The sequence below is a fragment of the Salminus brasiliensis genome, chromosome 16 (assembly GCF_030463535.1).
Source record: "Salminus brasiliensis chromosome 16, fSalBra1.hap2, whole genome shotgun sequence".
NCBI lineage: Eukaryota > Metazoa > Chordata > Actinopteri > Characiformes > Bryconidae > Salminus > Salminus brasiliensis.
In genome coordinates this window covers 28,774,412-28,894,000 of record NC_132893.1, presented here as the reverse complement: position 1 = coordinate 28,894,000, position 119,589 = coordinate 28,774,412, and the positions used below count along the sequence as shown (strand labels likewise).

The 119,589-nt window shown below is 40.5% G+C and overlaps 4 protein-coding genes across 6 annotated transcripts; 2 read left to right on the top strand and 2 right to left on the bottom strand.

The window, feature by feature from the left end:
* Positions 1-4,303: 4,303 nt before the first annotated feature.
* Positions 4,304-6,482, top strand: LOC140536833 (cystatin). Its single transcript, XM_072658879.1, has 4 exons — positions 4,304-4,537; positions 5,648-5,799; positions 5,911-6,012; positions 6,103-6,482. The coding sequence occupies exons 1-4, from the start codon at positions 4,444-4,446 to the stop codon at positions 6,181-6,183; spliced, it is 429 nt and encodes a 142-aa protein (XP_072514980.1). The 5' UTR covers positions 4,304-4,443; the 3' UTR covers positions 6,184-6,482.
* Positions 6,483-7,790: 1,308 nt separating this feature from the next.
* rassf6 (Ras association domain family member 6) lies at positions 7,791-21,703 on the bottom strand. 2 transcript variants are annotated; one of them, XM_072658614.1, is made up of 11 exons: positions 21,508-21,703; positions 19,681-19,757; positions 19,467-19,545; positions 17,484-17,638; positions 16,852-16,952; positions 15,229-15,422; positions 14,237-14,338; positions 14,081-14,132; positions 10,246-10,364; positions 10,055-10,152; positions 7,791-8,037 (listed from the first exon to the last, which is right to left on the bottom strand). In XM_072658614.1, the coding sequence occupies exons 2-11, from the start codon at positions 19,749-19,751 to the stop codon at positions 7,962-7,964; spliced, it is 1,047 nt and encodes a 348-aa protein (XP_072514715.1). In that variant the 5' UTR covers positions 19,752-19,757; positions 21,508-21,703; the 3' UTR covers positions 7,791-7,961. The 2 variants fall into 2 exon arrangements, with proteins under 2 accessions (XP_072514715.1, XP_072514716.1); XM_072658615.1 differs by lacking the exon at positions 19,681-19,757.
* A 7,514-nt stretch (positions 21,704-29,217) lies between these two features.
* Positions 29,218-62,523, top strand: musk (muscle, skeletal, receptor tyrosine kinase). Of its 2 annotated transcripts, none has more exons than XM_072658799.1 (17): positions 29,218-29,296; positions 36,333-36,459; positions 36,583-36,734; positions 37,488-37,615; positions 37,731-37,872; positions 38,265-38,389; positions 44,396-44,555; positions 46,792-46,798; positions 48,460-48,723; positions 50,866-51,038; positions 51,461-51,484; positions 51,637-51,725; positions 53,247-53,406; positions 54,183-54,366; positions 55,937-56,131; positions 60,312-60,460; positions 61,792-62,523. In XM_072658799.1, the coding sequence occupies exons 1-17, from the start codon at positions 29,218-29,220 to the stop codon at positions 62,472-62,474; spliced, it is 2,841 nt and encodes a 946-aa protein (XP_072514900.1). In that variant the 3' UTR covers positions 62,475-62,523. The 2 variants fall into 2 exon arrangements, with proteins under 2 accessions (XP_072514900.1, XP_072514899.1); XM_072658798.1 differs by having other exon boundaries at positions 54,180-54,366.
* Positions 62,524-70,368: 7,845 nt separating this feature from the next.
* lpar1 (lysophosphatidic acid receptor 1) lies at positions 70,369-106,980 on the bottom strand. Its single transcript, XM_072659148.1, has 3 exons — positions 106,690-106,980; positions 85,680-86,429; positions 70,369-74,745 (listed from the first exon to the last, which is right to left on the bottom strand). The coding sequence occupies exons 2-3, from the start codon at positions 86,413-86,415 to the stop codon at positions 74,444-74,446; spliced, it is 1,038 nt and encodes a 345-aa protein (XP_072515249.1). The 5' UTR covers positions 86,416-86,429; positions 106,690-106,980; the 3' UTR covers positions 70,369-74,443.
* Between the last annotated feature and the right edge of the window lie 12,609 nt (positions 106,981-119,589).

Here is a 119,589-nt window from a genome sequence, read left to right as displayed (position 1 = left end):
TTACGCTCATTGCTCAATTTATCAAATGACAAATGAGGTGGAGTCTCAGTTTTCTGGTGTAACAGGCCTGACACATGAGCCGCTTTGTATATTAACCCAAGTAACCCAATGAAGACACACTGGTTAGGGGGGATTTAGGAGTTCACTTGGGTGCTCAGGCAGACCTGCCAGATTGGGCCGTTTCAGTGCTAGAGCCTCAGGGTTAAGCTTTACAGATCACCTCGTTTTCCCAGGTAAGGCCTTAAGATGTCAATGTATTCCTTAAACTCTGTTGACACTGGCCAGAAATAAGATAGAGGTGACTTCCTAAAGATCTTGGAGATGATTTTCTATGACCAAAAGATTTCAAGCTCTAAATAAATCAGTTTCTCAGGGAATCTGCTGTAGATGTTATTTTCCACATGCAGTAATTGCCTTTTACCTTAGTTCAGCTATATAGCTACACAAGCTTAAGCACTCTGGGCCAGTTTTCAGGACACAGATTAAACCCTGCTGGATTAAACCTCTCCATCCATGGCGCTTCTTCACTGAAAACTCTCTAAACTTTCAGTCAGGCTTAAATTGTCTCAGCCAGTGTCAGTTTAAAGTATTAAAGTGCACATTTTAGGCCTAACTGTGCACCTCAGACCATCACTGATTAAAGGAATGGGTTACTGAATAACCAAATTCTCACGATTTACCTCTTATTATTAAAGGAAATGAATGGCTGGGACACATTTGGTGTTTTAAGTTTGCTTATTTCATTTTGCAGTGGAGCTTTGAGGCTAATGTAGCTAACAAGTCATGAATCTTCTTGTATCTGTGACACCCAAAAGCTTGTGGGCAGATACAATAACCCTGAAATCCCTATACTGGCTCTAAACAGTAGGTGTAACAGCCTCTTAGCACCTGTAGTAAGACCAAAGGGTTACCTGTTGGAGCCCCACAGGAGGCTGTATTGCGCTGCTCATATGTTAATTATATGTTAATCTGAGGATCTGTTAAACTGTTAAACTCCACCAACGTGTGCAAGGTGTCTGTAGACTGTCTGTAATTAGCACCTCTTTTACTAGCAACTCGTTTACATCAACCTAACATTGCTAACAAACACTAGAAGTCAATAGTTACCCAAATGTGTTCTGTAAATACATGCACATACACACTTCTCCCATCGGGTAGAAGACTGCGGTCCATCAAAACCAGCACAACACGTCATGCTAACAGCTTCTTCCCCAGAGCTGTAGCGCTCCTCAATCACAGTGGTCACCTCCCACTGTAAACCTTTAAACTTACACTGAACTGTACCAAACCGGACTGAACAGTTATTTGCACTCTGCCTATTTTGCACTATGACTATTTGCACACCTGTACAGATGTCCTTTTCTTTTCTGTAAATATATTTTTCAGCTCTTTATTACCTTTATTACCTTTAGTACTTTCTACTTTTTTTTAATTTATCCCCTACCCTATTTATTGTTTAGTGTCATTTTCCTTTAGTTTAAGACCGTGTTCTGTGTTTCTTTGTTACTTGTCATGCGTGTTGCTCTCACCAAGACAAATTCCTTGTATGGGTAACATACTTGGTGAAATAAAGAGATTCTGATTCTGATTCTGATTCTGATCTTGGTATTCATTAAAGTCACACAGATTAGTTCATTACAGTAGGTACAGTTGTCGTCTCCAGCATCAGGATGTTCAGAGCTCAGAGTAGGTCATTAGATGTGTCCCAATTCAGGGTCTCCATCCTTCGAAGGACGCAAAGGATGCAGTACTGTACTGCTGTACTGCTGTTCCTGCCCTTATCGTTGCACCATGAAACAAAACTCCTAATTTTGTAGCTTCTATGCATTTTATATGCATTGATCTCCTCGCCGGCACGCGGTAAATCTCAGGATATCTTGGCTGGAGAAGGATCCACCCATCAGATCCTTCGCTACCATGGAAAAGAAGGACGGGTTTCTCAGCTGCATACAAATGAGCCTAGTCGCTGTGATGCAGTCAGCCTTTAAACACAGCCTCTGAAGGATGCAGACCCTGAATCCTAAACCACATCACTGACACTGACTGGTGACTTTTGGTGAATTTTGAGCAATGTTGATCTTGTATCTCCATTGAACTGAAGAAGCAAAATTTGGACACACCAAACATGTCGATACTGATTGATTACACCTGTACATTTGAAAGACCTGGATGCAGTTTGAGTGAGGTGGTCATCTGTTCTTGGAAAAGATTTGGATGACCATTAACTTTAGCAATTTTGACCTTGTATCTTCAGTGAACATCTGAAGTTAGCATCTCTTTTATCAAGCCTTACATCAACTAAGCATGCTTTATCTAAAAAGATGAAATGCAATTATTGTATGTTTATAATGGCAGTGAAAATCAAGATCAGAAAAAGGTAACAGGTGCATTTTACGCTCCAGTGGAAAAACATGCTTGTAAGTGTGAATGGCTGGGCGGGAGAGGCCGGAGCAGTGGAATTAGGTAACGCAGGATTGACGCAGAAGGCCGGCGGCTGATGTACTGGTGTGTCAGCATCGCTCAGCCTTTCTGTGGCTGGCGGCCTGCTTGTTTTGCCAGTGCTTTTGTGTTCTGGGAGGGGTGTCACCGTGTAGCACATTCCACATTGTGTCTGAATTTGTGCTATGTGAAAGGCAGGCAGTGTCACATGATGTATTAAAGCATTTTCAGAAACACATCCTCACAAACCGCAAACATGGAGTTTAGGGAAGTTGTTTAGAATAGGTGTCATTTCGTGGTGGTGGGTAATTACAACCTGTCTAATAATTAATTATGTAAACATTTTGGCTTTACTGATAATAAATGCCAATGAAACATAAACAGCAGTGGTTCTGAAAACCTCCCAGAGCACTGAACTGGGATGGATCCCATTGTCTTCACAAACTGGACAAAATCCCAGATAAGAAAATCTCAAGCCACGTCGATTCGCCATCGGCGGCCAGAGTCTGAAAGAGCACAACTGGCCGTCTCTCTCCGGGTGGGTAGCTGGCGCTCTCTCCCCTCCCTGATGTTGGCCAGCACAGGCGTCTGTTAGCTGGTGCGGTGGAACTGGGGACCTGGTGTCTGGCAGTGCTGCATTGGTTGGTGTCAGTTAGAAAAAGAGGTGGTGGCTGGCTTCACATGTATGTGTTAAGTCCTTACGCTCCTAGTATCGGGAGCATTGCTAGTGCTGGGGGGGGTATGAATTCAAAACCCTGACGCTGGCCTACAAAGGCCTGAATGAACCAGCCCCTCCATACTTGATGGCAATGGTCAAAAGCCGATCTGCACCTAGAGCCCTTCGAGCTTCAAGTACGGCTCGGCTCGACCCACCATCCCTCAAAATCCACGGAAGACAAGCATCCAGGCTTTTTTTCTGTCCTGGCACCAAAGTGGTGGAACGAACTTCCCCTGGGTGTCCGAACGGCCGAGTCGCTCACTGTCTTCAAATGCAGACTGAAGACCCACCTCTTCTGAGAATACTTGGACGAGTAGCAGAGTACTATGGTCACCTTATTAACTTGTGCTTAGTAATGTCTAAAGCTTAAAGGTATCTTTGAACTATTAGTCTATTCTAAGGTCTGAGGTCTTTCTTGGGTAAATAGCAAAGCACTTTTGTAAGTCGCTCTGGATAAGAGCGTCTGCTAAATGCCTTAAATGTAAATGTTAATGAATGGGTGGGTTATTTGGACGCTGTTGTTTTTATGACCTTCTTAATGTTCTTCATACGTTTTTTTTTTCATTAATGAATCCGTCCCTGTAGATTTTTTAAACAAAATTGTTAGTTTTTGCATTCTGCATGGACAATATAAATGCAAAATGACCCATATAAAGTGCCTTCATTACAGACAGCTTCATTTTGAATGATCAGAAGTATGGAAGCTGGGAACAGTCACAAGAGATGTGAAAATAATAATAAAAAATATCTGTTTTATTTTTAAAGTCCTTTTCCACGCCTATAAAGTTTAACCCAAAGTTGCAGCCTTGGCGTTAAGCCTTAGATTTAGCTGCCTTCACTCTTCACATAATTCTTCACCCGTGTTTAGCAGCGCTCACAGAAGACAGAAGCTGGTGCTGATAGGAAGCAGCCTACGGACAGCAGGCTACAGGCTTAAAGCAGTAATAAGATTAACTTTTCTCTCTCTCTCTCTCCCTCTCTCTCTCTCTCTCTCTCTCTCTCCCAGCAAACTCACATCCACACACACACACACACATGCATACATATACACACAGACAGAAGTCCACTGACTCATTGTATACACACATGTACATGCGCACACACACACACTCACTCAGAGTCTGGCATTCTATAAAGCTCACACACTCCACCCACCCTGCCAGGAAGGGTGTGAGCTATCAGCCTGGTCTGACATTCTGCAGCTAAAGGAACTCCTTCACTCTCTCCTTTTCATCTCTGTGGCACTCCCTCGTTCCTGCCTTCAAGAGAACACAACTAAAGGAAGAATGGATCTGTACCTCGTCCTGCTGTTGGGTTTGTTCTCAGCAGTCCAGCTGAGCCAAGCCCAGCCACCCATCGAGGAGGAAGAGATTACAACAAGTGAGTAGACTCTCTTACAGCTTTATTCATTGATTTACTGATTAAGAGGAAGTAATATAAAGTGTTTTTGAGTTGTTCTGTGCATTTTAATATGTATTTATTAGTATGCTTTCATTTTTATGGATGTTAAGTGGGATTTAGTGGTATTTATATGGGTTTGCAGGCTTGCTTGTGCATTCAGAACAGATTATATATGCTGTATATTGAGTGTGTAGGCCTACACGTTAACACGCAATGCTGTCAAAAGTGAGGCCACAAGAATTCAGCATGTTTCTGACACGCCTGTGTGTTAAAATCTGAACACGGTTCATTTTAAAGGGGAATTTCGCCGATTTTTCAGACCTTCTGTCACAGTTTCTTCAGTTGAGATGTAAACAAAGTCATCAGAGTTAGTTGGTGTGAAATGGGTCATTGTAGAGAAACCCACCAATTCTTTACAGTATCTTTACAGTGGTGGTGACCGAAACCAGGGGTTGCAATGTCACAACTTATACAACAATACATCCAATTTTATTTAGTATCCAACGCCCACCAGTGAGCCTATAAATGGTATCTGAGGTTTTATAAGTAATGTTGACAATAGTAAAATAGTGGTAAATCCACTTTCCAACGCTCTGCATGTTCACTTCCACTGTTAAAGGATTAGACCATCTTCTCAAAACGATTGTAAACCTGTTGTAAACCAAAGTTTCAGCCACCAGCCAACATAGTCACACCCGTTTTTTTGTCCTAACTTTCAGCTTTTCAGACGTCTGGTTATATTCTCCACCACTATGAACAACTCTGCCTTGCACATTTCACACCAAGCCACTCTGTATTACATTGTTTAGGATATACACATTTTTAAATTGTGTTAAAAGTAAGGCAAACATCTAGCTCTTAAAACACACAGTACATCTGTTGAGAGTGTAGTCACTCAAAATGTGGCCTCTGCCTATAACAGGACCTTGTATAGTGTCCATGACAGTGCAGCTTTAATGTCAGGAGGTGGACCACTAGTATCCACAGCATAAATGCATCAGATCTCTGTTTTAAATGACTGATACCTTTTATAGAAATCCATATTCTAACCTCTGACCTACCTGTCCTGTCTCTTTTCTCCACTTAAAGTAAATGTGCAGCCCTTGGGAGGCTGGTCAGAAGCCCACCCTGAAAGGCAGGATGTCCAAGAAGCAGCTAAGACAGCTGTGGATAAGTTCAATATGAGATCCAAGGCCAAGAAGTATTTCAAGCTTCTGGAGGTTACATCTGCACGCACACAGGTATGGCATTGTCTTCTTTTGACAGGTTCCAAATACAGAAGCTGCATGTATATGGTCTAGTTTAGTCTCAATGGGTAGTCCATCTACCATAAGGCACGTTTGTATTTGCAGGTCACCAACATGATCGACTTCAAGATCAACGCACTCATCGGAAAGACGAAGTGTCTGAAAACAGAGCCTGCAGATCTGGAAAGCTGTTCTTTGACTCGAAAGGTCATTTTTTTTTAGCATTTCTCCAGTTTTAGTTGTCATTCACAGTGCTTATATTGCCTTGGTTCAAACCTGTTCCTTTATTTCCTTTAGCGGCTGATGTGCAAGTTTGAGGTAGAGTTTAACCCGAGGACAGATCAGTACGTCGCAAAGAAGATCTCTTGTAAGAAGTGATGCTGTTTTTGACGGACCTGGGCGTGAACAGAACTAACTGTACCATCTGCAACCCACCTTACATAATTTTTACTGTTACCGTAGGAGGAGTGAAGGAGTGGAGGAGCTTGTACTCTCTTATAATAGGTATAACTGTTGTAGGACATGAGATTTATTGATGTACTAAAACAGAATGGCTCCCTCTGGAAGGGAAAATCATATTTTGATACTAAAACTTGTGAAAGTGTAACCTTTACATTTTGTAAGACTTGGAAATGGGATTTCATTTGTTATTTAATAAAGAAACAGATACGACTGCTTCTCATGACTGTGATGCACACAAGTATACACTCTTCAAATTAAACTTTCCCATAAAGAACCAGTGTAAAGAACCCTGGAAGAATTTTAGACCAGGGATTTTTTTAATCCTAATCCTGGAGATCTACCACCCTGAAGAGTTCAGATCCTGAAGGCTTTCATTATCTGGATCAGGTAGATCTCCAGGACCAGGATTGAGCCGCCTTGTTTTAGACCTTTAAATAGTTTTTGACACTCATTAGCGACCTCATCTCTATTACAAACATGGTTCTTAATGGAACCAAAAGTGGTTCTCCTATGGTATTGCTCAAAGAACCCATTGCAGCATTTTGTAGCTTTAGTTTAGCTGCATTGCAGGAGCATTATTAGACCCAGTAAAATATTGCTGTTCCCCACTAAAATCACTGCGGTAAAAGTCTATTTTATCCTGGATGCTGAGCAGAACTACACCCACTACATTTTTTCCATAATTCTCCAGCATCTTTCAAAAAGTATGAGCAGCTAAGCTCAAAGGAAGTCATCCACACAACAGACAAGCTAATGATCAAAGGACTAGTAATATAATTGCTAACATTATTATTTAAATAATAGTAATAAAATGTTATTATTATTATTCAGTAATATTATTAGGGAAGCTGGGGGTACAGCTGTGCCTCTCTAAGTTCTGTGTGTGCATCATCACAAGTAGTCTAGAAAAGCTCCTGTTCACTGGCAGTTTCTATGGATGACAACAATTTGTGGCAGTGGTGGCTCAGCGGTTAGAGCGCCGGGATATCGATAACAGGGTTGTGGGTTCGATTCCCGGGCTCGGCAAGCTGCCACTGTTGGGCCCTTGAGCAAGGCCCTTTACCCTCTCTGCTCCCCGGGCGCTGGAGTTGGCTGCCCACCGCTCTGGGTGTGTGTGTGTACTCACTGCCCCTAACACGTGTGTGAGTGTGTGTTCACTACCAGATGGGTTAAATGCGGAGGACACATTTCGCTGTACAGTCCACACTGTACAGTGACGAATACGTGCACCTTTATCCTTTATCCAATGATTGAATGTCCTTTAGAGAGATTTGGCGTCTGTGTGGTGGAGCAGACTGGGAGTGTGTCTGCCAAAGTGTTGTGGTGATACACCAGCTGGACCACCATTAGTCATTTTACAGCATGACGCCACCTTTTCCACTCGTCTTTCACTTTCTTCATTTCTTTTTTTCTCTCCAGTAGCTCTTTATTTAGAGCATTTAAAGTAAAAAAGAACATGTAGTTCTTATGGAAATGGCACAGGCTGGCCATTTCTGATCAACAAAACAAGAGAAACTAGTTGGTTTCTGATATTTTACAATGTTTAAATCACAGTATCTCAGGCACACCACTAAAAATGTCCAATTCCATCATTGTAGCCCATGCTACAGTATAAAACAGCAGTTTCTGGTCAGTTAATGTTGTGGGTGGAAGCGACAGGAAAAACGTACTTCAGCAGCCCACAGCTCTTTCTTTTACACAGTCGTCTCCGTCTTTGATGTCATCTTCGAGTTCAGGCAGTGTGAGAGTAGAATGTGCTGTTGCCTGTACCTGCATGAAGAAAAATCAATATCACAGCCAATAACCACCTGTCATCATTATCTGTACTTTATATAACATGTTACAACTACATATGTAACGCCTACAGCAAGCTGTCCTGATGTTTGTGGACACCTGCTCGTCTGACATTTCTTAAAATCAAGGGATATTAGCAGGCAGTCTGCTCTCTGTTCGCTGCAGTAAAAGCCTCTACTCTTTAAACTCGATGGACACAACCATTACTGTGAAGATTTGCTTACATTTAGCCACAGGTATTAGACCCCATTTAAACCTGATCACTTCATCAGTTTAAAGTATCAGGATTATATCTGGATGAGATCAAGCCTCATAAAAATGCAAGTGTAAAGTCACCCAAGACTCAAGATTTAAAGCAGATACACTACAGACCACTCAAACCACTTCAGCAGGTGGTCTGAGATGCATTTAAGCCCTGATGTAGCAGTGTAAACACCTTCTCTACCACACAACTGAAACACCAGTAATAAAAGCTGTGAAATAAGCATGTTATCATATTCTGTCTCACACAGCAATCAGATTTCAGTCTGAATAACCACTGTCACATTTCACTACCCAGTGTAAATGCTTATGGCCAAAATCTGATCAGAAAACAATCCACATACTCGTCACATGAAGTGACCAGGTGTGACGTGATCTTGGTGAGGTCACATACTAGTGTTGGATGACCGGTTCTGGATAGTAGCTGACACAAGGACTGAATGATTTCGGGAAAATATCTAAATGCTGATAATCTGATGAAGATATTTTATATATTGTGATTTAAGTGTTATTCACTTCTATAAGTTAATGCTGGTAGTGGGCTAGAGTACTAGTGCCCAAGCTCTGTGCTAGTAGGTTAAATTTCCCCAGATGAAAAGGGACAATCTGACCAAAGTGAAAATTTTAACCATAGCTACAACTACAGGAAATATACAGACTCGCCTCCTACAGCAGTGCAGCAGTGGTACCAAAGGTGAGATTTCAAAATCCCCTTCTGATGATGCATCTTGAAGGTGGGAGGAGTCGGGGCTGTTAAAAATGCTTTTTTTTCTAAAAGCTTATTTTCTTTGCTTTTAACCGATTAAAGTTCAGAAGGCCATGACATAACTGTACTATTTTTACTATTATCTCATGATCATTGCTTTTATTTATATTATTTAAATTTTAATTAATATACGTACACATAAAAAAAAACGTACACACAACTTACTTATTTATTATCTGAAAAACACTGTTTTTTTATCTTGAGAACATTATATTTGTATCTTGACAAATCAACTTGTTATATTGAGATCACAAGAAATATAAGTTGGGATTGTAAGGAATATGAAAAATGTAATTTGGTCTTTCTGGATACAGAAGGAATCCAGGTAGCTAACATTACTACCAGGAAGGCAAATACTGTGTGTGTATTTATTAGCCTGTACATCAGTGTTTTCTTACACACTGTGTTTGCACAATGTATTTGCTCAATACTGTGTAATGTAGCAAGAGAGCAGGGGTGGATGAAACTGCAAAAAAGGGTTATGAGGCTGGGGGATGAAATGCTGCCCTACAGTTCTGCAGAAGATGACATAACATATTAAGCACTAGTCGACTGGATGTGCCTCCAACACTGAATGATATAATATGCCATATATCATATATATATATATATATATATATATATATATATATATATATATATATATATAATTACAATGTCAGTTCTTTTTAGCCCTCTCAAATCACAATTTTCATAGAAAACAATGAATCAATGCATTTCCCAAAGTGTAAAGCCCCCATGCATTGGGCCGTGGTGCTGTTCACCCCTCTCAGCTGACCTCTCAGTCTTATCTGTGACTGCTCCACAGTATCCCCTAATATTGGCAAGGCTTTCTATGGAGATAATAAAACCGATGTGTGGCTGCACGTTATGGCTGCACGTTAACCCACAAATTAGAAGGGGTGCCTGGATACATCTAGTGTACATTCCTAACATCTGCAGGCGTAAGCATTCCTCAGGACTCACTTTGAGACGATGCGCTGTATCTCTTGGTTCTCGTCTTCTTGTAGCTTCAGCAGAACTCGCTGGAGAATGGGCAGCTCTAAATTGACATACTGTGCTACCTAATAACCCATTACAGAAGACATAGATTAGTGTGGGTTTAGTAACTAAGGCTGTATAGAATACTTAATAGGACAACGTAGAACTAGGCGTACATCCATGCTAACTTCTGCTTCATCTGTGTCCATGAGGAAGACTCTCATGATGCTTTCAGATGGTCCCTGAAGAAAACGCTCCAACAGTGGAAAATCTGAGCTGCCCAGCTTTCTTCTTTCTTTGAGGAATGAAACCAACAAATTCAGGTTTGATGATAGTAATAGAGATCTCCACATTTTACAGTATCTTGAAAGAATTGAATCTAATTTACATGCTTTTTTGCTAAACCCAGATCAGCCAATACATGTTTGATACCTGAGGTTCTTTAGATAACAACAGGAGAATCACAATTAACAATCTATGAAAATCACAATTTTCATAGAAAACAATGAATCAATGCATTTCCCAAAGTGTAAAGCCCCCACGCATTGTGCTGTGGTGCTGTACACCCCTCTCAACTGACCTTTTAGTCTTATCTGTGACTGCTCCACAGTATCCCCTAATATTGCCAATGGCTTTCTATGGAGATGATAAAAATCGATCAGCCAATACATATTTGATACCTGAGGTTCTTTAGGTAACAACAGGAGAAGCTGTGCTAACATTGCTAATAAACAGTGGATTGTTGCCAATTTTATCTATTGAAAAACTAAGTTAACGAGTTCCCACCTGAAGTAGCCCACCTGAGCCCTGTGGTACCACTGCGGTTTTGCGATGTAGTGCCAAACATGAAATTCATTATAATCTATTCTAATGAAAATAAATGAGACCCAATATTTAGAAACCACTACGCTAATATGTAAGTTAACATATTAGCTACATCAGACCAAGCTTGAACAGCAGCATGAACAGCAAGACCACGCTGATTGCGTCGTCATGCTAGTTGACCAGTGTGGTGGTTGACCAGCATGTTGCTCTTGACCTAAACAGGGTATGTTTTTGTTTGGGTTTGATGGTTTAACTTGTTTACAAGCATAATCAACCTGACCATGCTAGAGAACCAGTACGACCAAGCTTGACCATGTAGGTTTACCAGCATGACCATCACTAAGCTGGTCGACTAGCATAACCAGCCAGACAACGCTGATCAACCAGCATGACCCAGCATGTTTAACCTCAAATGTAACATACACTATGCGGGTCAAGGGCTGGTTAAACAGCTAGCTTACTGACATAGGGCATGTTTTCTCCTGGTTGACCAGTGTTTTGACCATCATAGACCAGCTTGGATCATCTAAAACCAGCTTCCAGCAAAAGCTGGTCCTGAGCTGTTTTTTTTTTTAGCCGTAGCTCCAGTGAAAACATGTATAATCAAGCTTCAGACACCAGATGTGTCCCAGCTGACTGGATCAGTGGGGCTACAACAGTAAATGCAATTCACTGAAAGTCTTCAGCATGCTCCCTACATTGCCAACACAACTATTGGTCTAAGAATAAGCATGAACAGTATCTTATCTTGTGCTGTGCCTTGTTTTTTTTTCTCCAGAAAACCATTCTCCTTATCAGCTCTATATTAAAGCACAATTTAGTAAGCATCAGGAAGTGTGAGCTCACACGATAAGAGATATGACCAACTAAAGGATACTGTGCTGGTTTCTTCCAGACCAGTAACTGGAAGTGCAAGCTCATGTGTTACTGATAAACCGAAACAGTCATGCAGTACAACCGTGCACCAGGGACAACGTGGAGACGTTAAAATAACATGGCCCAGTATGATGTCAGACAGTGGGTACAAACACTCCGAAGGAACTGTCTTTGGAGCCTCGGGGTATGGCAGCTGAAAAGCTCCTGTAATCCAGCGGGCGAGGTGATGATTACACACAACGCAGCATTGAGCTGGTCTGCATAAACAGATGGAAGCTTGTTCAATTTTACCACTCCTGTGCAAACATGCAGAGTGTGCACAGGATACAAACTGAGCAGTAGCCAGTCTTCCAAACAGAGGCCTTAAACAAACTAGCCTTTAAATGAGAAGTCGGGAGGGCTGGGAATAAGTGCAACAAGTGTCTTTAGGGGCCTTTAATGGAAAACCTCTACAAAATGTACGGCACAAATCAAAAACAGCCTGTTCTGTAGTCATATTTTACATTTATGGAATTTAGCTGACACTCTTATCCAGAGCAACTTACAAGGCTACTCATAGTACAAGTGGGCCAATGTAGTGTAAGAAGTCTTGCCCAAGGACTCTTATTGGTGTAGCGCAGCATACGGTCTCCCAGACTGGGAATTGAACCCCTGTCTCCCACATGCTGTGGTAGCTCACTGGCAGGTAGTGGTGTTACCTGTTGCGCCACACCAACATCACCATATTTTTGTGATAAATATAAACACATTTACATGTTAAACATTTATAGTAACATTTATAAATACAGTAAAAATGTTACATAGCTGTTTATTTTATGGTGAAAGTCAATGAGGAAAGTAAGAATAGGGACTAGACTTACATTCAAGTACAGGTTTAAAATAACAGCCAAACTAACGATTGCCTTTATAGCAGTACTATGAAAGATGCAGTATTGCTGTGCACACATGTATTTTCCTTTGAATTTTTGCAGAAGATTTACTTGGTTTTCAATCCAACCAAGCAGCAGCACACTTTTGCTTTTGAAGGTAAGCAATATTGTATACAGCAACATTTGCATGGGTTTACAGATTGCTACTGCTTGGTTGGATTAAAAGCCAAGTAAACCACAATACCAGAATTTGATTCATTCAAACATTCAGAGAAAAATACTGTGTGCAATCTATTCAAACTGTGTACAAATCTATTCATCTATCTACTACAGAGGTAGATTTGTAGCATTTGGCGGTTAACTTGCTTAATTGGGGGGAAAAAATCCTCCTTCCTTCACTAACTGGATTACAGACCACTGACTGGCCTTACTGAAGTTGGAATGGGTGAAACATGTAAGTTGTGACTCTTGGTGATATCCCAAGACATGGCAACCTTTTCTTTCTCATCTTAACTCAGTTCAGCTGGACCCTCTGGACTGAACTCTGACCCTCTATTGGACTGTGATCACGTATGGGTCAGATTCATGGGTACTGGTCCTATGTGAAGTTTTTGACATGTGATGTGCTGGATATTTTAATATATGTCAGTACTTGTATTGACTTTCTCTCCTCAATATGATTAGTGAGTTATAGTGACGATTTCTATGGCCACCGCCCCTTCTTTTTCTCTCCCTTTATTTTTTTGAAAAATAGAAATTATATTTTTCATTATTATCTAAGTTACTTTATTGATTTCTACTTTGTGTTGTTTTTCTTTCTTTGATTCTGAAACTGTAGATACTGTAGGTAACTCTTAATAAACACAACATTGAATAAAACAATTCTAAAGTATGAAGAAACCCTGGAAAAGGAGGAAAAATTAATCATGAAGAATAAAATAATGATAATCTGATCTAAATGAATTCTCACTCAGTCTGACCAGCACCATTACAGCCTGATATTTTTCTGTGGCTGTATGGCCTTACTTTGCTTTCCTGATTCAGTACCGGTGCAACAGGCCAAAGAAATCAGTAATCTGACCCGTCACTAAGTCTCGTCATCGCCTCGGTTACAGTTGCTACATCTGACAATCTTTTGAGTGCGCCATGGCAACTACAACATTCAGAACCTTATGACTGACCAAATCAGCTGAACCCATCATTTCAGAAAGGAACAGGCAAAGGGCCACCAGGCTGCCAAATTCTGCTTAGTATGACAAGGCACGGTAAAAAGGGTCTGTTTGATTTTGGTTGCCTGATGTGTGCTCATCTCTGTTTGCATATGTTTGCTGGTGTTTATTCAGTCAGTGTGCTGTGGCCTTATTCAAACAGTGGCATGGGCAGTGTTATGATATTATAAAAGTTATCAGAAGACATTACAAAATACATAAAGGACACATACCTCCACTTTGATGAATGCAATACAAGGCAAATTCACTCGGCTCATTTTCTATCTGCAACAGAGATGATTGCACGCCAGCTTACGGTTTAACATTCACTGAATGAAGAAGGTATAATGTAGGCTTGGTCATATATGGTACATTATGTATAGTCATACCTTAAATTTATGTAAAAGCTGGCTGATGACTTGATGTGTCCTCATTCTGCTGTTGATGCGGACGTTTGTTGTTGCCCCGTAGGATGGCGTAAAGATTGAAGTCTGAAAAGACAGAGATGGCAATAAAAAAATGTGATTACATGAAGATGTTATTTATGTGTAACTGCTTGTCATATTTAAAGCAGCATTATGGAGAACTGTTTTTTTTTTTTTTTGCTGTGGTGCTCCCCCTACAGTCAGGTAGTGGAAGTCACATTTTGAGCCACCACTCAAGAAGAACACACTTACATGCATTTCCTGACAAGCCAAGAGATACAGAACCGGCACTGAACGTAATAGAAGGGTGTGGACTGAGGCGGTAGGGTAATATTACAGGGCAAATTTCACTTATGCATTATGCAGTTATGCATGCCTTGGCTCTCTCTGTTGTCCTGCCAACTTCTCAGAAGTTACATAGGCAAGTTAGCAGCGTGTTGAGCCTGGAGTAGCATCCATAGGGACACTACTCTCCTTATTACAGGTCGGTGGACACCATAATGATCTTGAAGCTGATATTTTAAGGTAAAAAAATGCTACATAATGTTGCTTTAAATTGTATACATAAATGTATTAAAGTACAATTATTTTCTGAGTATGTTTATTTCAAAATTATTGTACTATAAACTACAAAGTAGTTTCAGATATTAACAAGTGTGCACTTACAGTTCATGCACTTTTCTGCTGGGAAAGTTAAATAGTCCAATCAGACTTTAGGGTCCTGTTATACTATTGCAGAAGCAAAAAATATACATTATTCACTATTGAGTATAAAACTAATATGTATATTATGTAGTTTGAAGAAAGACAAATGGACCCACATACGGGTTCCTGTAAGTTTTGAGTTAAATTACATTAAAATGAGCAAAAGGTGAGACTATGCTACTTTAAGTGCCGCTAGTGGACTGATGCATCAGGTTTGCTGTCTGAGACTGGATTCTCAGCAGTTCTCTGACCTTGTAATTGTAGAAATGGCCATTAATAGAGAAGCGATGCTGTCTGTCCCTCTGCTTTTCCTCCGTCGTCTTGTTGCTCACTCTCTTCTTCACCAGGGAGGCGTCGCTCCTGGTGCGAAACAGGCTGGAACTGTCTTCTATAATGGCTTTGGGCCGTGGGGCTCTGAGCGTCCTGCTGTCAAACTCATTGTAGGCTACGATGGAGCAGAGAGGTGTCAGTCCCAATTACAGTATATACTCACTGTACTGTACTGTACTGTATATCCCTATACATAGCTCTATATGCTTATACCCCAATATAAGTTCTACAGTGAGCCTAACACTCTGTACTCTCTACAAGCAACAACCATAGATCTATTACTCTTACTCTTCAAGACCTACATAGAGTTCAACCTCTTTACACTGTAAAATAAATGGTTGTCTATGAATGATTGAAAGTGGCAGACAACCCCCCCCCCCCCCCAAAAAAAAAAAAAAGAAAGACAGGGTCAATGGACCTTTACCAGCCCACAGCTTGAACCCCCCCCCCCCCCACCGGTGTGGTGTTAATTGAAGAATTGTTAGCTAGGTTATCAACACTGGCCAGCTGTGTCAGCTTACGAGATTATGACATGTATTTAATGCGGTTCAGTTAAGCAAGTAAATATTGAGCCCTTAGTCTGAAGTCTTAAAGGGCCCTATCATGAAAACTCAATTTATTTCAATAAAGAATTTTGAACTAGCTCATTTACATATATCCTCCTATTTAGCCTAACAATGTTTAGTCCTGACCAATCATGTTGCAGTTCTTAAGCATGTTTCAACTCTGAGTGATTGATTCACATCGGCAACCAATCAGAACAGGCCTTATTTATTCAAAACGGGTCTTAAAGGCACAGTAACAGAAATGACCTGCTTAATTTTAAAGAATAAAGAGAGGGTTGCAAAAAATCTAGGACTTATATGATAAGATCTGAGGATTTGAATCTTTAATTCTTTCATAAATTAAAAAAATATATTCATATTTTAGTATTGCACACTCTGGCCCCTTTCTTTACCTGCCATGTGTTGTAATCCACTATATGTCAAATATTTGTGGACACCCATTCTAATGAATGCATTCAGCTATTGTAAGTTGCACCCATTGCTGACAGAGATGTGCAATTGCACACCCCTGGTGGGGAGTCGGGGGTGTGCATGTTGGTGATCATCCAACATGACCTCACTAATACTCTTATTGTTGAATGCAATCAAATCCTCACAGCAGTGCTCCAAAATCTAGTAGAAAGCTTCCCCTGGACAGTAAAGACAGTTACTCCAACGCTTTTTTAAATACCTTTGCTTTCTGAAGAAATATTGAATGTGCATGTGTCCCAATACTTTTGTCTATATAGTGTGTGTACCTCATATCTGTTATAAATGCAGAATTGTTGCCAAATGTAACCAAAGGTTATATGAAGATGAGGATATATGTTGTGAATCAGTGTATGAACTTCCTGTTGGGTCTACAGAAATGTTCAAATTCAAAGCGTAAATGGCACAGTAATAGTGGCACAGTAAGATAGTAGCACAGTCATATATTTATTTGTATGCCATAATAATTATTAACGCCCAAAGTTAATACCACTGTGAAAGAAACTGAACCTGTAGCACAGCTGTCTAGAGTCTCTGCACCATCCTGAACGATCTCTTCCAGTTCATCAATGTGATGAAGATTGTCAAATTCTCCCCAGCGGGTCATACCCCTGCAGGAATTCATAAAAACAAAACATTACGCACCAAAAGTTTCAGTGCTTTACTGCCAAGATATGATAAATAGTGTCAATAAATAAGAAAGATGCACCAGTCAAAAGTTTGGACACACCTGGATGAAGTTTTAAGATTATCATCTTTAAACCGTACAAAAAAAAAATGCTAGAGTGACCATATTTTTGTTTTCAAAAAGAGGACACTGGGGACTCACAGGTGTCCACCATAGTTAGGATGTCGTGGCAGAGGGGTTTCAAGTAGGCCTAAGTTGTAAGCTGAACTGAAAGAAGATTATTTGGTCATATAGATTATTAATATTAAGGCAACTTAGCCCCCCCAACACCCCGCCCCCCAGTCTTGACAATCTAACTAAAGCAGATCCCTGTGTGTCTACAGTGCCCCCTTTAAAAAATACACATATATATATATATATATATTAAGATGAGGATAAGCGCACATATTCAACCAGGTGTGTCCAGATGTTTGACTGCTACTGTGTGTTGAAAGGAGCACTGTGGATCAGTGACCTCTTGTTTCCGAGTGGACTGATAGGATCTGGAGAAAAGCCTGGAGACTTGGAGCTGTCAGATGACTTCTCATCCTGGATTTTGAGCCGGATCGGTCTCTTCATTCCCCAGGAGACTGCCAGAAATCCCTCCAGTGTCACCTGCCTTGATGTGTTCTGGATGAAGATGACAAGCTATTCAGGATGGTACCAGAAGAGGGCAGCGCAGAGTGCACATGTAACTCCAGAAGCCAGACTGATAAAAAATCAGGAGGTCTTTCTAAATGCAGTTCTGGAATGACGGCCCGAGAAGGGACATTTGAAACACCGCAGCTAACCAGACACTTTTCCTGTCCTTAGGAAAACACATCCTCACAGTAGAGGATAAGTTTTAACAGCTTCAAAAAAGTTGGCTTATTCTGCCAGAGCTGTTTGTTAATTTCATTGCATTCATTTCCTCATTGTCCATATGTATGATAAGATAAGCAGCTGTGTTTGGCAATGCCGCTGAAACTGGCATTATTACGTCCTTCCTGCGACTGTTTGACCTTCTTGTAGTTCTGTCCACAGAGCTGCTTTCACTTTAAAGGAAAAGTTTAGGACCATGCCACAGTAAACATTAACAGTTGCCTATTCAAACCTTAGGAATCATGTCAATAATGGCATTTGTTTAATAGCAACATGCTGCCTGTCCCGAAAGTGAAACTGGCCTGTAGTGTTCTGTATTGAATGGAGGCCAAGAAGCTGGTCAAAATCACCTGTTCTGCAACATTCGGAAAGCACCAGGAGTTCAGCCGCATGGCATGCCATGACGTTAATAGACTTAGAGGCATAATCTCTCTTATTATAACAACAATGTGTTGAATCTGCTGTTCAAATAAGTGCTTGGAGCTACAAAGCCTACTTCAGATTCTCAGCAGGCTTCCAGACAGACCCAGTAGTCAATGACCTGCAGAAGTGTGATGATGTTCTCTAAGCCAGAATGTGTTTATAGAGCTTGTTTCCACTGTGCTCCTCATAACCTAAAAAGGTTCCAAATTTCAAACTTGATACTCTCTATAAGCCACTGTTTTCAGAATGACTGTAAATCCCTGCTTTAAAAGCTAGGACCCGCTGACCAGTCGAGGCATCCATTCATAAGGCCTATAACTTGGAAATGTGTCCATTTTGAATCATAATCCAGTGGAGGTCAAATAATCTTTCAGAACATCCTGTTTAACTTCTATGCTACATCATAGCGTCGCTGTCATGCAAAAAAACGCAAAAAAAGAGACAACTTTACAGGAGATGGAAAAGTCCAAGTTATTTTGGAGCATTTCTATTGGTTCATTCATCATGCAATTCTCACACAATACAAATAGCAACTGGCAGATTCACATTATGTCAGAAAATTGAAAATGACAAATGCGGATGCGTTTTTTTGCGTGACAGTGATGATATGCACGATCATATCAGATTATTAGGACCACCCCTGGTTTGGAATGAACTTGGCCAGGTCTAAATAAGCGAGCACACCAGTCAGTTGTAGAAGAGTGCAAAACTATCCCCATGGGCAAAGGGTGTGATTTGACAAGTCCAAAAGGGCATGATAGTAAGGGACTGGGCGATTGGTGCTAGCATCTCGGATTCCGCTAAATTTGTGGGATGTTGTAGAGACGCAGAGACGAAGGCGTATCAAGAATGAACTTCTCGCACATTGAGGGCCTTCCAAAGGTGGTGCCCCATGGGCCATTGATGCCAGAGGGGAAAGACAACTCCAGTGAGAGGTACAAAGCAATCGACGCACCACTGTGGTAGTGGTGGTAGCAATCAACGCACTACCTCTCGCTAGTGTCATCCAAGCCAAGGGGGGTTATTCCCACTATTAAATAGGTGGTCAGAATATTGCTGCCAATGAGAGTTACCTCATAATGGGGTTTACGTGACTTAGGTTATAAAGTGTCTCTGGCCTTTACGACATATAAGAAGGAATGGCTTCAAGAATAAATGTGAATATGCCTGTTACCTCATGCACATTTAGCTGCAGCTGGGTTTTGTCCTTCAAAAAGCAATTGTAGGTGTTAAGCAATGAGAAAAATCTTGTTCTGTGTGCGAGAGAGAGAGAGTGAGAGAGAGAGAGAGAGAGAGAGAGGGGAGGAAGGGGAATTCCATTGTATTAAACAGTAAGAGTACAATAAATAATAAAGACATAATCCAACTGATTGCGTTCCATCGCTAACCTTGACAACGTTCTCCCATCCCCAAAATGGACAAAAGAGTGAGGCTGACCCGCAGACATTTCCGACACCATCCAGATCTGCCAAGAAAGCAAGTTTTAAACCCACTAAGCATGAGAACATTGAGACGACACTCCTCTTTTTAAAGAACTCTCAGGGTTGTTCTGTTATTTTTACAGTCGATCACTCGGCAGAACTCTCATCAAGACGGTTGTTTCTGGCACAGTCAGTAGATTCGTCTAACTCCTCAGCTGTGTCCAAACCTGCTCTTTCAGAGTCGGAATCTCTGGTATTTGACATACTGCTCGTCAAATAGGCCATGCTGGAGTGTGAAGAACCAGCAGGCCTTTGTGGACACGTTTACACTTTAGTGTTCTTCAGTGTGCAGCTGTGTCAGTTTATGAGTTTTATGAGTGTTTACTGCTCTCGTACTTTCACTTCGCTATGGGTTGGTCGATACGCATGGATGGCAGTTTACATTCAAGTCTGTGCATGGATGTCTGAAACTCAGGGAGGTCCAACCAAAGTTCTGTCAAAAAAAAAGACTATGCTATATGCTATGCTCCCTAATGCTAAACACTTTTTAAAATCAAAGGTCCCTCACTGGTTCTTGGCTTGGATGTACGGACACAGGGCACAATCCTAAGTCGTATAGAATCTAGACTCATGTGGAAGGTTCTTTAAACCTCAAACAAGGTTCTTCACACTGCAAACTGTCCACTGAACGGTTCTACAGCAAACCAAAAAGGCTTCTTCTTTGCCCTCACTCCGAAGATCCAGCTTTAGTTTAAGAATGTTTATTGAAGCCTATAGGCCAGATAGGTAGCCATGGCTACACTACAAGGTCAGTACCAGTCAAAAGTTTGGACACACCTGGTTGAATGTGTGCAGATCTTTAAAACATTTGATCTGAATGCTGGGGTGACCATATTGTTGTTTTATTTTTTTAAAAAGAGGACACTGAGGACAAATGAGTGTCCACTGTAGGTTCTCACAACCTCCTAACTACAGTGGAGACTCGTGTGTCCTCAGAGTCAAAAACATGGTCACCCTAGCGAATGGATCAAACGTTTTTAAGATGATGATCAGCACACATTCAAACAGCTGTGTTCAACCATTTTTCTGGTACTCTATGTTACCTTGACTTACCACTTCACTGGTAGACAATTGACCATGACTGATTCATTTGAAAAGGTCCACACACAATAGTGGAGCACTGTGGTTGGTGGCCGTTCAGTGATCGAAATATACAGGTGAGCTCTTCCAGACAAAAGATTAACCTTAGGGAGTATTTTACCCACTGAACTACGTCCTATAGTGCATTTAACCCCTTAAACATTAAGGGGTTAAATCATCATGGAAATTGCCCAAATATTGTCACTGCAAAAACCATGTATCTCCCTTTTTGCTCTAATGTGAATCTGGTAGAGGTTCTTTACATTGTTTCCAAAATTTTTGATAAAAGGGCCAATAGAAATGCTCCAACATGACTTGGATTAAAAGGTCTGTACATTGACTTCCTTTAAAACTGCCATTATGGAAATTCAGGGTTTTTGAGTGACAGCTACGATATGTATACATATTCCTCCACCCCTAGAAGACCCTGAATACGTCTTGAGATTCATTACCAAATAACAAGCCTGCATGGTTTAATACTCACAGCTCAACTAACTAAATAACCACTGCATCATCAACTTCCAGGCTTAAGCGTCCACCCCTGAATCTTCCTGACTGCTTCAAACAGGCCGGATAAAGCCTTTAAACACAACACCCCGGGCCTCCAACTCACTGCAGATGATCATAAACACAAGGCCACAGGCGCGCTCTCACCTGTTTCCAGCTCAGATCTAGTGTCGGACGCTCACTCTGAAGCAGGTCCCATAATGTCTTTAGGAGATCCAGCAGCACCAGCAGGCCAGCGTCAGTCCAGCTGCCCAGCCAATATGGGAGAAGAGCCGGTTTCAAACAAGTGCCTGCAGGGTGGTAAAATCCAGCACATTCAGAGATTATTTAGCGTGTGTTGTGTTGTAACCAGATCTGAGTCACCTCTATGCATTCTGGGAGTGTTTGGCAAGTTGTGGACTTTAGAACACACCCATGGTAGGTGCGTGCCTCTCACCTTGCTCTGTGATAGCAGGTTAACCCTTTCTGCTCAGGCTAGGAGAATACACTCGAAACGGGCAGCACTGCACTGATTTAGATGTAGATCATATCATACATATACACATAAATACATACATATGTCTTTGTTGTCCTGCAAAAGCCTTTTTTACTTTTTATGACTTTTTTATTTACATGAATGGACCAACAGAAATGCTCCAAAAAGACTTGTTTCTCATAAAAAGAAATATTTTAACACTGGCTTCTATTGAAAGTTTGGAGATACAGGTTTCTTTGTGTAAGAGACAATATACACTATATATATATATATATATAAATTATATATACAACATTTTTTGCTTAGTGTTATTTAATGTTTATTTAAATGTTTGATGTTAATTATAATTATAATTATAATGTACCCTCTAGATGAGATTAAACATATTGGTACCAGATACCACAAGACACCTTCATCTTCCATGCCTTGATGGGTCAGAGCTAGTTTTGGGGACACATGGAGGACCTACACTGCCTCAAATAAAAGTCTGACTTTTTCATTTTTATATTAGTCTTATAGCAGTTACTGAACCATAACTACTAATTATTACCAGAATACCGGAACACTCCAATGTCCTTTAAACACGCCCCCAAAAGCGTCCAGTTTGATTCATATCTATGAAACTCTCATGCTCTGGGGTTTGTTTTATGTTATTTTTCCACTATCACATTCACACGACAGCCTGATATCAGCACAGTAACTCCATGTCCACTATTTTACTGCACCAATGCCCTTTAAATGTCCTGATCACTATCTCCCGCTGTATTTATGTGGTAGCATTCTCTCTCCTTATGTCGTGTTAAGCAGCTGGTCAGCATGCGCAGGTCCCAAGTGTCCTAAATCTAATAGTGACATCTGCTGGAGAGAGGCCAGAGCAAACACTAATGCACTTCTAACCTTCTGCTTTCTGTAGACAGGAGCATGTAATGAGGTCGGTCATCACACAGGTTCCTCAATGCTGCCTCCTACTCTCTCACCAGACACTCACACACACACACACACACATGAATACACAGAGTGCAAGAATTGTGTGGAATAGTTGATGTTTTAGTCACTAAGCTCTCGTATCTTCATAATATAACTTATTCTGTAATTCAGAATAATCAATTCTGTTCTGCATATTGTGCTTTTGCTTTTGAGCAAGATTAAAAAATACAGCAATCAGCCATAATGTTAATAGCACCTGCTAATACTGTGCCACCAATACAGCTCTGGACTCCACAAGACTTCTAATGGTGTCCTGTAGCATCTGGCACCAAGATGTTTGCAGCAGATCCTTTAAGTCCTGAAAGTTGTGAGGATTTCATCCATGGGGACCCTTGACTCTGTCACTGGTTCATAGGATGTCTTTTCATGGAGCAATTTTCGTAGGTACTGACCACTGCATACTGGGAACACCCCTCAATATCTACCTAAAGGTAAAGGTGCACGTATTTGTCACTGTACAGCAAAATGTGTCCTCTGCATTTAACCCATCTGTGGTTGTGAACACACACACACACACTAGTGAACTAGGTGTGTGAGTACACACACACACCCAGAGCAGTGGCCAGCCAACTCCAGCACCCGGGGAGCAGGCTGGTAATTTTGCTCAAGGGCCCAACAGTGGCAGCTTGCCAAGCCCGGGAATCAAACCCACAAATTTGTTATCGATAGCCCGGCGCTCTAACTGCTGAGCCACCACTGCCCCTGCTACCTGCTGTTTTGCTCTGCTGGTCCAGTCGTCTAGTCATCACAATTGTGCCCTTATAGGCCCATCTGCTCCATTGGTACTGGCTAATAACATACCATTAAAATTATTTTCTCAGCACAAGAATAATAATAAAAATGTATGCTTTTTTTATTTATATTGAGAGGTATAGAGTTGAGGGGCTTAGCTGTAACACTCTTAGATAGCCTACCTGTAGAGGCTGTATTAGCCTGGCTAGCTAGCAAGAGCTCTCTCTGTGAGGTGCTTCAAATTGTGCTGCATCCACCATGAGACATATTAAAATAATTTAGGGGAAACTTTTAGGGGGGATTTAATTTTCTAGAAACACACACAGACATTCAGAAACATGCTTTTATGGAGTCCTCAGAGTCCGGATAATAACAATATCTGATTGATTTCTGACAAAATATGTATTTCTGTCTGCATGTCTTTATCCATCTACACACCAACATTTCTATATTTATGAAAATTATGACTGAATTAAAATGCTTGGTAATGATGGACCTGTTGTTTTCTAAAAGAGCTGCAGATGGCAGTACAGTGCTGGTGACAGAAATCTGCACTGAGGCTGAATTCTGTCAAACTGAGCTGTGATGCATTTGATTAATTAACTGCATAACCTGTAGTTTCTATCCATTTTACTGCTCATTATTAAGGTTTGACATTTATCTTAATGTCTTCTGTGCAGAGTGGAACCCTGGAAATGCAAACACTTACAGCATGACTTCCCCATAAACAAGCCTTGTTTTCTCTACAACTGAATTTCCAGGAAAATGTAATTATATACTGCTACAGTTTCTAGATCAGCCTCGTCCATTCATGTTAAATGGACGTGTTTAGCTTGAGCTGCTTTTTTGAATAAGGTACAATACAAGGTCAGAACTTATATGTACAACTTTAATTATATAGCATTTTACCTTAAAATAGCAGCTTCCGAATCATGCTGATGCTCCACTGACTGTAACTGGAGAATGGCATCGCTCTCCATCCCACTTTGGGCCGCAGAGCTGCTACTGCGCTATGGAAGGATGTGCACAAGCTCCTTTTGTGGAGCTGCACCTCTCTGATTCTGCGTGTGATTCTGCATAACCCGAGCCATATTAGTGTCAAATCCTGCCTTATTTCTGTAATCATCACTTCTGTGTCACGGTTCTGTGCCTCTCAGCTTATCAACAAACGCTTGTGTACAGCTTTCCATGAGGGGGAGCTTAAAGCGTGATTTGTATTTACAGCAGTGGGGTGAAAGTGAATTACACCCCCCAACTATAGGGGGAGCTTAGGAGCAATACTGCTTTAAGGCACCTTAACAAGAACAGGAGCTGTGTCCGTAACTGTGCCCTGTTTACTGTGCCCTACATGCAAAAACCCAGATCACTATCTAGAGCTATAGTATAGGGAACAGAATTCAACAAGGTAGTGTCCGATTTTGGACACGTTATGCGAACAACACAATGGATTATGGGTATTCCATGTCCATTTAGTGTACATCTTTTCTAGACTACATAATATTATGTTACACTGAAAATGTTACAGAACTAACAGTACACTATTAAATGGCAGAACTCCAAAGCAGTGCACCATATAGTGAATAGGGCAGTTGTATTTCTGACTTATGGCTGCTTATGATTCATGACTGCTTCTTTAGTTTGTTGTCCAAAATGAAATGGTCTTCATGGAGATGTGTTTCATAGTCTGAGTGTACTTACTGAATTTATTCCAGCATGTATGCTAATCCTTACACAAGTGTTAGTCGGCGTCTCAGGTCCTGTCCCTGTTGTCCCCAGTTCATCTTGCAAAAGGCCAGCGTGGTCTTCTCTAGGGTTTCAGACTCGCATTGTGCCCCTCACTCATATTGTGTTGCAGAATGCTCTGTGAATGCCCTGTGCGATGAGAGCCAGCCAAGACTCCAAGTGACATTGCCTGTATTAATCTCTGTCTGTTTGTGATGGAACATTACGTGCAAGCAGCCTCAGCTGTCTGTAGCATAGGTGACTCTATGGTTCTTGATTAGCATTTGTTAGCGTACACCAAAGACATCCGTAGGAGATGCAGAAAGGTTAAGTAGGGCTGAAAGGTAGGGCTCTGTGTAGTACTGGAAAAGGATTCTCTGATAAAGTGGAGCCTGCTTTATCTATTCCACAACTACGTTTGCTGTGGAGTCACTGCCCTGTTGGAACACCCACCCAGCCAACATGCTCATGTAGAGCTTACATGGGTGGAACTTGAGCTAGGTGGGTGCGAGGTGGGCATGGGCTCTGAGTGGGTTCGGACATGTGTGATAACTGGGACCCAGTTGGGTTGCCATTATTACACCCCACCTTAATCTCACATGAATCATCCATATGTATGCAACAGGCCCAAAGGCAAGGGCATGATATCTGGGCAGTTGTGTCCTAAAATACCACCACCATGCTTAACAGTTCTTACAGAATGCAAATGCCTTACATTTACTCTTCCAAACATACCTCTGGGCCTCCAAACTGTACTTCAGAAGGTCCATATGGTCAGTCACAAGCATCATCAAGTCAGTATCTGACCAAAAGTGCTCCAAGAATGGTCAATCAGTAAAATGGGCCAGGGTCATGGACAATCCAACTTACAGGACTTAAAGGATCTGCTGCTAAAGTCTTGGTGCCAGACACCACAGGACACCTTCAGAGGTCTTGTGAAGTCCATGCCTTGACGGATCAGAGCTGTTGTGGAGCACGAGGGGGACTTACTCAGTTATGGCTGATCGGTGTAGATGAATAGACATGGTCATAGTCATGGTCAGCCCAAACCAAGCTTCATCAAGTGGGTTAACTAGGCCACTATAAATCGGTTTCACCATCTATGACTTCTACAGAATTTGACTTTTTCACTGAGAGACTTTTCAAGGATTTCTGTGTGTTTTATATCGACATTAAGATTCGCTTTCGCTCCTCTAGCTCCATTCCCTTCTTTCCTGTCATCATCACCCATAAAAGCACTTTGGAGCCGAGGCGTTATCTTTGTTTCGGCTTCTTGAAATCAGCATGTCCCCTATGAAGACATGTTTGTTTTCATTTTGGCATCTGTGCTTGTGTCGGAGCTTTTATCTCATGTTTTCGGCCCTCGCGGACCCGTCAGCATGCTGAGTGTGACAACGGCAAGTCAGAGTTGATATTTTTGTAAGCACATGATCTGCTGACACACACAAACCCAATGTCCTTGAAAACACAGCCTTCGAAAAACTCGACTAAAAGAAACTCCACACAACAAAGCACTTCCTGACTAGTGCTTGGTTCCAGCTCTTCCATTTCATGCTCTGAGCCACTCGGAATAACCTAAGCCCTTATTTAATTTTTTACCCTACTGCTGCAGCCCTAAAAGGCAAAAGCTCAGAGGATGGGGCCATAAACAAACACTTTGGGAAATGTCAGTCCCCTGCTTAAAATAAATCAGAGCACACAGGCCAGCGGGCAACAGGTGGGTCCCTCCACACAAAGGCTGCCTGAATGCAGGAGCCACGCCAGTCAAGCTAACACTATGAAGGCTATGAGTGAGAAGTGAGCTGTGCAGCTCAACTGCCTACAGAGAAACACAGCTCTGTGAATGATATGTATATATATAGAAACAGAATAGCAGCTGTGCAATATCAAAGATGAGTTAATACATCTAGTATAATAAAGATAAATGACTTACCTAAAGTGGTGAAATTGTGTTATTTTAAATATTTGTTATAAAAAAGAGAATTTCATGTAAATATTGCTTTCAAATGGCTCTTTAAACAGAGATTTAACTGTTTTAAAAGGTCCACCTTAAAGGATTTTATTCTTATGACATTTCTTTAAACATCAATCATCTGACTATGTAATGTAATATTGCATATAATATCTTTCATCTGATCAGTTACTGTATATTCATGCTATCTGTCTTGATTAATTTGAAACATGAAAGGTGTATATTATAAAATGTACATTTCTGACCTGCAGTAATGAGGTAATTTATCAGTAGTATTAACAGTACAGTAGTGGTAGTAATAGTAGTAGTAGCATATTGAGTAGCAGGACTGATAGTACTAGTATCAGTATTTGACCTGCAATATTTTTTTTGTATTTAAATGGGTTTAAAATGCTACTCTTAATCAGTCCAGCTCCAGCCAGTCTGCCTCAGTAAAACACTCAAATATATTTTATTATAGGTTTCGTAGTTTACTTTAAAATGATCTAAATTAGGGCCCAATCTCTAATTCATCATATGTTACTGTACTTTTTAGATTCTCTGAAATCTTTTTTTTCCAGACTATTAAACATTTTAAGGTACTGAAGGGAAAGACTGGTGGCTTCCAAGTGGTGCAACTGTCTAAGCATTTACCCTTAGACATAGGTCATGAGTGCAAACCCTGGGGGTGCCACAGCCATACATAATGAGCCAGCCCAAGAGAAAGAAAGTCCTGGTGGTCTTAGCTAGTGGGGAAAACCTAAAGTTAAATATATTATATAGTATGTTTTTTACCAAACCGAGATGTGAGAAGTACTTTTGACTTTATTAAGATATGATAAGATAAGATATGAAACTCCAGTTTCCTCATGTTGAGTGGATTAATTGGACTTATCAGATCATTAGATTTTAAGCTGTGCTCATTCTGCACCTTGTTTTAGTTGAGTAGTTACTTACTTATATGTTACTATATGCTTATTGCTGCTACAATCCAAAGAGTTATAATAATAATATAAATAATACTACCAATAATAAATTACTTTTATTGTTATTTTTAAGTAGTAAAATTACATTGTTTTTTATAACGTGCATACATACTTAAAACATATTTATTTATTATTATTATTAGTCGTTTTTATTATTAGTTTAAGTTTTTATTGCTTATATTATGTACTCTTATATACTTAGTCATATGTCTGTAATAGAAAATATTTATATTACATATTTATTTCTGTTAGTACTAGTAGTAGGTCTATATTATTATTATTTATGTACAGGTCAACTTATCATTATTATTATTATTAGTGGTAGTAGTAGTGACAAACATTACAGTACTTGTTTACTTGTTTACTTCACTTATATATTTACAGTAATTTGTACACATTTCTGCACCTCTGGCCAAATGTTTAGTGTAGATAGATTACATGTCTGGTCAATTTACATGTTGAAGTACTTGTTGATTTAAAAGAATAAAAAAAATAGAAAAATAAGTAACTGTGAGTGTAACTGTACCTGTAAAATCACATAAGTATTTTCTGCATATTTTAAAGCCTAATTTCATCTCATATAACTTATATATCTCTGTAGACAGTAATCAACAGTACATGCCCAAACTGCACAGATGCACTGTGTGTTAGGTAACGTTAGCCGGGCCCTGTCTGCTGCCGTGTTCTGATGGCTGCTCTGTGCAGTTCCTCCTGACTCCAATGCTTCATATCTCTCCATGGATATCAAGCAGCTGCTGCTGTCCATCTCTTTAAGCAAACCGCACATGTACAGCACTACTGACAGACTGCAAGGCTGGGCCTGCTGCATATGTGTACCCCCCCTCAACCACACACACACACACACACACACAGCCTCAAACACACTCACACGCTATTCTGTGGGAATCCTCGTCTCTGAAAAGAAACCAAAAAAAAGCTGGATTTTAAGATGAAGCTGACGGATGGATTTTTGAAGCCGGTTTGAAACGCAGCCTTCTTCAAGTATGAAGCTCCTCGAAAACATTCCACTGCTGCAGATCCTCTTTCTGCCATGTTTCAGCCTGATCGGGGGCTTACAGAGAGGTGGGTCGATATACCTTGTTACAGTGGAATTGCTCAGAGTTAAACTTATATATCATCGCTGTCACATGTAAACATTTACTTTACAGGCAAGGGAAAAAACCTTCTTGACTTACCATGGAAATCAATGGAAAAAGCTTTCATTTCAGGTTCATTTTGGAGCATTTCTATTGGTCTGTTCATCACAACATTTTGATACAATGTAAAGAACAATTGCCAGATTTAAATTTTCTCTAAAAGTGGAAAAGTACATAATTAAAGATAAGGTTATGTATGACAGTGAGGGGGAAAAGTTATATATATATATATAAAATATCTAAATATAAAATTATAAAATATAAATATAATATATATATAATATATTATAATATATATTATATATATATATATATAATATTGATTTTTTTTTCCACTTTTCCACTTTTTATGTAAATATGTTATATATTTTGCTATATTTTTATATAGTTTGCAATATATATTTTTTATGTATGCCATGAATAGCACTTTTAAAGTGTTTGAACTTTAGATTTATTGCAGATTATCCCAGTAATTATCTAGCAGGAGGTGTGTGTAATGATCTATATGCATATAAATAATGCTGTACTGTTTCATACATTAATATAATCTGTTACTGTATGCATAATGATTTTTATGAGCATAAATCTCGTTATACATACAACATTAGGAAGCTTGCAATTGATCTCTTTTACATATTTAATATGAGGCATTTGCATATTTTACATATTCATCACAATGCATTATCCCACCATATGGTAGATGTAATTGTAGCTTAAATTATTACATGGAACTTGACTCCCAAGTGTGTGTGTGTGTGTGTGTGTGTTTCTCAGAGGCACTGACAGAGAGATTTAAGTCCATGCCTTTCTGATTTAAAGCATGAAGTCATGCGTTACCTTGGGCCATAACGTAGAAGAGCCCACAGTGCTCAGTCACCCAGTGTGTCTGCAGAGGATTTGTATTTGATGGTTTCGGGACAAGAGAATCCAGATGGAGAGTCATCCGTGTAGGCCTGGATCATGGTCATGTGACTCGCACAAGCCGTCTCTCATCCACAGCTTTAGACAATTCCTGAGGTCATGCATGGAGCACAGGACAAGTTTTAAAAAGAACCCACGTTCCTTATTTTTGATTGGTTATGTGTAAAGAACTAATGGTGGACAGTAATGGTGGAGTACATGTACTTCACTACTGTCCCCACTGTACCTAACCGTCATACAAAAACCCAGTATCACTTTTTGCTATAATAAGAATCTGCCAGTTTCTCTGTACATGTCCCAATTTCATGATGAATGGAGCAATAGAAATGCTCTAAAATGAATAATAACTTTCTCCATTAAATTTCCATTGAAAGCTACAAAGGTTTTTTTTCTTCTCCTGTAAAGTTGCTGTTTTGGAGATGGACATGGTTTAACCAACAGCTCAAATTTTCCATTTTTTGACACTTGGCACTTGTACTTTCACTCCACTACATTTCTGCAGCTTGAGTCCTTACCTGTAATGCGTCTAAAGAAATATATAATACCAAACTGAATGGGTGGTCATGTAAATACAGTAAGTTCAAGAGATATCACAACCAAATGAGTTCAAATGAGTTCAATGAGTTTTTTTGTTGTTCAATTTTCATAGTTTCTATGATTCTTAAACGGTACTGTGTAAAAAGCGTTTTACCCTGTTTAACACATTGCAGATGAACTGGGTTTATCCACTCAAATAACTCTTTTATACTTTGAGTGAACCATTATTTGATTAAAAGTCCCCTATATGATCAAAGGTATACACGTTATGACATCCTATTCTAAATCTATAGGCATTAACATGGAGTCGGCCCCCCTTTGCAGCTCTAATGGCAAGTTTGGAGCTCTGGAGTTATTGAGTCAGCAGAGCTTTGGACACTTTTCTGCACTGTGCTCTGTAACTTTACGTGGTCTGACACTTGACATGAGTTGCCGAGGTTCCTAAACGTTTTTCAATAATAGCTCTTACAGTTATGGTGGAATATGTAGGAGGGAAGAAATTTCACCAGCTGACTTGTTTGTAATTTTGAGTTGAATCAACCCAGTTCAATTGCTTTTTGCACCGTGAAATATTGTTTTTGAGATGCTTAACCCTGGATTTTTTTCATGTTTAAAAAATAACTCATTATAATAAGTTAATATCTCCCACCAGTCTTACCTCAAAACGTTCCTCAGTTTCAAATGGAGAATGACTTTCTTAAAACATCATTTGGCTGCTGTACATTTATTTGAACGTCTGATGAATCAGATTTTTTTCCTTATGGGTTTATTATAGTCTATCCATTAAAAACTGATATGCTGTAAGATTTGATGGGGCAGTGGTCTTCGGATAGGTTGACAGGCCATAAATTTGACATTGACGCAAGCCTCGTCTCAATCGAATTACTAACAGTGAAACCTTCCCACCACAACCTGCGCTGTAAGAGGAAAATTAATTAATATCGCTCCTCACCTTCAGGGTACGGTACATCCATCCTGGCACAGCATCCAGAGTAAGACATTAGAGGGTGAAAGTGCAGAGCAGAGTGCTTTTAGAGCACAGAGGAGAACCTTGCTGTGAGATCAGTGTGGCAGATAACACCATCCATTTAAGGTCTTTTAGGAAATTGACTAAATTGAGGCAAGTGTGATGATTTAGATGTGCAGTTTGGACAAAGCTGAATGCTGAATGTAAGATTCAGCTTCAGTGCAGAAGATTCAATGTGGACATCAAACACACTGAAGATCGCTGGGGATGTAATAACTAAACACGTGTTAACAAACTGTTCTTCAGCGTGTCATATTCATCATTCAATGGTTTCTATTGTGACTAGAATGCTAGTTTGTGGCTTGTTGCATTAGCTTGGATGTAATACATTAGCTTGTGGGTTGAGCTTTAGCTTGGGTCTAATATTCCTGAAGAAAACCCACCCTGGTTAAGCTGGCTGACCAGCTAAGCTCTTGCCCAGCATAGGGTATGTTTATCTGGTCTACCATGCTGGCCATCATCAACAAGTAGGACCAAGCTGGTTAACCTGCATGACCACGCTGTGTTGACTAGCATGATAACACTGCTCCTCCAGTACCACCAGCATGGGCAAGTTGGTGAAGCAGCTCAACCAAACTAGTCAACCAGTATGACCAGCTTGGTCAAGTTGGTCATACGAATAAACCAGCTAATCCATCACACTCAAACAAAACACACACTCTATGCTGGTCCAGAGCTAAGCAGCTAGGCCCTCCAATTCAGTGGAACCAGTTTACTTACCAGTTCATAGGCTATGTTGACAGGCTAAAGCTGGACCAGCTTTTCAACTACTTTTACCCTAAAAGACCATCTTAGATGATCTGAAACCAGCTAACAGGAAAGCCTGGTCCTGAGCTGGACTGTCCTGAGCAGAGAGCTTGGGAATAAACTTAAAATGGGAGCATTAACATATTCCTATAAGAATGTCACATTTTTAGCGACTCCTTGTTTGAGTCTGAAGAAATTCTAGAAGTTGTTTAGATCTGGTGAATGAATCCACTTTGTGCTGTGAATGGAAGCAGCAGCTCGAGTGCTGAGGAAGTCCTTGTCGGATGCACTTGCAAACTTCGGTGTGAGGAACAGGTGACATATCCGCTGCTTCACACGTCGGGAACTGGCAGGTTGTGTTCCAGGAGGTGCAGTGAGCCAGTGCTAATGCATCCCCGTGAGAAAAAAGTAGTAGGGAGTGTGCAATGTTTGCAGAGTCATGGTGTAAATTAGTTCGCCGCTGACTTAACCGTTTGGGGCAGTGATTTAGATTGACCTGCAAACTGTGTGGGGACCAGAGCAGGACAGAACAAATTGTCCAGAGAAAAGAGAAAGATCTTTTTTGGTGGTTCCTATTGCCTAATGGTCTGGATATAGTCTAGAATATGTTGTGTAGAGTATTTCTTTTCTCAGACTATTCCTCTTGTCTATCATAGTTTTTGCTTCGCTTAGTTTTTGACTGTAGCAGAATGTGATTCAGGCAGCTGTTCTTGACATTGTGTGGAAATTTTATGATGAACTGGTCAAACAGTATGACCAGCTTGATAGCCAGTTTGTTTTTGACATTGTGTGAGAACATTTTGATAAACGGACCAATAGAAATGCTTCAAAATGACTTGGACTAAAATCTTTTTACATTGACTTCCATTGGAGGATGCATTTTGTGTGAATATGAGCTGTTTTGGATTGTTGTAGGCTAGACATGCATTTATTTATCTTTAGTATTTCTTTCCTCAGACTATTCATGTTGTCCATCACCTCAATCATCTCCAGCTGTCTTGGCTACATCAGACATATGCTTATAAGTTCAGAGAAGCATTGGTCCTAGTCAAACTATCCTCTTGTTGCTTAAGCTTCACTTAAACCAAGCTATTTTAGTCAAGATTATCATTTAAATGCTGGATATTGGTTAAATTGCTATCTGATGTTCCATCGGTACCCACATTCATGCACTGAGATTGCTAATCCACTCATGGATGGATATAACCACAGTTCATTTACCAAGTAGTACATTAGCAGCGTCCCTGAGAAGGCCTCATATGCTGATCCATAGTCTTACTTTAAAAAGCATAATCAAATCCAGAAAAGCATAGGTTGCTGCTGAAAATAGCCTGGCCTGCACATGCCTTTTGTTTTATACATTAATTACATTAGCGGCTTCGATTGTAGGAGACTCTACTTTAGCTGAGACTAAACATAGCACAGAGCGAGGACTCTCCAACAGGATTGTACAGGGATACGAGAACAACGCTGCTATTGTTGCTTTCTGTGGTGTCATGATTCATGACAAGTGAAGAAACGAGTCCCAGCAACTGCATTAGGCTCCCCCTCCTGAGTCATCATCCATGTGGTATGTGGGCCACAAGTAGAGGTTTGGACCATATCCGAGGTACTACCTTATTGTTAGCAGAATAATGAAAGACTTATACAGAACAACAGCAAGGGGACTGTGATGGTGTAACTGAACTATTGCCCCACAATGAATGAATCTTTTGACTGGAAATAAACAACTTACATCAGCTAATAGCAGCCATTACACAGAAGACATTGTAAGGATGTTAACAAAAGCACCAGAGGCTTTCCATCCACATTCTGGTAGCATGCTGGCAACTTAATTTTTACCGTAGAATCATTTACACTGTTTGTCTGAAGCTTGTATCCAGAGTGGCTTGCACTGAATCATGTTACGCAGGTAGGCAAATGTAGAGTTTTGCCTAAGGCCTTCTATTGGTGTGGTGACCTTTTCCAGAAACTACCTTTTCCACTACTCCACACCTACAGTATGATACATGTGATGTACCTTCAACTATATCTAAGTAAAAAAAAAAAAAAAAAAAAAAAGTCTGATTAGTAAAGTAAAAGTAAAAATAAAGTAAAAATAAGTAAAAACTAAAGTAAAAATAGTAAAAAGTAAAAATAAAGCATCCTGTGGAGTTCTACAATTCAGAGGATGCCAAGCCTTAAGCTAATCCTGCTAGGGAAAAAAACAGCATAGACCGGCATTTTATCGCAAATTCGCTGTTTTTGGCTTTGTGACATAATGTAAATCAGACTTTGTTTTCATTATTTTTTTATTTTTACTTAAAAATATTTTTACTTAGATATAGGTGAAGGTACATCACGTGTATCACACTGTAGGAGTGGAGTAGGGGAAAAGGTAGTTTCTGGAAAAGGTCACCACATTACGCTAATAGAAGGCCTTAAACTCTACATTCGCCTACCTGTGTAACATGATTCAATGCAAGCCACTCTGGATACAAGTGTCAGACAAATAGTTCTTGACATTGTGTGAGAATTGCATGATGAACGGACCAATAGAAATGCTCCAAAATGACTTTTTTACATTAACTACCATTGGAGTCTTTATTTTTTGGTGACTGTGACAATGAGCTGTTTTGGATTCTGGTAGGCTAGTCACTAGCAAAAATGGCATAGACTATATGGACAAAAGTGTTGGGACACCTACGCATTAAATCTACGGGAGCTTTTATAATGTCCCATTCTAAATCCACAGACATTAATATGGAGTTGTTCCCTATTTGCAGCTGTAATAGCAGGTTATTGAGTCAGCCACTTGGTGGTTGATGTGCTGCAGGATCTAAACGCTTAAACTCTTCAATAATATCACTCACAGTTGAATATATAGGAGGGAAGAAATTTCACCAACTGACTTGTTGTTGGATTGGTAGCATTGCATTACATACAGAACCACACTGGAGTCCAGTGAGCTCTTTAGAACCACTAATGTGTGGAAAGCCAGACTGCATGGCTAGGTGCTTGATTGTATACACCTGTGGCAATGGGACTTGGATGCTGCTTTGCTGGTCAACCAGCATGATCATACTGGGTGGCCAGTTACATTTTTGCACCAGACAAACGAAAGTATGAAAGTAGCTAGCTACATGGCTAGTCCACCACATAAACAACTCTGCAACTTCACTGTCTTTTCTCACTGACCAGAAAGTCTATGTATCCAGTCAGCTAGCTCAGCAAGACATGTTATTTATGTATACAGGCTTTGAGATAACGCTGGTGCTGCGTTAACAGTGTTAGCAATTTTAGCAGTGCTACATCCACATTGTTATTGGCATTTGAAGCATGCCTCCTCTCCCTCCATGACCCTTTTTGAGGTCAATTGTTCAATGGTGTTGCAAAGGAGACCGTTCAGAATGTAAACTATGCTGTTGGGAAAGCTTAGTTTCACAACAGCCACAATAAATGCTTACTTTGCTATTTGAGGTCAAATGCTGCTCGCTGTGTTTCTTGTAAATGTGTCCTCCTTCTTAACTTGATTAATGAATGCGCCGCTATCTTTGGCCACATGAAGTGATTAGTTCTGACCACTGTTTGTGACTCATAAGAAATCCGTTGACTTTGAAGACCTAGGTCTAGTACAGGCTAAATAGCTCAAGAATGCAATTTGTGCTATTTATGGGAAGCAGTGGACGTCTGATGCTGATAGATGTCTTTCTCTCCCTCCCTCACCCCTGCTTCCCTATCTCTTTTTCAGCTCCTCGCATCACAACCTTACTTGAAACTGTGGATGCCTTGCTGGATCACAATGCAACATTTATATGTGAGGTGGACTCTTACCCTTCAGCAGATATCACATGGACGCGCAATAATTACCCCATACGGTTGGTCATTTTGCCACCAATCTGCTATAATCAAGACATTGGCTACCACACACTACATCAGATGTACCAGAGGTCATCATTGTTACCTTTTGACAGTGGTGTGACTATTCTGATTATTTACAGGTACTACGATTCACGGTACATTATCAGAGAACACGGCCAAATGTTGATCATTCCCAATGTGAAGGACTCCGACAATGGAGAATACTGTTGCAATGCCAACAACGGAATTGGAGAGCCAGCAAAAAGCTGTGGGGCTTTGCAGCTGAAGATGAGTATGTTGTGTAATTATGTTCTACATATGAATGGCTTACCCATCAACTTTACACTTCAGTTGTAGAATCATATACATAACCATAAATCCAACACTCATTTTGTGCCTTCTCCAAAATGGTATCACGACCTTCCAAAGAGTTTGAAAAGGGTTACAATTCATATGCTAAGTTTCTCTCTTATTTTAGTCCTGAATTTAAACATTCAGTGTGCAACTGATCCCTTTCCATGTCCAAAGAAGCTGAAGGTAGTCAAAACCCATCTACATATTATTATAGATTATGTCTGGAATATGAAAACTATTTAGAATATTGGGAACTGTATAGACAAAAGTATTGAGACACCTGCTCATTCATTGTTTCTTTTGAAATCAAGGGTATTCTAAAAAGAGTTTATCCTGGTTTTGTTGGAGTCAAGTGAAGGGCTCTTACAAGAGTTCATGATGTTGGGTGATCACCACTCCACCTCATGCCCAACTCCCCAACTCATCCCAAAAATATTGGATGGAGCGCCACCATAATTCCAGAGAACACAGTTCCACTGCTCCACAGCTCCTCAATGCTGGGGGGCTTTATACCCCTCTAGCTTACGCATGGCATTAGGCATGGTGCCAATAGGTTAATGTTTAGAAAGTCCTATTCTATTGGAAGCACTTCTCTACAGGGACCAGCACTCAAAATGAAACAGAGTTAACCATGACCATGACAAAATGATGCTTTGTCTGTTTTTAACAAATTAAAAACGTACTCTTTCAGAGCCCCAAATTAAGAGACATCCAACAAACGTCACATTGCTACTGGAGTCAAAGGCAGTGTTGCCGTGTTTAACGTTAGGATATCCCAAACCAGATATTTCCTGGATGAAAAATGATGATTTTATAAAGGTAAGTCTAAGAATTGTCTTTGTGTTAGAGAAAAGGTGGATTTGTGCCAAACCACTTTTTCAGTGGTAAAGACAAACATAATCAAGACAATGTTGTAACTCTTTGCTTAAACCAGGTTGATAGCCGGATTTCAATTCTGGAATTTGGTGCCTTAAAAATTCACAATATTAAGAAAGAGGATGCAGGCCAGTACCGATGTGTGGCTAAGAACAGCTTTGGGATTGCCTTCTCAAAACCAGTCACCATTGAAGTTCAAGGTAAAACCACTTTGGAAGGAAAATCAGTTTTTTATAGATAACCAGCATGCTACACAGTGCCAGAAACCACATAAGAAAGTCTATTTGAGATTAGTGAACCACTTGATTTTAAGAAAGTATGTGACAATTAAGACAATACATTTTATTTGTACACAAACTACTAGTAGCTACAGGCTTCTTATACTTGTTAACTGCATTAGCTTTATAGCTTCAGTGCAAAACTAGCGTAGAAAACTTTAGACAAACTTCTGGAAAGACTTCAGGCTGCTTGACAACATTTAGGGTTAAATAGGAAGATGTATACATTGGTTTTCTGGCCTAAGCATGGCTTTAAGATCCTTTAATTTGTTTAAAAAACATGTTCGTTTGACTATATTTCTGTTGTTTCTCAGCTCCTGCTAAAATACTCAAAGTTCCAAAGGAGAAGAAGGTGCAGATTGGAACAGAAGTGGCTCTAGAGTGCAATGCCACTGGAAACCCTATCCCCTCCATTACCTGGCTGGAAAATGGCAATACGGTAGGTCTATGTCTCACTATTTAAAGCAATAATATGGGAAATATTTCATTTCAAATCAAGTCAAGAGGCTTTTACTGTCATTCCATCTGAGTACCAGTACACAGTGGGGTAAAATGACGTTCCTCCAGGACCTCCATGGTGCAACAAGGAACAGAAACAATACAGTAGACAGTAGACATAAACATGCAAACAATCCAATAAACACAATAAATCAACAGACATTAGACACAGTAAACCGACAGGACAGTCAGCCTAAATCATATGTGAACACAGCAGTTACTAAGGTAGAAGAGTACTGTTCTATTGTAATACAGTCTTTAGCAGCAGTAACATAATAGGTGTGCAAGTTGGCACGTGGCGGGGGCATCAATAGAGATGTGTATGTGAGTGTTTATGAAGTGTGTGTGAATTAATTTGCATTATGTTTATGAGTGTGTGTGTGTGTGTGTGTGTGTGTGTGTGAGGTAAGAGAGAGTCTGCTCAGTCCTTGTGTGTTGAGAAGTCTGATGGCTTGGGGGTAGAAGCTGTTGCAGAGTCTGGTACTGATGGCTCAGATGCTCTGGGATCTTCTGCCAGATGGCAGCGGCGAGAAGAGTCTATGTAAGGAGTGGGTGGGGTCATCCACAATGCTGGTGGCTTTGTGGACGCAGCATGTGGTGTAAATGTCCATGAAGGAGGGGAGAGAGCCCCTGATGGTCGTCGCAGCTCGCCTCACTATTTGCTGTAGGGTGTTGCGGTCAGAGACATTGCAATTCCCACACCAGACAGTGATTCTTGCTCCTGGTCTCCCCCTACAGTCAGAAAGTGTAATTTGTGCTTTGAGCCACCGCTAAATGACTAAATTAAGTTTTTCTGGACAAGATGAGAGATACAGAACTGTCACTGTTTTCCTGCCCGCCTCTCTAAAGTTACATACTGCTGTTAACTGTAAGCCAAGCCCACAGAAGCAAAGTGTTATTTTAAGGTAAAAATGCTACATAGTGTTGCTTTAAGCAGGTTCCTAGTTTTTCTACACACATTTTCCACTTTCCTCTCCTCCTCCTGCCTTCTCCTCCTCCACTTTAGCTTCTTTTTCATATTCTTTTGAGCCCCAAAGAACAAACTAATGGTAATTTAATCACAGTCATTTGACTGGGGCTTTGAGCAAAGCACTGGCAGCTCAAGCCAAATGTCAGACTTTGCATTTCTCACATGTATTGTCCACTCAGGTCAGTTGGAGGCCTTGGTGGTGGTGGTGGAGTGGGGGGTTGTGCATTCTCCGGTCGATACCACTATTAACACCATTCCAGCTATGTTAATGACCCCAAGACAGTGACGTGAGATCACTGATAAAAACAGCATGTGGCCTTTTATCCAGTTTTATCCAGACCTTTGAAATAAAGTTTATCAGTCAGATCAGAGCACTACCACAAACACTGAGATGATGCTGATATCAATATCCAAGGCCAGAAATCTCTAAAGCCCAGTTCACACCCATTTGACGAGACGAGACGGTTGTAGAATGTTTTACAAGACATTCTATATCAGTGTGAACTCTCCAGGTTTTAGAGCCCTGGTAGCCAACAGCCAGAGTTTTAAATAGTTCTGTTTAACACCATATCTTCGTCTGGCCAGTCAGAACACATCAAGCTTGGCCCTCTCTTCTGTTGCAAAAAATGCAGAAATGCTGGCATAGGAAATGGCATTTTTGATCTTTGCCAAATAATAAAAATTGGAGGGTGAACACTGTCCATGTACGTTATTGTCCCTCAGGGTCAATTTAAATATGCTTTCGAAGGTACACAACAATCTTCAAGGTATTCAACATACCTTAAATGAGTTTCAATTGACATCCCGTTCCCTTTCCCAAAAACTGTAAATATGTATCTATATCTAATATATAGCTAAAAAGGCCAGATGTTAGTGAAACCTAAACAATATAAAAAACAGAAAATGCATCATTTTACTGCAAATAGAGTAGTGTAAAGTAATGGGCTGATTTGGTTGCTATGCCCCTAAGGCTACATTCATACAGCAAGTAAAAATGACCCAAACCTGGCCGGATCTGTTTCATCATATGCAACACAGATGGATGATCTGTGTGGCAGTGTAAACCAACTGAACTCAATTCTGATTTGGGCCACTTTCAAATGTGGTACTCAAATCTGATACATATCCGATTCCCAGCAAAGTCTGAACAGCCAGTTCGGATTCAATGTGATATTCACGTCAACCAAACTCGACTTTCGCTCAGGAGACGTTACAATGGCCAACAGCTGTGAGGATGGTTTTGAGTGGCGGAATACTGAGATAATAGACCTCATGTCTCTGTTCAAACTAAATCAGAAGGCAACTGTGCGGAAGTGTGGAACTGCCAATAGAATGGGACTCGCTGGAGCAGATAAACAACCACCTATTGGCACCATGTTGCCTAATGCCAGGCGTGGGCTAGAGGGGTATAAAGCCCTCAATATAAAGTATTGAGTTGTGGAGCAGTGGAACCACTGTGTAGCCTGGAATAATGATGGTGCCTCATCCAATATTGTAGGGATGGGTTGGGTTTGGGATGAGGTGACCATGCAACATCCTGACCTCACTAATGCTCTTGTTGGATGGTCACCTCATCCCAAACTCTCCAACCCATCCCAACAATATTGACAGTTACTCCAACAAAAGCAGCATAAACCTTTTTTTAATACACTTGATTTCAGAAGAAACAATGAATGAGCAGGTGTCCCAATACTTTTGTCCATATGGTGTACATGTATAATTTTTTTTTGTACATATCTATTCACAAAATCTACATGTTAATGAGCTAATATTAATAAAAAGGAACCAACGTTCAGTGCCTGTTAATGCCTGTGTGGGTGCTAAAATGTACATGCTACAATAACTGTGTAATAACACTGTCCCAGTGCAGCTGCAGTATCAAAGGAAAATAAATAGATTTGAGGTTTAAAGAAAGAAGGAAGCAAACCAAAGAAATGGGTGTGGCCAAATAACATGCCCCTTTTACAGCAAGCTCAAATGCATTCTGGAAATATGCAAATGCAAATATGGAAATATGGTATCATACAATGAATTAAAAATGGGCCACATTTGCTTGTTAATGACCATATGTGGAAGTAATGGACTGGGCAGCACTACTCATAAGTACTTCAGTGTTTATTTGATTTTTAGGTAATCTTTCATGATATCGATCCTTCAATTCAGTGGCCTTTACTGTAAGTAGGCCTCTATCATCTCTGTATGAGGGAAAGCTGGTTGCTCCAACATTCAGGTTACCCCCGATAGCCTTTACTGCAAATGCTTTGAGCTAATGGCTTTGACACATGTTCCACAGTACTGCAAAAGATATGAAAGATATGTTGTTTTCCTATTCTGTCAGTTTATCTTTTCCCTCAGTTTACTCAGGCTGTACCTAATGCATAAAGGCATTTGAAGCTTTTGCAGAATGTGCATAGGATATGCAGTGGCTCTCAGAAGTCACTTGAGAAAGTGCTGACATGATTTACAGAAGTCGTATCTAACAGTTATGTTGTAAATGGCTTTTTGGTTCTTGATAAGGAGCTGTGTAGATGGGTTGCTGAAGCCGGGCTCTAGTACGAGGTCATTTTAACCTCAACATGTTCTCTTGGCTGCTCTGCTCTGTTACCAAACATGACCTTCTAACTCCGTTATTTACGACTGCCTCTCTCTCCATCCTCAGCTGCCTTTCTGTCCCAAATTCGGACTGTACTGTGTGAATTATAAATCCACCAGAGAAGACGTGCATAGGAGCAATGTGTATTATTTGAGGCTTTGCTGATTATGACTAATAGGAAGGCCTTGATCAGAGACTGCTGTAACTTCCAGACCAGTATTTATTTTAACGTAGGATCTTGAATAATAAAAACACACAGCTAAAATGAAGTATAGAGTAAAGTTTGCTGCATTTTAGGAGTTTGAGATGCTACAATTCAAAAGTTTGTTATTAGCAAAGAGCGTTTTTTTTTAATTACTGATTAAAATTTTGTATTTACAGGTGAAGAAAAATAGGGAAAAACTAGTATTACTAGTGGAAGGTTTAAATTTACTGAGTACTAAGTTCTGGGAATGTATAGAGTCATAGATTAAAAATGGGAATTACTGATGAAAAGCTTGGATATACTGATAAAAATTGGAATTATGGATATAATGTTGGAATAGTTGATGGACAAATTGGACTTGTGTGAAATGTGAAATTACTGATTACAAGATTAAAATCACAGCTGAACTGCTGAAATGTACTTGTTGAAAAATGACCCTGGTCCTAAGCCCAGCCCTGGTTCTAATCCTAACCTAATTCTAACACTGTTGAGAATCCCAAAACCCAAGGATCCATCAAACCGGTACACCCTATTACAGCACAGTAATTTTAGTACATACTGGAACTGAAGACTAGTTTGAGGAGTTGCTCTCATGTAAAGAATGAACCTTGCTCTCTGAAGTATCTCTGAAACTCACACAGCATTATCAGCTGAATGATTAAAATTACCCGGTGTGAGCGCAGCCCTGGCACTTCTTTCAGCTCATTAGTTTCCTTTAGCCGGATGAAGTGCTTCTAAAAGCAGCTCTGTGATGAGCACATCTCAAATATAGGTCTATGATTAAAGCTGGAGATTCTCATATGAGCTCATAATGTCAGCAGATTGTGCTGGACAACTCTCTTCTTATTATGAAGGTGTAATCCTAGATCAGATTGGATGGAATTCTTGTCTTCATCTACCAAGGGCTTTTAATGTTTTTTTGGAAATGATTACTTCTGTACTGTATCTTGCTTTATGTTGTGCTCTCTTATGGTCTCTCAAACCCCCCTCCCACCCTCACCACCGACACACACTGATTTATTAGCAAAGCATTTCTGTTATTTTTAGGATTGCAGAATAATAATGAAAACATTGAATCTTCTACAGTTCATTTCCAGCATGTGATCTGATGAAAAGCTGAAAAGTGTTCTAACTGTGTTATATCTGACAATATCAACTTTTTCAGAGAATTTGAATCATGGATTAAAAGTCTGGAATCACTCATTAAAATGTAAGAATTAATAATAAAAAAAAGTTTGGAATTACAATTTTTTTATTCCACTGACCACCGGTTGCCAGGTAATGTAGTAGTGCTCTGCTGTAAGAGTACCACTTTACTTTGATGGTCCATTATAGATGTCTTGTAGATGCTAAACTCATATTTTATACTTTTGAACATAATGTGGATCTAAAAATTGTTCTTAACTTTGTGTCAAAATTGAATCTCATTCAAAATTTCAATGGACCGATAGGAACACGCCACAATGTATATTTTTACATTGACTTATTTTTCCTTTAAAGTTGTCATTTTGATTTGATGATACTTTTGTAATATACTAAATATTAATTGAAATTAAGTTTTCAGGAATATTCTTGACAAGGCTGAAAAATACTTGAGAAATTGTATTTTATTGTACGAGCAAACATGATTTTCCAAAACTGCTTTACTCCTTACTTTCCACTTTACACCTGTAAATACTCTTTACAAAAATGTCAAATTCACAAAACTTATCATAAAAAATAATATGAAGATTTTTTAAATACACAACAAGTGTATCAAATGCAATTCTTCATAATTATTTTCTATTATTTAAGAAAATAATTATGTAATTAAGTTTTTTTAAGAGAATTGCATTTCATTTTAGAAACTTGTTTTTTTTTAACTTTGAGATACTCTCATTCTTTTCTTAAGTAGACCATCTGTAATGTAGCTCTTAATGCTGCATTTGCCTTATTAAATTAATTATTTACATTTTAATTGCTTTTAAATGGGCAGTACTGTATATTTGTCAACCCAAAACTGACCAATATAAAAGAGTGCCCTGACTCTTCACTGTATTTGTTAAAACATGATACATTTTTTAAATGTTTTTTATGCCTCAAAATGTCAATTTTACTTGAGTCAGTCAGTTAAAGCAGGTAACAATACGTTTACTTCCACCCCTGAATCTTTAACCTGTAAACTCGACTTCCCCTGCAGATCACAGGGGCGTCAGTAGAGGAGACTCTGGTTGGGGAGGTGATCGTGTCAGTGCTGCGTGTGGTGGTCAATAAACCGGCTCTGTACACCTGCCAGGCCACTAACCAGCACAGCGGAGGAGCCAACACGGTCAAAGCTACGGCCAAGATCACCGTCTCAGGTGGGCATTAGCACACATGCAGCACTCACATACCAGACAGATACTGTCACTGCTGTGGGAAAGGGGATCAGCTAACTGTACAGGAAAACATGCATTAACGTTAATGAAAATTAATGTATTTAGAATATAATTAAAGTAATTAAGAACTGTCTGATTTATGGTAAATTAGGAAGGTGAACAGGTAGAGGCCAGTTGTAAGGCGGCTGTGTCCTTCACTACTTCTGCAAACAGTATTTGTCAGTCAGTCATCTGTAATCCACACTAATGAGTTTTAAATGGATGCATTTGCAAGACATTATTTTTCACCATCTACTCTCATTTCTTCAGTGTACAGCAGACACATTCACCAGGCAAAGGCCTGCAGTCTAGGCCTGCTGAGTACTAGCTGAAGGGCACATAAAGTTTATAACATGGCACTGATGTTTATAATTTAGCCTTCTAATATTTGTGGCCTGTATTTTCTTACTCTCTGAATTAGCCTGTGGAGTTGATGGCCTTAGCTCTCACGCTGGTACTCTTTTATAAACACATGCTTGTCTAGCTGCTTCGGCTAATGGAATTGCTTTGAGGTTTTTTGAGGATCATCAGCTGTGTATGTGTGTGTGTGTGTGTGTGTGTGTGTGTGTTTGTGTGTGTGTGTGTGTGTGTGTAAAGGCTGAAGGCTGTTTTTTCAGTCAGGGCTCCATTGTTAGGAAAGCTGTTCCTCACCAACTAAAAAAAACACACTTCTGTCTTTAGTTGTAGTCACATACTGCACAGTACACAGTAAAGTGCTCATAATGCAGAGTATAATATAAAATATTATATCAGAATCTAAACAAATACACTGTAATCTATTCATTCCTGCCAAACACCACCAAGCTGATCCTTGGCTTTGCCCCGTCAGTTCATTAAAATCTTCCCCAGGGTAGTGAGTGAGCTATATGTCCACATTGGGTAGCAAAATGGACCATCGTAAGGAACGGGAACTTTTCTGTCTCTGTACAGAAGAAGCTCTGTGCTGCCTTTGTTGTTGGATACGCTGTGATCGGTTCTTAGGGAGTGTGCACACATCCAGAACATGGTCGTTAGAATAGCAGAATTTTATAAGCAAAACCAGAATTTAATACCAATGCTAGTATTTTGATTATGATAGCAGTACCAGTTTGATAACAGTACTACAATTTGGTTTTCCTGCCGATACCAGGATTTTGATACCAATACCAATATTTTATATTTAATTTTGACACCAATAGCATTGTGATTTTTGAATTTGATACCAATACCAGACTTAAAAGATGATATCAGTACCAGAATTGTATTTTTGATGCCAATACTGAATGATGCTAAACTAAAATATTAGTTCAAACATTTATCATTGGCTAAACACTAAATGTGTATTCGACCAAAACAATTTTTTGACATTTAATTATTTATTTTTCTTTCATATGCAAAACAGATTTAATCTAAAAACTACAAATAAAATAGACAAATTTAGATTAAAATGTAAAAATGATCAGCTTTGTTAAATTATGTTCGTTACCTATCAAAGTAAATGTGACAACAGCCCTGGGAAAATTACTTTATTAAAGGTAAAGAGAAGAGTCTTCGGTTTACTTTGTTATTCCTCAGTGCTGCTGATGCATTTATTTCATAGGTTGAGAACATCCTACCTTTGTAAGCGAGCAAACACATGAACAGAAATATATTTCACACTTCAGGGGTGTCTAATTGTTGCTAACTACCAATAATAAGCTCATGGTGCATCCAACAATATAGACAGCATAGAGCTTCTTTTATATATAGTGACAGAAAGCATGGTAGCACATATAAAGCTGATCTATAGTTCGTTGACCATACATGCAATAACTCACGAGTTATTAAACTGTCTAGAACCAGTCAGGCATGTAAGGCTGCATAATTTCTTCACTATTCAAAAGTTTTTAATTAAATAGCAGAAAACAGAGCTTTTGAGCTGCATGTTTTTCCCCCTTTTAAGTGGCTCATGGTGGGTTCATCCAACACCCCCATTAACTGTGCCCATCCAGACGCGTTGAAGTTCACACCTGCTCTTGCCTTCAGGCCACACACACACACAGAGACACATTGTAGACCAAGCACAATATCACAAGCATGGCCTGCATTACAGAGTGGATGCTTTATTCTGTGTCATGGCTGAGGAACAACTGCTTAACCTCTTCTTTCTTCTTGGGCCATTTCCTGATGCTGGTTTCTGGATCCTGCGTTTTTCCCATAGAATGGAGGTAAGAATATTTTACAACACACACACACACCATTAGGTCCAGGGTTTCACTCCTAGCTGTGCTTCATTCAGGTTGCTATGCAATGTGAGAACATGAGCGTTAAGCTTGTTTCTTTATTTGCTGATCTTTGCCCATATCTTCTGCTGCACCAAATCCCAGAGATAATGAGTTTGAGTTTCTACCTGTTTCTTCTTGCATTTTTTCTGTGTTTGAGTTGAATTCTTCGGTAATCCCACCCAAAGGCACTAAATACAGCACTCAGTCTTGGGTTTGGCCTAAATTAGAATTCGGAATCATGATAAAGAACCGATAAATTCCCAAAAATGAAGAAAAAGTGGCCGTACAAAACCAACAAATTTCAACATTATGAAGTCTGACAGCTACCATAATGAGTTTCCTGCCCGCAGCAAACTTGCCACTGGAAAAATGAACAATGTGGAGTGGATAAGAGTTGATGAACATAAACATATACATAAGAAGCCAGTAATGCATTGCTGCTGCACATTAAGCCGCCCGCGCCATATGGTCTGAGTTAGACGGGAACTCAAGTAAACCCTGCTTCAGATTTGACATCTGGCCATGATTACAGGAAAGAGAAATAGAATAGAAGAGGCGTGTGCCTTGTGCTTTGTTACTTACTGTACACACTCCAGTGAGCAATGGTTTCCTGAGGCGTTCTTGAAGCAGGGATGTGTGAAGGACTGGTTACAGCTTTTTTAAAGACTCCACAACACCTACATAAGCCTTTCATGACAACTGGCATAAACCTGCATAAACATTTGTAATGGATTATTCCAACTAGTCACTTGACAGGAAAGCTGCTTTTGTCAATTTAAGAGACGTTCTTATCTTGAAATAAGCTAATGATTATAAGTATCCCATTAACAGAAAGGCTGAAGTGCCTTGCTGAAGGGTCCAACAGTGGCAGCTTTGCAGGTCTTGGTTTCAAACCCACAACCTTGTGAATACTGAATGTCTGCAGAGGTTTGTGTCCTGAAAGGTGTCATAAAATGCTTAGGCGAGTGTCTTGTAGCCCTCAGTAAAGTGTCAAAGTCTTGAACTCTTGACAAGTAGCTGAGTGACACTGCAGCGGTGGTTCAGTGGTTAGCCCACTGTATTATTGATCAGAGGCTTGTGGGTTCCGTTCCTCCTGCCACATTTGGTAAATGCTGATTTTTGGGTTAGAGTATTGGGTTATTGATCACAGGGTTGTGGGGTCAATACTCGCTGCCACTTTTGATAAAAAGTTTGTGAGGCAGTGGTGGTTTAGTGGTCAGATCACTGGATTATTGATCACAGGGTTGTGGGTTTAATACCTGTTGCCACCTTTGGTGAAAACTGGGTTATTAATTACAGAGTTATTGGTTTGATACAGCTTTGCTAAGCCTTTTATGATATAAACTTGATAGATATTATTGATCACAAGGTTGTGGGTTCAATATTCGGGTCAGCTAAAATGCCACTGTTGGGCCCTTGAGCAAGGTCCTTAACCATCTCTAATTCAGGAGTATCAGGATTTTTGCTAATTGGTTGTTCCTATGCCATGTAAAGCAGTGATTCTCAAACTGGGCCTCAAGGCCCCTCAGACTGAACCACTGGTGTAGAGCGCTGGTTTTTCTGTGTGCTGCTGTGTTTTAACATGTCCGGTTGGTTTTCTGTAGGCTGTATAAAGGCAGTGCTGGGTTCTGCAGTACGTATCGGGGTGAGGTGTGTCGTGGCATACTGAGACAGGATGCACTCGTCTTCTTTAACTATTCCCTGCCGGAGCCGGAGGAAAGCCAGGAGCTTCTGGCTCGGACCAGCTGGACAGAGCTAGATGGAGCGAGTCCTCTGTGCCGTCCAGCCGCTCGCTCTCTGCTCTGCCACAACGCCTTTCAGGACTGCAGCCCCTCGGGACTGGGGCCCTCCCCTAAACCCCTATGCAGGTAAACCCAGTGCTTGTAGTACAAAAAGTGTTGATTATTATTTAATTAAATAATAATCAATGTAGTTTAGCCTGAAATATAACAACATACATGTCATATACATGAGGTATTTTTGCATATTTCATTCAAATAAGACATGATAATAAAGGATAAATAAGTATTGCCTTTATATTAACATCATAATCAATGTTATAAAGATTATTATGGAATAATTTACACCAGATCATGATTCTGAACACATCAGTTACCCCCTTACCCCTAATGGAGTTCCATTACAGCTTCATTAGCCTTGTAGTTTCAATACAAAACTAAAGAAGCTAACTTCAGATACCAGTCAGGACTAAACACCTTTATTAAGCCCCTCCACATGTTTGGGGAAAATAGTATGAACTTGATATTTCTGCAGACTACCACCTTAATACATTAATACAATATAATATAATATAATACAAACCGGATTCCAAAAAAGTTGGGACACTAAACAAATTGTGAATAAAAACTGAATGCAATGATGTGGAGATGGCAAATTTCAATATTTTATTGGTAATAGAACATAGATGACAGATCAAAAGTTTAATCTGAGTAAATGTAACATTTTAAAGGAGAAATTTGTTGATTCAAAATTTCATGGCGTCAACAAATCCCAAAAAAGTTGGGACAAGTAGCATTAAGTGGCTGGAAAAAGGAAATTGAGCATATAACGAACAGCTGAAAGACCAATTAACACTAATTAGGTCAATTGACAACATGATTGGGTATAAAAAGAGCTTCTCAGAGTGTCAGTGTCTCTCTGAAGCCAAGATGGTAAGAGAATCACCAATTCCACCATTGTTGCGCAGAAAGATAGTGCAGCAATACCAGAATAGTGTTACCCAGCGTAAGATAGCAAAGACTTTTAAGTTATCATCATCAACCGTGCTTAACATCATCAAAAGATTCAGAGAATCTGGAACAATCGCTGTGTGTAAGGGTCAAGGCCATAAAACTCTACTGGATGCTCGTGATCTCCGGGCCCTTAAACGTCACTGCACCTCAAACAGGAATGCCACTGTCAAGGAAATAACTGAATGGGCTCAGGAATACTTCCAGAAATCATTGTCAGTGAACACAATCCACTGTGCCATCCGCTGTTGCCAGCTGAAATTCTACAGTGCAAAGAGGAAGCCATTTCTAAGCAAGCTCCACAAGCTCAGACGTTTGCACTGGGCCAGGGGTCTTTTAAAATGGAGTGTGGCAAAATGGAAGACTGTTCTGTGGTCAGATGAGTCACGATTTGAAGTTCTTTATGGAACACTGGGACGCCATGTCATCCGGACCAGAGAGGACAAGGATAACCCAAGTTGTTATCAGCGCTCGTTCAGAAGCCTGCATCACTGATGGTATGGGGTTGCATGAGTGCTTGTGGCATGGGCAGCTTGCATGTCTGGAGAGGCACCATTAATGCAGAGAACTACGTTCAGGTTCTAGAACAACATATGCTCCCATCTAGACGTCATCTCTTTCAGGGAAGACCCTGCATTTTTCAACAAGATAATGCCAGACCACATTCTGCAGCAATCACAACATCATGGCTATGTAGGAGAAGGATCCGGGTACTGAAATGGCCAGCCTGCAGTCCAGATCTTTCACCTATAGAGAACATTTGGCGCATCATAAAGAGGAAGGTGCGACAAAGAAGGCCCAAGACGATTGAACAGTTAGAGGCCTGTATTAGACATGAATGGGAGAGCATTCCTATTTCTAAACTGGAGAAACTGGTCTCCTCTGTACCCAGACGTCTGTTGAGTGTTGTAAGAAGAAGGGGGGATGCCACACAGGGGTAAAAATGGCCCTGTCCCCACTTTTTTGGGATTTGTTGACACTGTGAAATTTTAAATCAACTTATTTCTCCTTTAAAATGTTACATTTACTCAGATTAAACTTTTGATCTGTCATCTATGTTCTATTACCAATAAAATATTGACATTTGCCATCTCCACATCATTGCATTCAGTTTTTATTCACAATTTGTTTAGTGTCCCAACTTTTTTGGAATCTGGTTTGTATAAGAAATAAAACATATGATAGTTCATGACATTTGACTTGGTCATTTAAGTCTCAGGTGGATAGAGTACTGAATGTTGGTTCTGATTTGGCTCACAGGGAGCACTGTGTGGCGGTGAAGGAGCTGTACTGCTATAAGGAGTGGCGAGCTAGTGAAGAGAGGAGTCACAGGGGAGTCATTTCTCCGGGCCTAAGCACTGCTCTGCCGGACTGTGGAAAACTGCCCAGCTTGCAGGCAGATCCAGCCTCGTGCACTGCTGTAGCTTTTGTGGGTAAGAACTGCTGGGGGAAGCTTTGAGTTAAACTGCACTGATGAGGATTCAGATGGATTGTTCTAGATTCTTATTCAAGAACTTATTCAAGAACAAGAACTGATGCTTCACTTGCTGCCTAATATGTAGACCCTTCATTGTAACCAGATAATCAATGTTGTTTACGTCACTTCAGTGGTTTTAATGTTATGGCACATTGGTAGAGACGTCAAGATGGATAAATATAAGCAGTATCAGAAGGAGGAAACTTACAGTATTTATATCAACCCTCAGTGTATTTTACATAAGACCTAATTAATAAATAATTTAATAATAAAATAAATAATTTAATAATAAAAAAAGACCTTGTTTAATAATACTTAAATGACGATCAACCTTTTGTTTTACGGCTCTGAAATCAGCATTTTTTTTTTTTTTTGCAGAGATCAAGAAAGACCAGATTACAAGTAAGTGAGATCGTACGCTTGCTAGCCATTTGATCCTACGATATTTCTTGATAGATTTGCATGGAAACAACCAAATCGGGAATACCTTAAATGATTACAGTATAAAATATTCCGAAAGTGCAGATTTACAGTTCAGCGTCTTTCTCCTACAGCGACTTGCTACAACGACAGAGGAAGGTTTTACCAAGGAACACACAATGTCACGGCGTCTGGTATTCCCTGTCAGCGCTGGGACCAGCAGGTAAATATTTATCCGTTTTAACTTTAATTAGTCCCAGTGGGGAGCTGGGATAAAAATACAGCCACCATCAGAAGCTCCCTGGCTTGTTCAGAGTCATTAGTGATGGTCTTTGAATAAGGAGATCCAAGGGATCCTATGATGTGGGCTTGTGGGAAAAAGAAGAGGTAGAAGAGCAAAGGCTTACCTGCGAGTGTGTAAGCACAAAACTCCAATGCCCAAGTGCTTATGATCAAATACTCAACAGTTCTTTTTTTCATTGGAAACAAGTATTCCGGGTAGTTTTGCAGTTTTCATTGAGGAGCTGTACACTGCGCCATATGGTGCAGATGACATCCAGATGACATGAATAATGTAAAAGGGCCCAATATTTTCACAACAAAGAGAATAGATGTCAGTTAAGAAACACACAAGGCTGTTTACACTCTGCATTAACATGCGTTTCATATCCGGATAGTAATTGAATATACTTCGACTGGACTGTGTGTGTCCCCAGTGTGACCTTGTAAAAAGCACATTGGCTTTTTACAAGGTAATTTCCATTTCACACCATGTAACCCACGGTTTCTCATCTGCTACAACCAGTGTATTACATGCTAATATACCTCTGGTTTAACCATTACACAGTACCACCATGCTTAACGGCAAGTATCGGCTAGAGGGCTGTGTGGAGCTGTGGAACTGGGTTCTCTGGAGAGATTTTTGTTATATCCAGAATGAATCATCCAATAGCTCTCGTGGCCAAATGCAATAAAATCCTCACACCAGTGTTCCAACGTCTAGTGTAAAGTCTTCCCAGAAGATTGGAGGCTGTAGCAGCAATGGGGGAACAAACTCCCTTCTGATACCTGTAACTCTGGAAGAAATGAGCTAATGATCTTCTCATAGGCTCAGTCCAGCTAAAACCTCACAGTTTCAATGTTTTCCACTTCAACAACTCTATAGATATGTCAGTACAGAGGCGCCATTTGGACCAAAGTATTGGGACACATGCTCGTTTATTGTTTCTTCCCAAATCAAGGGTTTTTAAGAAGAGTTTATCCTGCTTTTGTTGGAGTGGCTGTCTCTACTGTCCAGGGAAGAAGGCTTTCTACTAGATTTTGGAGCAGCATTGATGTGATGATTTGATTGCATTACTAGCAGCAATGCTAGCAGCAGCTAGTGTTAGTGAGGTCAAGATTTTGGATGATCACCACCCTACCCGGTTAAAATACTGTAGGCAGAATAGACACTGATATACAGTATGAATATGATCATGGCTGTGACATCACAACCATGCCCAATTCAATAGAGTTTGCAGTTATTTTCCATATTTTCATTTACATGCTACACCAAACTCTTAGAAAAAAAGTCAAAGGAAAAATCAGGTCAGTTTTCCATTGTGTTGGCCCTTAAAGGCAGCATGCACACTAATCTCTTTGTACTTTCCCAAAGCGTCATGGGCTTAGTGCTGTTGGAATCTCATGGCTGGCTCCTGAAGTGAATTTTAGTACTGCAGAACTAAATTCTCACTCTCCCTCCCAGGATCCTCATCCTCACAGGCTGCCTGTGGACGTCATCCCTGAGCTGAGGAATGCTGAGAACTTCTGCCGCAATCCCGGGGGAGAGAGTGACAGGCCGTGGTGCTACTCCAGCAGTCCCAGGGTACGCTGGGAATACTGTCTGGTCCCCAAATGTGGAGAAGGTACTGTTCAGCACAGTGCAATGTATTCTACGACTCGAGCAGGAAAATACGGACAAAACAATGGTGCGGTCACATGACCTGGAGATGAATGCTTAAATATTCAAGATAACACCGATCACCCCTAACATTAAGGCCATCTGTCTAATGTTGTATAGCGTCCCCTTGTAATGCCAGAAAAGCTCTGACCCGCCAATGCATAGACTCCACAAGACCTCTGAAGGTGTCCTGTCTCACGCCAATACATCAATGACCCTGTTTAGGAGAATTACATTTACATTTATGGCATTTACAAGGTTACTTCTATGGAGGGCCAGGGCAGTTTTAGGAGTCTTGCCCAAGGACACTCATTGGTTTAGCATAGCATAGTCACCCAGACCGGGAATCGAACCCCAGTCTCCCACATGGTGTAATAGCTCACTGGTAGGTAGGGGTGTTATTTGTTGCGCCACACCAACCACACAGGAGACACTCTGACCCAGTCGTCTTGCCATCCTAATTTAGGCCTTGTCAGAGTGGCTCAGTTTCTTACGCTTGCCCACTTTTGCCTAATATTTCCTGTATATCCAGTCCATGACGTGCCACTGTAACCTGATGATCAGTGTTATTCCCTTCGCTTGTCTTGGTTTTAATATTATGGCTGATCAGTGAAAATATGAAGTGAAATATACTTACTTTGCAGTGTGCTAGTTTACTGTGATCAGGTCTCTCAGACAATGCTGCGTCATCTAGGAGGTATAATTGTCCTGTAATTTGAATGTTTTCTTGTTCCTCAGCAGTTACCAGCGTGAGAGCAGCCTCTGCTCCTAAACTGCCTCCACCAAACCCCATACCTGTCGTCTCTACTGCCTACTACATGAGTGTCATCATATTCATCATAGCTGGCTTTGCCGGGGCAGCCTTCCTCACCATACTCATCCTCATGTGCCACAAGAGGAAGAAAATGTGGAAACGTCAAAAAAGGTTTGTGAACATCTACAGCTACTGTGAAACATTCAAAATGTCCTAAATCCTTAAGCCTAAAGATTTCATAGCTTTAAAAAAAGAAATGGAGTTTTTAAGAAACTAAGTAGCATCTGACGTCTATTGGACGCTAAGTGGGATTTTGTCCATTGCATTTTCATTGGCTATCCACACATACAAACGTTTGATGGTTTTATTTGGCAAGCACCAATGACATTTTCTTCAGGGTAGCAATAATTAGCCTTCCAACTAAAATATAAACAATTAATTGAAAGACATTGACAAGTTCATGACATCAGACATCTAGTTATTCAGGAGTCTTATGCTGCTTTACCTCCGAAGTTGGATTTCGGAGCTGGTAATGACGTCACACCCAAGTTGACTGTATTCCAGTTAAACATTCTGATAATTGCACACAATTTTAGCTGTTAGCTGAGGACTTCAGAGTTTACCGCAACAGGTTCGACAGTCCTTTACTGGTGTTTCAGCATCAATCTAACCAACATATGTCCCACTGTCTATGCCCAAGGTTGTCATTGTTACCATTGTCCCAGGTTAGCATTGTTAGCAAAACCAGTTGGTGTTGGTATTTTGCACATTCAACCATCATGGATCAAGTCCACAGATAGACGTCAGAGAGAACTGTGTGTACGACTGATTTAATGAGACACAAATGGACAGAAGTGCTAATAAACTGCAATACTACTGCTTTTGTTACTGTTGAAGTGCTGTGCTAATAATCCTGGATTTCCGGAGTTGGTTAGGCTCTTTCGACTTTCCGAGTAGAAAAATTTGACTTGTGGCGAAGTTCCAGTTGAAATTTCCTACTTGGAATTCGGAAAATACAACAAATCACCTATTATATATTTATAAAATCACCTGTGCCTGGTTTGTGATTGGTTAATTTGCATGTCTGTCAAATGGCTCCTTCCTATTAAAGTAGGCCACAAAGCGACAGAAGCTATCACACTTTTTGCCAATAGTCAGATTAGTCAACCCACCCATTGCCTGTGTAAATCTTACTGAAATAGGAGCATCCTTAAGTACTTTTTGTACAGGGTGGAGCCACTTTTTTGCTAAGAGCTGTAATATACACTGTAAGCAAGATTTGCATTTTCTTCAAAATTCATTTGCTTTTCATTCTGGTAGAATAATATGATGGGTGGTTGGGACACTCAAAGTAGTATGTTGCATTGTGACCTTATCTGTTCAGATAAGGCCCTGGGATATGGGAGTAATAGGATGTAAATCTTAATTATGATTTGTTAGGAACTCCCTAAATATATCATTAAATTTGATCAAAATACAGTAGATTCTAATATTCCAAATTTAATGCAATTAAATTGCAACCTTCAGATCAATACATTGCAACGCATCAATGCTTTTTACACCTCAGTGGCTTAAAATGAATTTGTTATTATTATTATTTTGATAATAATAGCTCCATTATATGCCGCCTTTCATACATACAAACATGCAGCTCATAAAGGTCAACTTAGCGCATGTCAAATCACCTCCAGGAAAGTCAGTAGTTTCTTGTCTGAGTTTGTGATGTGCTGTCTGTCCTCAGCAGGGCCATGGAGACTCCCACCCTCACTGCCCTTCCTTCTGAACTGCTGCTGGACAGACTGCACCCCAACCCCATGTACCAGCGTCTGCCCTTGCTGCTCAACTCCAAGCTGCTGACGCTGGAGTACCCGCGCAACAACATCGAATATGTGCGGGACATCGGAGAGGGGGCCTTCGGCAGGGTGTTTCAGGCAAGGTGAGACGACAGGCCGCCACGTCATGCCTACACAGTCAACACCTCCCCCCTCACCCACCCCCTAATGCAAATAAAATGATCAGTCATGTCTTCTGGCCCTGATTAACAGATGGTTTATGTGGCCGTGATGTTAATCTCATGTTTCTTGTTCGTGATGACTACTGCAAAACATGATTAGCAGCACACATTTTACAACTTACGTCTCAGCCGCAGGATTAAACTCCGTACCGACAGATTAAATATAATCGAAGTATTTGCGATTCGTGCTTTAGAGGTCTGCATTTGTTATTGTCGGTTGGCTGCAGGTTTGATTTACATTCCCAAATGACACTATGTGTCCAAATGTTTGTGGACAATGCTGCTAATGAATGCATTCAGCTACTTTAAGTTGCACCTATTGCTGAAACAGATGTTCAAATGCACACACACACAGCTTAACTTGTCCCTGTAGAGAAGTACTGCCAATAGAATAGGACTCTCTGGAGCAGGAAATTATGAACCCATTTGGCACCATGCCTAATGCCAGAACTGGGCTAGACTGGGGTTATAAGAAGTGGAACTGTGTTCTCTGGAATGATGGAGAGCATCCAACATCTTGAACTTACTAACACTTATCACTGAATACAATTAAATCCTCGCAGCAATGCTTCAAAATCTAATAGAAAGCTTGCCCTGGACAGCAGAGACAGTTACTCCAACAAAATCAGGATAAACTCTTTAAATATCTTTGATATTGGAAGAAACAATGAATAAGTGGGCGTCCCAATACTTTTGCCCATTTACCGTACATCCAAGTGCATTCTGTATCAAGTATGAAACTTCTACTTTTGTCCATTTGTTCTGATGCCGAATGAAAATGGGGGACTAGAAGAGTTTAGAAGTCACCAAGCTGGCCTGAGAAATAGGCTTCCATAGTCTCGAGTCACCGTGCATGGACATGACACATATACACACACATGCCGTATATCAACTGCTGCAATCTGACTGCAATGGGAAAGTATCCAAGCAGTGCATGGAGACTCCTGGGAACAGCACCAGTGCGGGGTGTCTAACTCACACGGCCTGTGCCTGAAATAGGAGCGGAGATGAGGCTACAGCAGGCATCATATGGGTTTCAATGTGAAACTTCCCCAGCAGACGCTACCGTGTCAGCAGGCGCAGCTCGGGGGCACTATTTATAGAGGCCCCGCTACTGTTTACCTTCTCCAGGAACATTCGGGAGCCTCCAGCACAGGAAGTGCACTTTTAATGCCATGCTAAGTCCGCTCCTGAACCCCTGCCATTACGAATCCCATGTTTGTAGGAGCTGACCTTTTGCCCTGATCTGAGGCCACTGTTATAGTCTGCTTTATAATGGCCTGATGATATTAAGCCTATACAAGCAGCACATCCTGTTCACTATACATCAAATATTGGGGAAGTCCAATCAAATTCTGTGAAATATTACAGAAATGTTGGTAAGCAACATCATTTAAAGCAAAGTGAGATGTATCACCTGATGATAAACACAGTGAAATAAAGGCTAATGATATTGCCAACCTGACATCAGAATCAGAATCAGAATCAGAATCAGAATCTCTTTATTTCACCAAGTATGTTACCCATACAAGGAATTTGTCTTGGTGAGAGCAACACGTATGACAAGTAACAAAGAAACACAGAACACAGTCTTAAACTAAAGGAAAATGACACTAAACAATAAATAGGGTAGGGGATAAATTAAAAAAAGTAGAAAGTACTAAAGGTAATAAAGGTAATAAAGAGCTGAAAAATATATTTACAGAAAAGAAAAGAACATCTGTACAGATGTGCAAATAGTCATAGTGCAAAATAGGCAGAGTGCAAATAACTGTTCAGTCCGGTTTGGTACAGTTCAGTTGTAAGTTTAGAGGTTTACAGTGGGAGGTGACCACTGTGATTGAGGAGCGCTACAGCTCTGGGGAAGAAGCTGTTAGCATGACGTGTTGTGCTGGTTTTGATGGACCGCAGTCTTCTACCCGAGGGGAGTGTCTGGAAGAGGAGGTGTCCAGGATGTGAGGGGTCAGATGTAATCTTGCCAGCCCGCTTCCTCATCCTGCTGGAGTAGATCTGCTGAAGTGATGGCAGGTTACATCCTATGATCCTCTCTGCTGTCCTGATGATGCGCTGGAGTTTGGTTCTTTCTTGTGAGGTGGAGGAACCAAACCAGATAGTTATGGAGGCTGTGATAATGGACTCGATGATCGCTGTGTAGAACTGGATCATCAGGGTCTGTGGCAGGTTGAATTTCTTGAGCTGTCTCAAGAAGTACATAGACATCAAAATAGACCTTTTTTTTTTACCTTGTAAGTACATGTTCCTGGCAAAACTTAGCATATTGCATCGCATTGTATCATTGAAAGGGTGCTAATAATACATTTATGATTACTTTAGGTTGTTTTGTGATGTATAAATAGTAAGTATGTGCCTTTGATTGGGACAAAAATTGCCCAAATGTTGTTTAAAGCCTATTTATCACCCTGTTATTTTGTCTCAGAATGAAACATGCTGCTTTACCTTTTGCAAGGGGCTAATATTAAAAAAAAAAGCGATGAGCTCTGCTTTTATTGGCTGTTTACTTCATCATGACAGCCGCACAGCATAGCATAGAATAGCATAAGTAAGCCTAGCTTAGCATAAACCTACCAAGAGGTTTACAAGATAATTATTTCCATAACTTACTGGATAGTGTTGATTTCCTCTAAGGGGGCTTGGCATGGTGTGCAGTTGGCTAGATGAAGAGATTGTACCCAGAATTGGCCTTTCTTATCTACCTTCGCTGGTTGGCCTAGTATTAGCATTTAGACATTTAGCTGTTCCTCCAGCTGTCCACATGATTCCTATGGAAAAAAGAGCTGCAGAATTATCTTTCCTCAGGATATATAATTTTTTGATTGATTGAGACCAGTGCTCTGATATCCCTTTTGATAAAAATTTCTCTTAATGGCAGTGCTGATGTTTACCATGACGGTCAATCCAAAATTAGACATTTAAACATACTGGTTAATGGATTGAGAGTGTGTACGTGCTTCAAGACTTACCTGTAACCCAAGCATATATGGAATATATGGATATATGAGTTTTCATATATGTTATGCCATATATGTAAGTTTTTACATTTCTTACCTGGAAATGTAACATCTCAAATTTTCTCCATGGAAATGTCCTGTCAGAATCATTCAGGTGTAATTTTTTTTTGCGTGACGGTGTGGTTTGTTAATTGCACCACCCAAATAAGGGCTATCTAGCCCACTGTAAGCTACGTAGGTCTTGTCAGTCGATACAAAAATGGAATCATTGAAAAATAAAAAAAAAGTTTCAGGAGTTCGAGTTGTGTGGATAGCTAAACCACGGGACAAAAGCGTGACACAGCATGTCTGTTTACCATTACAGCCACAGTGTGTACGCTAGCAGCCCACCAGCACAGGTCTTCGTGCACGCTCAGATAAATCCTCTGGCCACAGGATCGTAAAGCTGTGTCATGGCCAAGAAAGCTGGTCTGCAACGTCTCAGCTCGTGAATTCAATTGCTCTGAGATAAGAGAGGCAAACCAAACAGCTCCTTGCTTCACTACTTGACTCAGCTTTGTGGTAGAAGAACATTCTGAATGAGGAGTGTTGGGACACTGTGATTGCCACATTGCTGATGTAAGCCAAACAATACCTCAGCAAACCAACAAAAACAGAGAAAAACAACTGTCAGCACTAGCTTGAGCCGTCTACCTTCTTAAAGGGGTAGTTTAGTGAAGAGTGTGTTGCATACCCAACACACACAAAAGTAGAAAAGTAGGTGGGGTGTACCGTATACTCAGTCATGCTACAGAAGATCCAATGTTGGCTCTAAAAAGAACCATGTTTGTAGAAGAGATTTAATTTAGGTAGTAAACTTTACATGAAGTGAAGGTTCTTCAGACCTTACAAATGTTCTTCACTGCACTTTTTCACACATCTCTTTTACAAAGATGATTCTTTTTGGAAATGAGATCTTCTCCAGCATTGTTTAAAGAACCATTAGAAGCTTCTTTTGCCTTCTTTAACCCTGGTGCAGACCTACAGACACAAACGGACACCAAACATGTCCTGGCTGATTGACTACATTTGGGGTAAGAGAAAAAATTGTGTAAACTGTTTCTTTAACTGAAGTGTACTTGGCTGTTCTGCAGGGCTCCTGGCCTGTTACCGCACGAACCCTTCACCATGGTAGCAGTGAAGATGCTGAAGGAAGAGGCCTCAGCTGATATGCAGAACGACTTTCAGAGAGAAGCAGCTCTCATGGCTGAGTTTGATCACCCAAACATCGTTCGGCTTCTGGGTACGTACCCCTGTAGTTCACTAATGGTAACTATGTTGTACTGGGCAAAGTTTCTGATATCCAAGTGGGAAGAGTCCTTCTAAAGGGCTTTCCAAATTGTAATTCTCCCTTGGACAGTCAGAGCTTGACTTCTCTGAGTTGCAAATCTGTCCCTTCTATTAATTAATATTTTTGTCTGATATTCTATGTAGATAGATAGATAAATAGATAGATAGACATTTATATAGATAGATAGACAGACAGATATAGATAGACAGATAGATAGATAGATAGATAGACAGACAAACATATATATATATATATATATATATATATATATATATATATATATATATATATATAGACAGCTAGGCAGACAGACAGTCAGGCAGAAAGGTAGATAAATAGGTTCAAGTTTGCATAAATAAAACAAGCATTTTATGTTTAATTGCCTTGATTGATTAGTCTTAATTATGTGCTTAAAGTTCACTTATAAGCCTCATCGTCATGTGATTTTCAGCTTTTTTGAGCACACAGCTGCCTTAGCGGCATTTCTTAAAATGGCCTGGTGTTTGTAGTGTATCCTTCCCTCAAGGGTACGACAACAGAAAAAAAACAAAAATAGATCTACACGTTCATTTCAGTGTTGACCCTAACCCCTGCTGAGGACAGCAGCAAGATCTACAGTGTGCTGGACGAATGCTTCCTACCTCATACCTTTAGCATTAGCTTTAGAGTCACAGGGAGATATTTTTGGTGAGGAGATTTATCAGCTCAGCCTGATCTGGATGTTTGTTTCCTAGACGTACCTAATGATGTGTTGTTTTAAAAGTGCAGACTAGAAATGATTGTAATCAAGTTGGTATTTTTGCAGTCCTTTATTTTTTGCAGGCCAAATAAAAAGTTATTTTCAGATATAAACCCTGCTCACAATTGGTGTACTGAATCCCAGGAGTCTACTACTGTGTAGAGAATTCCCCAATTAATATATAATCCCAATATATATATATAATATTATTCTTATTATTTTCATTGCCATTTCATTTAATAATTATTCATGGTAAAGAATTATTTATTTATCACACTGATGTTGCAAAAACTCAAATATAAACAGAAGTAATTCTGCACTATTTCCAGGTCAATAATACATTTGTGACACGGACCATGTTAACACATTTGTACAAAAATATACCTTTGGTGGAATATCTTGAGTGCATACTGTCATTGAAGCAAACCTTTTAGAAAGCCATGTTCAGAGATTCTACTTTCATTTGACTAACTGCTCTCAGACTTCTGGACAACATTGTAAGAGTGAGATCATAGATTTACACCCACTGTGTTTTTCTCTGTAGGGGTGTGTGCCGTTGGGAAGCCCATGTGTCTGATGTTCGAGTATATGGCCCACGGGGATTTGAACGAGTATCTGAGGAGGCATTCTCCAGCCCAGCATCGCAGCCTGAGCCAGGGAAGCCTGACGGGTCAGAGCTTCGCCTCGGAATCTGAGTCTTCGCCCCTCAGCTGCCTGGAGATGCTCTCCGTCTCTAAGCAGGTGGCCGCAGGCATGGCCTACCTGTCTGAGCGGAAGTTTGTTCACCGTGACTTGGCCACGCGCAACTGCCTGGTTGGTGAGGACCTAGTGGTGAAGATCGCCGATTTTGGCCTGTCGCGAAACATCTACGCCGCCGACTACTACAAGGCCAGCGAAAACGATGCCATCCCCATACGATGGATGCCCCCGGAGTCCATCTTCTACAACCGCTACACTAGCGAGTCGGACGTGTGGGCCTACGGAGTGGTGCTGTGGGAGATTTTCTCCCACGGCATGCAGCCCTACTACGGCATGGCCCACGAGGAGGTCATTTACTACGTAAGGGATGGTCATGTGCTGGCCTGCCCTGAAAACTGCCCGCTGGAACTCTACAACCTGATGCGCCTGTGCTGGAGCCGCCACCCCAACGACCGGCCCAGCTTTGCCAGTATCCACCGCATACTAGATCGCATGCACAACCAGATGCTCCACTCTAGCATGGCCTGAAACACTCCATTGCATGTATAGAGGAGGAAGAACCATGATAAGCAGTGAAGAACCATAAGAAAATCCAAATCGGACCTGAAGGAGCTCTGAGGAATCTTCAGCTTTTGACCTGAGGTCACTTGCCTTGAGGGCTGCTGATATAAGCTAACGAGTGCATCATCAAACCACTCAAAGTAGAAAAAGCAACTCTCAGAGATAGCATTAGCCCACTAGCTACAAATTACTCTTTAACTGGATTGTGGTGGTTCTCCACGCAGAGCCTGAAGAACCACGAAAGAAGGTCTAATCCAAAATCCATCATAATCATGGAAGACCTCTGAGGAATCCGGTTTTCTTTCATCAGTCTGGGGTTGACTGCTTGGGAGAGATTTAATATGTAGCTATGCTAGACCTAGGTCAAAACTACGCCACTGACATTTCCATGGCCTGATGATTGATGCAAGCTCAGCATCAGAGAGACATACTCTTCAACTAGTCGTGGGTAAAGGACATGCTCATGATGGCTCATAAGTGAATGACATTTCCACCAAACACGATCCTGATCGATGAACCTTTTTACATTTTTTCTGTATAATATTGGTTTTGAGTGCATTTGTGACACAATTATTGAAGCCCTACATATTTATTGATCGACACAAAAGGTCAAGTGGAGCACACAGAATGCTTGATGCTGCACCTCGCTGTCACCGCAGTACTGCTTGAATAGAGTAGCGTATTCCAAATTGGCACAGCCTCACTTTACTCATTTTGTTTGATGACTTTTTCTGATTAATAGACTTTGTATGTCTGATTGTTTTTATCACTGTTCTTTTTTTACTCATATTTTAACAGTCTACACATAAAGAAACCATAGACACACAATATACACATATACAGATATACAGAACACAGTCACTACAAAAACCTTGTATCTTTATTTTAGCCATTTATTACTTTTTTAAATCATTTAAATCAGGCATTTATTTCATGACCAATAGAAATGCTCCAAAATGCCTCAAATCATAAATAAAATCAGTTTACATTGACTTCCATTGAAAATGGAAACGTTTTTCCTCCTGTAAATCACTATTTTGGAGATACAAGGTTTTTGTGTGATATGCATATGTTAGTTTTGTTTTTTTTGTATGCATTAAGCACCACTTTAATGAAAGTTTTTCATGAATATATACATATTCTATCTATATATATGATTGATTATATATAATAAAGAATTGCAGTCTATACCTTTACCTATTGTATTCACGTCTTGTTTACAGAACATTAAATATTGAAAAAGTGAACAGTTTCTAATATTTATTATACAACAAATTATCAGTGGTAAAAGGTTTCAATGCAATTTTTTTATATTTTAAATTCAGTGAACAGAAAGTGAATACAATAAGAACAACTAACTGTAATTCTTTATTTAAATTCCTTTTTGGTGGGTTGTCTATTTTTTATTTGCTCTCCACTTCTTAAATATGATCCTTTCCGGACGTTTATTTTAATAGCCTAATTCTTTGTCATACACCTGTCTGTTCCTGTGAATTTAGAATACTGAACAGGTCTTTATTATTATACAGCTTTCTAGAGCCCTGTACATTATATAAACCCTCATACATGTGTGGGATAAACAGACCAGAATGATGTTATACACTTTATTGGCATCAAATTGCTTTAATATTGTTGAAGCCATTATTACCTAGCCTTTAATCAGAGATTACCGTCTTGTTAACATTGGTGCAGCTGATATCCGCTGTATATAGGCTACAAAACTGTTTTGAAAAAAAGGTTTGAAATCTAGTGCATATCTCCATAATATCCATATTTGTACATGCACAAAACATGACTATTACCTACGTATACAGCATTTGATGTGGAGGCCCTGGTCGTCATTTTAAAGCCACAATCTGAGACTTTCTTTTTTTGGCAGTATGTTTTATTTCTTACTTGAATCTCTGGTGTTTCAGAAGCAGTCGATAATCTAAAGATCCATGTTAAAACCAGTCAGTGTTTTTCTAGATATTTCTGCATTGATTGTAAACAGTGTTACGAGTTAAGAACTCTATTTTAAGTAGAATCAGTACAGAGTACAGATTCCAGACTGTGCTTCAAACAACCATGAATGTCTGTGTAAAATAAAGCCATCGTTCACACGTCCCATTTCTTATTTCTTGTACATTTGTCCACTGTTTAACTTTTGTTGTGCATTTACTGTGATGACAGGTAGGGGGCAGCACTCCATCAGAAGACTCAGACTGATCCATGAAGCATGGAATTAAGTCAGTCCTGCTTTTGAACTCTGGACACTGAATTGAAAGGAATGTGCTGGGACAGTGTCGAGTCCCTCAGCCCACTGCAAAACAGGGTGTTTAAAGAAAGCTAGTTGCTGCATGTGAGAAAGGCTACAGAAAGGCTCCTGCCTGTTTTTTCGGCCTGTTAAAGCTTCAAGCCTCATCTGATGATGTAAAAAAGAGCCTTCTGTGCCACCACTGAAAGAAACCCTCAGGAGCAAGGCAATGTGGACCGCAGGCGTCCCACGACAGGCCAGAAAAAACACACTCAGCACACTCGAGGCGAGCTGGAGGTAAAATTGGGACTCCAGCACACTCAGTCAGTCGAAACCTTCAACTCTCCATGACCTGTATGACGCTGTGGTTTAACCAAAAAAAATCAAACAATCCAGCTCCAGTTCCAGAGTCTGGAGACCAAAGAGAGAAAGGGGGAGTCTTCTCCTTCCCAGTGTCACTCCACCACTGCAGAGTGGGGAGGTACCATCAAGTAGAAGCTTCCTATAGTAAATCATCCTGTCATAATACTGTTTGTTCTAGTGTCGATATGAAGCACTTTTTTGGCTTCGGTGCTCCAGAGCTGCTGAAAAGTGCACGGCCGACTCCTACTGCTTTTCTAAACTGTTTGTGGCCTTGGAGTTGAAGTCCAGCAGCATCTGTAAACCCTGCAGGCCTGAGTCACATCTAAACATGCTGACTAAACCTGCCCAAAGTAAACACTGAGCGAGCTGCCTTCAGATATCATTTGCTTGGTGATTAAGACTGTAATTCAAGCTTAATCTCTATTTGACAAGATAAACCGCAATACTGTTTTTCCAGGCCTCTTGACGTTTGACCTCCCCGTGGTCCGTGTTCCCTTCTCCGGCTCCTTCTCAGCTGTATATGCAGAGGTTTTCAGTGGTAGTTCCTTGTAGGTTCTTGATGTTTTTTTTTCCTTTTCATTTCCACTCAGACTTTAAATATTATCCCTTCTGTAATAGCCACAAGACCGCACACCTGGTCATCCTTATATAGCCCTGAACAGCTGGGAACCTCTGGGTCACAGTAAGCGAAATCTAATGTATATCTAAAATTAGGATTTCAATGCTTATTTCGAATGTGAGCGTAATTAAATGGTTAAAAGACATACAGAACGTTATTTCAAAGGGTTTGCGAGAGAAACAGTGTGAGAGAAACTAGAGAAACCTGCTGAGTCAGAATTGTTCACAATGGTGGTGATAGGATCCAGATGTCTGAAGTGTTTAATGCCTCTAAAAGCTCCCTCACAGAAAGTTATTACATGAAATGGTTATGATTATGTTACCTGACATTGTGTTATGATAGGTTTGAGATATGGTTTCGACCTGAACATATAATTTGTCTTTTTTTTAAGTCCATTTATGGTGGAGAGTAAATAAGGGTAGTTTGTCTGGAGAAAAAGTACCAGAAAGGTAAAGTTTGTATTTACTGATATTTTGCCTTCATTAACCTTACATTTCAAAACTCTGAATGAACTTTTGGATGTAAATAAAACAGGTATATTTGCGCTGTAGACCCTTGCTCTCTGAGTCAGTAAGTGCCTCTACAATTAGCCGTATCATACCAAACCACTCTGAATGACCGTATTTGCATATCAATTTACATTTTTGGCATTTATCTGACGCGCTTATCCAGAGCGACTGACACGGTTACGTGTATTACAGAGGCAGGGCCAATGCAGTGTTAAGAGTCTTGCCCAAAGACTCTTATTAGTGTAGCACAGCACAGTCACCCAGACCGGGAATCAAACCCCAGTCTCCCACGTGGTGTGGTAGCTCACTGGCAAGTAGTGGTGTTATGCATAGTGCCACAACAACCACTTTACTACAACCATAATTACAATGATTGCAGTATACAGTTGAAGGAATACTCCTCCATGTTGTAACCTGACCTCCTGACCTCTGCTGCATCTCTATCGTAGCAACTGTATTATGGTCTCCATATTGACTGGTGTTTAGTAGTATCTAAGCCTAGATTTATCTTTGAATTTTAGTCTATAAAAACTAGCTGAGGTTAGTAAACAGCTGAGTAAACAGTGAAACACTTTTGTAAGTCGCTCTGGATAAGAGCGTCTGCTAAATGCCGTAAATGTAAACTGTGGTGCTAGGTGTTAGGTGACAGGTGACAATTAAAAAACAGTCATCTGTGATTCAGTGATTTTAACCTAAAATAAAAAAAAATGCTTTTGGGGGGACCCAAATATCAGAATCAGAATAAGAATCAGAATCTCTTTATTTCACCAAGTATGTTACACATACAAGGAATTTGTCTTGGTGAGAGCAACATGTATGACAAGTAACAAAAAACACAGAACACAGTCTTAAACTAAAGGAAAATGACACTAAACAATAAATAGGGTAGGAGATAAATTAAAAAAGTAAAAAGTACTAAAGGTAATAAAGAGCTGAAAATATATTTACAGAAAAGAACATCTGTACATGTGTGCAAATAGTCATAGTGCAAAATAGCTGTTCAGTCTGGTTTGGTACAGTTCAGTTGTATGTTTTGAGGTTTACAGTGGGGTTGAGTTCAACAACTATACACATTCAATGCTCCAATAGAGCCGTTGCCTATCATTTGTGTTCTACTGGCCCCAAAATGGTGAACAGTGTTTGGGCCCTGATGATTGCCACTTGTAAGGTCATTTGAAGACTGTAACTGTTCTACATCAATTATTTGACCAGAACTACATTAAATTAGTTGCTGGTGGGTGGCTAGGATTGGTCTTTGTTGCTAGCAAACACAAAGCTAGCAACAAAAACACATTCCCACAAATGTCCACTTTTCTTTTGCGTCTATGAAAAAAATATATATTGCAGAAATCTGAATATGAGACATATTTTGGATGTTGCGTTCCATTCATCTGCCCATTGGCTTTAAAAAGTGTCAGGATTGTTGTTTCGGGTAATGGAGCACATACTACAGATACCAAAGACCATACCATTAAGTTGCAGAATGCTAGAATATTCCTTCAACCCCTTTCATGCAGAAAGGCTTATTACACACTAATGTGTATTACTCAGCAACTACAGGGGCTTCTGTACAATAAAAAACTGGTGGGATGGTATATCTATATTCTTTGGTAATACAAGTGTATAATAACACTTTCGGCCCACCGGGTTTTGATCATGCTTTGTCTTATCATTTGAATGTAACCATCAAGTTTGTCAAGTTTATCTGAACTATTCCAGAAGCTGCTAAAAAATAGGAATGCTTCTATGCAGAGTTACCAGAGCTAATCACACGCCAGGCCACTCCTTCCTAATTCATTAAATATTTATTTGCGGAAAATGCACTCGTTCTAAACTTGTGGCTGAAATGATAATGGGATCTGTGATGATGTCAAGGCGCCAGACACATCACCAATGTGGTTAAATCTACCCCACACCCGTAGTAATTGGAGATGCATCTGGATTGGAGTAAGCTAGCTTAAGAACACACATGCACAGCAGTAAGAAATGAATGTATATAGAGAAGTCTGAATGAATTATGGCAGAATTGGTGACCCCTTAGGATGGTATATTCCAGGGATAGGGGAGGTATTTAGGTAGCAGTGTACGGGAAAGAGACGACACTGCTTGTTGTCTCCTAAGAGTGGCAGGGCCTAGCAGGCTACCTTTGTAGACCAGGGGGGTAGTTCTGGGAGTCTGGGAGAAGCCCGGTGAGTGTTTTTATGCATTTCCTTTATTTATTTTCTGTATTTTTTTACTTTAATAAATTGCCAAGAACTGATGGGTCCTCTCCGTTGCGTCCTCCCACCACATACGGTCACATTACCACAGGATCATTAAGGCATTTTTTGCCTAATCCGTGTAACAAAGCCACAAGATATTTTTCAGCATTGGGATGCAGACAACAGCGTGCCTGGAAAAGGCCGGAAACATGGATATCCCTCATAAGTTGTCAAAGAATTCCATGTTCAATATTAGACATTACTCAAGAGCAACGCAAACACAGTGGAATGCCGGCTCCAGCTGCTCCGATTTAGGAACTTGGCTTTCTCCAGCAGGCAGACTGTGCTCTGATTGTCTTCGTAATCTCACACGCTCTACATTTCACATGCCACACATTCATGATTCTTTCCAAAATGCACGCCATGCTTCCTATGGAACACACAACAGACTAAACTGGAGAGTTTCATGCCGGTTTGCTCTTTTGAGCACATGTGTGAATCCCTAAGCAGTGGCGTTGCTGAGAGCGTGATATCCCTCTCACTCAGCAGCCTGTGTCTGCTCTGGACACAGGAACTTCCTGTCAGTCTGGAGGAAAAACTGGAAAACTCTGCTTTCATTGTCATGGTCACTCTCCTGGGGGATGAAATGGACGTGTGGCCTAAATATGTCATCTGTGAGCTGTGAAATGAAGTGGCAGTTAAGAGCTGCTTTTCTGTAGGCCTGGAAAATGTAACTAATTGTAGTAAAATATTTTATATTATTATTATTATTTTAATAATATTTTTTGTTGTTTTTTCCAAACCATTTCATAGATTCTCTTTGCAATGTGTAAAGATTTCTTAATAAATGCCCCGCCCAAAAAGTGATATGAGAGTATTTATCAGTATGTTTTTCTGAGGCTCTGGTTAGACATGATTAGCACTTCTAATCTAGCACTTTATTGGAAAGTCATAGAATGTCTTGTTAAATTAAATGCAGCCCATCTAGTAAAATCTACAGAAAAAAAACTACCACCAGGGCTGCTGGTATTTAATTAAATTCTTTTTCTTGTGCCACTGGCTGCAACACAAACCCAACGCATGAACAATCTACCCCTGTGCTTAACAGTTGGAAATGTGTTCTCATCATGAAGTTCTGCACGCTTTTTTCTCCAAACGTACCCTTGCTCATTGCAGCCAAAAGTTCTACCCTAACTTTATCAGTCCAGAGGAGGACTGCATCAGGCTTGTTTAGATTCTCTGAAAACTCATGACACTTCACTTTTGTGCTCTAGATGCAGAATAGGTTTTCATGAAGCCTAGCTGTCTTCTTATAGTCTTCTTCTGCTTTGTGGGCTTTGATTATTTTGTTGAGTACTAGACAGCTGCTTAGAAGAGCCTATGGCTGCTGATTGGTGGGAAAAGGAAGAAGGAGTCTTTTGTAAAGCTCTGAAATTGGCATCACCTGGTCTAACGACCCTAAAGAGGATTGTGAACAACCCGAACAATTGAATAATATCTTGGTAAAAAGTATGTGAGATCTCTTGGAGTGCCCAAACTTTTACATGGGGCTCCTTTCATTTTTTTGTCACTCTCAAACGAATCAATATTACACTACTTTTGCTTTAAATGGTCCTTAATCTTTCTGTTTTTTTGCCTTTTGGTGTTACGACCCTGGTCATAATGATTCCTGCTGAATCTGTTTGTACAGTCAGTCGCTCTTTCACATTGAATGCTAACCCTGCCTCTCGGTGGGCCACCTGTGACGTCTTGTGCATACCCTTTATTCACAATAGCAAACTCTGGTATTAAAATAATGCAGTTCGATAATATGAAAGAATCTATTTGTCATAATGCACATTTGTCGTGATTTTTGTATTGCAGTATTACAACAGATAAAATACACCTTCATTCATTAAGCAATTCATTCATTCATTCAATAAAACAGTGACTGTTGGTCTGATACCATACAAGTTTATTTGAAAAAGATTCACTGATTGAATTATAGTGTTAAATGAATGTTACCATACAGAATTGAACGGGCTTGAACAAGGGAACACAAAAATAATGAGTTATGCTTTTTGGTTGAGATCAGAATTGCATGAAATTAACATTACAAACATTGTACGGTTTTTCAACATCAAACCATTAATGTTGAAGCATGTAAACCTGCAGCCAGTGATACAAAATGCACAGCTGGATTCTCCAAGGTCTTTCCATGCTGGTTCAGGACAAACAAGAAAAGCTTCTGAAACTAAGGAGGTTAGGTGATCTGGGCTGTCTGTAGGAAGCTAAACCTGCAACTATGAAAAATACAAGGATAGAGCCTTTAATTAGGACCTCAGTAGAACAATGTGTGGCAGCGGGACACTGAAACTAATGATAGTACACTATAGTACTCCCTGGAGTAGATGAACATATACCTATTGGCTCCATGTCTAATGCCAGGCGTGGGCTAGAAGGGTATAAAGCCCCCCAGCATTGAGCTGTGGAGCAGTAAAACTGTGTTCTGGATAAGAGTGTCTGCTAAATGCCTTAAATGTAAATGTAAATGTTCTCTGGAATGATGGATGGGGCTCCATCCTGTATTTTTGGGATGAGGTGGGGTGGTGATCATCCCACATCCTGACATCACTAACGCTCTTGTTACTGAATGTAATCAAATCCTCACAGCAATGTTATAATATCTAGTAGAAAGCCTTCTTCCCAGGACAGCAGAGACAGTTACTCCAACAAAAGCGGGATAAACTCTTTTGAATACTCTTGATTTCGGAAGAAACAGGAATGAGCAGGTGTCCCAATACTTTTGTCCAGAATACACTTATAGAAATAAAGGTGTTATAAAAGTTTTTTGAGTTATTCCATAAAAGAACCACATTTGATTCCATGAAGAACCACTCAGCTAACATGTCCATGTGGGGCCTGTATAAGTAGCCTAATAGGGAACCAGAACATTTTGTCCTTAGGTTCCATGTTGGCCCCACATATGGATGCCCCCCAGGCTCAATGATGGGACCAGGAGAGGTTAAGCCTATGCCCACCTGGAACACGTTTGTAATAGAGATGCGTGAGTGTTAAGAACCTTGAAATTGGTGAAGAACCTGTACATCAAGTGAAACATCTTCACACCCATAGATCTCTATTACAAACATGGTTCTTTACGGACCCAAAAGAGGTTCCTTTATGGCGTGGCTCACCCTTCATCACCATTTAAAGCACCTTTATTTTGAAGAGTGTAGCGCAGGGATGGATCTACAGTTTCAGGTGAATAAAAGGGAAAAAAAGGGAACATGTTTGGCCCCAAAATTGACTTCAAAAATGAATTTAAGAAAATTCGTTAAGCAAAAAACATGGTCCAATTTTTTTAGCCTTAAAAATAAACATTCCCTTTCAACTAACATTGAATATACACATATATTATATACATACATACATACATACACTTACATAGGAAGAACAGAGCATCCTACACTGATAATTTAACGCCTCTTATGTAGTCACAAGATGTATTCACGCTGGAAAAACCACTGGAATATATTTCATGGTGCTCATGGCAGTGACACAAGAAGAAACAGCACTTCAGGTCAGCCCTGGCTGCTAACATATACAACATTACACACACACACACACACACACACACACGACCCGTTCTGAAGCCTACTCTGTTTCTTATCAACAATCTGTACTGTTAATACAAGCTTTCTGAGTACATATATGCTCTGAGTTATGAATGTTAGCAGTGTGTTGTTCACGTCAATTAATAAAACATGGACGTTCATTCACTCACTCACTCACTCACCCACTCACTCACTCACCCACTCACCCACTCACCCACTCACTCACCCACTCAGTATCCAAAATCTCTTCCACAGACATCAACATTTGGGGAAGGGCTTCTACAGGCCACCTGTGGTTCTCTAATCTCTCCCAGTTCTCGACTTGGACCCTAAAAAATGGCTCAAGTGTGTAGATGATCCATATTCATGTTGGGATGCAACTGATGAAAGGAAATACTGTCAAGAACTTCTCAAATGTGACGTGGAAAATGATGAGGATCACACCAGAGACTGAGGGTGTGTTTATACTTGTCAGCTTCGGTTGGTTAAAACGAACCCCGGTGCAATTCCTGTTAGTGTGAACGCTGCCTCTTAAATTCTAGTGCGCACCAAAGAAAAGTCGGTGGGCCTGTCACGATAATTACATTATCAACTTATTGTACAGTATATGGAGAGGATCTCAATAATTGTAGGTGACCTCGATATTGTCCATTGGGTTTATGTTGTTTTACGTGTGCAGAGATGTTGATTGTAGCCAGGAGCGCTGTTCTGCTCGCTGGTCTGCTTTCTGTTAGAGGCGAGGACAGGTCTGTGAGCAGACAGCATTATTTATCGTGCACGCAATGACCAGTACATTATTACTGCCGCCTCCTTACACACAGAGCGGCCTGCGACAGGTAGTGGTCTAACGGATTGCCACTCCCCGCCCCCCAGACACACAGTTCAGCACGTATGAACCGTGGATTTACCACCAAAGGTTACTACTAGTAATAGTGTGGTGTACAGTTCTACTGCTGCTACTGTCATGCATGCTGAGCCTGACCTCGCGTATGGCTCCAGAAACGCTGTGTTGGATTTCGCGCTGCCATTGAATATATGGTGTAAGTCAGTTAATAGCTGCTTTTTCCCCCCAAGACTGCACAGTTCTGTCCAGAGAGTTTGGAAGAGTGGGTCAAAATGTACTTGGTTTCAAAGCTGTATTCCACAGCTCTGAAACTCATGGAAAGCTAATACAATATATGGACAGGACCAATTTTGCCCATTGCCCTTTGAAAGCTCGAGGAGAGACCATTACCCTGAACGAGCTGGTATGTGGACTTTGTTTAAAAACAGTGGCTTTATTTTATTAATTTACAATGTTTATAAGTCTTAAATTTCAATTCCAATGTCTGAATAGTCTTATAAAATTTTAATAAAGGTTAGTTGCACTGTTATGCTATCATATTATCTTTATTACATCAGGGGCATGAAATGGTCTTAAAATGATAATAATATAATTTATCGCACTTTTACTTCTTACTTCAATTTATTGTCCACAAAAACAAAGTTATAGTGACAGGCCTAGCCACAGTTTTTTTTCTGCTAAGACACCCGCTTTGTGCAGACCTCTACAGTCTTCTGGAATACATGCATCATATGTCACCTTGTTTTCCATCGCATTTTGATTGGATTGCAGATATTTCTGTATGAACCAGCAAACCAGGACCAAAATATCATTTTCTTGCTTGGTCCAGACCAAGGGAAGCGAATTACAAGTATAAACACACCCTAAAAGGTTGGCTTCTGGACATATTGTGGTCTGCTGGGATAAAAGACCCAAAACAAGCTCTTTTTAAGCCTGATTCAATGATTCGAGTTACTGAGGCACGGACTAGCTGGAACTCTTTGACTTCTTTAGTACATCACTGGTGACTTTCCATCCTAGATGTTCTGGGGAGTATGAGCTTCTACTCTATGTGTAGCAACAGTGCAACATAGGGGATATGAAAACACACACCATATTTCATACAACATATTTCATATAATATCGTAGAAACTGTTGCCATTCATCAGTGGTCCCAAGAGCGCACTGCGTATCTCTGTAGTGCAAAAGCATTTTAAAAAAAGGTAAATGGAATTAATACTTTTTTCTTTTTGTGCGGATTTCCACACTCTACAATCTAAATTCACTTCAAATTTCAATGGTTGACCCCCAGATTTTAGAAATACTCAAATGGCCTCCTCTCCTAGCATTGCGAAAGCAATGAGAGAAATGTGTGTTAGACTGGCTGGACCCTCTCGCAACGTAGATTAGTCCTTAAATACTTAATATAGTACAATGAACTCGTATAAAAATAAAACAAACGAATCCCTTTATGAGCCCAAAAAAACATGAAGTCACCGCTGATGCAAATGCTTCCACTGGGCGAGGGGCTTCTCTCTCCAGTCCTGGGTTTGATCCTGATAGTGCCAGCTTTGCACTTACATTCACTTTCAAACCACCGAGTGGTCGTTATTGTGCGGTGTGTTGAGGACCGTGTGGTTGAAGGAAGAAGCTGAGCGGTCGGAACCCTCCGCCGTACCGTTTATGTTCTCCTGCCGCTGGCAGCAGAGGATCTGCTTGAATGTCACGCTCATCTCTTTGTCCCGGTACGAGTAAATGATGGGGTTCATGGCCGAGTTAAACTCCGCTAGGAGGAGGAAGAACTTCTCGTAAGCCAGAACGTTACAATCGTTGCAGAAAACGTCCAGTAACAGGAGGACTAAGCCAGGAGTCCAGCACACGATGAAGGCACCTGCGGAATGTCAGAAAACAGAAGGAAAATCAGTGTGGGCGATGACACAAACAATGGGTTGTGGTGGACAAAATGTCATACATGATCATAATTATAATACCTGAGATCACAACAGACTTTTCTGTATATCACAGTAGTACTTCTAGAACATTGAACAGCTCGATGTTAAATAAACACTGTGTGTAATAATTCCCTATGAAACCTGCACATGAGGTACAGTTTTATTTATCAGTTTGTTTGTTTGTTGTCTCGCATGCCCACATCCAGTTACAATAAAAAAATTAAAAAAATGTCTGTCACAAGCCACAAGCTTTGCTCTTCAGCTGATGAGTTGAATCAGGTGTGTTAAATGAGGAGGAACGCTGAATTCCACAGTGTTTGAGCCCGGCAGCACTGGCATCTGGCACATGCACTAAAAGACTGATCTGTTGAGCTCCCAGCTCCTCACAGGGTGTCCTAGAACTCAAAGGTTCTCCTAAAGCAACAGTGCCCAGTTTATGATGCAAAGCCAGGGTCAGCACCTCCGGAACAGAGAGAGGGTTAAAGGCCATGGTCAGAGTGGCAGCTTAGTGAACCTGGCTACTGAACCCACAAACCTGTGGTTAGTAACCCGGCACTTTAACCACTGAGCCACCACTTTATACTGTGCATGGAGAGCTGGGTTATACTGTGTTATTAGGCTTTAAACTACAAACCCACACGAACCCACACTTCGGAATAAACCTTTACTGCTTTTTTTAATCTTTGCAAAACCTGTGGTTCAGCTGGACAGTGGTCTAACTGTCTAACTCAACAATGACCCAAAAAGCGAGCACTGAAAAAGGACCTGAACTAGGAAATTAGTGAACTGTTAGACTATATCAGATGCTGGTATATAAGTTATGTTACTGGACTGATGTTGGGGATTTCTGGCAGTTATCTAAAGTAATATACTGCTGTTGGAACAAAACCACCAAAATAGTAACTTTGTTAAGTTAAGAGTTAAATTGATAACTATTACCATGCACTTTTTATGCCTTTTGTATGAAGGCCATGGACAGACTCTCTAGTCTCCTGGGCCTTGGCATCCCAATGCACCTCATTATTGCCCTTCTCAATGACATTTGGTGTAATCTTTTGGTAGATTTTTCTACTCTGGAAAAATTGTAGCTAACTTTTGATGCAATTTGGTTCCCTTTTATAATGTATTATTTTTTAAGTCCCCTCCTATTCTATCTTATGAATGATATATCCTTTGTTTGTTGCTGTTAGTTAGGTGGCGGATGTAGGCTCTGTTCTGCACCACTAGAAAGACATACCGTGTAATGTCTTGTATATAGCTGTAACAGCCTCTGTCTCTAAAAAGGTTGGTGGTGCAGTCCTTAGAGTGGACCCGGGCTTAATAAAATAAACTAAAATAAACTAAAATAAACTAAAATCAATAGTCATTTGACAGAAGATGAAAGTCAATTTATTAAAAAATACATTGAATTTATTAAGAAAATTCCACAGGAATTAAAAAGGGCAGCTGGCATTTATAAATTATAAATATAATACCGGTGACAGAAAGGTTTTGTTCCAACAGCGACAACAAGCAGCTTTTGGGGTTGTGTTATGTGACCTTTCAATGAAAAATGGATGGGAAAGCAGGTGTGTGAGTGAAATTTCCTGAGGCCAAATGTTCCCTGCAATATTTCAGAGCACGAAACATGGACCCTCACAGTGTGCACGTCACATCTTTACCAGCTTGACAAACTGATGGCACACTTTTTTTCTCGACTGCTGTTTCTCAATGAAAGTATAAATATTTTGGCTACAGCTGGTATTTTGCAAGAGAGAATGATATCTGCCTGGCCTGCTTTTCTTTAAGGGAACACAGCTGCTCTCGCATGCTTTACATCACTTCGAAGCTATGTGGGGACTCTCAGGAGTTAGATAAACTCCAACGGCCCGTTTCCAGCACGACTCGGCCACATGTTTTGCTCTTTTCTGAATGAGCTCAACAGGAGGTTGTGTTTCAATGGCTGGTGCTTTTGGGTCTTTTCATTTTCCTCCACCAAGACCTCGCTTTAACTTTCTGCTGCACTGAATTAGTCAACAAAGAAGGGAAATCGAGTGTGAGAAAAGTAAACTGCAGCTTTCGCTATCAATTAGAGATCGATCAGCCCAATATGAGACATGTTTTTGTATCTGCAGGATCGTTTTAATTCATTGAAAGCAAAGCTGAACATAAAAGGCCATTTACAGACTGTAATTAAACGTGCTAATGCAGCTGATTAGTAATTAGGAGGCCTTGCTCATATGATTAGCAGCTACTGATTAGGCCTGCCGTGATAATTACGCTCTCGACCTATCGTACAATCTACGGACACGACCCCGGTAGTTTTGCTGACCTCGACACTGTCCATTGTGTTTACTAGCATGTATTCTAGCCAGTCACGCTATTCCGTTCTCTCTCTGCTATCTGTCAGAGACGAGCTCGAGTGTGTGAGCAGGCAGCATCATCTATTGTGTAGGAAAAGAGTGCATTGCACGCGATGACCCTGTAGTCTTTCACACCCTTTATTCAGATGACACACAGATATTTGTAGCTTGTATTCCAATGCAAGATAAACTGAAACCGTGTGTGCATTGCGTCAGTTGTGAAATAACCACAAGCATTGCAGAGAGGTTCCAGGCGGTCATGCACGCCACATCCAACCTCGAGCACGGCTGCAGAAACACTGTGCTGTGTTTCACTGTGCTGTGTTAAGTATGTCTGTCAGTCTATCAGTTTTTTACCATTTCGGACTCAAACTCAGCCAAAGCTGCTGCAGAATGTGTAAAACTAACGAGCCTCTTGGGGAAGCAGATTAAGGACTTTTAACACTGCTAACCGGATACACACTGAGAGTCTATCACTCAGTGTGGTGAGCATCATAGCACAGCCACTAACAGCACAAAAGGTGATAGGTCTGTCTTTAAATGACAATGGTAACACATTGAGCATGGTCACACGTCTAAAGTGACATCACTCTGGTGTTTTCCGGTGTGGGAAGATGTTGGCTTTAAGCCAAATGTGCAAGCAGAGCCCATTAACGTGAACCCAGAGCTTGTATGTCAGCTTTTAGTTTAAAAAAAACAGTGGTTCTACTTTAGTCATATATTTAAACATTCTTATATTCTAATTCCAACGTCTGAACATTAATGTCTTCATTTTGAAAGGTTTGTTGCTCTTTAAAAGGCTGTTACTGCATTAATATATGAATCTATTAACATTATTTTATCAGTGGCATAAAAATGATTTTAAAATTACAATTATATCATTTATCACACTTATTTTACATCAATTTATCGTCCAAACAAATCAGTTCTTTTTAAAGTTTGTTCCTGACAGGTATAGTACTGGTATCCAAAGGCATAATGCGTTATAATGTTTCAGCAGTAGGTTCCCAAAATCTGATGATGTGCATTTTTGGTGGAGGTGTATATTTTAAAATTGGCCTGTGTTTCAGCACTTCCAGCACTTTTTATTATGTTTTTATTGGTTTTTCCTTTTTTTTTCCCAAATACAGAAGCATACAAAGTCCAAACTTCTTCAACATAACACATACATATACTTATGAACAACAGAGTTGAGTCTGCATCATGGAGTTATGTAATAACTGAAAGTGTGGGACCACGCCCAAACTCCTCCCCTCCATTTCTACACACCATAAAACCGTTCCTCTTCCTCTCCCTTTTTGTCTTGTGACGAAAACTTGCACCCCACCACCGCCCCTGCTCCTCCTGATGATCCACTCATACTCAACCTGTACCTGGCAAGGGGGGTGTGGCTTCTGGTCCCATCAGCTCGAAGCCCCCCCCAGAACTCCAGCCCAAATTTCTCAAGTTCTTCTCATTGCCTCAGCTTGCCTTGCACATTTTACCTTAGTATACATTCACACATCTACATATGCAGCCACATTATAGCAGTTATACAAGTAGGAACATTCTGGGCATGGCGTAATAAAAAAATATCTACTTAAAAAAAATTAAAATATTAAAAATATGAAGAAAAAAATAAAATTGTTGAGAGCAAAATGATCAAATTCTGGTAATTGTTTCTGAGTTCTGAGGTAACTCGTTAATTAGCTTCTCTATAGCTGTTTGGAGCGATTTAATCACATTTTTACTAAATGAACATCAGTTTTTTATCACAAAATAAATGTTTTAGCAAATTAAATTAAGATGTTTAAAAGATGAATAGTATCATTATCCAATGTGGGCTCTACTACACTTAAAACATACATCACCGCTGATATAGCAAATTGTATATTACTAATTTTCGTTTGCCAAGATCAATCTCTTCCCAATAATCCTGAACATCTTCACAGAACTGAAAGACATGCAGAACTGCACCCACTTCAGCAATATCCTGCTGATTCTTAACATAAGACAGACTGTAGTGATCAGGCTGTAGAGGTACAGACTGGCTGCTTCTGGAGCAGCAGGTTAATAAACTGATCATTTTGAGCTCTTGCGAGTACACTGTAGTCATTTCATATGCTTATAATTTACACATGCAGCTGGAGTCACGAGACAAAGTCAAAGAAAGGAAAAAGGCTGATCAGGGACAGTGGTTTGATGTAGTAACACTGTAAATAACACAGAGCTGAGAACTGCAGAAAGCAGTCCAGTTTCATTGAAGCGCCCCTCCCCTCCCCAGATGGTCTCCGTTCCTTTCAAGCTGAGAAAGCATTTAAACTGGCAGCTGCTCAAAGCTCTGCATTGACTCGGAGCAAGATTTCAATTTATCACTTCCGCTAAGGTATATTAACACAATCTGGCACAATGAAGCGGCTGTTCCTGCTAAGTGAAAATAGCCACAGACTTCAAGGCGTGATATACGGCTGTGGTGGTGCTGGTGTCGGTGGGGTGAATGCTGGGCCTTTCATGCTCCAGGCAATAATGTGTCATGTACCTTGACGGGCATATGCAGGGGTTTATGTTCTATTGCAAAGCCTGACACATCACCCTGCTTAACAGGGATCTAGTATGTTCTGAGTCATTAAGGTCCTCACACTCTGAGATAAAAAAAAAGGAAGAAAGAAGTATTTTTGGGGACCATTCACACATCGGACGATGGCACAGAGTAACCTTTTACAGGAGCTTATTTGGGTTTTTAGTGAGAAAGAAGAACTAAGGGTTCAGAGCTCAGCTGTGTTTGACTTTTTACACTTCTGGTGACACTCACTGAATGACTATAAAGCTGAGAGAGAGACTGCAAAACATGAATCATCAAATGTGATTAAAAAACAGAACCTCTAGCTTCAGCACGTAAGTCAGAGCTATTCTAGGACTATCAAGATTAGTTTACCTGTGATAACAGAAAAAAACTGTATTTCATAAGAATCTGGTTTTGGCAACGCTTTACTGACAGACATGACCAAACGCCTGTGGTCTCAGAGGTATGCAGACGTGGATTGAGGGAAAGTGGCTGCAGTGGAGCCTCACTGAGATGCCAATACCTGTGGAAGTGCTTAGCACATGCCTTGCAAGCTTTCACGCAGACTTGAGATTTAACTCTGTGGCAAAAGCACAGTCGTTTGCTCTGGATTACTCGTCCAGACGCTCTTTCTCAAGCCACTATTCAGCTGCTGCAGTCAAGGCCGCATTTCACTCAGTCTGTATAATCTGTGAAATCATCGCAAATGACCCATGCCTCCATTTTCAGCTCCGCTGCCAAGCAGTCATGGAGCGAAGACGATAGAATGAGGCAAGTGTTCACTAAATTGGCCCATTTTCTCAAAAGAACAAAAAGAGGCCACAATCGAGTCATTTTAGCATGTGGCCATGTGTTAAATACAAGCCAGCTCATCATTACAGCTGCTATATTTGAAGAGTGGGCAAGTGCGCAAGAACTGAAGGAGCATTTTCACTTCGTCGTGAAATCTACACTACATGACAAAAGTATTGGGACACCTACACATTACATCTACAGGAGCTTTTATGACAACAGCTCTAACAGCTGTTGAGTCAGCAGTGCGTTGGACACTTTTCTGCTCTATGTGCTGAGCTCAGCACTCGGCCCGGACACTTGCTGTGGTCCCTGAATGCTTCCACTTTTCAATAATACCACTCACAGCTGATGGTGGAATATCTAGGAGGGAAGAAATTTCACCAACTGACTTGTTGTTGCAGTGGTGACTCCTATTACCTACCGAACCACACTGGAATTCAGTGAGCTTTTTACAGTCACATTTAAGGCATTTAGCAGACGCTTATCCAGAGCGACTTATGAAACAACTCGACCCATTCTTTTATTTATATGTGTAAAGACAGACTGCAAGGCTAGGAGCTCGATTAGAGACTGAATATAACACCTAAATTCAATGATTAAGAGGTGTGTCCCAATACTTTTGTCCATATAGTATGTACTGTACTGTATAGCGCACAGTGTAGCTCCACTGGTTCACTCAGCAAATGATCTGTCTACCGCTGTCTGGTCAGAGATAACTGGCAATGACTCTTGCTTTGAACACAGGCAAACATCCACATCAACGTCTCTTAAATATGGAAGCTATTGAGTCATTTAGTGCTTCTACTGAAATTCTCTCAACTGCACTGATCTTCTAACATCACAACATGGCATGTTAGTGCCATGGAGTTGGGAAACACTGGTGGTGAAATCTAGACAGAATCAATCATGTTCAATCGTGTTTTTCGGGCCAGCTGATATCTTCATGAGACATCTTTTAAACAATATCTCAGATCTACTTCCTTAGTAAAACAAGTGGATATTTTTATTGAGAATTTCCATAAAAAAGAAAAGTTTAAGAGCTTTGGGAGAAACATGACGATTCTTTAGACCTTTGAAAGAACCGTCTAAGATGGCTTTCAGCATGGTGCTGCTTCTCCTATATAACCGTATATAACCGCTTCTCCTATAAGACCGTATGAACTAATGTAATCACACACATCTGAACTGAACAGAAGATCTGATATTTCACATGTTTTTTTTTCCATCATTGGGTCTTTTTCACCAACCGTTTTTAAGAAACCATTTCTTCTTAAAACCCACTGACAGTTTTCTCGAAGACTCTGACACTCACCAGTGTTTTCTTATTTGGGATCTGTTCGATTTACAAAGCTACATTTTGACTTTTTCTTTTAAGAAAATTCTCTGGAAGCTGTTGGTGAATAAAGCCCTTAGAATGGTGTTAAAAGGAAAATGCAGTATGGACGGTTCAGTAATTCTGAATGCCACTGGATTACCATCTTTTCACAGTAGGAGTAAACTACCTGCTGCAACAGGTCTGCACAGTTGGTGCGTTCATGTTTACACACTCATAATCTGAACAGTAGTAGTCATTCAATTTTACATAATTATAGCTGATTTATTTGTCGATTTGTTGGTATGTATCAATAGAAAACCTGAACTAGGATAATCTTAATCGTCTTTTTAAATGTTTTCCCTCTAATTGACAGTGCTGTGATAGCACCTAAACCAGTAATACAATGGGTTGCTAATATCAAACCGTATCTAACCATCCCTAGAATGCAGAGCTGTTATCGCCCTGTAAGAAGAGTAACGACAGTCCCATTTAGGCTTGTTAAACTGGGCACCTTTTTTTCTTGAATTAAATTGGCAACTGCTGAGTTGTAATTTGGATCTAATGACAGTTACACAGCCTAAGATATGCAGTGTAAAATCATCACAGCGGTGGTTTGTTATGACTCCACGCACGTCTGTCGGCAGATTGTAAAACTGGTGTCCGTACCCAGGAAATGTGCTATTTATGAAGCTTGATGCAGATGGTCCAAGATCCATGTTATTTTCCATCTCTGATAGAGCTTCCCTGGAGAAATCAGGAATAACCCTGCTACAGCCTCTAGAGACTTAGAACCTGCCTGCTCATCTGTGTAGCAGATGTGGGACGTCACACACTGAAGTGATCAGTTGCACTACAAAGCTGCCGAGTGCATCGCCTCTAAGATGGCTTTCAGCATGGTGGTGCTTCTCCTATATAACACATCTGAACTGAACAGAAGATCTGATAGTGCTGGGTTTACTACGAGTCTATGTGTCAGATGGTAAACTGGATCGTAGTATCAGGCAAAGTTCGGAAGATGAGACCCAGAGGAACCTGAAATGGTTCAATGTAAGTAGAGCTTGTGACTAAATTCCTGGCCTTCGGTGAAGAAAGCCCCGTCATGTGAATTCCTACTTGGGAAAGCTGGGATAGTGCATCTTCCGAGCTCGGTGTATGACGTCAGATCAACATGGCTACTCTTTCTGTCAACGGTAAGAAACAAGCCACTCCCCCTATCCACTTCTTTCTGGTCAGGGTCGCGACAGGTCCAGAGCCTACCTGGAATCTTTGGGCTAAAGGCTAAAATCTTTGAGCTAAAGGCTAAGGTCCATCACAAACTCTTTAGGCACAATAGCAGTATTTCCTTTAGGATTTTTTCAGCAGCGATGGCATCCCCATATCCATTATTTTCAACTGTAAAACCCATCTAACTCCAGAATCTGCCATTTCAAATTAAAAGCCCTCTGCCCTCGGTTTCGTAATTGAGATTTCATGACAATTTCAAATGCCGTAAAAATCCGAAGCAGCGGTGGCAGTAAAATGTATGTGTCGGAAACTCTGAGTAGTAACAGTTTTCACTGATGTGGACAAAATACCTATTCATACAACTTCACACACACACACACTTAGCTGCTGTTTAATGACATGAGAGCTTTCTTATCTGTGGAGTGACAGCACTACCTAAGAACCGTGTGTGTTCCTCCCTTGCCTTGGTCCACTGCTCTCCACCTCCCCCTGAGCACTGCTCCCAAACAACAACGCCACTGTTTCCCACCGGCGCTAGCGGCTCTGGGGTCCTTCTCAGTGACTGGGGTTCTTTCTCTGGTCCCGGCTTTCGCTGGGGGGAGCCGGCAGGGCGTGACGCTGACGCAGTGCAAGGCAAACACTGGAACTGGCGACAAGACCGCGACGACAGACCCTCGGCTGTAGAGCACTCAACGGCTGCATTGTTCGAACGCCCTAGACTTGGCACAACAGAGTAACAGGATAACATACTGTTTGGTGGTGTAAGATATCTAGGTAGCTGCTTCACGGATGACTGCTTCAGTGAGGTGAAAAGAAACAGCATTAAGGACGTACGGCGAGGATACAGAGTTGCACTGCTCTGTGAACTATCTACTGTAAACACAGCCAAGGCCAAGGCTCGGCTCAGGAAGGGGATTCAAGGAAATCTGAGCACTGTGTACTGTGAGAACTGCCATCAGAGATGATAAATAGACCCCAAGGACAAATCCCTACGACAATGTGACATCACCGCAATAAAGAGACTAAAAAACAAAACTATATTGATTCCATAAAGCTGATGTTATTGGCAGGGTTATGAAGAGTGGCCTTTGTTGAAGGTACCACATAAGAGGAAATGATGCACATTTTTGGTGTCCCAGCGACCAGTGGGATCGTATTGAACTTTTTGAACGTTCCCAGCTATTTTTTGATACATCGAAAACACATGCTAGAAGCATTTAATAATTCCCATGAAAATGGATGTCAGCCAGACGCCCAATTTACAAAGCCATGAACCAGTTCTTGCACCACTGTTTTCTTTAAAGCAATAGTGAATTAATGAATCTTTACGGTCAGCTTCAAATTTGGAAAGTTAGTTACATAAAGCAGGGGTGAGCAATCATAGTCCTGGAGATCTACCACTCTTGAGAATTCAGATTCAACAAACCTGAATCAGGCCTTAAAGGCCTTGCTTATTGGGTTCAATCATCATCATCATATTTATCTATCCATCCATCTATCATGTCAGCTGACTCATGTCAGTTGCTCCTGAAGGTCTTCAAGATCGGGATCAAGTGTGTTAGCCTGGGTTTGAGCTAAAATCATGTCATATTTATCCATCCATCCATCCATTATGTCAGTTATATTCTGATTGGCTTTTTGCATATCCATGTAGCAATTTATTATTTTAATGGGACACAGTTTTCTTTTTCCAGTCAAATTCTAATCAACAACAGCTGACAACTGCCTGAACTGGACATTCATTTGTCCATTAATGTTTCTATTAACTGGACATGAACTTGAAAGACTAGGCCACCCCAACATGACATTGTCTCATGAATTGTTAAATACATCAGTAAGAGCAACTGATCTGACAATCCTGTTATGAACATTCTCATAAACTATATGTCCAAATGTTTGTGGACACCCCTTCTAATGATTTCATTCAGCTACATTTACATTTAAGGCATTTAGCAGACTTATCAGATTTATCCAGAGCGACTTACAAAAGTGCTTTGCTATTTACCCCAAAAAACTTAGAGGAATCTTTAAATTATTAGCCTATTCAACCTAAGTTTAGACATTACTAAACACAAGTCAGTAAGGTGACCACTCTGCTATTCGCCCAAGTATTCTCAGAAGAGGAGGGTCTTCAGTCTGCATTTGAAGACAGTGAGCGTTGGACTCTGCCGTTCGGACACCCAGGGGAAGCTTGTTCCACCACTTTGGTGCAGGACAGAAAAAAGCCTGGACGCTTGTCTTCCGGTACTACTTTAGGTACTTTGAGCACCCACTGCTGACACTAAGCTTTTTTGTCCTTGCTGAAACGTACTGACAACGGAATAGGACTCTGCAGATAAACATGAACCTACTAGCACCATGCTTAATGCAAGATGTGGGCTAGAGGGGTATAAAGTCCCGCAGCATTGTGGAATGCTGTGGAATTATGGTGCCCCATCCAATACTTTTGGGATGAGCTGGGAAGTTAAGGATGAGGTGAGGTGGGGCTCTTCCAACATCCTGACCTGGTGTCCCAATACTTTTGTCTATATAATATACTAAACAACCTAGTTTAAAACTGGCAGTCAGTTTGACGATTCATCTACTCTACGTCCTCAACTACAGCTAAACACAACTGATCTCACACCAGTGAACACACAGCAGAAAGCAACTCACCTAGTACAATCACCACAGTCTTCAGCAAGCTCATCATGGTGTCCCTGTTTCGCCGTTGGCCTGAGCTGTGGCGCGACATCCTCATGGTGCGCTGGCGGACGTACATGAATATGTGAGCGTACAGGACCACCATGACCACGAACGTCACCAGGTTGAAGATGGCCCAGAAGACGAGGTATGAGTTGCTGTAGAGTGGCGCCATGCTGGAGCAGCTTTCGATGGCACAGATGCAGTTCCAGCCCACGCTGGGGATGGCTCCCATGATGATCGACATGGTCCAGATGATCATGATGACCACGACCACGCGCCGGTTGCTCATGCGGGTGTGGAGCTGCATACGGAAGACCGTGATGTGGCGCTCAATGGCGATGGCTAGCAGATTAGCGACAGAGGCTGTTAGGCTAGTGTCAATGAGGCCCTGGCGGAGAAGCCACGTGCTGACAGTTAGCCGCCGGGTGTTGGGCCCAGTGTTGAACATCAAATAGAAATAAGCCAGTCCGGCGAAAAAGTCTGCCGCTGCTAGGTTAGCCATCAGATAATAGATTGGGAAATGGAAACGGCGGTTGATGTAGATGGCTACCATCACCAGCAGGTTGGCCAGCATGATGAAAATACATACGGTAATCCCAAGTCCCATCACAAGCTTGCTGACTGTATTCCACTCAGTGGCCAGGTACTTCCCACTTTTATTGTAAAAGAAGGCGATGGTTTCGTTGAAGTAGCACTGTTCTTCCATCTTGAAGGTTATCTCTGAAAGTAAGACCAAAAATATGGTCAGAAAATCACAATCTGACTCATTTACAGTACATGGAACATTTCAAATTTTTTTAGTGGCTTTAACATTGCAAGAGGTTAGGAACTGCATGGGTTCAGATTTGCTGGTTATAGTCATATTCATGCTGAAAAAAAATTAAAAAAATAAAAATAAAATAAATAAAAAAATTCACTGATTATATACTGAAACATTCACTGATTTAATTAAGCTTTGCTGCTAATCATAAATCTTCAATATTTAAAGTCAAGGATGCAGCAGTAATTAAATACAGCAACACTAAACCGGTTTTCCTTTAATCAGTTTTTCCATAATTTTTCGGATCAGCAAAAAATAAAAAAGCGGAATAACTGTGAGACACGTCTTGCAAGACCAGGCCAACCCAACATGACTTTGTATCACGCAACTGATCTGACAATCCTGTTACATTATATGTCCAAATGTTTGAGAACACCCCTTTTAAAAAATGCATTCAGCTACTTTATTTAGCCCCCATTGCTGACACAGATGTGCAAATGGACGCCCACACAGCTTGTCTAGTCCCTGTAGAGAAGTACTGCCAATAGAATAGGACTCTCTGGAGCAGATGAACCATAACCCTTTTGGCACTAAGGGGCAGTTTGAGCTGCGAAGCAGTGGACGTGACGGTGCTCCATTCAGTACTTTTGGGATGGACAAAAAAGAATTTGTGTTAGTGCTTCGTTTGTCATTTGAGTTCTATTTTGACACGGTCTGAAGCCACAATATTGCCGACCCTCCTCTGCTCATCTTGTAAGCTGATTGGCTCTTTTTAAAGAAGGGCGGGACTTCATCTGTAAACAGAGGCCATGTTGAGCGAGAAACTCTGTTCGTATTTTACCAGGTCTCCTCCTAAATGAGGTCTTATAACGTCTCTGGTTCACTTAAAGATTCCCCCTGTTCACACTCAGCTCGTGTCCAAATGAGACTCCCACGCCTCACACTAACAAAACTGTGCTCTCCACTCACACTCCAGAGTGATGTCGCCACATGTCTGGCTATGGCTTTGTGGCTGTTTTGCCTTATGGCTCTGTAAGGGTTTTATCCACACACTCCAGTCATGTGATAGACAGCTGCTCTGCGTCCAGACTGAGGTAATTAATACTGTAAAAAGTATTAAAACAGTGGCAGTAAAACTGTATTTCACACTGTTATGGTTGAAGTTTGGTAATTAATCAAATCGCTCCTAGTTAGCGTGAGAAACACGTGATAACGTCACCAGCTAATCGGCTACTAAATTTGTTGTCAATTAATCTGGTTGTCCATTTTAGTCAACTAGGTCGATTACTCACAGCACCAGTTGTTCAGTTTATTGGACAGTGGGATTCATCATTATAAAAACAGAGCTGTGAACACTTCTGCAGTTACAAACACACAATGAATCTGACAGACTTTTTGTTAGGACTTTTCTTAACAACACATTTAAGAAACCTTAGGATGGTATTGATAAATGAGGCCCGTTGTAATTATGTAGTCATATGCTGTGCACTCCACAAGTAAGCCATAGGATTTTCTAGTTCACTTACTTTGACATAAAACATAAACAAGGCTAGAATCCCTAGAGAGTGAGCGGTTTCGCTGGGACACATGTCTGCTGTTGGACATATGAACAAAGTTCACATTATTATTAAGCCTTCCCTGTAACAACAAACAGCAGTGTTGGACCTTGAGGTGTGAAATGCACTCAGACGGATATTGCACAGGCACAAAAGCTTGACCTTTTCCCATCTGGTCCCAGTTTTACCAGTGGTCCATCCCATAATGGTGAATGCTAAGGCCATTCAAACAAGCACCCCAGCTAGTGGCTAGCAAAAACACACAGAAACGAACACACTGGTACTTTGTAATGCAGGCTGCAGACCCTCTAAGCCAGCTATTAGTCACATCAGTGCCAGGCCTCATTTGAATTGGCTGATTCTCTCTTCTCTGAAACACCCAGCACAGGAAATGGGCCTCTGGGCCTTGCCGGAGTTGAATGAGTTTCTGTAATTTAAACCTGGTCATGTGCACAAAAAACGCTGAACTTCACTACAGTTTACTTACTTTGCAAGATGAACACACAGCATGAGAACATTCGTCTGCAGTGCGTCTGGCTTATTCCTCTATCAGTTCTTTTTTTAACTTCAGCTGGATGCAAATCTAAATCAGTGGAAAACCTGTATGTGGAGGGGCAGTGGTGGCTCAGCAGTTAGAGCTTCGGGCTATTGATGACACGGTTGTGAGTTCAATACCGGGGCTCGGCAAGCTGCCACTGTTGGGCCCTTGAGCAAGGCCCATCACCCTCTCTCCTCCCTGGGTGCCGCTGCCCACTGCTCCGGGCACGTGTGCTCACTGTCCACTATGTGTCTTTCTCTGGTGTGTATGTGTGTGTTCACTGCACGCATGGGGGAAAAAGTGGGAGCTACATTCCATCTGGGTCCATCACAAATGGTCAAATGGTCTTGTCTTGTCTTTCTACGTACCACAACAGACAACTGTTTATTTAGGGGTGTGGAGGAGATGTGGAAGATTGTTCTTATTGAATATGTCAGTAATTTAAAATTTTGATTAACTGAATTTTGGAAAGAGGAACCCCTCCCCCTCCCCATCTAACATCTTCTAAATTCCTGCCGCTAACATCTATGCCCCACGACACAGTGGTTTTCACACCCCACCTCCACCACGTCTCCTTCCTCCTTCCTCCGCCACTCTTATCTTTCAGCCCTAGCTTTACCTATCAGAGGGGGGTCTTGCCTTCTCACTCTAAAGAGAAGCCCCCTGACGTCCAGCCCAAAGATCTGCCCAGAGCTCAGCAGAGTTCATGATCACCATTATCATATCGTCACTATCGAGAAATAACCTATTTTTGCCATTTGTCCTGTTCTGACCTAATGTGACATAATTCTGACAGTTGATCTTTACACTGTATAATAAATGGACCAATAGAAAAGCTCCAAAATAATCATCATCACACATTTTTTTATTAAATAATGAATATTTAATGCATTAAATAATGCATATTTGTTTTATGGACTTCCTCTTTTAGTGCAACAAACTTGGCTTGTGACTGAATCGTGAACTGGAATTCGAAAGTGATTTGGAGGACAATGCACTTGTATTTTTATGTAAACATTGTAGATCACTTCTTGAGCTGTATGTGAGTGCAGTTCGGAGAAATGAAATGGAGCAGATGGCGCTTGCTCATACAAGCAAGTGACATATGAGCCACTGGATGTTGTGAATTTCACATATTTTCCGATGTAGTTCATTAACAGTAGGTTTAGGTTGTACAGCAACATAACAGTCAGAGACTATTCCATGATCAGCACAACGCTTTACTAATACACATGTTTATATATACGACCAGTGCTGAGGTGTGATGAGAAAGTATTCATCCAAATTCATTTGTGCTTCCACTTATATAGTATATACCCAACAGTCTCACCCTATATAGTGCAATACTAATAAGGGAGTATAGATCCATTTCAGTTATAGCCTTGAATACCTTTCTTTTTTATCATAGCTATATACTCCAACCTGTATATGAATGCGTCTCCCTGTGTAGGTTAATAGATTAGCCTCATGAAGGTGTCTCTTTCTACTGATGATTTAGTTTTTTAATCGAGTAGTAGCTGTTCTAAATAACTTCTATAATACTCATTAATTACAATTTCAATTATGCTCTGCAGCAGCAGAACCTCCAGCTTTGTCTAGAGTTTGTACAAAATGCAAACAGCTCACACTCTGTCTGTTGTCTCTTATCAGCTTTTACCAACTCAAATGTCAAGCGAAAGTAAAATGACCTTTCCACGCCTTTTGTGTTTAGTCCCAAACCTATCGTTGGCAGTGGCAGCGAGACAGATCCTGGCATTGTATGCATGTGTTTTATCATATAGCCTCAGGCTTCTGATCTCATTGGGCTAAAGGCACTGAACAAAAAGTGGTCTGTGCACAAACGTCTGTGAACTTCCTTCTCCCATTGAAAAGTGTGTTAGGAGAAAGAGCATGTGTTTCCCCCCATCGATCTGACGAGACCACCCGGCAGACTTCTGTGCTCTGGAAAACCACAACTTTAGCATTATCGCAGCGCCCATCCACAATGGATAAAGAGACGCTCAAGGAAATTCCAGTCAAGCCTGCAGCATCAGCTCGATAACACTGTGGCCTTGTGGGTTTATCAAGCATGCTGCAACTTCTGCTATGAAAGTTCCATGACCGTAAATAAAGTTCTGAGGTCTGACGAGACTGTGGGTTATCTTTGCTTTGCAGGGCACCATGGGTGCTAATTCAAACTTCACCAGCCTTTTTACAGCTACCCTTTTTGGTTGTATGCTTTGCAAATGCTATTGAACAACGTTTGTCAACAGTGGCTCACTGTTGCTACCATTCAGATTCATCACACTTAGAAAGTGGTCAGTAGTTCAAAATTAAAACTGGCCCAAGCTGCCATGTGTAAGACATGAGCCTTTTTTAATACTGAAGTATGTCTACATTGAATTAATGAATACCCATGATGCCTTAATGGGTGGCCAAGGTTCTTTGGGTAAGGGGTAAATGCAATGGTTTTATACACAAAGAAAAGAACGGAAAGAATCATTTGAATGCATAAATGCTTCTTTGGAAAACCTCATGCAGGGTTCTTTACAGAGAACTTCCAAATGGTCCTCTATACTGTAGAACCAAAGGGTTCCACTATTGCTAGAACCTTTCTTCAATACCGTGCAGAACACTTGAGTAAACACAATGGATCTATACAGAACCATGAAACTCAAAGAACCATTTGAATGCATACAGTTTTCTTTAGTCCTAGGTAGAACATGGGTTCCATGGGTTCTTTAGTGAAGACAATGGTTCTATATAGAACCGCCCAGGCTTTTTTCTGTCCTGGCATCGAAATGGTGGAACGAACTTCCCCTGGGTGTCCAAACAGCAGAGGTGCTTGCTGTCTTCAAATGCAGACTACAGACCCACCTCTTCCAAAGAGTAGAGTACTATGGTCTCCATATTGACTTGTGTTTAGTATTGTCTAAGCTTAGAGGTATCTTAGAGGTATTTTTTGTCTATTTTAACTAGCTGAGGTTATTCTAGAGTAAATAGCACAGCACTTTCTGGATAAGAGCATCTGCTAAAGGCTGTAAATGTAAATATAAACCATGACAACTTAAAGAACCATTTAAATACATAAATGTTTCCTAACCTGGTAAAATGCTTTTTCAGATACAAGAAAGATCTCATGTAGATGTTTCTATAAAGAGCCCATTGAAATAATGTTAATCTATACACTCCTAAATAGAACAAAGGTTGCTTCAAACTGTTTTGTAGGAAACTAAATGTGGTTCTTCTTTGGCATCACTTAAGGAATCCTTTTTTAAAACAATTGTACTGTACCACCGAAGAGGGTTCCACTTTTGCTAGACTATTTTGTCAGTATTATATAGAACCTTTCTTTTTTTCAGAATGTGAGGTCTAAGTAGTTGTGTTGTAGGTTTGATATAATGTATCAGCAGTTCCACATTTAAACCAGTGCTGTGCTAAATTCAGTTATGTTACAGTAATAGCAACTACAGTCATATACAGAGCTGACTGTGCTGCTGCAGTTGTTCCTTTTCCACAAGATGCTCAGAAAAGTATTCTGAGAAACATTAACATAAAACATTAACATTAACAACATATACAGTCACTTATCCGTTTACCTACTAATAGAAGCAGACCCTAGACGTAGGCTATGTAAGGCACAATAATGGTATTGAAAACTTTTGTCTAAAATCAACACAGTATTTTGTACTTATTTACAGAATGTTGCCATTTTTAATTGAAATACAAAGCTAATGCACATTGTATAACCACTTATAACCAGAAATCTTGCCCAGTTCTATTTACATGGGCATATTTTCTATAATTCCCCTTTACACATTTCTTAAAAATCAGCACAAATAAGAAGCAGGCCGAATGTGCAAGACAACATCAAAACACAGGCATCCACTACAGCTGCACACTCTGTCAGTCAGGTTGCACGAAAGCAAAAGGCAAGGCACCAGCCTAGATCCATGTCAGCACTGATCCCCTGCCTGTCTGAGAACACAATGAGGCCATTGTTCAGCACCCATCCCGTAAAAAAAGCAACAGAACAAGATTTTACAATGAATAAATTGTTCACATTTGTGTACAGTCCGGGTGAGGCAGCACACGCTAGTGAGCTTCACATCAAATGTGATCTCATTTATTACCTTAATGAAGTCTGACATCTGAAAGCACTTAGCAAAATAGAAGGAATTCAGCCTTTCAAGGAGCATTGGAGAACATGGACCAGTGGACTGAGAACGGTTCCCGTGAGTCATTTGGTTACATTCATTTTTGACGATATCATACAAGCCCTTTCGGTTTACTAAAATAGCTCATGGAAAACTATGGCTTTTCCTTGGATGTATATAGGCCTACTTGTTTGTTTAGGGCTCCCCAAACAAGGCAAGTCTCTCATTTTCCACAAACCATCTGAGTCACCTAAACCTAAACCAAAAATACATTCAAATGTAAAGCTCCTGTATATTTAGAGACACCCTGAGGCTGGATATGACCAAAAGCAACAGCAGAACCAGTGCTGAGTCAGTAGCAAATCTAGTCTGACATTAGTACTTTAGTCATATTAGTACAATATGGTGTAAAATTAAGTGAAGTAGATCACATGATAATAAAGGTAGAAGTCTAATGGTAGCATAAGAGCGAGTAGCTCCTTGTTTTATCTAGAATTACAATGTCTCTTTAAAACTTTCTAAATTGGTCTAATCATACATTCATTTGACGGTAAGTCATATTTCTGTTCTCATTTGTGAAGGATTTTTTACACCTACATTCACACCCATCCAGTGTTTTTTAGAAATAATGGGAACATTTCACATGTTATAAACCCTGTACATTTAACCTGCTTTAAACCAGTGCAATATAGTATATAGAGAGTAAGTATAGTATATGTATAATGTGTGTATAGTATAGTATATATAGTTAAGGTGTAAATACTCAGTATTGCTATTTTGTAAATGTTTACTTTACGAACATGAGGTTTTTTCACTCACCTTTACATGTAATGCATAATGTGACATGATTTTAATTCTTGTAGGTCAGTTTGAGCAAGTACTAGATGATGTAAGTATAGTGCTGCAACAGAAACACACATGGATGTTCATCTTCCATCACCTCCAAAGACGCTTAATTCCCAGTCCTTTCTCCCATGACAGTTTCTGGAAGGATACACAGTGAATCATCCCTTTATTCAATACCTGCTGGTCGTCTCCTTAAGCCGGCAATTACATCAGCACACTGTGGATGTGGCCTAAATAAATCCATACTCCCTTATAAATAATTAATCATTATTAAAAATAAATGATTCACTATATAGTTTAAGTGACTACCAAGGGACTATTTAGCAACATTAATGAGACCTCATCATCAACATGCATCAGCACTGGTCACATAAACAGAACCTTGTGGAGCCTAAGAGCACTTTCTCCAATTATGGATTTTGCACATTATGATGTTGAAACGACATATTGTGCAGCTCTACTCACAATGCATTCTGCTCTGCAGTGGGCAGCGCTAATTGCATGTGCATTGTGGGAGATTTTGCATTGTGGGAGATTTTAGCACCCTCATAATCATGCTCAAAATCCACTTCACAATTCGGACATACTTAAAAGTCCCCTAAAACATAAATAAGGAGCTATTTCACTCAAAACCTAAAAGAAACTATCAACAAACTGAATTTCAACCATTCCAAGGAAAATGTGACTTGACCCTCCTAACTGTCCAGTTATCTGTAAATTAAAATGGCAATCAGCTCATTCATCTCATAGCCATCATAAAGGTGCAGTAACAGAAACAAGCTGTTCAATTGTATCTATGCCAACATCCCACATCCAGTCCCATCAATATCTCTGGAATATGAGCCCACCCCCCTCCCAGTTCTAATTATGTAGCAAACTCATTTACATATCTCTGCCTATTCAGTCCCGCCCATTCACAATGTACTTCTCAATAGTGTTTTAGTGGGCTTTCCGAATGAGCCACAACCAATCAGAACATACCAATCAGAAAATAGCTCATTCATATTTTATCCATCCTGAAGTCTCAGTAACAAACAGCCTTTTGAATTCTAGAGGAATAAGAGGTTGGAAAACAGTTGTGTCAAAATGAATTATGACTGTTTCTGGACCTGAATCAGACCTCAAGGAAAACCATATAACACAAGAAAATTGTTGGATATGGGCCCTATGAAATCTCTCATAAGTCCTCATAAGCTGCTGGTGTCATAGAGGAGCCTCCACACAGGTGGAGACATAGCAAACACCTCTCGCATAAATGCTACTAAGAACATTTCTCTAGAATATAACCTTGTGTCCAGAAGGTAAACACTCTAAATACTTCCTCGGTCACTTGGTCACAAATGCACTGGGCTTGCTTCAAGCAGTGTGTGAGGCCAAATCACTAAAACATCGTCATCAGTTAGAAACATCTCTAAAATTCCATCCATTCATCAAGGCACCCTTCCAGATTCTGAGTCATGACCACAACACGAGGCACCAAAATCTGAGTCATGAAAATGCATCACACTGAACTGAGACGGGGAACGAGTGTGGGTGAGAAAAAGCACATAAAAGGCTTCACACTTTCAGGGCTTTTAAAAGACTCAGATCTTGGAAACTCATTTTGCTGGATTCTTGGACATAAAAGGAGTTTGCTAGAGGACATAATATCTGGATAAAGGTCCAAACTGTACTGTTTGCTCCAGTTAATACATGCATGCTTAAAAATTAGGCTGTGGAAACAGCCTTTGGTCAATTTTCAATTAATTGTTTTTGGGATGTTTTGTGAAATCTGCTTATTCAGCACACAGAGGTTTAACCCCAACTGTTTACACTGAAGGTATATAAGGGTTATAAAGGTCTTAAAGCATGAGTAAACATTTGCATTTTACCTATTTCCCCTTCCCAATTTTAGATTTAGCCAATTACCCAACCCACTCATTAGCCGCCGCCTCTTTGTGAATTGCTGCTGATGCAACGTCACCAGGCAACCAATGCGCTTAAAGAAAAGCACCAGGTACCCATCTCTGCTGTATCGGCTAACAGATGTCTGTGCTGGCCAGCATCACACTGAAGTGATGTGGGGAAAGAGAGAGAGAGTCAACTACCCATCAGGAGAAAGCAAGGCCAGTTGTGCTCTCTCAGGTTCCGGATGCTGATGGTATGACCTAGGATTTAAACAGGTCACAGAGGTAAGCTCCTTAGTCGGTTTACAGACATACTCTTTGTAGCATTTGGGTTAAACAAGTGATTTGTCCCATTTCATGCTGATAAATGACACCTTTACTGTTGTAAACCTAGCTAGTGCGCTCCCTAGAGGTTGAAAATTAATCCATTTTGCAACGTTTGTAACTCAACTGATGATAAAATGGGGAGGATTTTGCCCTCCGTCTGAATGCTAACGCCTCTTCAGGCTCCTATTAGCTGCTTTCTACCCTGCCCATGCCTCACTAAGCCCCGCCTCGACCCCCTAACACACAGTTTTCATATGTGCTGAGAGACAGGCTGATATGAAGGGCGAATGCACTCTTTAAAGGCACAGTGTTTAATTTGGAAGTCATGCAAAACTAGGACTGATTTTTGACTGATCCATACATCCAATAAGATACAAGACAACTGTAGAATAAAGTGCCTTTAAATAACAACTGGCACAATTCTTGACCTTTTATAGACAGGAAATGCAAACATAAACATTTCCAGAGAACAGGAGCCTGTTTACAAGAATCAGAGCTAAAAGAAAAGTAGTTCTAGGATCAGGGGACTGATAAGATTGACCTGTGAACATTAATGAAACTATGTTCACCACACAAAGCTCCACTCACTTTCTGTTTCAGAGAAATTTGGAGATATTGCATGACTGTGCACTGCGTGTTTGTGCATGTGTGAACTACCTCATTGGTAAACATCCTTTTTTATTAGCCTGGAGGCCAATCCTACAGAAAGCATGGTGCCTACCAATTTGTGCTGTTGACAGATAGAGCTGAGGACAAAACAGCAGCATGTGGCAATACACACCAAAAATGAGCGTACCTTTACTTAAATAAAAGCCGCTGACATGCTAAAGTATAGTCATAAGTATTTGGACAGTGACTTTCAGCTTTGATTCAAGGGAGTTGATTCTAAGTGTTAAATTCGCATTTGGTAGCTATTTAGAGAGACGCTGATGCAAGTGAAAGATTGTCATAAGATTAAATTGGGTATTAAGGAAGGGCTCGTGATCCAAAACAATACCACGTCATCTGTCAAACATGGTGGAGGCACTGTTATTCCCTGAGCACGTAGAGCTGCTAATGGAACTTGGTCACTGGCGTTTATTAATGATGTGACTGATGATATATGGATGGATTCTGAAGTGTATCTAGCTCTGCGTTCTCCTCTGATCCAGTCAAGTTCTGCAAATCTGACAAAGAAATAAATCTGCATAGCCCTTCACTACTCAAGGCTTCACTTATTGAAGACAAAACTGAATCAGAAAACCACACAAACAAGCAGCAACTGAAGGTGGCTGCAGCAAAGGACTGGTGAAGCCTCAGCATTTGGTGACGTCTATGAGTTCCAAAACATATTGCGCTAAATATATGCATTTAAGTGACTACAATTTGTCCAAATACTTTTGACAATGTGAAAATGGGTTGTTTGTGAAAGATAAATGGTTAATACAATTGTTGGTGTACAAAGACAAAATAACCATGGGCCTGACTGTATGTCAAGACACTGATTTAGAAAAGCTCTGGCCTTTCTGTGAATCTATTCTGCATACTAATAAACTGTACAGAATACTGCTTGCTCAGTGACTCTGTCAGCCATTCACTTTCCACTGCCCTGTTATGACCGCTTACTCAGCAATATGACAGCGGAAAAAAAGCCTTTCTGTTTCCACCAGTTTCCTACCAAACAGTTTAACACTTTCACTTGTGGATTATGCCGTTAGAGAGGCATAGCTGCATCATATTAACATGACATCAGGGGCTGTGAGAGCATGTGTTGTTTAAAAGAAAAGAATACAAAGCCTGCACTGCTGGATGTTGTGAGATCATGACAGCTTTCTTCTTAAAAGCAACAAGCAGGCGCACCAAGTTCTTCAGTCTGGATATAGGTCATGAGGTCTGCGTATTTAATCTGTTATGATAAATTCAATATATCAATATCATGATATATACACTGTTGTTTCTTCTGAGTTATTCTACTAGTAAAAGTAAAAACTAGATGCTTTACCTCGCATTCAGAATAGTTAACAGTAATAAAACACACAGTCATATCAGAATATTATGACCACCACCGATTTGGAATGAACTCGGCCCATTCTATCAGCTCCACTTCCCACATAGGAGCACTGTATAGTTCCATGATTCCAGACTGTTCATGGCTCAGGATCCCAAAGGACTGACCACCACCGAGCAGGTAGTATTTGGGTCATTCTCAGCACTACAGTGACACTGACTGACATGGTGGTGGAGTGTTATTCGAGTGTGTTGCACTGCTGGTACGAGTGTATCAGACACAGCAGTACTGCTGCTGGAGTGTTTAAACACCTCAGTGTCACTGCTGGACTGAGAATCGTCCACCAACAAGAAATATCCAGCCAACAGTGTCCTGTGGGCAGCGTCCTGTGAGCCCTGATGAAGGACTTGAGGATGACCAACACAAACTGTGCAGCAACAGATACAGAGCTTCTGTTCCTGACTTTACATCCACAAAGTGAACCAGCTAGGTAGGAGTGTCTGACAGAATTGACAGAAATTGGACACAGTGTTTAAACACTACAGCAGCACTGCTGCGTCTGATCCACTCGTACCACCAGCTCATGCAGTCAGTATCACTGCATTGCTGGGAATGACCCACCACCAAAATACTACTTGCTCCGTGGTGGTCCTGAGTGTTAAGGAACAGAGTGAAAGGGGGCTATGCAGAGAGACAGATGGATACAGTCTGGAATTATAGAACTACACAGAGCTCCTATGTGAAAATGGAGCTGATATAATGGGCAGAGTTCATAACAAATCAGGGGTGACCATGATATTCTGATATGACTGGGAATAATAATATAGTAAGTAAACAGAACTTACTATTTTACTACAGATTTTATGTTAAATTACTGATCGGTTTAATGCAAGAGGTTACAACTACTTGTCTCTTATGTTTAATCATAGGTTTATTTATCTGCACTATTAATACTTTACTGTACATCCTGTACATCTGCACTCCTGGACCCTTGACTTATATATATGCACATATTTACTCAGTATTGTCATACAGTATGCTGATACACACTCCTACTGCTTATTATTATTTATCCATTCATTATTCTTCCATTATTCCTATTTATTCCATTATCCATTATTCATATTTACTGTGCTGTTATTGTGTAACTGCTACTGGCTGCTAAAGTATCTATCTATGTAACTATCTGAAGTTTGATGTAGTAATTCCAGCTGTTTTTCAGGCAGATGTGGCCTCAAGTTGTAAAAAATTGCTTCTAGGCCTCTGCTCTGCTCTGTATTCAGTGTGCATATTCAAGATCCTATACGTACTAACTGTAAAATGTAAAAATGTAAAGGATTACTATGTAAACAGTGTATCAAATATTGCCTCATCTGCTCTGGATTGAACGTTTAGGACCCACACTTCCGGCAGAATCTCCCGAGCTACCACTGATAAGTGACTCATATCACACCAAGCTTTTGGTATCCCTGCCAACAACTGTGACTTCCAGGGGTGACGTAAAGCGCTGTCAGACATGAAAGACAGTTTCCCTGAAACAGAGGCCATGCAGAGTTTTTTAAGTTAAACCCTCACACCCAAGTTTCCAGCGATGACTAAGAAAAGGCCTCACTGTGATAACAAGAAGCATGAAGGAAAAGGCTTTCATGGTAACTTAAAAAAAAGAATATAAAAAAAAAAATCACATATGGATAGCAGACCATGCCTTTCTTCACTTCACATCAGTTCGTTATAAACAAGATCAAAAACCCCAATAATTTTAACAAAATGCTGTCTTTCATAAATCACCACAAATGTCACTTTAGATTAAGTGCAGCTCATCGAGTGGAATCTACAGGACAAGGCTGTTAATAAACATATGCAGAGATGACTGATCCCAGTTTAGGCTTCCTATGTACTGAAGTGATTTAGCTGGGCAATAATATTATCAGTTCCATAACAATATTCTATGCTTTTCTGATCATATGGTGGTGGATAACATTCGTACTTCTGAAGCACTGACCAGCTGCACGTTGCATTGCATACAGAAAGCAGAACTAGTCCTGGTAAGCTGGATGTAGTGCAGTGTGTGTAATGCTGAATACAAATAATTGATCATTTTTAATAATGACAAACCATGGATCATAAAAAAGTACTGGTCTACACATATGGACAAAAAGTATTGGGACACCTGCTCATTTATTGTTTCTTTTGTCAAAAATCAAAGGGAAAAAGAGTGTATCCTGCTTTTGCTGGAGTAACTATCTCTACTGCCCAGGGAGGAAGGCTTTCTACTAGATTTCTTTGAGCATTGCTGTGAGGATCTGATTGCACTCTGCCACATATAGTGAGTTATAGTGAGTATAGTTATAGTGAGGACAGGATGTTGGAGGATCACCACCCCACCTCATCCTCAAGTGTGCAGCTGAATGGTTTCATCATAAGTGGTGTCTACAAACATTTGGACATAGTTTATTCACGTCATATATTCGTCCGACCCTAGTGTCTAGTTTATAATCCATTCAAGCCAAATGATGTTATTATAGGTCATTTAAACCCAGTCTAGATGTATCCATTTTGACAATAATTGCATTATGGGTAATGTAGTGATTTTTTTGCTGTTGTTGTCTTGGCTATTGTCACTGTTTTTCTTTCTTTGGTTTGTTTTCTTTTTCTTGTTTGTTCGTTTTGTGAGTCATCTGCAATAAATGCAAAAAAATAAAAAAAAAAAAGTGAAAGTGGCAAAACTCTTGGACAAAACATTGAGCTGCAGGTAAGTCTGCTCAAATAATAATAATAAAAAAAAAAAGTTTGAAGGACTACATGGAAGTTAACCTCTTAACACTCCAAGGTTTATTACACACTAAGGTGTATTAGTCAGTCACTACAGGTACTTCTGTACAAACTGTTGGGGTGATTCTTTGGTGATGGTGTGGTGTGGGGTTTGAACTCAAGTGCAGTTAAACTTTGTTTTATTATTATTAAATGAAACTACCCCTCTTATGGTGTGTGCTTGGTGACTGTTGGGCTTGAACTCCCAACCCTCAGTGTATTTCCACTGCGCCACCACAGCTGTGAGAAGTGGCAGTAAAAACACTGATCATAAGCAACATAGAAAACGGCGGGAAAACAAACAAAGGAAAAACCAGGAGCGATGTTCACTCAAACAAAAGACAACAACTAAAATGCTTTTCTCTTATAACTTCAGCTTTTCGCTGTTCACAACTGGAATTTTTCTCTTTTAACTTCAGCTTTTCGCTGTTCACAACTGGAATTTTTCTCTTTTAACTTCAGCTTTTCGCTGTTCACAACTGGAATTTTTCTCTTTTAACTTCAGCTTCTCTTCGCTGTTCACAACTTAAACTTTTCTCTTTTAACTTCAGCTTCTCTTCACTGTTCGCAACTTAAACCCACTGTTACCGTTCGCCCCTCTACAAAGGTGCGACGAGGAAGTGTGTTTGGCTGGGTGTATTTATACCGTGCCACACAGGTGGGTCTGGTCAGCATTGATTACCGCTGGGGATTCTGGGGCTTGGAGTTCTTTGCTCCAACCCCACCAGCTTTTATACTTTGCAGGCCGGGCCCCCTGCTGGTGGCTGCAGGTACATGCTGCCTGCTCACAGAAACAGCTTGTCCTCCATATAGTTTAGATTGCATGCATGCTAGCTAGTTAGAATAATCGCTAATCTAGGTGAGGTTTTAGTAAATTACAGTTCACATTGCTTTAAACTGTAAAAATGACAATGGCTTAGCTATTACGCTATAGCTACCTAACAACAGGCTAATCAAAGGCTTTATCTTTTCCTTTGTTTACTGCCTGTAGCTCAGTTCAGTTCTGTCCTGAAAGACTCATTATTAGTAGATTTTGTCAAACTGGAGGTCCTAGCAGGGGTTTAGTTGGTACAAAGCAATACCTGTAGCTACTAAATACATCAGACAGACTCGACTCTCACACTCTTACAATTTAAAGCTTGCATCAAGGGACTTATCTCTGAATATCTCTCTTTGCACTTTAGCACTAATTCTTTAGTGCTTGTCTAATATAAAAACAGTTCTCATGAAAGAACACATGTGGAGGCAGATGAGGGAATAAGCAAATAGCCAGACAACTTTAACACCATTAGTGACTGAGAATTTGCCACAAAGTGAATCAACAGATGACAATGAACATTTACAACTAATCTGCATTGACAGCTTCTTTAACTGACAGATATAGCTCACTATCTTCACAGGGAATCAGGGAACCTATTCTATGTTGAGACTTAAACTTAGTATCAGCATGTAGGTGCCTTTCTAATTAGCAAAAATGTCATCCACTGACTAACGTGATTTGCATGTGTCAGTGTGGCCTTTGATGCGGACCTTTTAAGTAGATAACCACCTGCCGATGCTTCTACTGCCTTGGAAGTAGAGTCATCTGTGTACAGCTGAAAGTGTGAAGGTGGCTCAACATATGGCCAGAGAAAAGAGAAAAACACAAGCCTTGCAGAAATGGTTTACACTTCATCAAAAAACAACCACTAACTTTATTAGGAGGCAGCAATAAAGGACTGTTAACTGCTTAAACAGCGTAGGGCTCACTGGTGGACCGGAGAATAGCCCCACTAGTTTATACAGAAGTCCCTGTAATTACTCAGTAATACACCTAAGTGTGTAATAAGCCTGCATTAGAGGTTATGAAGCCATGCTGAATGTTGTTAATTTATACAAATATTTTATAAGCACTGACATTACACCCACCCTATATGTCATCATTTAGTAATTAGCGTCATGCTTCTTTTTGTGATTCAGGGTCTAAACTGAACTTCTTTATGACAAAAATGGATGGGATTTTTAGAAACTGCTGCTATAGTAGCCGGTAAATTGTTTTGTCTTGTGTAATTTGTTCTCCAAATCGGCACTGGATCGTCAGAATCATGAGGTCAGTATCACGTAAAAATACAAACGTGGCTGCCTGCAAGCTAACACTGCTCTCATCTGCAAATCTCATTCATTTCTGCTGTGGTCACTTCCAGTCGCTTCCAATTCCCACCCGCTAGCTAAGACAGTGCTGCCAGTGCTGGGAGGCTGAAGGCTAACATGTGCTTCCTCCAAGTCAGTCCAATTAAGCCAGCCAACATCATTGAACAGCTGAACACGCTTGAAGGAGAACACTCTCCGACAATTCTGTTACACTGCATAGCACTACCATAGCACTGAATGAAGGGGGGAAAGGGAGGGCCATCCTACCCAATCAGAGAGAATTGAGGCCAGTTATGCTCTCTAGGACTCCCAGCCCATGTATAAAACCTGTGAGATCCTGATGTTCGGACCATTGCTTACTTACACACTTTCAGCAGCAGCATTCAACCTCGAGTTTAACCTCGGGCCATTCCGACTGCCGATGCTTAATGGAAATTATCCCAATTTACATTGCTATGTCTGATCATCCATCCAACCATGTCCTTATCTGCTCAGTGGGTAGAGCTAACCCAGAATCATTAGGCGTAAAGCAGGAATACTCTTTAGACAAGGTGCTAGTCCATCGCAGGGTGGTATGTCTGATCCATCCATCTATCCATCCATCCATCCATCCATCCATCCATCTATTCAATCATCTTCTTATCTCCTTTTCCAAGTCCGGAGCCTACCCAGAACCATTAGGCACAAACCAGGAATGCCCCCAAGACAAAGCATCACTCTATCACAGAGTGGTATATCTAATCCATCTATCCATCCATCTTCTTATCTGCTTCTTCCTGGTCAGGGTCACTGTGGGTCTGTAGCATACCCGGAATCATTAGGCTCAAAGCAGGAATACCACCCCCCCTCGGACAAAGCGCCAGCCTACTGTAGTATGGTATGTCTGATATTAGAAATATTTTTATAGCATAAAATTGAACACATGTTGCATCGTGACTCCGGCTATTTCAGCAGCTTCCCACACATTTTAGACACAGAGCTAAAAAAAAACAACACAAATCCCAAATCAAGCCATAAACATCACAATAGAGTCCAGTTTATTTATATCCCACTGGCAAAGCCACCACACTGTGTTTGGGTGGGACTCAGTGATACCACACAATGGAACACGCCACTTAAACTGCGGCGGGTCGAGACCGTGCGGCCAGGCCCATCGGGACACATTTTTAGAGAAAAGCACCACTCCTTTAACTGAAGGGCACTGAACACATTTCACAGTTTGATGTTTCTATTCAGCAGCAATAACACAGAGCAGGAAGGGCAGGACCCATACCTGACCTGGGAGTTCACAAAGAACCATCTATACAAGTGTGAGACTGTGAGTGTGTGTGTGTGTGAGTTTCTTTTCCTGCCTGGCAAGCAAAAGAACACCTACTGATAGGTTGAGCCCAGTACATACTAAATATGCCACGCCACGTCATCTGCCCTCAATACCTCAGCTCTGATTGGCGTTTGTTTATCGCAGTGTTTCGCAGGCTTTGAATAAGCTACAGACTCAGCTGGGGGGCAATTCAGCTGAAGTGATGTAATAGTTGTGAACGTAAGGCAGCGCACTCCCAAGGAAGACAAAGTTTATGGAATCTAGCATGTAATTCCAGTAAACTGCAACCACACACACACACACACTTGTCTGGAGCATGAAAGCAAAACTGAAATCACCATGTTCTTGTAAAGATGTGCTCATTAACTCTATCTAAATTAAAACGCAGCCTTTTCTAGCGCCCGCGCCCACACCCACTCGTAAAGCAGAGCACAAGACTAGAGTCTCCAATGAAAGCTTTTACAGTTTTGAAAACTTAACTAATATCATTTAACTGCTACTTGTTAATATAAACACATCTATAAAACACTAGGGGTGGGCGATATGTCCATTTTATCATTATATCTCAAAGGTTCTTAAAGCAGCATTATGTATAAATTTGTATTTTCTGCTCCTGGGCTCCCTCTAGTGTTGGTAATAGTAGCTCACTTTCACACCACTGCCATAAATACAAACAGAGCTATGAGCTCCCCTTCATAGACAGCTGTACACATGCATTTGTGGACGAGCTGAGAGATACAGAACCTGCACTGGAATTGAAAGAAGTATGTGGGCTGAGGCGGCAGAGTAATACTACAGGATTTTACACAAACAGGACTCGGGTGAGGATTCGTGAGAGGATTCCTGCAGCCCCATCAATTGTCCATAGTGCAGTAGCAGTGTTCCAGACAGAATTGGCAATGACAGAGATGCCATTCTCCCTATTATAAGTCAGTGGAGCATCAACATGAATCTGAAGCTGAATTATATGGTACAATTGCTACATAATGTTGCTTTAAAAAGAGAGCTACAGCATGTTTACTCCTGTTCAACTGGATTTAGTGTAGTGCCGTTTGTGAAGCACATCTTTAAATGTGGTCTATTTGTATAGGCCAACTTTTCAAACCTTAGAAAGAAGAAAAGTTCAGAAATAATTATGTAAATAATTATGTAAATATTGCAATATTACTGTCATATATTCCTTTTAGATCGCAATACCAGAATACAGCGGGATGTACTCCTCAAGTCCAGGGCAATGCAAACACAGGGCATGGCCTCTCTCTTTAGGTCCCTATGGTTAAGGTTTAATTCAGTAGGTATTGAGTAGACAGTGCCCGCATTTAAAGATGTGCTACGCGCTATGCCTACTTATCAAAGGTTACAAACATGCAACATTGTAATTATCATCTTGTAAATATTGACATATTACATTAACTGTCATATCTCCCACCCCTACAGAGCGCTATAGCAGAGTACCAGAACACAGCAGGATGTATTGCCCAAGTCCCAGAGCAATGCTAACACAGAGCATGACCCCTCTGAGTGATTAGTGAGTGACCACACCACAAAATCCTGACACTCCACGACTTTTACACAATACGTTTTGCAATGTTGCAGTTTTCTAAGGTTTGATTAGATCAGCATAGACAATAATGCCTGCATTTCAGGATGTCAACTTCCCAAACATGAGAAAAACCGGAGAGACAAATCTCTCCAAGTATCCCGATATCTCCACTCCCACCCCTACTGATCACAACACCAAGACAGAGCTGGATGAATTGCTCAAGTCAAGTCAAGGCTAAGCAATGGTGTACCAGAGCACGACCTCTCTAGGAATAGCGAGCGTCCACGTCACTGACCCCTTTTGCAGGGACTAAAATGTTGCACTGGTGTGCACGTCTGGAGCTTAAAGGGAGTGAAAAGAAGCTGGTATTTTAAAATTCAGCCCTCCACCCAGAGCAGCAAGGAGGTCCAGTCCACTCTGCTGAGATACAGCTGAGGCGTGTACACTGGGCTGATGCCAAAAGCAGCAGAGACGCTTCAGGACCAGCAGTGAGAGTTCTTAACTGCAGAAAGGCGCATATATGAACTCTCACTGCTGGTCCTGAAGCGTTTCTGCTGCTTAAGCCTTCATTGGAAAGGGAGCTGTATATATATATATATATATATATATATATATATATATATATATATATATTGGATATACATTGGAATATATATATATATATATATATATATATATATATATATATATATATATATATATATATGAAGGGTTAAAGAGGGCAATGACTGAGCTTGGCATCTCCACTACACACACCAACAAAGGTCCTGTGGGTCTGAAACCCCCCTGATAGGTTGTATATAATGTGTCTGCTGCTTTAGTTGCTGTGTTTTCATTAGAAAACTACAAACTACAGGGATCTCAAAGTGGGTAGTCGTGGGTAGTCTGCCTCCTTTTTTTCCAGGCTGGGTTTTGGGCTCCTCAGAGTGGTGTGTGAGTGGTTCTGCCACGCGTATCCAGTAACTTTACTGCTTTACTGTGACTCTTTACGCCTCAGAAGATCCCCAACCCAGAACCCAGAACCAAGCAATACCACTCCACTCACTCCTGGTCAGTTTAGCCGTAAACAAACCAACAAACCAACAAACAAACAAACAAACAAACAAACAACCACCTCCAAACTAGAGCTGCTCTTTTACCTGTGAAAGCTTCAGTCGTTGGTTACTTACGCCTGGAGAACTTCCACCAGCAGCGCGCTGCGCTCCTTCGGCTGAGCGGATAACTCCAAAAAGTTCCCCCCTCAAAACGCAGCTGAAAGCAGAGGCAGGAAGCTTCTTTGAAGAGAAAAAGAGCCCAGAAATATGGAATGGGGTCAAGAATGGAAAGATAAGCCTCGGTTCGTGGTGTAAAGTCCAGAATTGTGTGGTATAGTCATCTTCCATCCACGGAGGTGAGAGCAGTAGATGCAGCTGGACTCATTTTCCCGTTAGTCTCCTCGGAGTCAGAGAGAGAGAGAGAGAGAGAGAGAGAGAGAGAGAGAGTAGCACTGAGAGGACCGCTGGATCGGGGTGTGACGTCACACACACACACACACACACACACACACACACACACACACACACACACACGGATTTTCTGCGTGGATAATTGAAAACACATTGTCAATTGTCTTTCTCTCTCTCACTGTTGAAAAAAAGGGGCAAACAAGTAAATCAACAGTCCAAAAAAAAACAAAAAAAAACCCAAAACTGAGGAAAACACTGGAGATATATTTATATATATTTATATACATTTATATTTATATGAATGACAAAACTGAGATGCTGTGTTATTTAGTTATCGGGTTGGACTGAAATTCAAAAGGGTTTAAAAGCCTAAACCCTGAACCCTGTTCCACACAATCGTCCTAAGAATAAAAACACCCCTTATAATAATGACCCGTTCATATCGTCTCAGAGCTATTTACTAAACTGCTGCTCTTACCCTCTTATAAGTTAACCCAGCTGGGGGCCTACTTCAGGTATAATGCCCTGAATCGTGTCTTTCAATGGAGCCTGTGTTCTCAGGACACTTAAAGGGCCCCTAGTCTGCATCCCCCTGTATGCTTTCCCGTGAGGGTTTGTGGTGAGGGGGGTTTAATGTACCAAAACAATACATTTTTTAACATGAGCATTTTTCTCTTTATCCCTTGGATTTTGTTTTTAGTTACTGTGACTTATGTGACATATATTGTTTCTGTCACACAAAAACTTCATATCTCCAAATTGGTCAAAGTCATTTTAGAAGATTTCTTTCTTTGGTCCATTCATCATAAACTTCGACCACGATATAAAGAACAACTGCCAAAAATACAAGGTTTCAGGAAAGCGGCGAAATACACAAATCAGTCATAGAACCAAATGGACCAAATATCCTGAACTGTCTAAATCAATATTTCTATGAGTGGACTTAAAAGCGTGCAGTGAAACAGTGTGTGCAGTGTGTGTGTGTGTGTGTGTGTGTGTGTGTGTTTGTTTTTTAAGGTAGTCGACCTTATTTTATTGATATTGTCAAAAAAAAAAAAAACTAAAAAAAAAAAAGATTTGGCTATGTAGATTATTAAGGTAATGTACTGGTATTTGGGAAATGAGTATGTAATAACGTAGTTGCATGATTTTATATTTAAGCTCCTCCCACCCTCATATGTATGCATTGCTAAGGTCCTATGACTTAGGCCCACTTGAAGCCCCGCCCAAAGCCACATCATTCTAATTCCGGGGGAATTTTGATACAATGTAAAAAAAACAACTGTTTTAATTTATGTAAAAATTTAAACTAATTATGAGATGACATCACTGATATGTAAATGTCTTCTGTTCTAATTGGCTGCCCTATACTGCCCCTCTTCCAAAAAGCTGTCTGGACTGAAGCATGTTTAATAACTTTCTAACAGTGTAGGCTGTCGGCTGAATCGATGGAAAAATCTAATGTTTTGGTTTTCGTGGCATCGCCAGTTAAATCTACCTTACAAAAGGTATAGAGGTTCTTCATACAGAGTGCACAGACAAGATCTATTATTATTTCTTTTATTAATCTAGGAAAATTTTGTCTTTCAAGAGGTTGCTGTGGTGTAGTAGGTAAGGCTGTCTTCCCTGTGGCAGACTAAGATTTGATTCCCCAGCTGGACAAGCACACCACACTACACTAATAAGTGAAAGTAATTGACCAAAACTCGTAACACTACATTCACCTGCATGTGTAACATGACTCAAATGTAGGAGGAGTTCTGTAGGAGGAGAAGCTGCCGCTGCTTCCATATCAACGGTGTGTCTCTCGGTTTCAGGTTGGGGTACAGAAGGTGAATACAGCACTTCACTAAAGGGGCCTTCATCTCAAACAGTCTAGAAGTGAGACAAGATAAGAATCTAATCAACTCAAGCATCTTCAGTGAAGTGAGCATATTGACTGGCTGCCTCTGAACATGAGCATGTGAAAGAGCCCTCACGATCTTCTGAACCCACAGGAAGGATGTGGCCTCTTCACATTTTAGCTAAGCAAAAGCTCAAACCTGACTCACGTAGGACTCTCAGGTGGTCATTTTCTCTCAGATGAGTGATTTCAGATTTTCAGATTACTGCGATCTTGTTTTTGCTGATACGTCTAGACCTATACCCGGCCTAGTCCGAATACGCTGTGGTGCATTACATTTACACTCAATTTACGCATGGATAAAACATATACACGATATGTCCAAATATTATTGGACACCCCTTCTGATGAATGCATTCAGCTTGTCTAGAGATGTCTGTTGAGAAGTATTGCCAATAGAATAGGACTCTCTGGAGCAGATAAACATGAACCTATTGGCACCATGCTGCCTAATGCCAAGCTTGGGCTTGAGGGGTATCAACCCCCTCCCAGCATTGAGCTGTGGAGTAGTGGAACAATGTTCTCTGGACTGATGGTGCTCCATCCAATTCTTCTGGGGTGAGTTGGGCCAACATCCTGGCCTCCCTAATGCTCTTATCACCGAATGCAATCAAATTCCCACGGCAGTGCTCCAAAATCTAGTAGAAAGCCTTCTTCCCTGGTCACCAGAGACAGTTACTCCAACAAAAGCAGGAGCACACACAAAGCCCTTGAATTAAAAAGAAACAAGGAATGAGCAGATGTCCCAATACTTTTGTCAATATGGTGTAACATCGACATTGTTTCAGTGGGAAACAATGTACATATCTGAGCCGATCCCATTACAGTTTTCAATGCACCAGAAGTGCAGAACCACACAATCACGTCTGTGCAATGTGAGCTCCGGCTAACGCTAGCAAAACTCCCCATAAGCAAGTTTAAATCCAGTGCAGAGCACAGCTTAAAACCCTCAAAGCTTACCCTGGAAGGAGTTAGTTGGAATAACAGCCACTCGTTTGAAGTATTTTGAGAAGCAAGTCTAAGTTAATTCTTGTCAGATTCCTATATAGAGGGATGTACTGTAAGCAGAGAACATTCTGGGAGCTATGTATGAACAAAGCCAGTGATTATTGGCTGAGGGTGAGAAAGACCCACCTGAGTGCACACAGGTTGCTGAAGGTAACGCCACAGGGTATTTTCATGTACTGATCCGTTCTTCATTAGGGCCAAAACCCAGGACTTGGATCTTCTCAAGGGTTGTTTCTGTTGGTCCTGGCTTGCTCACTAGAGGCCTTGACCTGGTTTCTCTAAGGCTGCTTTATGATGGCAGAAAATCTATATGCTCTAAAAATGAAAAGTGCTTCAAATGGTTTTTGGAGCGATTCCATAAAAGAACCTCCTTTCTGTGCATAAAGAAGCATTACTGTAATAGAGATGTGTGAGTGTGAAGAACCTCAAATCTATCCATGTAGATTAGTAAGGTAATGTACTGGTCTTTGGGAAATGAGTATAAGGTAATGTCATAATGTAGTTGCATGATTTTATATTTAAGTCCCTCCCACCCTCATATGTACGCACTGCTAAGACCTACTTGAAGCCCCGCCCTTGAAGTCCCATCATTCTAATCCTGAATTTTACATACAATGTAAAAAAAAAAACAACAGACCGAAATAAAATGTAAATGTAAAAAAAAAAGACATAAATAAATAAAGCACGACAAAAATGGAGATGACGTCACTGATATGTAAATGTCATCTGTTCTGATTGGCTGCCCTATACTACCCCTCTTCCAAAAATGCTTCTGGACTGAAGCATGTTTAATAAGTTTCTAACAGTGTAGGCTGTCGTCTGAATCGATGGGAAAATCGAATGTTAATGGTAGCAGCTGGTTTGACGCAGGTAGAGGGGACCTCAGCGGGCAATCTTCCAGCAGGTCGGGCTGGGTGGCCATTTACTCGTGGGTGGCCATTTACTCTGTTCATAGCTGTAGTTATTAATTACCTGGGCAGTGTACCAGGTAAAACTAGCTCAAACTCACAGAGTACACCTGATAGCTGGGTCAGATCAAGGTCAGATCCTGTTCTCACCACAAACAAAACTGCTCCAGAGTTCGTTTGGGACCGAACCGAGACCACCGCTTCTCAACGGGCCTCGGTGCGAATGCTTTGGCCTGTATGCACACCTGCTCGAATGAATCAGATCAAGGGTGAAAACGAAAAAGGGTCTGATTTAACCGGTTTGAAAAAGTACCTTAGTCTCTTTTTATGGTCCTCTTGGTATAAAATAGATGACGCTGATGCTCAAAAATGGGAGGTAAGAGCAACAACGAGTGCTAAACCAGCAGAACAGAACAAAATAATAGATAATAAAGTCAAATAAACTATAAAATAGCTGAGAACAAGTACAAATGTGAGGCCTACCATTTTAAAACACACACCAAGTATAAATCCATTAAAAATAATGTCAGAGTAACTGTAACTACAGAGTAAATGTAACTAGTTACTACACTTTACGTGAGGCTGCATTTACCCAAATTATTCTTGGCTCAGAGTTTCCAGTCAGTTAAACTAAACTTTATAACAGAGCTGACTGAGTCCCTCCCTTCAGGATGCAATCAACAACCCACATACAAACGAGCAAACTACAAGCTATAAAACACTCCTACAGGATACATAAAAGTCAAAACCAAAGGTTGTCCTCTGACAAAAACCACAGGCTTGAAGTTCAGACCTACCAGCTTTGGTGGCTTTCTTCCTTACTCCCTTCATTGGAGTGATGAATGCAAATTCGTTACCATGACTCATTCTCTAAATATCCTTAGGAGGAAGTTCAGAGGTTGAGTCTGAATGATGCTAACGTACAGAAGAAGCCCAGGAGCACATGGGTTCTTCACATACAGAAGCAGTGATATCATTTGGACTGCATTACAGCAGCTTTAATGTTCAAAAATCAGATTCTGAGCTATTTTGCAGCCCACCCTCCATTAAAATGAACAAATATAGGAAACAGGGGGTAGGTAATATTTATATTCAAGCCTAAATGGGGCTTATATAATATATAATATTAGCAATTGCGCTAAATTAGCTAATGGATAGGTCAGTGGCAACTAATAGGACCGAAAATGATCACTGCTGGTACAAAGAGGAGAGTGACTGTAAGGGAAATGACTACTTTTTGGTGAACTGAGGGCTGGTTTTAGCTATAAGTGGTATAAAAGACAGCATAGGACCTTATATAGTAACAATGGCTCTATTTATATAGTATGACACTTCTGAGGGTACTTCAGTGTAGTTATCAGACATTCATAATATATGGCTATGTTGAAAACCCTATGGTTTTCTATAGCTGAACTGGTATAATCGACTGATAATCCACTTAACCGACTTCTTTGTGTTATTTAGGACATACTGGTCACACAGGTATGGCTAGCTAACTAGCTGAATAGACACTGGCCTCACAAGTCACGGATTTGGGCTGAGAGTCCTATCTGGGCTGTCAGTAACAGAGCATTTTCTGCTGTGATTATGTCCCAAACGACACAAAGAAGCCTTCATTCTGATACAGAAAGCTATGTGGAGTATTGGTCAGGCAGATACAGAATTGCTCAGTAGAAGCACGCTGGCCCCCTAACCCAGAGGGCGAAGGACCATCCTCTGCTAAAATGTGTATAGTATGGGCGCAATGCAGGGAAGGCCAAGGCAAGCAAAATGCTGGCTGTAAATGAGCCACATGTGCCACCCTTGCCAGTTGGTACAGTGTATCGGGTAACATCCCAGCCCTCCATATGGCAGACAGCTGTTCCCCTCCATGCCCAGGCAGGCACACCATCCTAGGGCAACACTACTTTACATTCACTCACCTCTGTTCATTGTAAGTCACTCTGGATGCAAGAGTTGGCCAGTTGGCTCAGTGATAGTTTAGGTTTAGGGTTAGTTTAGTTTAGGTTAGTTTAGGACTAAGTTAGTTATTGAACTAGAGGAAGGGCTTAGATTTCAGAAACATAGATATTAGTGGCATGAATTGAACAGAAATGTGTGTATATATATATATATATATATATATATATATATATATATATATATATATATTAATGAGCTGACTATACTGGCTAGTTGCTATTAAACTTCTTAATAATGTAGTTTACTGTGTTAAACATAGTATAAATTGATTCCTAGCTACATTTATAAATTGCATTGTTAAGTATAGCTAGCTAGGCATTGAACTGATGAATAATGTAGTTAATTGCATTAAAACTGGTAAACACTTTTATAATAACTAGCTGCATTTATTAATTGGCTAATTACCTAACTAGCTAGCTAGCTATTGAACGGCTTAATAGCATAGTTAATTGCATTAACTGTAGTCAACAAATTTCTTGATAACTTCATTAATGAACAGGCAAGGTAGCTAACTACCTTGTAATGTTTACAAATTTGCTGCAATTTTAAGAATAAGTCTAGTGTATTAAAAAGCATTCTTAAACGGTTCAAAATGGGCTATATTTATGAGCTGACCAAGTACCTATTAAACTGGCTAGCTAGCTAATAAACAAATTCTTAATGTAGTTAACTGTGTCAAAATTGCTAAAAACAATTCCTGATTACTAACTATATTTAATAACTGACTGATTGGACTGCTTAATCATGTAGTAAAAAAATTTCCATAACTAGCTACATTTATTAATTGGCTAATTACCTAACTAGCTATCTTGCCATTGAACTGCTTACTAATGTTGTAAATCACATTTATTCTAATAATTATACAAATACTAACATACTAATCGTAGTAAATACATTTCTTGATAACTAGCTAAATTGGCAAAGTAGCTAACTAGCTAGCTATTGGAACTGCTAGCAGTAAGTAATCAATAGCATTACAAGTAGTGAACACATTTCTTGATTACTAGCTACATTTATTTACTGGCTAATACCTAGCAGACCTTTTAGCTAGCTATTGGACTGCTTAATCACGTACCAATTAAAATTGGTAAACAATTTTTAGATAACTAGCTACATTTATTAATTGGCCTAACTAGCTTACCTAACTAGCTAGCTTGCTATTTAACTGCTTACTAATGTTGTAAATCATATTTATTATAATAATTATACAAATACTAATATACTAATCATAGTTAATACATTTCTTGATAACTAGCTAAATTGGCAAAATAGCTAACTAGCTAACTATCGGAAAAACTAACTATATTTATTAACTGACTAGGTACCAAGCAAACCTTCTAGCTAGCTATTGGACTGCTTAATCATGCAGTTACTTGCATTAAAATTGGTAGCTAAACAATTTTTCGATAACTAACCACATTTATTAATGGGCTAATTACCTAACTAGCTAGCTTGCTATTGCACTGCTTAATACTGTTGTTAATTGCATTTATTCTAATAATTATACTAATATACTAATCGTAGTAAATACATTTCTTGATTACTAGCTACATTTATTAACTGGCTAGTACCTAGCTACTGAACCGATTAACCCTGCAGTGTTCTAAAATTCATAGAATTCAAGAATATTAAAAAGCATTTTTAAATGTCTTAAAAGAATCATGTTGTTTTGTTGTTCACAAGATAAGAGTGAAAGCTTCAGACTTTGAGGCGCTAACTGCAATGTTGGATGAAAAGCCTGCTGGCAAAGAGTTGCCAACAGCACCCACCAATACACACTTCTGAATACAACTAAATACAACCGACAGCTCTGGTGTTACAATTGTCTAGTTAACAGTGTTAACAGTGACATAGACATAACACCACTAACGGGCCAACACCATCAAAGCAAACGGCACACCCTTCTGTCTCCTGTTGTTCGGTCTTATACAGCAGGGCATTTGTCTGTAAGACTCTGAATAGCTCAAGAATCTCCAGAAGGGCCCTCTACTAGTCCTCCAAAATGTCCAGATCTCCTAACATCTTGAATGTATAAGGGACAATGCTAAAAAGCAATGCCGGCGCATAAGACCAGCTGCTTTGCGCCAAGTGCTTACAGCAGAGCACTGAAATCACTCGACTTTCTTCCAAGCATTACATGACCTAACCTGCTGCTTGTGCCCCACATTTCTCAGGTTTTCCTTTTTTTTGGGTCACTTTTCTTGGAGGGAGCAGAGCCATTTCTAAACAAGCTTTGGAAGCACTGGAGGGAAGCCAGTGGGAGTTGAGTAAGGTTTGATGGCTCCAGTATTGCCAGAACAGACTGGCCTTGGAGCCAGAGTTCAGGAGAGGAGGAGGAGGAGGAGGCGAGAATGAGAGAGTGAGAGGAAACACTAGGTTCAGTGGCGGAGAGGCCGGGAGTGAAGGGTTAAACAAGCACAGATGGGGATGAGGAGTGTGTTGGACATTGTCACCATGTGAGGAAGAAATATGCTCTGTACTACAGAGCCTCTCAGATGTGGATATTTGCAAAAACTCTTTTTCTGCATTTCTGCACACTGTCTACACGCAAACAGCGCCCTGGTCATGCTTTAGGACTGTGCTGACTGATGATTAGATTACTTCACTGTGTCCAGTGTTAAAACTGGGTCTGATTAAACTTTACTTAGAGAAGTAAGTGCATTACATTTGCTGAATAATTAGAGTTCAGTACATGGAAGTGGCAACTGCGAACCTCCAACACTGCTCTGTGTCCTTATTCAAAGGCAAAACCTACACAAGTACAACAGAACAGTCAAACAGGCCAATCATCGTCCCCCAACCAACATAATGTTCATACATCAAGCCCACTAGCATAAGCCTTACAAGGCCAGACGCAGCGGCTACTTGGGAAGAATATGGAAGTGAGGCTAAAAGGGTAATGCTAATAGCTAACACTAGTTCACTGGGTGAAGCACTGTTTGAAGAAGGGTCGACCGGAGGAAGCAACACTGTGGGTATCCACACAAAAGATCTGTGGAGTGCAGGGAAGCCTGGGGAGCTTCTCAGTGGCTAAAGGCCTCGCTTACTGGACTGGCATGTACATGATATTTGTTTAATTTTTGCATTCTTGCAAAGGTGTCCAAGGCATTCACATTCTCAGGTAGGTTTAAAAATACCTCTACAGAAGCTGAAGTATCACTTTAAGCTTTTTACTCCAGTAAAAGTGTAAAAGTACTGGTTTCAAAACTACTTCAAGTAGAAAGGTTAAAGTAATGGAAGGAAAACAAAGGCCAAAAGCTTAGGTCGCGCCACAGGGGCCTATAGTGCACTACCCCACCTCCCCCAAAAAACATTTTCCTAAAAGCCATAATGAGGATAATGTTCTATTAAAATGCTGATGTTGAAAAATGTTGGGCTGCACTAGGCTGCCTGTTTCAGCTGCAGATCTGCCCATTGAAAATGAATGCATTTAGTAATTTCAGATCTATTAAAGGAGCATCTCTGTGCACTACTGAGCATTAACATGTGTTTCATGGAGGGAAAGAAGATGAGTAGTTGCCTATAAGTATTGTAATTTTGTAAGTCAAACTTCAGAGGCGTGTGATCAATAAGCTTGGAATGTAATAATATTGAATGTAAATGTGGGGCTTAGTCGGGACATTTCACTCGAGTTCTCTTGAGTTTCTGCCACAAACATCTTCATACTAAGCTATGCTATGTCCTTGCTGGAGTGGGACGTGACATGTGCAGGTGCGATGGCTCGCTTACAAATCATTAGGGAGTCAGAATGGTGTGTGTTTATACTTTTCATCCAACCACAATCAAATTCACACTTTCCAGACGGAAATTATTATTATTATATTTTTTAATGGTGGCGAGCCGGAATGAAAACAATAGGAGTAACAAGGCTATTTTTAAATGTAAGGAGTAGAAAGTACAGGTAATTGTAATTGTACATGAAAATGTAAGGAGTTGAAGTAAAAAGTCGGCTGAAAAATAATTACTATACATAACCAACATTTCTTTACTTTTTGTATTTGTACTTTATTACTTGACACCTCTGCATTCTTGTCTATCGTATGTTCTCATATGTCTGTATCAGGCCTATACATAAATACTGGACTGAATAACGGAGGGAAACAAACTGGACAGTAGTACAAACAATTCTTGGTTACTAGCTATATTTATTAAATGACAAAGCTAGCAGACAACTAGCTAGCTAGCAATAGGACTGCCTCATCATGTAGTTACTTGCATAAACCCTGTAACACTCCAAGGCATATTACACACTAAGGTGTATTACTCAGTATCCACAGGGATTTCTGTACAAAACTAGTGGGGCTATACTTTAGTTAAATTACACTTTCGGCCCACTTGCGGTCCATAGGCCTTTTAAGGGGTTAAAAGTAGTATGAATTGATATCTAGCTACATTTATAAACTGGCTAAGGGTAAAGCTAGTTAGTTATTGAACGGCTTAATAATATAGTTGATTGTGTTAAGAGCAGTAAACAGAAGGGGAGCTTTTCAGTGGTAAAATTAACCCTAGCAGATTTAGGCTTTTAGACACATCTTACATGTCTTAACAGTGCAGACTCCAGAGGGTTAAAAAATAGCCATCCCCTGTGGACAGCAAATGCCAGTGGTTTGTATAGAAATTGTAAAAATGCAGAGAAAAAATATCTATTTTCATAAATCCCCAGATTTGTGTGGATGAGGCCTCAGTCTCTGCTAAAGGGGAAGTGTACAGCCCCAGTAGAGAACCCATTAAACAGATCCACCAGAAAGTCTGGCCTGTAGTATTCGTGAGGAATTAGAATGAAAACATCCTGAGTATGCTGAAATCCTGTATTTTTCATTTGAAGCTTATTGAGAAAACTGCTCCTCTAGCGTGGGACGCTAATGGACTCATGTTTACAATCTCCCTTCCTTGGTTATTGCACCATTCCAAAAACAGCAGTTGTGTCTTATTACCGCTGGTGGCTTAAAATACAAGAGCAAAAATATGTGATAATCGCCATGTGACTTTTAAACTACAAGAGCCAGCTGTGAAGGAAGTGTGTTAGCTTGTGTAGGTCATTTCCCGCTCCCTGGCCTAGCAACTCCCACAAAGTCAAGAGAGGCCGTAATGAGCTTGTTAGGCGGCGAGAAGGTGACGTTAACACTTCACAGACAGAACACCATGACCCATATTCAGCACTTTATGACCTCTCTGTCCATTAGAGGCTCATTCAAGGGATGTAGCAAAAGGATCTGATAGCTGTGGTTGTACTTCGACTCTTTAGCAAACGTTTTGCTGTGTTTTAGCACACACGGGATCTTGGACCATTGAACACAAACAGATGAATGGGAGAGATCACTCACAAACTAACCACCATAGCAACCCAACAACAACACCAATGTCCTAAAGCAAGTGCAAGCAGCGTTACTCTTGTAAATCATGATGTCGAAACTCTTCATTTTGTGTCTGTTTTTGTGCTTGTCAAGCCTTACCGAAAGACATCTGCTTTTCCCTTTCAGATGAGGAACTTTTTCGTGAAATTGCTCTTTACTCTACATTCTGCAGAGCCCTGCAGCCGTGCCCAGGTTGAGCCTGGCCGCCATGTGAATGGCACTTCATGCTGGTATGGAATGTGGGCCGTCACTGAAAAGCGAGCGGGCCAAATGACCTTTTTGTTTTCTTTCTTAAATGGATCTTTCAGGAGGTGAGCTCCTGGTAACGTCAGGATGTCCATCGAGGCACTCGGCCACTCGCTGAGTCCCTTTCTCCCTCAGATGTTTGTTGTTGAAGGCGGTGAGGTCAGTAATCGCGTTTTCACTGGGTGTTAGTGATGCCTCACCGTGGGTGCGTCCCTGAGGTCAAGGGGATTGGCGGCCGCCTTTGAAGCCCGTCAGGATCTCAGGATCCCTGCCTTGTCAGATCCAAAGGAATTCAGGAGTTAATGCCTTCCATATAGAAGCATAAACCGGAATGCTGCAATATCACCTTGCTTGCACTCCTTTTGCTTTGTCCTCTTGAGAAAAGGAAGGGAAGAACATATGGGAGAACATAAAACTGGGCCTTCAAAGACCACAGAAGTCTGCTGCATATTACCTCAAGCATCTTTATGGTTTTAATCAACAGGACAATCCAGGGAAACAGGTGCTATGCCGACCTCCAGTCATCTTCAGCATTCGCGCAGCTACTGGTTGCTGCTAAAGTCTGAGGCATTAAACCAAACATTGGTGTGTCACACCTACATGTGATTGCCGGAAGATGCTAGAAAGTTCTTCGTAATTGATCCATCCATCGCTGCTGTCCAATGAAAACCATGAATCTCCATTTTTGACCTTTATTTTTTTCTTTTTTTCCGTAGCTGCTCTGCACACGGTGCAAATGATTCTGGATGAATATCTGGACCAATTGAAATGCTCTAAAATACATAGGATACACTTTTATTTTACATTAACTTCCATTTAAAGTTGAGACCATTTTTGCCATCTCCTGTAAAGTCACCAATTTGGAGATAAATGGTTTTCATTGGAGAGCGACCGCTACTCCGCCCACAAATGTGCTCTTAAATAGCAACTGTTGCAAGATTGGACAAGCCTATAGAAGGGAACACCCTAGCAAACAACGTAGGTTTGCCCAAACTCTCTAAATGTATTATTTCAAATGATATATGTGAATTATTTGATGAAGAGTGGATCGTTATTCTACATCCAATAATTAGGTTACTTCATCATCATCTCATGCCCATTGTTTTTATTTTAGATTACATAATAGCATAGTTTGGCAGAGTAGAGTAGACTGGAAACTGTTGTATAGCGACTGATTCATGATTGTGTTTTTTCTGTTTATTAGCAGGTTGTG

Coding starts and splice junctions, on each gene's coding strand:
- LOC140536833 (XM_072658879.1), top strand. CDS start 4,444: ATGGATCTGTACCTCGTCCTGCTGTTGGGTTTGTTCTCAGCAGTCCAG. Junction 4,538..5,647: donor GGAGGAAGAGATTACAACAA/GTGAGTAGACTC, acceptor CTCCACTTAAAG/TAAATGTGCAGCCCTTGGGA. Junction 6,013..6,102: donor GCTGTTCTTTGACTCGAAAG/GTCATTTTTTTT, acceptor TATTTCCTTTAG/CGGCTGATGTGCAAGTTTGA.
- rassf6 (XM_072658614.1), bottom strand. CDS start 19,751: ATGGTGTCGGAAATGTCTGCGGGTCAGCCTCACTCTTTTGTCCATTTT. Junction 17,639..19,466: donor TGCAGCTAAATGTGCATGAG/GTAACAGGCATA, acceptor ATCTTCATCCAG/AACACATCAAGGCAGGTGAC. Junction 10,365..14,080: donor TTGCATTCATCAAAGTGGAG/GTATGTGTCCTT, acceptor CATTCCTCAAAG/AAAGAAGAAAGCTGGGCAGC.
- musk (XM_072658798.1), top strand. CDS start 29,218: ATGAAGCTCCTCGAAAACATTCCACTGCTGCAGATCCTCTTTCTGCCA. Junction 29,297..36,332: donor GATCGGGGGCTTACAGAGAG/GTGGGTCGATAT, acceptor TCTCTTTTTCAG/CTCCTCGCATCACAACCTTA. Junction 60,461..61,791: donor AAACATCGTTCGGCTTCTGG/GTACGTACCCCT, acceptor TTTTCTCTGTAG/GGGTGTGTGCCGTTGGGAAG.
- lpar1 (XM_072659148.1), bottom strand. CDS start 86,415: ATGGAAGAACAGTGCTACTTCAACGAAACCATCGCCTTCTTTTACAAT. Junction 74,746..85,679: donor GACTGTGGTGATTGTACTAG/GTGAGTTGCTTT, acceptor GACATTCCGCAG/GTGCCTTCATCGTGTGCTGG.